At 41.9% G+C, this 144,179-nt stretch overlaps 1 protein-coding gene across 4 annotated transcripts; it reads left to right on the top strand.

Annotated features, from left to right (window-relative positions):
- The first annotated feature begins 25,437 nt into the window (after positions 1-25,437).
- phf3 (PHD finger protein 3) lies at positions 25,438-141,348 on the top strand. 4 transcript variants are annotated; one of them, XM_055635043.1, is made up of 17 exons: positions 25,438-25,475; positions 36,826-36,963; positions 43,009-43,272; positions 47,519-47,680; positions 52,106-54,359; positions 64,574-64,817; positions 85,152-85,347; positions 97,373-97,520; positions 100,973-101,129; positions 101,985-102,101; positions 103,227-103,355; positions 105,731-105,875; positions 107,515-107,716; positions 113,448-113,595; positions 116,430-116,519; positions 136,053-136,248; positions 137,775-141,348. In XM_055635043.1, the coding sequence occupies exons 3-17, from the start codon at positions 43,029-43,031 to the stop codon at positions 140,276-140,278; spliced, it is 6,936 nt and encodes a 2,311-aa protein (XP_055491018.1). In that variant the 5' UTR covers positions 25,438-25,475; positions 36,826-36,963; positions 43,009-43,028; the 3' UTR covers positions 140,279-141,348. The 4 variants fall into 4 exon arrangements, with proteins under 4 accessions (XP_055491018.1, XP_055491019.1, XP_055491020.1 ...); XM_055635044.1 differs by having other exon boundaries at positions 36,826-36,978; XM_055635045.1 differs by lacking the exon at positions 43,009-43,272 and having other exon boundaries at positions 25,447-25,475.
- Positions 141,349-144,179: the final 2,831 nt, after the last annotated feature.

The raw sequence follows: 144,179 nt of genomic DNA, 5'->3' as shown, positions 1-144,179 counted from the left end.
CACTCCATTCACTCACTCAATCATTCACTCACTCACTCACTCACTCACTCATTTACTCACTCATTTACTCACTCATTCATTCATTCACTCATTCACTCATTCACTCATTCACTCACTCACTTACTCACTCACTCACTTACTCATTCATTCAATCAACCATTCATTCATTCATTCATTCATGAAGTTGAGGGCCTAAACTATGTGTATCCATAAACACAGTCAATTAAACATTTTCACTAATGCCAGCTTGTCGTAGTCTAATAAGTCTTTAACATCTAATCTCGGAGCTGCCTGCGATAACTTACGGGAAAAAGTGCTCCGATCGCGGGGCCTAGGTACTTAATATAGTGAAGCCGCGGTCTCAATTAAGAAACGGCCGATTCACGAACGCGGAGCCACGGATCATCTCTGCGGGCGGGGGGGGGGCTGTACATAGTGCCGTCCGTAGCGGCCCTTTCCAGGCCCCGACCACGGGAGAAAAACTGAGGGATATTGATCGCACTTTATAGGGTTCCATTGTAGTGAGAAATGGTCAGAAATGGTTGATGTTTCTGTAGAAATAAATTGGTATATGTGAACTTGAACTAATTTTTCTATGGTAGTAACCTATTGTTTTTCTCATTAACAATAAGAAGAGGTTGAAATATTATGAATTGAAGTCCATGCACTTAATGACTATGAGATATTTTTTTCTGTGGCCTCTGCCTGACCCTCCACTTGAAATAACTTATCAATTGTAGTAAATTACAGTGTAAGTCTCATTGACATTTAATAGAGGTTGACATTTTATGAATTGAAGTCCATGCAGACCTAAGTAAAATGAGATTTTTTTTTCTGCAGCTTCTGCCCCTCCACTCTTCAGAGCCTGTGCACACAAAAGTGTCTTGTGTGGACATGCACTGTGCTTTAATGAACACTAATTTGATAATTTGCAGGCTTGCCATCCCATCTACCTGGACAAGCGTACATGTTTAATTTCCTCATTGATATATCGATATTGTCTTACATAATATAAAACATGAAAAGATGTAAAATACACCCTGACACATATTATCTTCTATTATTAGGAGGCAGCAGTGTATCCCAGGTTACCATGCAGAGTGCTATCGTCACTTCTGCAACATAACAACAGATTTATGTAAGTGTGTTGACTGCAGAAACTCTATTACTGCAAAAGACTTTGAATCTGATGAAGAATATTCAGATGAAGATCAGATGTAATGTAAACAAAATAAATTGTGGAAAAAAAATGATGATATAACGTTTTATTTTAATGTCGATCGTTTCACTGTTTATTTGGTCAAATTATTTAAACAATGAGTGAAATACTTATGATAATGGCCTGCTGGTGAATGACTGCGACAATCCACCCACCAATCCATACATACATACATATACATACATACGCACATCCACACACACATCCATACGCACACGTCCATGCATGCAAACACACACATACATGCACACATAAATCCGCACACAAACATCCATTCACATGCAGACATACATTTACACATCCACACATACATACACACATACATCCATACACACTTACATCCACAGATACACGTTTGAAAGGTATACACAGACACACACACAAACTAGAGATAAAAAATGCAACACTTTTTGGGTTCTTTTAGGTTAAAGGTAATAGCCCTCATTGCAAAGTCACCATCGCGCGGGGGGGGGGGGGGGGGTCTCTAACATAAATATAAGCTCATTGTAGCTTAAAATGAATATTCATCGAGTAAACATCAGAGCATTCAATTCTTGGCCAGGATGTGACATTTACATCAGAAATAAGACAGGTCTCTTACAGGTCTGGCTCTGCCCCCGTCCCACTATGGCCGTTACCCCCACTCTCTCCACTATGGCAGTCAGCGGGGTTCAGTAAAGGGAGGAACCCACAAGAACTACCCTAACCCATTAATGAGGCTGGTTCAGGAGCAGGACCTCTGCGACAGTGTCATTAAAAAAACACACACAATTATATTCATCATATTATTTTTATATTATATAATTATACTTAATTATATATGATTACATTCACATTTACAAGTTATATATATAGATATATAGATATAGATATAATTCTATCTATCTAATATATAAAAGTGTGTGCCTGTCGCCTGCCGTCCGTCCGGCTGCCTTTCTGCCTTTTGATTCATTCCCATCGTGTGATGTCACAATGCCCAATGCTCACAGATGTCCAATCACAATGCCCAATGCTCGCAGATGTCCAATCGGAATGGATCCATTTACATGGACGGCTGCCGGCTGCATTTCTTCCTTTGATTCACTGCAACTCCGAAACCAGACGCAGAATCGCCGACATATTTTCCATTTCGGTAGAGATTTCACTTTTCTTTCTAAGTATCCGCTCCTCATTACATTTCGTCGTGTTTAAGTACACGTTTTTAATCAAATCTTTCCCCCCCCCCCCCCCCAATATTTCAAAAATAAACTGGCTTCTCACCCATAGAAGCAGCACCAGCCCCAGCCCCTGGTGAACGTTCCATCCTGTGATGTCACAATGCCCAATGCTCACAGATGTCCAATCGGAATGGATCCATTTACATATGCCTTTGCAGGAGCCCCAGCCCATGGTGAACGTGCCATCGTGTGATGTCACAATGCCCAATGTTCAAAGACATTGTTGCCATGTTGAGTACAGAGAATGTTCACCAGACTGATTCCTGGAATGTCAGGACTTTCATATGAAGAAAGACTGGATAGACTCGGCTTGTACTCGCTAGATTTTAGAAGATTGAGGGAGGATCTTATAGAAACTCCTGATTACATTTCGTCGTGTTTATGTACACATTTTTAATCAAATCCTGTCAAATCAAAGGGGTCACAGTTTAAGGATAAGGGGTAAATCTTTTACGACCGAGATGAGAAAAACATTTTTCACACATAGAGTGGTGAATCTCTGGAATTCTCTGCCACAGAAGGTAGTTGAGGCCTGTTCATTGGCTGTATTTAAGAGGGAGTTAGGTGTGGCCCCTGTGGCTAATGGGATCAGGGGGTATGGAGAGAAGGCAGGTACAGGATACTGAGTTGGATGATCAGCCATGATCATATTGAATGGCGGTGCAGGCTCGAAGGGACAAATAGCATACTCCTGCACTTAATTTCTATGTTTCTATGTTTCCCTCTCCTCACCCCTCTCCCTCTCCCACCCATCCCTCTCTCCCCCACCCCCCTTCCCTCTCTACCACCACCCCCTTCCCCTACCCCTCTGTCCCTCTTTCACCACTCCCCCTACCCCTCCCTCCCCACTCTTCCACTTCTATCCCCTTACCCCATGCCTCTCCCACCCCCCCTCCCCACCCCTTCCCCCTCTCTCTACCCCCTCCCTTCCCCTCTCTCCCCCCCCCCTTCCCCTACCCCCTCTGTCTCTCTTCCACCCACTCCCCCGTCTCTCTCTCCTCCACTCCCCGCTACCACCCCTCTCCCCCCTCCCTCCCCACTCTTCCACTTCTCACCCCCTTCTCTCCTCCCCTCTCCCTCTCCCCCCACCCCTCTCTCCTCTCCCCCCCTCTCTCCCCCACCCCCCCCCTCCCCCCCCCCCCACCCCCGCCCCCCACCTCGCCTCCCCTCCCCCCCCCGCTCGTCCCCTCCCCACCCCTCTCCTCCCCTCCCCTCCCCTCCCCTCTCCTCTCCTCCCTCCCCCACCCCTCTCCTCCTCCCTCCTTCTCTCCACTTCTCTCCCCCTTCCCCTCCCACTCTCCCTCCCCACTCTTTCCCCCTCTCTCCCCCACCCCTCTCTCCTCCTCCTCCCCATCCCCCCTCCCCCCAAGCACTCTCCCCACCCCTCACCCCCTACCCCGCTCTCCTTTCCCTCCCAAATCTATCCCGTTTCCTCCCCTCTCCTCTCTCTCCCCCTCCCTCCCCTCTTCTCACCCCCCCCCCCCCCCCCGCAAACGCCGTTAGGGAAACAGACCCAACGGGTCTGCACTTGGTCTAGTTATATATTAAAACTGTGTGGCTGCCGCCTGCCGCCTGTGTGGCTGCCATTCTGCCTTTTGATTCGTTTCCATCGTGTGACGTCACAATGCCCAATGCTTGCAGATGTCCAATCGGAATGGACCATTTACATATGCCTTTTCACCAGCCCCAGCCCCTGGTGAACGTTACATCTTGTGATGTCACAATGCCCAATGCCCAAAGACATAGAGGGAGTACAGAGAAGGTTCACCAGACTGATTCCTGGGATGTCAGGACTTTCATATGAAGAAAACCTGGATAGACTCGGTTTGTACTCGCTAGAATTTAGAAGATTGAGGGGTGATCTTATAGAATCTTATGTTTCTATGTTTCCCTCTCCTCACCCCTCTCCCTCTCCCACCCATCCCTCTCTCCCGCACCCCCTTTCACTCTCTACCCCACACCCTTCCCTCTAGCCCCACCCCCTTCCCCTACCCCTTTGTGTCCCTCTTCCACCACTCCCCCTACCCCTCCCTCCCCCACTCTTCCACCTCTCCCCCCTTCCCCCTCCATACTCCCTCCCCACTCTTTTGCCTCCCTCTCTCCCCTCACCCTCTCCCCCTCCCTCCCTCCCCATCCCTCCCCTCCAACACATCTCTCTCCCCATCCCCCTCTCTCTCACCCCCTACCCCGCTCTCCTTTCCCTCCCAAATCTGTCCCGTTCCTCCTCCTCCTCTCCGCTTCCTCCCCTTTTCTCATACCTCCCCCTTCCCGACCTGTGTGTTTGGGGAGGAGGGTGGTTAATGTGAGTGTGATGCTGCCCCCCCCCCCCCCCCCCCCCCCCCCCCCCCCCCCCCCCCCCCCCCCCCCCCCCCCCCCCCCCCCCCGCAAACGCCGTTGGGAAAACAGACCCAACGGGCCTGCACTTGGTCTAGTTATATATTAAAACTGTGTGGCTGCCGCCTGCCGCCTGGCGTCCGGCTGCCTTTCTGCCTTTTGATTCGCTGCTCCTTCCTATCAGCTTCCAACACACTTCAAAACAAAGTTGCAAGACAGGAACACTCTGAACTTTTCACCTCAATGGGATATCACTGCAAGTGCTTCAACAGGAGGGGGAGGGCCAATTGGTATTGCAATTGAAACTGCTGCAGCAGACAGGGGAGGTGCAATTGGAGTTTTTTTTCAATCCACTGCTGAGGGAGGCAGGGGAGTGCTGGAATCTTACATTTGGGAACGGGTTCAGTTCCGTTGGAGGAGACGGGTGCATGGTGGAATATTGGGTTGGGGCATCACACCATTGGGGGAGCAGGTCTGCACTTGGTCTAGTATAGTTTAAATGGACAGCAACATGGAAATAGGCTGCCCATGGTGTAATATGGGCATTGGCCACTAGATGGCGCTTGTTTTCCCGATCTTATTTTCTAATTAGTTTAATTAATTAATATGCAACGTTTGGCAATGACGAGTTATGACTTCCTTCTCAATTATATTTCATCTAAATCTGTGGGAAATTTCATGTCTTGACTTGGGTCACGAAAACTGATTTCTAGACACATTTTTGATGCTCGGCCCACAGCCTACTATGCTCGTTCGCAGCAGGTTGGTGAACCTATTGAACGATTTATTAACGACTTAAAACACATGGCCGCATGCTGTCGTTTTGGTGAGTTGACAGATGAACTTGTTAGAGATAAGCTTGTCAGGGCATGATTGATTTCAAACTGAGAGCTGAGCTTCTTCGCAGCACCGAATTAACCCTTAACCAAGCTATCCATTTGTGTCGAATTTCAGAGTTTACTTCACCAAATGCAGATCCTGTCTCTTTCAACCGATGACAGCAACACAATGTTAATCTTACTGACTACTCCTCCTGCAAAGCCTCTAATGTCCCTGCTGCGCGATGTCAGAATTGTAACTATTTTCATGCGAAGGGTCGCCAGTTCTGCATAGCTTACGGAAAGACCTGCAATTATTGTAGAAAACAAACCATTTCGCAAAATGTTGCCGTTCCCGTGCGACTGTTAATGTTTCAAGGACAAACTTGCACCTGCTTCAACAAGAGTTCTCTGATACTGACTTCCAAGAGCCTGAAACGCCATCCCACCAGCAGTGTTCAGACAGTGCTGATAACAGTTCTGCTATTCACTCACTCCTCCCTTCGTCCAATGAGCTACTTGACCCTGAAGTGACTGTGTTCATGAATAACAGGCCCATACTTGCCAAAATAGACAGGGAGACAAAGGTCAATGTCATGTCAATAAGAGAGTTTAATAAAATTCAAAATGCAGAACGAATGCATAGGGACTCCTCAACGCTTCGGGCTTATGGGGGAGAGATCCTACATCGACTGGGAAAAGCTGATTTAAAGTCTACAGTTGATGAGCAGATGCTCACCCTGCAGTTTTACATTACATTCTGGATACAATCTTTTGCAGGACTATTAGGTTCTCTGCCACTCTTGGTGTTGAAACCAGGATATCATCCATGAAGCAAAAAAAAATGGGACCCTTTTCATACAAAATCTGTGCTGGGAAGTCACCAGTGCTGTTGAACTTCTAGAGGTGGATTTGTTATTGGTTTTCTCTGCATACTTGCCTGTGCTATGTGGCATTGTTTGAGCTATGTGGTTCTGAGGACAACATATTTGCTGCTGAAAAGGAGGAGGCCTACAATGGGAGAGCATTGCAGCAGCATTCTCATCATGGTCTACTGGCAGTGTAAGTGTTTGTTGCTCTGTGTCTGTCAAAGGTACATGATTTATAACTATTGTTAGACCATTATGAAGAAGCAAGAAATGTGTGAAATCTGTAAGGGTAAACAAACACCAAGGGAAAAACTGTATAGATTACATGAATCTTTGTTCATGGAATAGTCGAGTCTTGAATCTTCCCAAGGGCTGTTGTATTTGATGCTCTTAAATAAAGTCTTCATTGCCTTTCCCGATCTTTGTGATGTGTTTTAAAGTTTTATTTAATAGGGTGAAGTCAATTTAGAATCAGCAAGCTAAAATATACTGTCATTGGGTGCTCAAATCAAATATGCAGGACAATGTAGAAATAAGTTATTGCACATGCAGGATTACAAAAAAAACCCACAAAGAGTTGGAGCAACTCAGCAGGTCAGGCAGCAACCCTGAAGAACATGGATAGTTGATGTTTCGGGTTGGGACCCTTCTTCAGACTGAGGGTCCTGATCCGAATCGCAACCATGTTCTCCAGGATTTCTACCTGACCCGCTGAGTCACTCCAGCATTTTGTATCCAGGCCAATGTTAATTTTTACCAGTGTCCGATCAATCACTCGTTAGTCAGCCCCTTTCCATAAGTAAATCCCCGGCAAGTCCCTATGTGTGAGAGGTTCGTAATTACAATGCAAATTTATAGATGCAAATGTAAGGATTTCTTGACATACTCGGTATATTAGTTGACACAAGAGACTGCAGATGCTGGAAATTCGAGCAATAAACAAACTGGTGGAGGAACTCAGCAGGTCAGCTGCTTGTTCTTTGCTCCTTATTTTTGTTCATTTTTAACATGAATAATGAAAGGTAGAGTGGATGTGGAAAGGAACTTTCCACTGGTGGGAGAGTCTAGGACCCGTCATAGCCTCAGAATTAAAGGGCGCTCTTTAAGAAAGAAGGTGAGGAGGAACTTCTTTAGTCAGAAGGTAGTTAATCTGTGGAACTCATTGCCACAGAGGGCTGTGGAGGCCAAGTCAGTGGATATTTTTAAGACCGAGATAAATTATTGATTAGAACGGGTGTCAAGGGTTATGGGGAGAAGATATAGATATGCCATTTATTGTCACTATACATGTACAATGAGATTAAAAGCAGCTCGTACTCAGTGCATACATATAATTTAGTACAAAAACACAAGAAACAGAAAACAAAACAAAAGGGAGAGGGGGGGGGATAGGTGCACAATTCTGCGGCGCTATATACATATCTATAAAGGCAAAATGGTGAAGGATGAATAGGTAGTATTCTTAGGCAGATGTTTAAAGATTATATTCAATATTAAAAATGAGAAGGCAGGAAAATGGGATTAGGATGCAGAGATCAGCCATGATTGATGGGCTGAAAGGCATCATTCTACTCCTATTGCTTGTGAACTTGTGAATGATTGAATTTCCCTTGGCGTCACCACTCACTGACGTTTAATCCTCAATAGATGACTACACATAAGCAAAGGGCAGCACAGTGACGTAGCTGGAAGATCTGCTGCCTCATGACGCCAGAGACCAGGCATTCAATCCTAACCTTGAGTATTCTATGTGTGCAATTTGCACGTTCTCCCTGTGACTGCGTGGGTTTCCTCCGGTTGCTCCAGTTCCCTCACACATCTCAATGGCGTGCGGCTTGTAGGTAATTGGCCTCTGTAAATTGTCTCTAATTGGTAGGAAGTGGATGAGAAAGTGGGATAACATAGAACTAGTGTGAACGGGTGATTGATGATCGGCATGGACATGGTGAGCCAAAGGGCCTGTTACCACGCTGTATCTCTAAACTAAACTAAACAAAGCTGCATATGTATCTATGAGTTGTGTGCATTTCCAGTTTAGTGTAAGGGTGATTCTTCAGTAAGTGTCTACTTTGAAGTTTCTGGAAACCCGATTATAAAACTTACATTTTTGCAACTTTGAATGTTGTTTCACATAGATGAATGTCTCTACTTTGGGAAAAATATGTTTGGCACAATCTTTTAGCGAACTTAATAGGGAGGTTAAACGAGAACTTACCAGTTTGAAGTTTGATCTTTATTTTATGAGGAGTTACGATGAGGGACTACATGAATAAGAACCCCGTTCGTGCGCATGCGCGTCAATCTTCAAAGCAGCGGTGTGAAATCACAGATAATAATTACAGAAGCATAATAGTAAGATACGTGTGACAAACATAACTTCCAGCTGATCTTTATGAGGGTGGGAGCGGAGGGCACGTAGTCCCTCATCGTAACTCCTCATAAAATAAAGATCAAACTTCAAACTAGTAAGTTCTCGTTTAATCTTACTATTTTACTTTGGAGTCATGTGAGTGACTACGTGAAGATTTCAAAGCTTCTGTGATTTCATGCTGTGAGAAACGAGTCTACACAACCACAACTGTTTCTGACAAATGAGGGAACAGTCATGATATTGATTTAAAACATGATGATGCTGTTAATGAATTAATAACCATAGTAACACCTCCCGGGTGGTACTATAAATAAAGTATGTAAATAGAGTTGCCAAATACCTTTGGTCTGGCATTGGGTTATTATAAAATGTTTGGAAAACGAACCCATTCGTTTTTTACCATGCTTCAGCTGTTAGGATGTGATCCAACGGAACATAAACAACCCTTGCTGCCGATGTTGCAGCAGCCCTGGTGCAGTGAGATCTGAAATCAGTATCTACTCCTGCATAGATGAACCCTGTTTTATCCCTGGACATCGTTTGACCAGATATGTTTTTTTGGGTTTTTTTTTTTTAATAACAAGCATAGCAAGTTCAGAGCCTTGAAAACTCTTGGTGACCTTAACATATAGTTGTATATGTGTTCCCTCACATAGCCAAAGGTCCCTGGGTATGCCTTGAACTATTTTCAGACCTGACACCCCTTCTGCTGTGCTTAAGTAATTATAAACATAAAATATTATATTTTATTTACAGATGTAATTATCCTGTCCCTTCGCAATATGTAGCATGGCACCTGTTGCGCTAACCCTGCACCAGTAGGATAACCATCTTATGAGAGCCGGCCAGACTTAAGGATGTAACTGGAGTCCTCTATGAAACAGTGTAAACCCAATGTCAGTATCCCTTACTGTCTTGTAGTTGTCCTGGGAACTTTTGTTAAAGATATCTTTACAAACTTGATATCCGAGTTGAACCAACAGAGTGAGTCCCATTTGCTGCAGTAAATATGATGGGAAAACACATTGACACAATGAATGGCCTTATCACTTAAATCATTGTCAAAAAAACAATTAACAATGAACACCAAGACATCCATAGTCTGTACCATTTTAAATGGAACATTAGCATTAAACAACACTCCCCATTTCCTGCAAAGAAATGTACTGTTTTTTGGTGCTATATCAGCACTCTGGAGTGAACCCATACTTGGGTAAGTGTGCCAACTCCAGTCTAATTCAGATACTGCAGCATAAATTGATTTTAACATGCAACGGCTGATTTCCCGAGCCATAGCCTCTTATAAGGTTGTCTTATTATTCCCGCCAAATCGGGAATTTAAGCTGCATAGACCAATCAGACAGTAGAAAATCTAAAGCGGGATCTTGATGACTTTACTTGAAGACCCGACTGACCAAGCAAAATGGAGGAAAATATAAACCATTCCCCTCCTTGTAGCGAGAATGTATCTTCCGCCACTCTTATGCCACATCTCATTATTTTTTTTTTTTGCAACCTGTAAATAAGCATGACAGCAACATATCAGTATACAGTGGTCCATTGAACCCAAATCATAAATACTATGTGGTCCAACACATTCTGTGTTGTCATGATCTGTACTTAATACACCTGTGGCAAACAAAATTAGTTAAAGCACTACAGGTTATTTTATTTTTAATTTTACTTGATTGCAACCATGTGACCAACATATGCCACCATAGTGTATCAACCTGAAATTGAGCAAGCAGAATAAGCATATTCGATCAGTCACTCTTTTACCCATCTAATGCATGTAGGGTCTATAAATAGTTATACCAATAACTGAAGAATTGATAATCATGCAAATCTCCACATCCAAACTGGAGATGACCTTCGCAATATCCTATGTTAGGCCATATTACTGTAATATTTCTGACCAACTGCTGGCACAATGCTGCATACTGTTTGTACATCATAGTGGCTTTGGTAGCTTCAGCTAGTACAATACAATACAATACAATATAATACAGTTTTATTCCTCACATTGCACATAAGTGCAAGTGAAATGAATTTATCAGCAGCAGCAGTAGTAATAGTGTCAGTATCTTAACAATTACTTTCATGGCACTTTAGAATTTTGCCATTTAGCATGATGTCAATTCTCCCACTTGCACAGCTGAATCACAGCTATATATTGTCAATTAGTCTTAATGACTAGCGGCTGATACTAACCACAGGGCTATTACAGATTTCTATAACTGTAATCTGTTGCCCATGGCTGCGCCATAGGCCAATTAATAGTTAAAGCTAAATCCCAATGACCAACAAGTCTATTTGGTAACAACTGAATTTAACTGTATAGAAGAGTCCAACCTCGTAAATATAGTTTGAGACTCCAAATAATCCCTGTAAATGGGAACACCTTATAAAATCAGTTGTTTCATTAGCCATTTTCCATAATGACCAGGCCACTCCTTACATCATTTTTTGTCTGTCTTAAATGACAACTCTGGCCCAATTTTCGAGACTGTCTTGCAATACAGTCCTGGCCCTAATACTATTCTGGCCCTAATTCTCGACCTGCGTTGCAAACACCTCTGGCCATTTTACCAAGCCTGTTTTGAAGGCAATCCTGGCCATAATAATGAGCCTGCCTCAAACACAATTCTGGCCCAATTCCAACCTGCTTTACATGGTGAGATGCCTCTAAGGAGATGATTATATTTTAATCATTCGTGAATTGTGCAATCAAGTGTAAATCTTACCAACTTGTAAGTGGTCTTTAGTTGCAGAATATATGGAGCCTCCGGCTGCTTTAATGCTGCCACCAGCTTCAGTGAACCGTTTACTGCTGATGCAAATGAGGCTTTGCCCGTTGTTGGCCTTGACTGGTCCAACAGCTTGTGCTTTGTCCTCCAGGTTTTCCCTGTTGAATGGGTTTTACCTGAATAGTAGATTCAGCGGCTGTCTTTAATGCCTGAGCGGTGTTCACTGCATTGTGTTGGGATAGCAAACCTTTCTGCCAGGCATGGTACTTTAGACACATGCCCTGTCCCTTGGATATGCTCCATAGTTCAACCCTCAAACTCAGCATCAGATTTGTACTGACCCGGCATGCTCCCTGCTCTATAAAAGTGACACATTAAGTAGCCCTATTAAAAGGTGCTACTGGCACGTGCTTTACCATAGACCCGCGCTCCTTTCCCTAGAGGGAAACATAAAGCAGCCCTGTTATAAGGTGCTGCTGGTGCTGGCTCTAACATAAGCCTATACCACCATAGAATAAGCATGCATTTAAAGCAGCCCTGTTATAAGACACTGCTGACGCTGACTCTCCCATAGGCCAAAACGCTGTAATTAATCTAGGCATCAACATGAAGCAGCCTTGTCAAAAAAGGTGCTGCTGGCGCTGGCTCACTCATAGGCCTACGCTGCCATAGGCTAGTCATATACTTTAAGCAGCCCTGTTACAAGGCGCTACTGGCGCTGGCTCTCCTATAGGCCAACGCTGCCTTTAGCCTAGGCATCAACATTGAAACAGCCCTGTCCAAAGGTGCTGCTGGCGCTGGCTCTGTCATAGGCCTGCGCTGCCATAGACTATGCATGCATTTTTAAGCAGCCCTATCTCAAGGTGCCCTATCTCAAGGTGCTGCTGGTGCGGGCTCTCCCATAGGCCTGCGCTGCCATAGACTAGGCATCAAACAGCTCTGTTCCAAGGCGCTGCTGGTGCGGGCTCTCCCATAGGCCCACGCTGACACACTCACTAGTGTGTCTAGATGGAGCATCTTCTCCATTCTTATTACCATCCTAACCAACCTAAAAATTTTTTTTTTAAATGATACCTTACTGGAGGGGAACCCTCCCAGCACTAATGCTGACCTTTGTGGTTAGTTTTGATCCCAAATCCTGGGGACCACTGTAGTCTGGAAACCGTATTGCTACTGGATTTCCCTACCCTGGGAACCCCAGCATCTGTATATTTTACCAGAGGGGAACCTTGCCGGTATTAGGGTTGGCCGTCTAAACGGTTTTACCCCACTATATCGGGGAACCCCACCATCTATATCTATTACTGGAGGGGAATCCTCTCGGCAATAGGGCTAACCGTTCTTTAAACGGAGCCTCCAGAGGAACCCATTCTGAGAATAACATTTTAATTTAAAAGTGGCCGTAACTACCCGGGTCTCTGGCACTGCAAATCACCAACTCTAATGCTGCTGCAGTGCAACTACAACTGGGATATTCCCCAGCGTTTTTAAACATTAAAAAATCGCAGACCCGACTTACCAGCTATACTGGTTCCCTCGTCGGCCTCGCAAAGTACCGGCAGGAAACCTCTGTAAAATAGGTTCCTGCCCGAAATCTAAGAAAGGTAAGAAATAGAAACCTTACATTTTAAGGATAAGGGGGAAATCTTTTAGGACCGAGATGAGGAAAAAATTTTTCACACAGAGAGTGGTGAATCTCTGGAATTCTCTGCCACAGAAGGTAGTTGAGGCCAGTTCATTGGCTATATTTAAGAGGGAGTTAGATGTGGCCGTTGTGGCGAAAGGGATCAGAGGGTATGGAGAGAAGGCAGGGATGGGATACTGAGTTGGATGATCAGCCGTGATCATATTGAATGGTGGTGCAGGCTTGAAGGGCCGAATGGCCTACTCCTGCACCTATTTTCTATGTTTCTTACCTTCTTAGTTTAACTTACCGCTGGCAAGCAGGCGAAATGCTTGCCAGTCCGGTGCTTCCGCCATGCGAACGACGATATGACGCATGCGCACAAACAGCGTTCTTATTCACTTAGTCACTCACGTAGTCTTTTTTCCTCTACTTTTTCCATGTTGCCCATTGCATTCAGTCATATCTGTCGCATTTTTATGATGAACAACACTGTAAAATAGAACTGATTTAGGAATATAAAATCAAATTTTTGTCACACTTTCAAATTATAGAGTATCTTCCTCAAATAAACCACCAAAAAAAAAACTTTTTCAGTCTAACGCATTGATTTTAAACTTTCGTTACAGTTTACTGCCAAAAAAAGTGGTGATTTTCAGCAAGAATGGTAACTGTCACATACCTTTTCACCAACTTCCTCTAAAACAATGTTAACTTCAGATGATTAGGCAAAAGCTTACTGTTCATTTATCAATTACAATTCATAATTATGGTAATTGTTGTATTATTTTACACATTATCAGAATAAAATACTCATGTGACGGACATGACAGCGTGATGGAGATGATCAAGATCGGGAGTACCACGTGACGGAGATGACTAAAGGATGATTCTTCAGTAACTGTCGACTTTGGTGTCCCGCTACTTTGATGCTGTATATAAGGAAAATCTGTAATTCTATCCCATTTCTTCTTTTTCTATATTGTTATTAAACAAAATCCTCATAAATAAAGATGAATCCCTAAGTGAATGAAGTGTTATTTTTTTATTTTTTCCCCGATGTTCGATGCCCCCAGTAATACCCCTGATGATGACAATCCTCCATCCTCCCCCTACACCAATTATCACACCCGTCAACATGTTAATGGACAAAGACATGCGTGTAATGGTGATGCTCAAAAGGAGGTTCAAGGTACCAACAAAGATATTGATCACAATGATGTAAGCAATGAACATGGGATCAAAATCGCTGTAATAAATTGCTGCAGCATGAGGAAAATGTGCTGTGATCAATTCATTTATTGAAACTGGAAACCCTGATATCCTTATCGGGTCTGAATCTTGGCTGGACCCATCAATCAAATCTGCTGAGATTTTCCCACCTCACCTCCAAATTTTTAGAAAGGACAGAAACACGCATGGAGGCGGTGTCTTCATCGGAGTTAAAAATACCATTCCTTGTTTTGAAAGAACAGACTTAGACAGCGACTCTGAGCTAATCTTGTGTCAAGCTACACTTGAGGGTCAGTCGTTACAGATCGGAAGTTTTTACCGACCACCTGACATGAAAACGGAGCCTCTTTTAGATCTTGGATCAAACATCTCCGAAATTAACGCTTCGTTAGGCTCTCCACTTTTCATCCTGGGGGGCGATTTCAATGTCCCGGGTGTAGATTGGTCTGACGGCATACAAAGCGAACCAAAAGGGGCTTTCCCAGAAGCCCTAGCTGACCTTACTCTGGAAAATCACCTGTCTCAAAAAGTCACTTTCCCTACCAGCCGTGATGAGACATGTGGCACCGAAAATATTATTTTTTATTGTTCACTTCACACCCAGATTTAATATCGGAAGTTTCATCGTGTGCAGGAATTAGCGATCATTGTATTATCCAAGCAAAACTGCACTTAAACTTAAAGTTCCTTCAAAACCACCGCAAAAATTTTCCCTTTGGAAAAATGTGAACAGCGAGGAATTTAAAGGCCTAGCAAAAAACTGGGAAAAGATTTCTTCAACCTGTAACCAGATAAAAGATCCGTAAAAGACAACTGGGTGTAGTTGAAAAACTCTTTAAATAATGTTACAAATCATGTTCCTCAAAAACTCATTAAGGGCCGTATGCATCCTCCTTGGTCCTCCAAAACGTCTCTGCAGTAAGAAAGGGAAGTTTTATATCCGTGCCAAAAAAGGGGGGACAAAACTGGACTGGGACAATTTTACTAGAGTGCGAAAGCAAGTCGATCCAATTAGGAGTGCTCATAGACAACATGTTTCTTCTATTCTTGGGGGAGTGCAACCCAAGGCTTTTTGGAGATATGTGAAATCTAGACGGACAGACAACACTGATGTCCAGATGCTTAAAGTGAACAACTGTCTGATCCCTGATGTCCAGGCGAGAGCAGAAGCTCTTGCAAACCAATTTCAACACGTTTTACCCGGGAAGATGTGGAGCCTTCATCATTTCCAGTTCTACCGCCCAGCCCGTATGCTGATATGCCTGCTATTAAAATTGAGGTTGAAGTTGTCAAGAAGTTATTGCTCAACTTCAATACCACAAAAGCAATTGGACCAAATCAGATACAGAATCAAGCCCTCAAGATCGCAGCCGAAGAACTGGCTCCAGTTTTGTAGTTCATTTTCCAACAATCGCTTGACTCAGGTGATGTTCCGCTGGATTGGAGGAAGGCTAACATCACTCCTCTCTTTAAGAAGGGTTCAACCACCAACCCAGCGAATTATCGTCCTGTTTCATTAACAAGTACTTGCTGCAAATTGCTGGAGCATTTAATTGATAGTAATCTGATGTGATACGTGAGCAAACATAACATTCTTGCTAACAACCAACATGCATTTAGGAGGCTTAGATCATGTGAGTCTCAGCTTATCCTAACGACAAATGACCTGGCCAAGCACCTTGATAGTAACGTCATCACGGATTTAGTTGTGCTGGACCTTTCTAAAGCATTTGATGTCATCCCACACCAGAGACTGCTTCGGAAGCTTGACTTCTATGGTATTCGTTCCAACACGGAACGATGGATTTCCAGTTTCCTGACAAAACGTCTTCAGCATATGTGTGTGAACGGAAAGAGCTCCAATTGGCATCCAGTGTTGAGTGGTACACCTCAGGGCACAGTACTTGGCCCACATCTATTTTTGCTTTACATAAATGACATCCATGAAAAAGTCGCAAGTATGACCAGACTATTCGCTGATGATTGTTTGCTGTACCATCCAATTAAGTCAGCTGATGATGAAGATGCTCTCCAAAAGGATCTCGATACTATGGTCGAGTGGTCACAACAATGGGGCATGCAGCTCAACCCTTCCAAATGTGAAACCATGTGTGTCACCAGAAAGAGGAATCCAGGCGTCACATCCTACAATATACTTGGTGCCACCCTTGAAGAATCCAAACAAACCAAGTATCTCGGCATCAAATTACAAAATGCAAATCTGCTTTGGAATGGTCAGACTCATCTTGCAACGGTGAAAGCAACTGGTGTCCTAAATTTTCTGAGGCACAACTTTCATCATTGTTCAACTTCTGTCAAGGAGAAGCTATACTTCACCCTCAATAGACCTCATTTGGACTACGCAGTTACAGCGTGGGACCCATACACAAATAAAAACATTTCTTCCATCAAACGTGTCCAAAGACAGGCAGCTCGATTTGTTACTGACACCTATGAGAGAGAAGCGAGTGTCACCAAACTTCTGAATTCTCTGGGGTGGAACCCTCTCCAAGATAGACAGAAGCTCACCGTTTGATCTGGTTTTACAAAATGTTAAATGGTCAGCTCGACATAGATTACAAGACCTACACCAAACCCAAACCAATTAGGAGCAGACGAGGGCATTAAATCCAATTTGTGATCCCAGCTACAAAGACAGATGTGTACAGGAATTTGTTCTTCCCCCGCACAATTAAAGCATGGAATAATCTCCACCCTACTATAGTTACCCAACCAGATGCAACTAAATTTAAAGTAGCTCTTTCTTCCCAATAATCCTTTCTGGCTTAAGTCCTCCCTCCACCTTCTCCAGTTTAAATTCCATTTGGAATATTTTGGAGGACCAAGAAACCAAGAAACAAGAATCCCTCTCCCCCCTCCGGAAAACCACATGTCCCTCTCATCCTAAATTCCAGAGTATACAAGCCCAGCCGCTCCATTCTATTAACATATGACAGTCCCACCATCACGGGAATTAACCTGGTGAACCAATGTTGCACTCCCTCAATAGCAAGAATGTCCTTCTTCAAATTGAGAGACCAAAACTGCACACAATACTCTAAGTGTGGTCTCACCAGGACCCTGTACAACTGCAGAAGGACCTCTTTGCTCCTATACTCAACTCCTCTTGTTATGAAACATAGAAACATAGAAAATAGCTGCAGGAGGAGGCAATTCGGCCCTTTGAGCCATTCATTGTGATCATGGCTGATCGTCGCCAATCAATAACCCGTGCCTGCCTTCTCCCCATATCCCTTGACTCCACTAGCCCCTAGAGCTCTATCTAACTCTCTCTTAAATCCATTCAGTGATTTGGCCTCCACTGCCCTCTGTGGCAGGGAATTCCATAAATTCACAACTCTCTGGGTGAAAAAGTTTTTTCTCACCTCAGTCTTAAATGACCTCCCCTTCATTCTAATACTGTGGCCCCTGGTTCTGGACTCGCACAACATTGGGAACATTTTTCCTGCATCTAGCTTGTCCAGTCCTTTTATAATTTTATATGTTTCTCTAAGATCCCCCTCATCCTTCTAAACTCCGGTGAATACAAGCCTAGTCTTTCCTCATAGACAGTCCCGCCATCCCAGGAATCAATCTCGTGAACCTACGCTGCATTGCCTCAATCACAAGGATATCCTTCCTCAAATTAGGAGATGAAAACTGTACACAATACTCCAGATGTGGTCTCACCAAAGCCCTATACAACTGCAGAAGAACCTCTTTACTCCTATACTGAAATCCTCTTGTTATGAAGGCCAACATTCCATTAGCTTTTTTCACTGCCTGCTGTACCCGTAAGCCAACTTTCAGTGACCGGTGTACAAGGACGCCCAGGTCTTGCTGCACCTCCCCCTCACCTAACCTAACCCCATTGAGATAATAATCTGCCCCCTTGTTTTTGCCGCCAAAGTGGATAACCTCACATTTATCTATATTATACTGCATCTGCCACACATCTGCCCACTTGCTCAACCTGTCCAGGTCACGCTGCAACCTCCTAACATCCTCTTCACAGTTCACACTGCCACCCAGCTTTGTGTCATTCGCAAACTTGCTAGTGTTGCTCCTAATTCCCTCTTCCAAATCATTAATATATATGGTAAACAGTTGCGGCCCCAACACCAAGCCTTGCGGCACTCCACTCGCCACTGCCTGCCATTCTGAAATCACTCCTACTCATTGATTCCGGTCTGCCAACCAATTTTCTCTTCATGTCAACACCCTACCCCCAATACCATGTGCTCTAATTTTAGTCACCAATCTCCCGTGTGGGACCTTATCAAAGGCTTTCTTCTTCTTCTTCTTTGGAGTTTTACAGCAGCCGGCATCCGCAATGTTGCATTGCTGCCACCTTCTGGCTTCATTCCACAGTACTCATGTCTTTACATTAGAAGGTACACAAAATTGTTGGAGAAACTCAGCGGGTGCAGCAGCATCTATGGAGCGAAGGAAATAGGCGACGTTTCGGGCCGAAACCCTTCTTCAGACCAGATCCTTTTTATAAGCCCAGAGGCCCTCAAGAAATCAAACAACAACTTTATTCCTTTTCCTTTCCCTCCACACTCTAGAATGTTCTTTACTGATATTTCTGTAAATCCAATTTTCCTCATTTCAATGATCATAAATCCTCTTTCTGTCTCATATCTCCTACATGCAACAAGGGCAAACTGAACTGTTTCTGGTTGATGGCATTCCTCACACAGCCCAGTAGGGTGTTTTCCCAATATTTTTAATGTGCTGTTCAGATGAGTGTGTCCTATCCTCAATCTTGTTAATACTACCTGTTCCCTCCTGTTCCCCCCTCTTCTTGCTGTAATGCCCACTCTGTTTTGTAGCAAATAGAGGTGTCTCCCCTTTGTCTCCTGTTCTCAGTATTGTTGCCATTCCTGATTTATTTTCTTCCACACAATGTGTTTTCCTTCAGATTTGGACAGTTGTAAGTTTACCTCTATGTTTCTTTTTTTTTTACAGCCTCCTTTGCCAATTGATCCACCTTTTCATTCCCTAGAACACCAATGTGTGCTGGGACCCACAACAAAGTCACGTCACTGCCGCTCCTTGTCACTTGGCTTAATAGTAGCAGGATTTCATAAACTAAGTCAGGCCGCCTATGGGATGCACCAGACCCAATACTCTGGATTGCAGATAATGAGTCGCTACATATTACTACTTTACATGGTTGCACCTGTTCCATCCACCGAACTGCCATCAAAATAGCATACAGTACCACTGTATATACTGTCAAATAGTTGTTTGTTCTTTTGTAAAGCTCAACATTCATCCCCTGGACTACCACAGCCGCCCCTGTTGTTTCAGCTACTGGGTCCTTTGATCCATCTGTGAAAATTAAGAGGTGTACCCTGTATCTATTATCTATATGGCTATGATATTCTGTCTTTAGGTCTGAATTTTTGTTCCTCCTTTTTGCCTCCCATATCTCCAGATCAACTTTTGGGATGTTCAGTAACCATATTGGCACAGATGGCCACAATACTGCAGGGCAGAACTCTTTGTCCTCTACTCCCATGTCCCTTGCCACAACTCCTCCAACCCAGCCGAAGCTTCCAGACTGAGCCACCCCTCTCTCCCAGCACTCCTGTACTACCTGTTTTGTTGGGTGGTTCTCTCCATGACCCTTAAGGCTTAGCCAGTAATTAGCCATTAGTTGTCTGCGGCGCAGTCTCAACGGCATCTCCCCAGTTTCCACCTGTAGTGCACATACAGGTGACGTCCGCACACCTCCTATACAGACTCTTAGAGCTTCCGCTTGGACTTTGTGCAACTCGGACAACACTGACTTAGATGCTGACCCATACTCCATACTGCCATACTCTAGTCTGGATCTGATCAGTGATACATAAATACGTTTAAGAGATAATACATCTGCTCCCCACTCTAAACCTGCCAAGCATCTCATTACATTGATGGCTTTTTTGCATTTTTCAATTATTTTTGTAATGTGGACCCTCCATGTTAATCTGGAGACAAAATGAACCCCCAGGAAACGGAAATCTTTTACTCTTTCCAAATTGTTGCCGTATAGTTTTAACTGGACATCCTCTTTAATTTTCTTCCTTGTGAAAACCATTGTCTTTGTCTTCTCTATAGAGAATTTAAAACCCCATTTCCCTCCCCACTCTTCCACATGGGCTATCCCTTGCTGTACTTTTTGCACGATAAAATCTATATTCCTCCCCCTTCTCCATAGGCTGCCATCATCTGCAAAGAGCGATTGCCCCATCTCTGGTTGAATGTTTGCAAATATATCATTGATCATGATTGAGAATAGGATCGGGCTTATCGCACTTCCCTGGGGAGTTCCATTCTCGACTACACATTTACTAGAGATGTCTGACCCTATTTTAACTTGGATACTTCTACCGTTGAGAAAATCCATTATCCAGTTAAAACTATTTCCTCCTACTCCCATTAAATGCAGCTTTATTAGAAGACCTTCTCTCCACAACATATCGTAAGCCTTCTCTACATCAAAAAATATGGTAACTACAGATTTTTTTTTGACTTGTGCTTTCCTTATATCATCTTCCAAGCACAGAACTGGATCATTAGTACCTCTCCCTTTTCAAAAGCCACTCTGATAATTAGCCACTGTACCTTTTTCTTCCATTAGATGCATTAATCTTTCATTTACCAGTCTTTCCATCAGTTTACACATGTGTGCTGTTAAAGCTATAGGTCTATAATTTACTGGATTACTTGCATCTTTCCCTGGTTTTCTAATAGGCACAACAATTGCTCCCTTCCACCTCTCCGGTATTCGCCCTTCTTCCCACACCTTGTTATATAGTGCATCTTTTGGAGTCCCTCCTCACTTAGATGCTTTATCATTATGTAACAAATATCATCCTTCCCTGGGGCTGAGTTCTTACACTTGGCCAGAGCTCTCTTTAGCTCCCCTAAATTAAATGGAATATTGTACTTGTCCTCTGTGATATCTTTCCTTTGTAAGGCCTCAACATTTTCCTCTCTTGTTCTTTCCTTACCTCTTCTTCCTTCATCTGATAAGTTGTGGGAGCTGTGAACCCTACTAAAAGTATTAACCATTAGTCCTGCTTTGTCTTTATTTGAGGCTACAGTTTGATCTCCATTTGTTAGGATAGGATAACTCCGCTCCCTTTTATCACCTTCCATTTTTTTAATCATCCCCCATATCTCCCCTACCTGTGTTGTGCTTCCAATTGAATCACAATACTTCCTCCAATATGCTCTTTTTGTTTGTCTTATAGTCCTCCTTACAATTGCCTGAGCCTGTTTGTAATTAATCATGTGTTGGTAGTTATGAGTTCTTTTTAATAATCTGAATGCTCTGTTTCTATTCACCACCACCTCTTTACACTTATTGTCCCACCACGGCACAGCTTTCCTTTTTGATCTTCCTTTACTTTTAGGTATGGAAACTAATGCTGCTCTTTTGATACCTTCTGACAATTTATTCTCAAAGCTTTCTATATCTGTCTCTTCTTGTATCGGTTTTACATATCTATCACTTTCTTCCTTAAATTTCTCCCAATTAGCCTTTCCAAAAACCCATCGTCCACTTCTGTTTTCTTTACTCATAATTAAAGTAACATTTATTTTGCATAGCACAGGATGATGATCACTTCCTATGGTACCCTTTTCATATACTTCCCAGTCACACTTAGCAGCAATCCTATTAGAAACAAGTGTAAGGTCCAACACAGACTCCTTCCCTGTCCTAACATCTACCCTGGTCTTCTTTCCATCATTTAGACATACTAGATTACCATCATTTAATAATTCCTCAATTACCTGCCCATTATTATCTGACTTTCCACTGCCCCATAATGTATTATGTGCGTTAAAGTCCCCACACCAAATAACATTAGATTTGCTCTGGCCTTCTACTTCCTGTAACTTACTGACCTCTAATCGCTTACATGGATTATAGTAATTTATTACCACTATTTTCCTCCTCTCAGACCATACTTCTATTACCACATATTCCTGTTCCTGCCCAATTCCTAATACCCTGTATGGTATCCCTTTTTTAATGAAAGTGGCGCAACCCCCTCCTCCCCCATTTTCCCTATCACATCTCACTACAACATAATCATATAGAACAAAATCTAAACTTGGTTTCAACCAGGTTTCCTGGATACATACGACATCTGGTTTTTCCTTCCTACTGTCTATGAATTGCTTAAAGTCTTGCCCATTGGCTAACAAGCTTCGTGCATTCCATTGTAGGATTAACATTAATATTATTAACCCACACATGTTGACTCTTGGCTCGCCTGGATACTGAGACCATCATGTATTTCCTCCCACTTCAATCCTGCCATGCCCAAGTGGTGGACTGCAGCCTTTACAATGATTTGGATCCTTTCTGTTTTGGATTTTACTTCTGCTGTCGCATTTATTACTCCTGCTATAAATATAACCAGGTTTTTCTTTTCTTTCCATATACTCTTTTATTTTTCTATTGTCTCCATTATGCCCACATCTTGCTCCCTCCTGATCCTTCTTTCATTCATCTGTTTTGTAGGGCCATCCCTCTTTGCTGCCTCTGCATAGGAGACCTTTTCCTTCACTCTTATGTTTTGTACTTCAGCTTCGCGTTTCATCACCTCACATCCCCAGTAAGCCACACTATGCTCTCCTCCACAATTACAGCACTTGGTCTGACCCCCTCTCCACACTGACCACATTCATGGTCCCCAATACACCTTGCGCATTTCCTCGCCCCCTTGCACAATTTAGCTATATGCCCAAATTTCTGACATTTGAAGCACCTCATTGGTTTGGGTACGTACTCTCTTATGCTATATCGCATTAATCCAAAATGGACCACTTTTGGAAGGGATTCTGTCTTGAATTCGACCAGGACTGACTCAGTTTCCTCTTTCTTTGCTCCTTTGGTCATTCTTTTGGCACTCATAATTAATTCATCTCTTCCTGAGTTCCTGAACCAGTTCACTCATATTAACTTTGAGAGGGATTCCATAGATAACACCTTTACACCCTGCCGTCCTCCGTTCTCCCACTCTCACTACTTTGATTATTTTGGTTTTGTCAATCTTGTTCATTTTCATTGCCTTTTCAACTTGAGCCTCACTGTTGCACCCTATTTGCATGTTTCCATCCTCCAGCACTCTTGCATACTTTACTTCCCCAACCTGGGCCCTGACTATTTTTGTCAGCTTCAATGGATCTATCTTCTTTACTCCTCCCTCCTTCAAACCTCACCACTACATTTAACGAAATTTCCTTTTCTGGTTCCTTGTCTTCACTCTCCGATCCACCAGTATTGTTTTTCCTTCTTTTACGGCTGCTCTTCCTGGGACTACCCCGTGCTCCCACGGTTTCCCACTCCTTCTCAACACTTTCTTCGTTATCCTCTCTTCCACTGGCCTCCATACCACTAGACCTGTCGATTTTACTTGTCACATCCTCAAAAAATTCCAGAAGATTAGTCAAGTATGATTTCCCTTTCATAAATCCATGTTGACTTGGACTAATCCTTTTACTGATATCATGAAGGCCAACATGCCATTTGCTTTCTTCACTGCCTGCTGTACCTGCATGCTTACTTTCAATTTCTGCAGTTCCTACACATAGTTTCTCTGCAGGTCATTCCTGCACATAGTTTCTCTGCCGATCGTATCGACCCATAGTTTTTCTGCAAGTCGTTCCTACACATAATTTATCTGCAGGTTATTATTATTATTACTACTATAATTGTTTATTTTCCTTTATAATTGCTTTCCATCACAGTGAATCTCCTCCTCACTGTGTGAATTGAGTTGGTTGTGTGTCTTGTAAAATTGTTTCTTTTTGTTGTATGGCTGCAGAAACCAAAGTTCCTAACGGAAAAATAAAGTTCATTGTATTGTATTGTTTGTTTTTTGAGTATGTGCGTATGTGTGCATATATATACACATTGAACTTTTTGTTCTCTCATATATTGGGACTAGGGGAGAATAAGTGTTCGGCACGGACTAGAAGGGCCGAGTTGGCCTGTTTCCGTGCTGTAATTGTAATATGGTTATATTCTGTGTGCTTTAAGCAAAGCAATAATTTCATTGTCCTATACAGGGACACATGACAATAAACTCACTTGTTGTGCTGCAGCAAGTAAGAATTTCATAGTTCTATCTGGGACACAGGACAATAAAACAGTCTAAAGAAGGGTTTCGGCCAGAAACGTTGCCTACTTTCCTTCGCTCCATAGATGCTGCTGCACCCGCTGAGTTTCTCCAGCATTTTTGTGTACCTTCGATTTTCCAGCATCTCAATCAATCAATCAACCTTTATTGTCATCTTGCAAGCAACAGTTGTTACAGTGCAAAATGAAAAGACGTTTCCCAGTGAATAGCGGAGCATCGCACATGAAATTTAAACACTTCACACATAATAACACTAAAAACAATCCGGGCAGTTCCTTCTTAAACAATAAAACATTCTTGACACCTACACATAATTTCTCTGCAGTTCCTATCTACACATGGCTTCTCTGCAGGTCGTTCCAACACATAGTCTCTCTGCGGGTCCTTCTACACAAAGTTAATCTGCAGTTTCTACCAAAGGTCTTTGGTGTGTTGGTACCAACACATAGTTAGTTGGAGAAACTCAGCGGGTGCAGCAGCATCTATCAGCATCTCCAGCTTTTCTGTGCTCCATAGATGCTGCTGCACCCGCTGAGTTTCTCCAGCTTTTCTGTGTAACCTTCGATTCTCCAGCATCTGCAGTTCCCTCTTCAACACATAGTTAGTTGCCCGTGTCCCGGGCTGAGCGTTGGCTGGCGGGCCCGGGTTGTCTCCACGTGACGCCGGGACGGTTTGTCCCTCCCCCTCTCCCTCCCTCTCTCTCTCCATGGCGGCGGCTCCGAGCGACCCAGCGCACCACAGAGGCGAGCAACGAGCAGCGCTCCGCGTCCCCGCTCCCGCTCGGCCGCAGGTCTCCGGAGGCCCCTGAAGGGAAACGGGAAAATCGAAAATTTAAAACAAAAAAGCCCCCACACAAACCCCACCCCCACCACCACCCCACAGAGCCCGCGATCAGGTGAGCGGCGGCCGCGAGATAAATAAATCAACACCCGGTGAAGCCTGAGGCCTCCCAGCGCTAGCGCCAGGCCCGGGCTTGGGCCTCGGCTCTGGGTTGAGCCTGGGCGGGCCGGGGGTGTGTGTGTGTGTGTGGGGGTGTGTGTGTCGTTGCGCAGCCCCGTGGAGGTGCAGGGAAGGGAGGGAGGGAGGGAATCTGTGCAGCTCGGCCTGAACGCCCCCTCCCTCCCACCGCATCGTTGCTGGGAGAGAAGGAGGAGGCGGAGGCCCAAGCGTGTTCAGCTCAGCTCAGCTCAGCAAGATCCCACTAACGTAACGGCAGCACGGTAGAGGCCCGTCGCCTGAATGTTGGTCCAGGTTAACGGAGGCAACTATTTCCCCCCCATCCCCCGTCTCTGCAGAATTAGGCCATGGTGGGAGCTGTCTGCCCGTTGAAGCCGTGGTTGGATGTGGTGTTTAAAGGCCTACACTCATAATGAGTGCATTTTAGACCGAGCTATTGGTTGTGCACGCGTTCTGCCTCGCTGCAGTGGTTTATTTTCCTCTTATATTGACACTGCAACAACCCTCTGATTCTGTCACTCCTCAACAAACCAGGGCTGTATAACCTATCCATATACATGTTTTGGGGTTCTCCTTGCAGGGCTGGCAAGGAGGGTCTTGGTTCGCCTGGGCCCGTGACCGATGGATTCCAGGCCAGTCACAGTTTTTGTTTGGTGCTTCATTAAGTTGTAAAATCAGAATTGTGGTGAGAGTAGTGGGAACTCAGCTTAACGTCTAATTCAGAATACAGCATTTTTGTTGACAGTGTGCTCCATAGGTGTTGCACTCATTTTACAAAACTAGGTATGTGTAAGGAGCAAGACTTGAACCTACGGTCTTTGAACCAACTGAGCCACAGCTGCATGTGTGGAGGAGATTGGAAAGAGTGGGTATTGATGAAGATGAGGAATGTGGAACAGGGGAAGTGATTGGAATGGGTTAAACTTCTTAGTAAGTTGCAGAGAGCGTGGATTAAAAGAGGTTGGTTTCTTTGCTAATTTTGTATGGTCTGACTTGGACTGTAATGCGAATCTGACAGTATCAAAGTGAATGTAGGTTCTGTTCACTCAGTCTAAATAATTGTCATTTTCAGTGTCACATTTTATCCCTTAAAAATTAATGAATTTGAGGGAGAGGATTTTTATTGGGGTGAGAGGAGTGTTGATGTTTGATTGACTATTTGATTTTTAATATGTGGATTTATTATTATGCAGTGATTGTTTGGCATTATGTGGATGATTAGAAAAATATGAAATTAAAAGTATATTTATGCTTGTATATAGTATTTATTATCTGTAAAGGGCTTGCAAGTCAAGTATTTTGTAAGTACGTGAAGCTATTTGTGATGGAAATATTTTGCTCTTTTCCCCCTAGAGGGATACCTCCCTTTAACACAATTACTATGATACCTTTTAAAATAATATTTGGGTTCTCCTTGAACTTTAGACTTTAGAGATACAGCATGGAAACAGGCCCATCGACCCACCAAGTCCACACCGGCCTGCTATAGCCTCGTACACTACCACTATCCGACAAACTATGGACAATTTACAATTTCCAGAAGCCAATTAACGTACAAACCTGTACATCTTTGGAGCGTGGGAGGAAACCCACACTGTCAAAGGGAGAACGTATAATCTGTACAGACAGCACCTGTAGTCGGGATCAAACCCGGGTCTCTGGCGCTGTAAAGGGCCTGTCCCACTTTCACGGCCTTTGCCCTTGACTCCTACTCGCAGCATGGTCGTCACGAGGTTGTAGCAGGCCGTGATGCTAGTCGTAGGTACTCGTGGCATCAAGTAGGTCGGGGCGTTTTTCTAGCACGATGAAAAATGTCCACGAGTTAAAAAGGTCGTGAATTAGGTTGTGAAAGTGGGACAGGTCCTTAAGGCAGCAACTCTACCGCTGTGCCCCTGCACTGCCCGAAATTGTGACCTATGAAATTCTGACACGTCATATAGTTTTATAACTTTGAAGATTTTAGAAGCAGAGTTGAAGTGAGCCTAACCATAAAGACACAAGAGACTGCAGGTGCTGTAGGAACTTAATGGGTCAGGCATCATTTATAGAGGGAAATGGACAGACGACGTTTTAATTTGAACCCTTCATCAAGGCTGTTTGGATATTGTGAAAGTACTGTGAGAATTGTTCTTTGCAGGAGCTTCTGCGGGAGGTTTTATTTTACTGCAATTGTATCCGGAAGATCTGCGACCGCGTTGTACATGAAAATAATTCCTTGCAAGTACAAGCAGATTTTTTTACAGAAGGATATAGTGTGCTAGGTTAGATGGGCTTTGTGTTTTAGTATCCTCAATGGCAAGCTGCAGTGCTTGTGTGATGCTAAAATCAAATTGATGCTCTTATTACATGGACATGTGTACTGCACATCTGCTGTGACTCCTTATCTGTGGCCTTGTGACAAGTGGATTTCAGGCATAACATAATGGTTGTATTTTCAAAGTAACAGTCTTTAATAAATTACATTTAATATGTTTTATCAATCAGAATGAGTGTAGATTTAAGCCTCCTGAACTGGAGGTACAAATCCTCAAATATGTGGAAAAACCTCTGATGAGGCCATATTTGACACGCTTTCCCTGTACCTACATAACAAAATGCAGTTCTCTACTTTGGTGTAAGAAGTTCAGGAATGTTGGTTCACTTCCACAAGTCTGAGTGAGATACTTTTAAATGTGGTTGAGCAAAGGCAATTACATGAATTCTTGATATGATTTGGCAAAGGTTTAGGTTTATTATTGTCACGTACTGATGATTAGTGAAAAGCTTTGTTTTGCATGCTTTCAAAACACATCAGATATACCAAACATAAATACAATCGTCAGTGCAATAGACAGAGCAAAAGGGAAGATACAGAGTGCAGATGATAGTTCTCAACATTGTAGGGTTAGTAATTCCCTAAGCAAAGCCCAAAGTCATACAAACATAGAAAATAAGTGCAGGAGTAGGCCATTCGGCCCTTCGAGCCTGCACCGCCATTCAATATGATCATGGCTGATCATCCAACTCAGTATCCTGTACCTAGCTTCTGTCCATACCCCCTGATCCCATTAGCCACAAGGGCCACATCTAACTCCCTCTTAAATATAGCCAATGAACTGGCCTCAACTACATTCTGTGGTAGAGAATTCCAGAGATTCACCACTCTCTGTGTGAATCTTTTTTTTTTCTCATCTCAGTCCTTAAAGATTTCCCCCTTATCCTTAAACTGTGACCCCTTGTTCTGGATTTCCCCAACATCGGGAACAATCTTCCCGCATCTAGCCTGTCCAACCCCTTAAGAATTTTGTAAGTTTCGATAAGATCCCCCCTCAATCTTCTAAATTCTAGCGAGTACAAGCCGAGTCTATCCAGTCTTTCTTCATATGAAAGTCCTGACATCCCAGGAATCAGTCTGGTGAACCTTCTCTGTACTCCCTCTATGGCAAGAATGTCCTTCCTCAGATTAGGAGACAAAAACTGTACGCAATACTCCAGGTGTGGTCTCACCAAGACCCTGTGCAACTGCAGTAGAACCTGACTGTTCCTATACTCAAATCCTTTTGCTATGAATGCTAACATACCATTCGCTTTTTTCACTGCCTGCTGCACCTGCATGCCTACTTTCACTGACTGATGTACCTAATCGGTCATGAATGGGGTAGAGATGAATCGGGATGTACACTAGCTAATGGAAGGAAAGGGGAAGTACAACGGGATCTGGGGGGTCCTTGTTCATCAGTCAATAAAAGTAAGCATGCAGGTACAGCAGGCAGTGAAGAAAGCGAATGGCATGTTGACCTTCATAACAAGTGTATCGAGTATAGGAGCAAAAATGTCCTTTTGCAGTTGTACAGGGCCCCAGTGAGACCACACAATTGACAATAGGTGCAGGAGCGGGCCATTTGGCCCTCCGAGCCAGCACCGCCATTCAATGTGATCATGGCTTATCACCCCCAATCAGTACCTCGTTCCTGCCTTCTTCCCATATCCCCTGACTCCGCTATTTTTAAGAACCCTATCTAGCTCTCTATTGAAAGCCTCCAGAGAACCTGCCTCCACCGCCCTCTGAGGCAAATAATTCCACAGACTCACCACTCTCCGTGAGAAAAAGTGTTTCCTCGTATCCGTTCTAAGTGGCTTATTCCTTATTCTTAAACTGTGGCCCCCTGGTTCTGGACTCCCCCAACATCGGGAACATGTTTCCTGCCTCTAGTGTGTCCAAGCCCTTAACAATTTTATATGTTTCAATGAGATACCCTCTCTTCCTTCTAAACTCCAGAGTGTACAAGCCCAGCTGCTCCATTCTCTCAGCATATGACAGTCTCGCCATCCCGGGAATTAACCTTGTAAACACACCTGGAGTATTGTTTGCAGTTTTGGTCCCCCAATTTGAGGAAGGACATTCTTGCTATTGAGGGAGTACAGCGTAGATTTACAAGGTGCATTCCCGGGATGGCTGGACTGTCATATGCTGAGAGAATGGAGCAGCTGGGCTTGTATACTATGGAATTTAGAACATATAAATTATTAAGGGTTTGGCCACGCTAGTTGGGAGAGTCCAGAACCAGGGCCACAGTTTAAGAATAAGGGGTAAGCCATTTAGAACAGAGATGAGGAAACACTTTTTCACACAGAGTTGTGAGTCTGTGGAATTCTCTGCCTCAGAGGGCAGTGGAGGCTGGTTCTCTGGATACTTTCAAGAGAGAGCTAGATAGAGCTCTTAAAGATAGCGGAGTCGGGATATGGGAAGAAGGCAGGAACGGGGTACTGATTGGGGATGACCAGCCATGATCACATTGAATGCCGGTGCTGGCTCGAAGGGCCGAATGGCCTACTCCTGCAACTATTGAGTATTCAGAAGTCTGATAACAAAGGGGATGAAGCTGTTTCTGAGTCTGGTGGTGTGAGCTTTCAAGGTTCTGTACCTTTTGCCACAGATGAGGAGGAGAAAGGACCAGGATGGGACAAGTCTTTGATTTTGTACTTTTATATTGTTCTTGAGTTTGGTTAAAGTATGTTGACTGCTTTTCTGAGGCAACATGAAGTGTAGATGGAGTCAATGGTAGTAAGTCTGATCTATGTGATGGATTAGACTGCATCTATCTAAACCAAGCTGTGATGCAACCTGACAGTATGCATTTGTAGAGGTGCATTTGGAGAGGTTTGTAAGATATGCCGAATATCACTGGAGATATGCCGAATTTCCTCAGTCTCCTGAGGAATTAGAAGTGTTGTTGTGATGCCTTTACTGTTATATCAACGTGGTTAGTTCATGACAGATCATTGGTAATATTAATGCCAAGGAACTTGCAGTGCTCAACCATTTCCACTTCCGCACCATTGATGATGATTGGGGCATGTATCCACAGTGCTTCCTGAAGTCAATAATTAGCTCCTTTGTCTTGCTGACATTGAGGGAGGGGTTATTGTCCTGACACCATGTTAATTATTTCTCTATCCCCTTCCTATACTCTGGTGGTCCTTGTTTGCAATTTGGCCCACCACAGTGGTGTCATCTGTAAATGCAGATGGAATTGGAACTGAATTTGGCTGTACAGTTGTGAGACTATAGAGAGTATAGAAGGGGACTGAGAACACATCCTTGCGGGGTACTGGTATTCGGAAGCAGTACTATAGTGAATAAATATAAATCTAATGCAGGAGTCATTGTTCAACTGTTCTGTTTCTGGTTGTTAGTTTTATTTTAGTTAGATTATTCATTGTCGCATCTTCAGAGATACAGGGAAATGCTATAGCGAAATATCCAGTCTAATTATACGTGAGTACAATAGATCTTCCTCTGAAAATGCATACAGTGTCACTACGTTCTTGCGTCAGCTTGCGATTTCCAAGTCTCTGAAAAGGTTGATTTTGGGCCGTGGCAAAATGCACTTTCCTATATCCTACTTTCAAGGCGCAGCGTCCCAGTGCCACTACATCGATGACCCAGCACAGTGCCTACCACTGCAGCTCCATGTAGTTGCCGCAGGCTGCGTTTCATTCACTTGCTCACCCAGCTTCTGTATGGCCTCCTGCGTCACCTCCACTAACACCACCACCCGCGATCACTGCAAGCAGTATGTTTGTCATCTCCAGTAGCCACCCCTCTGCTTATGTGCACAGCTGTTACCATATCCGGCTCTTCGCCTTGCATTGCTCCCATCTTGGAAGATGCAAGATGGGAGCAATGCTTGGATGGGAAGGTATTTTTAAGATCTGCTCAGTTTAAGGTGAATGAGAATGGTTTAGCCTGTTAGCTTATTTAAAGTATGTTTTAAAAACTCATCATTCAGATTTTGAAGCTCTTTTCAACTTTTTTTACTGTTTCAGTTTTTACTTTTATAACGCTTTGATTTGAGGATATTGAATCAGAAATAATTGAGCATACAGCCACCGATGTTCCTGAAATTGATCAAAATGCAACATGAAATCTGACACAAAAAAAGTAGTCAACAATTGAGTTAGGTTTTCGAGAAGTAGTTCCTTGTTATCCCTTTTTATTTTGATTACTTCTTCACTTGATGTTGTTTTGTCATAACGCATTAATTGGTGATAAATTATGTCAAATGTGGTGAAAGAAGCTTAAATGTCATCGTGTTTCTTTAATCACATTATCAAAGGATGTTTAATCCTAGAAAAATTTCCTTGCAGTGAGGTACGATTTGCTACTCTGGAGGATTTAAACTGGAGTGGCAGAAAATTGGATACCAGAGTAGATGGTCAGCAAATCAAAGAACTGAGAAGTTATGACCAGTAAGTCTTAAAGGAAGGGCAGTCAGGGAGGGTTTAAGGAATATGGTGAAGCCGACGGGTTGAAATGCAAAGAGTATCATGGGTAAAGCAGAGGAACTTGCATCAGTGCCTGGAACTGTGATGTTGTGGCCATTGCAGAGACATGGTTGTGAGAGGGACAGAATGGACAGCTTAATATTCCAGGGGTTTGACATTTCAGACATGATAGAGGGGGAGGTAAAAAAGCTGTGTAGGAAAGAACCACAGATGCTGGTTTAAATCTAAGGTAGACACAAAATGCTGGAGTAACTCAGCGGGACCGGCAGCATCTCTAGAGAAAAGGAATGGGTGACGCTTCGGGTTGAGACCCTTCTTCAGACCCGTTGCTTTACTAATCAGAAAGAATTGAAAGGAGCTGCTTTACTAATCAGGACGAATGTCATGGTGGCACCCAGCGAGGACATATTGGAGGGTTTATCTGCTGAGGTTAGGATGTATGGAATCCACGGCGATTTGGTCATTTGGATTTGGTACTGGTTTACTCATTGAAGATAGAATTATGGTGGAAGGATGTTGCTATATATGTAAGCATATTTTTATATAGTTGTGGACATGAGGAAAGATGTCAAAGTATACAAATAGATCAGTTTAAGAAATGGGCAGAGAAATGCAAGATGGGGTGTAATCTAAGCAAGTTGAGGTGTTGCACTTTGGGAGGTCTAATGTGAGGGGAAAGTATACAGATAATGGCAGGACCTCTTAACAGCAGAGATGTACAGAGAGATCTTGGTGCTGAAGTCCATAGCTGAAAGCCCATATTCTGAAAGTGGCAGCACGTAAATAGTAAAAAATGCATAAGGTATGCTTGCCTTCATAAGTTGGGGCTGATACAATACAATACAATACAAAACACTTTATTTGTCCCCAAGGGGCAATTCAGATGTCCCTGCAGCACACTAATAAAAAATACAACATAGCATTCAAGAACTTTAACATTAGAACATAAAAACATCCCCCCACAATGGTTCCCACTGTGGGGGAAGGCACAAAGTCCAGATACTGAGCATAGGTCTGAAAGTGATGTTGCAGCTTTATAGGACTTTGGAGTATTTGTAGTATAGGCTGCATTTGGAGTATGGTTTGCAGTTCTGTTCGCTCCATTTCAGCAAAAGATGTGGAAGCTTTGGAGAGGGTTCAGAAACAGAAGAGGCATGCCAGTATGCTACCAGAATAGTTGGTATTAGCTATAAGAAGAAATTGGACTGTTTTCTCTGGAGCATTGCAGGCTGAGGGGAGGCTTGGTAGAAGTATAAGAGAGGCATAGAGAAGATAGACCGGTGGCCAACCTTATTCCCAGGATGGCCGTGTCAAACTCTAGAGTGCAGGATTTTTATGGTAAGGGGGGGTAAAACTGAGATGTGTGAGATGTTTTATACACAGAGTGGTGGGTGCCAGGAACGCACTTTCGGTGGCATTTATGAGACTTTTAGATAGGTGTATGGATATGGAGGGATATGGACCACAGGCAGGCAGAGGTGATGCGGGCAGAGGTTCGAACCTGTTATGTTCAACATGGACATTATGAACCACAGGGCCTGTTTCTGTGCTGTACGGGCCTATGTTCCAAGTAGTGCCCTCCATAATGTTTGGGACAAAGACCCATCATTTATTTATTTGCCTCTGTACTTCACAATTTGACATTTGAAATAGAAAAAAATCACATGTTGTTAAAGTGCACATTGTAGATTTTAATAAAGGCCATTTTTATACATTTTGGTTTAACCATGTAGAAATTACAGCAGTGCTTATACATAGTCCCCCCATTTCAGGGCACCATAATGTTTGGGATACATGGCTTCACATGTGTTTGTAATTGCTCAGGTGTGTTTAATTGCCACCTTAATGCAGGTATAAGAGAGCTCTCTCACCTTCATCCAGTCTTTCCATCACCGTTGGATACTTTTATTGCTGTTTATCAACATGAAGACTAAAGTTATGCCAATGAATGTCAAAGAAACCATTATGAGACTGAGAAACACGAATAAAACTGTTAGAGTCATCAACCAAAGCTTAGGCTTACCAAATATCAACTGTTTGGAACATCATTAAGAAGAAAGAGAGCACTGGTGAGCTTACTAATTGCAAAGGGACTGGCAGGCCAAGGAAGACCTCCGCAGCTGATGACAGAAGAATTCTCTCTATAATAAAGAAAAATCCCCAAACACTTGTCTGACAGATCAAAAACACTCATCAGTAGTCAGGTGTGGATTTGTCAATGACCACTGTCCGCAGATCACTTCATGAACAGAAATACAGAGGCTACACTGCAAGATGCAAACCACTGGTTAGCTGCAAAAATAGGATGGCGAGGTTACAGTTTGCCAAGAAGTGCTTAAAAGAGCAACTTCAGTTCTGGAAAAATGTCTTGTGGACAGATGAGATGAAGATTAACATATCAGAGTGATGGCAAGTGCAAAGTATGGAGGAAAGAAGGAACTGCCCAAGATCCAAAGCATACCATCTCATCTGTGAAACACAGTGGTGGGGGTGTTATGGCCTGGGCATGTATGGCTGCTGAAGGTGCTGACTCACTTATCTTCATTGATCATGCAACTGCTGATGGTAGTAGCAAAATTATTTCTGAAATGAATTCTATAGACGCTTCCTATCTGTTCATGTTTAAACAAATGTCTCAAAACTGTTAATTCTACAGCAAGACAATGATCCCAAACATACTGCTAAGACAACAAATGAGTTTTTCAAAGTTAAAAAATTGTTAATTCTTGAGTGGCCAAGTCAATCGCCCAATCTGAACCCAATTGAGTATGCCTTTTATATAACCATATAATAACCATATAACAATTACAGCACGGAAACAGGCCATCTCGGCCCTACAAGTCCATGCCGAAAAAATTGTTTTTTCCCCTTAGTCCCACCTGCCTGCACTCATACCATAACCCTCCATTCACTTCTCATCCATATAGAAACATAGAAACATAGAAATTAGGTGCAGGAGTAGGCCATTCGGCCCTTCGAGCCTGCACCGCCATTCAATATGATCATGGCTGATCATCCAACTCAGTATCCCGTACCTGCCTTCTCTCCATACCCCCTAATCCCCTTAGCCACAAGGGCCACATCTAACTCCCTCTTAAATATAGCCAATGAACTGGCCTCAACTACCCTCTGTGGCAGAGAGTTCCAGAGATTCACCACTCTCTGTGTGAAAAATGCCTATCCAATTTATTTTTAAATGATACCAATGAACCTGCCTCCACCACTTCCACTGGGAGCTCATTCCACACCGCCACCACTCTCTGCGTAAAGAAGTTCCCCCTCATATTACCCCTAAACTTCTGTCCCTTAATTCTGAAGTCATGTCCTCTTGTTTGAATCTTCCCTATTCTCAAAGGGAAAAGCTTGTCCACATCAACTCTGTCTATCCCTCTCATCATTTTAAAGACCTCTATCAGGTCCCCCCCTTAACCTTCTGCGCTCCAGAGAATAAAGACCTAACTTATTCAACCTATCTCTTGAACTTAGTTGTTGAAACCCAGGCAACATTGCTGAAGAGAAAACTCAAGGGGATTAGCCCCCAAAACAAGCATAAGCTAAAGATGGCTGCAATACAAGCCTGGCAGAGCATCACCAGAGAAGACACCCGGCAAATTATTGATGTTCATGAATCGCAGCCTTCAAGGGATCATTGCATGCAAAGGATATGCAACAAATTACTAAACGTGACTACTTTCATTTACAGGACATTGCTCTCCCAAACATTATGGTGCCCTGAAATAGGGGTGTGTGTGGGGGGGGGGCACTATGTATAAACACAGCTTTAATTTCTACTTGATTAAACCAAAATGTATAAAAATAGCCTTCATTAAAATTTGGCAATGTCCACTATAACCACATGTGACATTTTTTCTATTATAAATCCCTAATTGTGGAGTAGGGGCAAATAAACAAATGATGGGGTCTTTGTCCCAAACTTTATGAAGGGCTCTGTAGCTACTTTTTAATTCTGGCATTCTGGAAAACTGTTGGCATAGTAGTACCAGTGCAATTTCATATTTGATACTTGCAACAGCTTCTGATTAACGTACACTGATATGGATTTGGAATAGCAAGTTATAACCTAACCTGTTATTGATCAGGTGTTTTAAAAATGTATTCAGCCTCTGCAACTACTGTCCTGTATCAAAACAAAGTGCTGAAGAGACTCAGCAGATCAGGCAGCATCTGGAGAGGGAATGAATGGGAAGTTTCGGGTTGAGGAAGTTTGGAAAGAGATGATGATTCAAAGTACTGCTCTACAAATGAATTGGTATTGCCCTTTTGCTTTTGGTACTGCATTGCAATCAAATAAATAGTATTTTTTTAAACATAGTTATTGCCCTTTTATTTCCATAGAGGGTTATTACACATTAATACTAATTTTTTTAATAATAATAGTGTAGCTCTTCTCAATTTTTCTTAACATTTAAGGGAATTTCCCCAACCAATTCCTCCCCCCCGTAATTCACTGATCTTCTCAGAAAGTTATAGTTATATTTGTTTTGTTCCTCTTGTTTCAGAAAAGATAACTGAATTCAACCAATGTTGAACCTGCACGCAAAACTGAATTCAGCCAATGTTGAATCTACAAGACAAAGCTGTTGTGGTCAGGATAAATGAATTCAACCAGTATTGAACCCACAAGGCAAGCTATTGAGGTCAGGATAACTGAGGTCAGGATTATCAAATTGAATCAGTGTTGAACCTATGTGCAAAACTGAGGTTCGATAGTCATGGTATCTTAATTTATGTTTGTTCCTGTGAGAACTATTTCTCCACAATGAACTTTAATTTAGATATGACAGTTCTGTATATAAATGCATTCCTTAACATCAGTTCTTGCATTCTCATCTACCACATCAATAAAATCCTTAAAAGATTGTACCACTATCATTGGCTTTGCACACAACGGTTTCTCACTTGGCTCTGAAGAATAGGAATTTTCATTTGAACGTTTTAAGCATTTTCGGCAGTGCAGACAGTATTTGTTATTTCTTAGAAGTCGATTGAATATTATCACTGAGTATTGGTCTGTAGACAAATCTTCGAACCGAGACTATAGAAGAGTACAGCATAAGAACAGACCATTCAGTCCACAATGTCTGTGCCAAACACTATGCCAAAATAAAACAAATCGCTTCTGCATGCACAACAATATCCCTTCATTTTCTCCATATACATGTGTCTATCTAAAAGCCTCTTAAACACCATTATTACATCTGATGCCTCCACCACCACTGCCGAGGCACTGACAGTGCATTCCAGGAACCATCTATGTATTAAAAAAAAACTTGTTCCACACCTCTCCTTTAAACTTGTCACCTTAAAGCAGTGACCTGTGGACTTTGTAATTTTCATCTTGGGGAAAAAGATTTTGACTGCACCCTATCTTCATAACTTAAAACACTTCCATATTGTGGGACTATGTGTAATGTGGATCTGGAATAGGGATTACAAAATAATAACTTGATGGAATGTTATTTTTAGTAATTTTCAATATAATATACCAGCTTGTGGTTATCAGAAGATTCACTGGTTGGCATTCAGTTGCATCCTGGTGGTGCTGCAGCTGCACTGGAGAATAGAGCTTGGATTTCAAGCATTGGTGTCTGCCTCAATTGATGGATATACTTTATTAAATCCTCCACCTCTGGATTGACCAAATATCAGATTTGATGTTCTTGTATATGGACACATTTTGCTGAGCATTTTGTTTTTCTAGTAGGTTTTTCTTGCTACTTCGATCATGAATTTAGCTGGTTTCTGGTTTCCATATTGCAGCCCATTTCTATTCCTGGTTTTGGTACATAAATGGCATTTCCTGGCAAAAAAGCTTCTGGAACTATGTACCTTTTTTATTTTGCCTTCCATCTGGTCAGCAGTAAAAACATTGTCAACAGTGTTAGGCATTTTATGACTTGTAATGATCCATAAAGTTAGAAAATTGAGTTTTTTTTTTTGGCAAGATAGATTTATTTTTCTACCTGTCCAAGTTGCTGGAGCTCTGTTCATTAGTTTTTCTTTTTGAGTGAATATAAGGGAAGAACCATTGGTGAGTTGCATCTACTACATTTCAAAAGGATACGGAAAGTATGTATAGTTTTGAAGAAGCAACCACCAGAGTCTGCACTCTATTGCTGTTGTTCAAGTTCTATGAGCTATTGTAGGATACTTGTAAGCATCAAATATCAATAAAGCTTTACAAGGGAAATCTTTAAGGTCCATGGCAAATTATTTTCGAATGGATGTTCGTTTGCTATATGGAACTGTATAGTGAAAGAATGTGTGAAATTGATATTTGTTTCACGGTTTTTACTCATTAGGTGATTTAATAAGAGTCAATAAGTTCCCTGAAAGAAAACAAGGTCATTTGTGTGTAGAGACATGGGAGATGGTGTGGTGTTGATTGAATGCTTCTCGTCTCTTTTGTGGACAAGACATGGATTGTAGGGGATGGTGAACCTAATCGTGATTCTGAAAGAGAATCCACATTACAGAATAGGACGTGCTAGAGGTCTTAAATGCATAAAGGTAAATCAATTCCTTGGACCTGATCGGGTTTAGCCTGTGACATGTTAGGAAGCTACAGAAAAAATTGCCGGCCACAAGCAGAAATAATTCTAATATCGATAGCAACAGGTGAGGTCCTGGAAGACTGAAGGATGGCTAAGGTGCCTTTATTTAAAAAAGCCAGCAAGGAACTGCCTGGGAACTGAAACTCAGCCGTGGCTAAACCTATTGGAGTGGATTCTCTGAGATAAAATCTATGTTTATCTGGAAAGGCGTGGACCTATTAGAGAATGCATGGTATTGTGTGTGAAAGTGGTGACAGGTGGACAGGGTGGTGAGGAAGATGGTCGGCATGCTGCCTTCATCAGTCAAGATACTGGGTGCAGGAGTTTGAACTTCATAGTTCAACTGCTGTAGACCACCTGTGGAATACTAATCAACCTTCTATAGGAAGCATCTCATTAAACTGGAAAGGGTGCAAAAAAGAATTAAGTGGATGTTATCTGGTCTAGAGCATGAGAGTTAGAAGAAAAAGCTGCTGAGTCTGGATCTTTTTTTTCCTGTAGCAAAGGAGGCTGATGAGTGATCTTGTAAGGGATCATACAATCACGAGGGGCATAGATAGTGTGAATATCCACAGTCTTTTCCCCAGGGTATAGGAGTCTAAAACTAGAGGGCATAGGTTTATGGTGAGAGAGGAAAGATTTAAAAGGAATCAGATGGGAAGCTGTTTCACACAGCAGAAAGTTTGTGCTATGGGATGAGATATCAGAGGAGGTGGTAGAGGTGAGTACAATTAATACTTTCAAAGAACATTTAGACAGATACTTGATTAGGAAAGATTTGGAGAGAGATAGAGCCAGGTGCAGATGTGGGATTAGCTCGGTTCGGCAATTTGGTTGGCATAGCATGGAGAAGGATCTCTTTCTATGCTGTAGAAACCAAGAACTGCAGATGCTGGTAAAATCAGCAGGTCTCCAGAAATACTGCCTGACCTGCTGAGTTCATAAATGATTAGGAGCAGAATTAGGCCATTCGGCCCATCAAGTCTACTACACCATTCAATCATGGCTGATCTATCTCTCCCCACCATCCCAATTCTCCTGCTTTCTCCCTGACACTCGTATTAATTAAATCCAGCGCCTTTTGTCTATTTTTATGCTGCTTAGTTTAATGAGTGAGTCCATATGATTCTAATACCAAAGTCTAATATAGAAAAAAAAGCTTGAATGTTTCTGTTACCAGCTGAATACAACACTCTGCTGACTTAAAAGCTATCCACAAAAGTATTTTGATTTCACCTTGAATTTGGTTCATGTTACGTGTCAGCTCTATGGGGATCTCTATCCAGCATTGCTATCAAGTTGACTGGGTAGCAAGACCGATTGTAGACTTCTCTGAGCAGAGCAGGAGGATTTTTTTTAATATATATAGCATATTAAACTGTTTTAGAAAGCAGATTTCAACACGATATGAGCTTAAGGTAGAAGCTATACGAGCATAAACTTAAGAATTTAATTTTGAACTCTTCAACGGAATATTCATTATCCGTACACTGAAAATTAATTTAACAGGACCAACAATACTTGTGGCTTAATAAGCCATTTAAATAACTTGTGAATGCCTTGTGCAACAAAGCATATTTGCAGGACTTTGCAAGTTGTTAATGTACTTATCAGTATATTCATTTCTGCAGATTGCATGGCAGAAGTGCATCCTGTGGAGGAGTTAAATATCAATGACAATAGCTTTTGACTTTCTACATTTAAGTAAGCATGTACTTCAGAAATTGGTGTTGGCATTCTCCACTATAACAGTGCCATAGCATCAGGCAGTTTCAAAGCCTTCATTGCTTGGAAATTATGACGCAGGAAAATTTCACGCACTTCCGTAATTCATCATATCTCTTTGCAATCTATCAATTTTGGTATCGATTGTACCGTAACACTAACTCTGCAAATGAATTATAAATCTTTATGTCAGTATTTAAAAACTTTTTTTGTTTCTTTTGGATTTGACATTGGTATTGATGAATGACCACATAATGCTTAGCTCGTAAGAACATAATTACAATCAAGAGCAGGTTATTTGGCTCATCATACCTGCTCTGCCACTTAATCAGGTCGTATATGAATTAATAGACTACAGTTACTAGGTCAAACTATTGTTCAACTGAAAAAATCCAGTGTAACCCTTGTTTTCTCTTGCCTTTGGCTCTATTTTAGGCGTAATTTACAATTGATTCTGACACTTTGACCTGCTCACTTATTAATTTCTGACTGTTATGATTTTGGAGGTATTGCATTTTCTAATGGTGCTCCCAGATGATTTTAAGCAATGAATATAGATGTAGCCATTCAGCCATAGAAAGCACCATTCCATTGTCCCTTCGATGCACTGGTTTAAGTGTATTTTACTCCTCTTCACTCCTCTTTTCATCCTCAGCGATTGGATAGAAGTTTTCCCTCGATTGCCAGTTGTTAATGTGTGTTACCAACACTTTCTCACTCTAATATCATTTTGACTGGTAACCCAAGACCTATTTTTGTGAAGCATGTTCCATTTGGTTCTCTGAGCTATTCAACTGAATTTGCATATTTTGAGGCTTTAGAATTTTCTTAACAAAAATACCAGCTTCCTTTTTAATAATGTTATCTTCATTTTTCATCACATTATTCAGCTAAGAGGAGGAATGACCATTACTCACTGCAGGGAATTCCAATTACAATATATATATATATATTGTTCATGATGCAAGATATTATGGTTTTTTAAAATTTATATATATATATAAATATAAATAAAAATAAACCATAATATCTTGCATCATGAAGCAGTGTAGATTCTTCTAGAAATAAGGGTAAAATTTATCTGCATATTTCAATCTTTTTTTAATTTTCCATGTCTATTGATTGTTACCATCTGTTTTCGTCCTTGAACAAATACTGGGGTACAAATTAATATTTAGCAGTTCACTTATGTACACAATTTGTCATTATGTGTAGGGATTTGGTTTTTATTGGTTCATTTGGGCTATGGGAAGTTTATTCTTTCATATGTCAGTGTTTAATCAAATTGTATATTTTTGCTTCTTTAAATAACATTGACAGTGTATTAACTTTCAATGTGCAGTGTGGGGAGATTGCAATCATTAATAACCATTGCAGACTAGTTTAGGCTTTACGTTAATTCTTTAGTATAATCTTCACTTTCATGTAATTATCACCAGTCTTTTTTTTTTTTTGCCCCTTTGCTCTTGGCGTCTTTACTAGTGTCATTTCCCTGACCAATACATTCTACAACAAAATGCAATTGGCCAGTTGTGTGGCCTATTTGAAAACAACATGGGACAGTCTTGAAGCTGAAATGATAAAAATGGAAATTGTCAGTGGTTAACATTTTGTAAACATCAGCACAGATTTATGCATGGGAGTTATAATAACCGGAGAGACCTTTGTTTTTTTTTTGGTGGGGGTGGACCCATAAAACATGAAATGCTTGTGAAAGCAGTCTGAATTCAGGAATTGGGGCAAGTTAATGCATTTCTTTTTGACATCATCTGATGGTGCATCATCGATGGAAATTGGCAATATTCCTCCCTGTCTAGCTTAGTTAATCAATTGTAAATTCATCACATCTATAAGGATCTCACATTATTTCATTATTTTAGAATGATATGCAAACTCTTCTTCAGCATCACTGATTTCATGTTAGAGCAAAAGATTTGTATTTGTTCGTCATTAAGTTTACATGAATCACTCCTGTGTTTACCAAAACAAGCTGAAAACCTCAAGGTTTCACAGTACATTGCATTAACATTGATTTGGGTGAGGTGGGTGTGATTGAATACATTTGGAGGAGGAGATAGGTGATAAATAACAAAGAAGTACACTAAGAGAGTAGCTGTTTCTGGAAAAGTTTAAATTTAACTCATGACTGCCGATCCCAAATCTTTTTTTTGTTCAATTTTCCAGTCTTTCAATTAAAAATAAAATGATTAAGGAAATTTCAAAATCAGTGATAGATTTCTGCTATTTGACTTTCATGTTTTTTAAAAGCTTTTATTTTATCATTTTCTAGTAAAGACGTTTTGTGATTTGAGTGTAAACTAGTGAAATATTGAACCCTATTAGAGGATCTAGGATTGCTTTGAAATTAATATCTGAAATATGTCATGCTTTTTATCTATGCAGGAGTCCGAGTGGATGTCTTCATGGATATTGTTGATATATTTAACCCTTTGATATCCACGGACCATTTGGATGACATTCTGATTTTAGAGTCAAACTTAGAAAGTGAAGTTTGTGATGATTGTGGCACAGAACCAGAAACCCTGGGAGGTTCTTTAAGAAATATGCTGAGTGACAAAGATCCTATGCTAGGATCTGCTAGTGCACAGTTCAGCCTGCCCTTTTCAGATACTGAAGATAGCAACTTTCAGCTAACTTGCTCAACAGGTAGGTCTGACTTACTTTTTGGCTCCTGTGCCTGCAAAAATAATGTGGGCTAATGTAGCCATTTAGTACTTGAATAAGTGGGCAGGCAGATCTTCCCACCATCTTCCTTAACAAAATACCATTAGAAACGCTACCATGCAGTCTCCACTGGATCTGTAAAGAATCATTTCAAATTGGGGAATCTTTGCTTTTACTCTGGCAATTTCTTTGAAACGGCTTGATCTGAAAGTAGAGAACTACTCATATAGTCAAGAAGTCTATCGGGAGAACGTGATAACCGATTGCCATTTTGACATATTGGAATCTTATTTCCAATGTTATGTATACCTTGGATTTAGTACTATGTGACAACCAACATAGCTTCAAATTGAGCAATTATAGATCAGTGTGGCGCACCGCAATGTAGTTGATAAGGGTGGGAGGGGCAGATGGGTGGGGAGGAGGATTACAATTGTAACAATGTTATTGTTTAATTAAGCCACATTAAAAATGATTTGAATGCACAATGGTTATAACGGACAGATATACCATTTCTGGTAGCATCAGTTGAGTTCAGCATCATAACGCGCGGGTGATTTGACTGCGAAGTTATTTAGTCGTTCTTCAAAGCATTTGTCTGCAACTTGTTGACTAGAGTAGTTCTTTAATGTAGTTTACTGGTCATGTCCGAAATTGTTCAATCTAGCTAAAGATTAGTTAAGTGCAAGAATAATTTCATTGTGCTTTTTTGGTAGAAAGATACATTGACAAAATATGCAACTGCTTGTAATGGAGCTTTTGTACATTTTTTCTATATTATGCAACTTATTTTGTAAAGCATAAGCTATAAGTAATATTTGTGTTACTTATTTATATATCTCTGAACCCTTGGATGAAGATCATTATTATGGTACTAACAGCCAAGAAAAACATTTGATTTTCTGAGAATAAAATACACTATTGACTGAGTATTTTAGAAGAAAGTAGTACCCGCACCACAACTTTTTTTTCAGCTCTTTATCGGGATAGTGCATTTATTACAAGTGTTTTTTTTAATCTTTTTTGATATGGTTTTGCTAATTATTTTAAATGGGAGTTTATCAATTTTCTGCAGTGCTCTAGCTTTGAGAATTTGTCTAAGATTGTTTTCACCAATGACAGATTTTCAATTGCTGATTAATATCTATATTATTGCTGCAAAGATGTAATCCAGCTGTTGTGTATGAATACCACTGAAGATTTGCTGTTCATGAGCAAGTGTAATTGACGGAGTTTTGATCCTTAAGTCAAAAGGGTTTAGCTAATGTTATCCCACAGGCTTTTTAATTAACTCAAATCTGACAAAGCGGAAACTCGCCAGAATAACTGTTAAGTTAGCTGATTTCAACAAGGGTGGTGGTAGTGCCGCACTGAATTCCGCTTGGGACCAAAATGTTGGAATTCTAGTTGGAAGGATGAATGCGAGTCTGACCATCTGAGATTTGCTGAGAGCTGTGGGATTCCATCGGAGACCTGCTTAGATAATGTAGTGAAAGGTGTAGGAAAGCAAAATATTGGTATAATGTAGATTTACTGGTGTTCAAGCCAGTTTAAGATTGTGTGGTATAGTGTGTTCCATGAGCTATTATTTATTATTCTGGGCCACTCCTTGTCTATGATGTGCTGAGTTGTAGCATTTAGATTGACAGATTTTAGTATGGTAAAAATGTTTTAGAACAGGCTGTGAAAATGAGTTGACTTTCTTTGGGATGACGTATTGCAAGTGTATATGGTTAGGTTGGATAATGTCTTAATATATGTACCATGCTAAAGTGCATAGAAAGCATATTGTTACCATCGTTGAGCTTTATTGCAAAACTCCACTTAAAAACAAATTGATTTCCAGACGTGTAGAAAAGAACTACAGATGCTAGTTTAAATCAAAGATAGACAAAATGCTGGAGTAACTCAGCGGGACAGGCAGCATCTCTGGAGAGAAGGAATGGGTGACGTTTCGGGTCGAGTCTGAAGAAGGGTCTCGACCCGTAACATCACCCATTCCTTCTCTCCAGAGATGCTGCCCGTCCCGTTGAGTTACTCCAGCATTCTGATGTCCAGACACCTGACAAGGGCAAGTGGATGTCTTGCACTTTGTCTGTGCACTATAACGTTTTGTCACCTGGATAGTTCATCCATTGGTAGATTATGTTAACTAAGACAGAGCTTTGTCGCCGTAGGGTTATTCTATAGTTCATAAAGGCGGGTCTTTACAATGTTTGCTTTACAACTTGGATAGAAAACATGAAAACTGACTTGTATATGGATGAACTCTTGAATAAATCAGAACAAGTTCATGTCTATGATGCCTTAACAAGACCATCGCAGAATACAGCATGGGAATAGTATCAAACAAACAAAGTTGGTGCAATGATCAGCAAAGTGATAATTAACAAAAGAATGGTCAAAAATGTAGATTTTAAGGAGTATTTCAACGAAGGAAAGATAAAAAATCTTGGATTTTGGAATGAAATTCCAGAGCTCAGAGTCTTAATGCCTGAAATCATGGCTGTCAATGGTGGACTAGAGGTCATAGCCTCAGAATTAAAGAACGTACTTTTAGGAAGGAGATGAGAAATTTCTTTAGCCAGAGGGTGATGAATCTGTGGAATTCTTTCCCACAGAAGGCTTTGGAGGTCGTCAGTGGATATTTTTAAGGCAGAGATAGATAGATTCTTGATGGCCTAATGGCCTAATTCTACTCCTATTCCTTATGACCAATTAAAATTAAGGGAACACGTATGTCTTATGGGAGTTTACAAAAACTAGGAAGGAACTACAGGTGCTGGTTCAGGGAAGATAACGGAAATAGAGGATGAGACTATAGTGGAGTGAAAACAATGACGAGAACATTAGGTGTAAGAGTCGATGGGTGATACTTATTTGGTAGAAATTTCAGTTCCTGATTTAGAGGATAAGCAGTTTTACAATATTTAGAAAGTGAAAGATCTGTTCAGATATCAAATTAAAATCCAACACCTGTGGCCAGTTCAAACCCAGACAAAGGGAATTAACATTCTTTTGGTACCCATCTTGAACCAGACATGCACCATGGAGTAGTCAGGTGAAGGGTCAAGAGAAATAGTGAAACCTATGCAGATGTGCATGTGGAAAATAAACAGTTACTGGACTGTATTATGTTCATGTACATGAAAAAGAAATATAGGGAACCAAGGATAAATCTTTAAGGAACACCAAATTTAATGTGGCGAAGGTAGTTAAGCCATTGCTGGTGCTGGCCATGATCAGATACGAAAGCTGCAAGTCCGTTCAACCTGGATGATAGTGAAAGGATCTGGTGGAGGATCATAAGGTTAATCATGTTAGACATCGTACATGGTTAGAGATGGACAAAGGATAGGACAACTTTATAAAGGATGCTGCTGGAACTTCAGAGTCATTTTAATTTTGTGGTAGAGATCTGATTGCACCACGTGAATTCCTCCGAGAGCAGTCGCATCTGGGGTCAGTTTTTAAACCATGAGGCAGAGCAATGGCAAGGACACTGAAATTATAATTAGCAGTTGATCTCCAAGAATATGGCACATAAGGAAATGGGCCTAAATGTGGTGTTCAGTTAGTGGATTGGAGGACAGCAGGTAATTGAACCAGGGCATGCAATTATAATTCATTTATTTTTAAGTTGCAGGTTCTGATAAAGTTCTCAGTTTCATAATTATAGAATCAGAGAATTTCTGACATCATTGAATTGGGTAGAGTACAACCATATGACTATTGTATAGGTGAAGAACATGAAGTTACCGCACTGGGATGTTTGTCAGCCATCAATTTCTAAGTGTAGAAGCAGTCTATAATGGTTCAGTTGATGAGCGATGAAGACCGGGTTTCTGTAATATTTTGTGGACTGTATAAAAAAAATTCAAAACATTTAAATGGGTAAATGATTGTTAGGCTTTTATGAAGAATTAGGCAATTTTGCAGCGATTCACTTTGCGACTTCCAATGGTTCTAAATTAAAATATAATATGATCCTCTGTGCTTGCTGTCCTGGTCGAGCTGATGTCTCCAGTATTTATGCAGTTTATATTAAAGTTTTAGCAAAATATGAACCACAGTATGATTTAAAGGCCAATTTTAATAACCGAATGCTTTTATGTTGTTGCCATTCTCCATTGATATAACTAACTATAAATTTAGTTTGCGTGGTGAATAATTTGATCATCTTTGGCATATGTATAGCAGTAACAAATATTATTTTCTCTTTTTCTAGATGCTGAACTTGAGCTCACCGATGAGGGTGAAATGAAAGAAAGTAGCCTTGATACTATGGAGGAAGAGGATTTGTCAGATCTTTCCAACAAGAAAGCAAAGGGGAAATCATATAAATCCCCCGCACAATCACCTCGAAAGTCTCCACGTTTGTTGGCCCAAGGTAAGATGTCATGAAATCATTTTGCTGTTCACAGTGGTAACTGTTTTTATTTTGTTCCTTTTAATTATTTTGGTTAAATGTAACTTGTTTTTGGATATGGATAACTATTTCAATTTGAATATTGAAATGTACTTGAGCAAATGCAGTTTTCACAATAGTACAGTTAAAAAATCAGTGACTGGATTTTAGAGGCAATCTTGTATATGTATTTTTTTGCACTTTAATACAAGCAATTTTTATCTGCTGTGTGTCATGAATGAAGAAGGACATGTGCAAGAGGCTTTTTCAATAATTGGTATTGCTTTTGTTTGCCTCTTTTAAATGTGGGTTAATATATATCTACATGCAATTTTGCATTAACCATGTGTGTCTTCTCTTTCCATTATTTCTCTAATGTGAAGCTGCTCCTTGTCTTCATCTCTGAAATTATCCTTGTCATTTGTTACTTGCTAAGCAGTATACGAGGGAATTCTATATTTTCTATTTTGTATAATGCTTATTCACTGTGACCATCTCGTGAGGACAGAGTGGCAAATGGAAATGAGCCAAGTGTAAACTGATGTATTTTGGGAAGAAGAACAAGGGCAGGAGGAACACTATCGATAATATGGTTCTGGCACTCTGGAACAGAAGTACATTGTTCTCTGAAAGTGGCAACACAAGTAGATCTGGTAGTGAAGAAGGCATTTTGCTTCCTTGCTTTCATTGACTGAAACATTGCGTACGTGAGTTCAGATATCATGTTGTAGTTGTATATTAATTTGGTTACTTGGAGTATACCATGCAATTTTGGTTGCCTTGCAAAGGTGTGATTAAGCTCAAGAAGGTGCAAATAAAATTCACACGGTTGAGCCTTGGATTGGAGGGCTTGAGTTATAAGGAAAGATTGGATAGCTAGTTTGTTTTTCTGGGATGAACAAGGCTGAGGGGGGGTGACATGATAGGGTCATATAAAATTGTAAGAGATATAGATAGCTAGAGTGTTTCCCTTGGTCAGGGTGTTAATAACTAGAGGGTTTAGGTTTAAGGTAAGAAGTAGGAGGTATAAAGTAGATTTAAGGCATAAATCTTTCGCATACATACTAGTTGGTATCAAGAATGAGCAGCCAAAGGAGGTGGAACAGTAAGAAGAGTAACAGTATTTAAGAGGCATCTTGATAGGTACTTTAAAAAGCATGGAATGGAGGCATATGGAATTAATGCAGGCAAGTGATATTAATATAGGTAGGAAATCTTATTGGCATTGGAATGGTGGGCAGAAGAGCTTTCCTTATGGTATACAACTCTAATCTATTCCCAAATGTAATCTGAGCCCCAAGAAGAGTGTACAAGAATAACTATTTCAATATTTAAAAATATTATCTTTATTTAATGTATTGCTGAAAGATTTTCAAAACAATTTATAATTGTCAGATTTCTTACTTCCTTGCCTTTGAGTCAAGAATGACTTATTGGGATATGAAACCTTTACACTTGTCGCTTTACCTCCCCCTTTGACTCCATTCAAGGACCCAAGCAGTCTTTCCAGGTGCAGCAGAGGTTCACCTGCACCTCCTCCAACCTCATCTATTGCATCCGCTGATCTAGATGTCAGCTGCTCTACATCGGTGAGACCAAGCGTAGGCTTGGCGATCACTTCGCCGAACACCTCTGCTCGGTTCGCAATAACCAACCTGATCTCCCGGTGGCTCAGCACTTCAACTCCCCCTCCCATTCTGAATCCGACCTTTTTGTCCTGGGCCTCCTCCATGGCCAGAGTGAGGACCACCGTAAATTGGAGGAGCAGCACCTTATATTTCGCTTGGGCAGTTTGCAACTCAGCGGTATGAACATTGACTTCTCTAATTTCAGGTAGTCCCTACTTTCTCCTCCCCTTCTCAGCTCTCCCTCAGCCCACTGGCTCCGCCTCTTCTTTCTTCTTCTCGCCTTCCTCACCATCACTTCAGTCTGAAGAAGGGTTTTGACCCGAAACGTTGCCTATTTCCTTCGCTCCATAGGTGCGCCTCACCCGCTGAGTTTCTCCAGCATTTTTGTCCACCTGGGATATGAAACCTATTGTTTTCCATTGCATTGTCCAGAGGCTATCATTAATATGTAGGAAATTCATTGATTCGTTCTGTCAGTAGCATGTTTTATTATGAGGTTGAGTGTAGTTATTCTTACAGGTCCAATTCTCAAATATTCAACTTCAGTAAGGATCACTGTTTAATTATCCAGTTTAGGAATCATGGCAATTCCACGTTCCTAATGGAAAGGAACAGAAATTGTTATTCAAACAGCAGTTAGAGCTAATGCAGCATAATAATCACATTTGAGTCACTCTTACTTTTAAAACTCTTCTACCCTAAGGATTTGCATTTTGATTTAGTCTAATCCACCAGAATCAGCCTGTGAGTTTCTGGAAAATTGTGTTAAGTTGATCTTAATAATACCATTATAGTTAACATGATCAAAATTAAGTGTATAACTGCTAGTTATGGCTCATTAGAAAGCCTCCTGAGTCGGATAATAGATTTAGCTCAATTCTATCTACTCCAGTATAGGACTGAGGTAATGGTGCGTTGCTTTGAGAATGAAACATTAGACCAAAGCCCTCTGTTTCCTTGGGTATAAATGACCTCAAGAAGAACCTATTATCTTCGCTCCATAGATGCTGCCTCACCCACTGAGTTTCTCCAGCATTTTTGTCTACCTTCAAAAAGAACAGAGGTTGTTTTATTATCCACTACTATGCAGATATTGTCGTGTGTACAAATGGTAATCCGACTTTCTTTTTGCCAATAGTAATTATGTTTATGCCAAAAAGAACTATGGGATATCTTGAGAGGGATACAAAAAACACTCTTCATGTCCTTCCTCAAGAATATGCTTCTAGTTTCACAAATAAAAAATAGTAGAAACTTATTTTGAGATTGTAAATTTTCAGAGTAGAAAGACACTATACTTGTGACTGGAAATCAATTATTCTAAAAGCATATGATAATATGTAACCTGTAGCAAAATTGCAGTTAACTATTCAGGCTATGTAAATTGATGCTATTTTTGTTTTAGATAAGGTAAAGCTAAGTTTAGGTAACTGATAATTTAAAAGAAAATTTAAGCTTTCTTGAGAATTCATAATTTTGATATCAAAATAGGATACCTCTCTTAAAAATATGCTGTATTGATCCTTTAGTAGTGAAACGATGTTTGCGCATAACATGCCCGTTTATCTGGCCCTGGCATAAGGTTGAATGGCCATGTGCTTCATTTCCATGATTTTTGAGATGAGATGAGAGTCAGAGTGGGCCATCACACATCCACGGCCCTCAGCCTCAGTACCGGCTCTCCACAGGGCTGCGTACTGAGCCCCCTTCATCTACACCTTCCCCAAGAACCATGCTTGTCAAATTTGCGGATGACACTAATAAAAAACATCTAGAAACTTAATTTGTACGCCTAAATTTTGAGGTGGAGCACTACATTGTGGTGCGAGGAAATAAATTGCTCCTCAACACCTGAAAAGAATAAGGACCCTGTAATAATAGACTTCAGGAAAAACTATTCAGGCTATGGTAAATTGATGCTATCAGAGGGGACTGTGTAGAGAGGGTGGCGGATTTCCGCTTCCTGGGAATCCACATTGAGGAGGAACATGGAGCGTGAACACCACTGCGCTGCTGAAAAAGGTCCAGCAGAGACTGCACTTCCTGAGGGTGCTCAGGAAGAACAACATCCCTCAGAGGCTGCTGCTGTCCTTCTATCGGTGCTCCATTGAGAGCATACTAACATACTGTGTATGCGTGTGGTACACCAGCTGCACAGCGGCTCAGAGGAAAGCGCTCCAGAGGGCCATTGACAACGCCCAGAGGATTGTCGTCTGCCCTCTCCTTACCTTGGAGGACTTACACAGTTCCCGCTGCACCACCAAAAAAACCCAGAATATAAATAAAGGACATCTTTCCCTGTTTGAACTGTTGCCGTCAGGCAGACGGTACAGATCCACAAGGACAAGGACAAATAGACTAAAAAACAGTTTTTACCCCACTGCTATAAAAGCACTAAATGTGGCCACCAAGGAACGCAGGGGCGATACAGACTAAGGGACTGTGGTAACGGTGAAATCGACAGAAGGATGGAGGGTTGGGTGTGTATGCGTGCTTTGTCTGTGATTTTTATTTATTTGCTTATCTTTATTATTTTACCGTGGATGTTTCGTTAGCTTTAGAAATGTTTGAATGCTGCACTGACTGGCTGACATTTTAAATTTCGTTGTACATGGCCATGTTACAATGACAATAAAGAAACTATTCTATTCTATTCTATTTTGATTCTTCAAACATCACGATTGTAACAGTTTGGAACATTGGTTATACTAATGTTTAAAGCAAGAATATATATTTTAAGTATTTGATAAATGACTAATTATTTTTTCTTTCTCATTAGAACCAGTTCGAAGTCTGCGCAACAGTACCATAGCTAAGAGGCTCAGTCCAGCAAATGTAACCCCTACGAAAAAGAAGGAACAAGTAAAGTCTGTCTCTGTTGGAGCAGGGTCACCAAAACTGCCAGATAGACATGAGAAGCAAAGTCCGCAAAAATGTGGAGGAAAGGTTCAATCACAGGAGCAACACGTGTCAGAAAATGTTCAGAGGAATGCAGAAACGGATCATAAGTCTGCAGACTCTGATCCTATAGATTCAAAGAGCCCAGAGCTCGGATCAATAGAACAGAGCAACGAGCCGGAAAGTACACTGGAAATAACTTGTGGAAGTCCCAAATGTACTTCAGTAGAATCAATGGAGCATCAAGCAATAGACCCTACAGTAGAATCACAGTGTTCGAGAGAGCCGCAAATTGTTTTAGAGGCAGAAAAAGACCCTTCAGATACAGTTGTAGAGGATGTAAATGATCTCCATTGTCTAGAGGCACAAGTTGCATCATTTAGCCAAAGTTCATTTGAATCTGCTTTGCAATCACAGCATTTAGCAGAAGTAACTGAAACTATTCAAGAATCAACGGCAGAGAATGTTAGTGCACAAAATAATGCACTCTGTGACACTCATCAAGATGAGCAAGCCATGTCCTCAGTTCCTAGTCTAGTCGAGTCTGTTCAAGAATTGCAGTGCTCTGCTGAATCATTAGGTGTTACAAATTCAGATGGAGATCCTGCTGAGGCCGTAATAGGAGACCTTCAGAATGTAGGTGATATCCCTTGTGGAATCATACATGAAGCTGCAGAGAAGTCAAAGGAACTTGCATCAGAAGGAAAGATAGTAGAATCTTTTGAAAAAATGGATACTGTGGAAACTAATAATGAACAGACGAGTGAGCTAGTAGAGGAGAATCCTGTTGTAGCAAATACTGAAGCACTGGCTACGATGGGAGACCTCCATCCAAAACTGGAAGAAAATGTTCAAAATCCAGTTGGTGGAGAATTACCAATATCTTCTGAATTAATTACTCCCATAAATTATGTAGATGCACAGGGTGCTCAAGACACCCAGCCAAGTAATGAAACTATTCCAAGTAATGCTAGCTGTGTCATAAAACAGAACATTTCAAGTGTGTTGGAAATGGTTGAAGACTCTGAGGACATTAAGTCAATTCAACTTGAAGCTCGAGTTGGTGATTCGGAGCAGCCTGAGAGTGGGATACTTGAGATCAAACCCGAGCAAGAAATAGTAAAACCCGTTTCTTCAAATGTAGTTGCCAAAGGTGCCAATGATTCTCAAAGTGATGATTGTGCCAGCGATCACTTGGCAAACAGGGAGCAAGATGATTCAACTAAGAAACAGTCAGATCCCATTAATGAAATAATCCAGGATCTTTCTGAACATAAAGACGATGCTGAAATTCTCCCTGTGAAGGAGGGTGCGATGGAATCTAAGTGTCAGTCTTTAAAACAGGAGACGTCACCATTGAATCCTCAGCATAAACCTGAACAAGTAGATTTAAAACCAGACCAGACTGAAAACGTCCTGCGCACCAATAGGAAGAAAACTAAATCGGATGTTCCGTCGTCTGAAACACTTAAACAATCTAAATCGCATACTTCTTCAATAACTAGTAAAAGGAAGTCAACAGACCAAGACGAACAACACATTCACAAGGCAGTTAAGAGTTTGAAAACACAGGTTGCACAGGATGCTAAATTCAAAATTGATCATCCGCAAAAGAAAAACTTTGGCAAACCCTCTCCTATTTCCCAGGGTGCAAAAATGCAGACTGCAGTTACATCCCAGATGTGCAAGACCACGTCAATGTCTCCTTCTGGGAACGATAAGCAGAGGAAGGTGGTCCAGGTATCTAAACATGGTTCTAATTCTGTTTTAAAACTGAGTGAGATACCAGCAAAACAAGGGCTACACTGTGGCCACAAACCTGTCCCCTCGGGCAAAATATTTCCTCAGCAGACAGATAACATAAAGGAAAGAGATAAAGGAAAACATGCTGACCATTCTAATGAAGATGAGAGAGATAAAATGAAAGCCAGAAAAATTGAGAAGGGTATTCCGCCAAGGCAGCGGAGGAGCAGCAAAAGCTTCTCACTGGATGAGCCACCATTATTTATTCCAGATAATTTGCCTCTGGTAAAAAAGGAGGAAACCGATGTGGACCATTCCAACCCTGTTGTGACCTCAGATTTGTGGGACCCCAAAAAACTCTGTGGCTTTTGCAGGAAACCCCATAATAGCAGGTAAGTTTTTCTGTAACTGGAGCACTGAATCGTTTCCATAATTAGAGAATATTCTAGGGTAAAATTTGGAACAATTATGCTGACATCTGAAGTGCTTCTTCGTGTATTGACAACGAAAATCAACCTAAATGTTTGAAATTTTAAAGAGTTTTGGAAAATTGAGTATCAATCTTGCATTACTGGCAGTGGAGAATTTAGTGTCCGTAGCTATAGTATACAGATAGATATTTCTAGCATGGAATTCATAGTAGTACTAAGCGCCTATCATTTTCCACTTTAAAATCATCCAAAGACTTGACCTCCACAACCATCTACGGCAGTGAATTTCACAGATTCACCACCTTCTGGCTAAAGAAATTCATCTTCATCTCATTTCTAAAGGTATGTCCTTTTATTCTGAGGCAGTGCCTCTGGTCCTAGACTCTTCCACTGGTGGAAACATCCACTCTATCCAGACTTTAATTGTTTGGTAAGTTTCAATGTGATCCCCTCTCATTCTTCTAAACCACAGCGAGTATAGCCCAGAGCAGTCAAACACTCAACACACCTTAACCCAATCATACCTGGAATCATTCTTGTAAAATGCCTCTGGACCCTCTGCAATGTCAGCACGTTCCTCCACAGATATACTGCTCACAGTACTCTAAATGTGTTCTGACCAGTGCCTTCAAGCCTCAGCATTACATCCCTGGAGGGGGTCAGTTGGTCCCACTACTAGTCATGTCTTCCCATCCCCACCCCTTTCCGCCTTCCCTCTGCAACTCCCTGGTTATCTCATAACTGCACCTGCACCACAGATGTAACACCTGTCCCTATAACTCCTCCCTCGACTCCGTCCAGGGACCCCAACAGTTCTTTCAGGTTAGGCAGAGGTTCATTTGCACCTCCTCCAACCTCATGTACTGTATCTGTTTTTCAAGTTGTGGACTCTCATACATTGGCAAAACCAAACATAGACTGCACAATCATTTCGCTGAACACCTTCGCTCAGTCCGCCTGGGCCTACCTTATCTCCTGGTTGTCAAACACTTTAATTACCCTTCCCACACTGACCTTTCTGTCCTGGGCCTCCTTCATTGTCGGAGTGAGGCCAAATGCAAATTGGAGGAACAGCATCTCATATTTTGTTTGCGCAGCTTACATCCCAGCTGTATGAATATTGATTTCTTTAACTTCAAATAACCCTTGCATCCCTTCTCTTGTATCGGTAGCAGCGGCCTCTGCAGCCCGTCTGCGTTTTTATTGTTTTTTGTCTATGTTTTTATGTAGTTTTTGTTATTTTTTGTTGGGGTGTGTGTGTGGGGGGGTGGGCGTGGGTAACTTTTAATCTCTCCCTGCACGGGAGACCTGACCTTTTCTTTGTCGGGTCTCCGTTGTCGTTGGGGCTGCGATGAGGAGCGGCCTCCAACAGGAGAAGACCGGGGGCTCTGGTGCCGACGACTCACCTCACCATCGCGGAGCTGGCCGAGTCCGGAGTGGGTGGAGCGGTGGTGGAGCGCTGCTGCTGCTGCGGCCCGACCTCCGGAGATTCGGAGGCTGCAACTGCGGGTCTGGCGGACGGCGGCACTGGGAACCCGTGGGTCCCTGGAGGGAGACCGCTTTTCAGGGCTCCCGCAACGCGACTTCTCCCGCCCGAGTTGCGGGGTCGAAGAGCTCCTGGAGCGGGGCCTTACAGCACCGCCCCGCGCGGCTTGGAATGGCCGTGGGACTCTGCGAGCGCACGCCGGGGGCTCTAACATCAAGAACCCGGTGTGCGACCTTGCACCACCCGGCGTGGCTTTAATGGCCGCGGGACAATCGCCATCGCCAGCCGGGGGCTTTGACTTTGACTCTGACATCGGGGGGAGGGGAGTGCAGTGGAGACATAAGTTTTTTTTGGCCTTCCATCATAGCGATGTGATGGATGTTTATGTAAATTATGTTGTGTCTTGGGTCTATTTGTTTGTAATGTATGGCTGCAGAAACGTCATTTCGTTTGGACCTCAAGGGGTCCAAATGACAAATAAATTTAATTGAATTGAATTGTGCACTCATTGTCTGAAACTCGTTTTCACCTTGCCCACGGCTAACAATGGCCTGTTTTCTTTATCATGGTTTTTTTTGCATTTTGTTCATTCATTTGTTCTACATCACTATACCACCTTCTATATCTCTAGTTTCCCTTTTCCCTGACTCTCGTGAGTCTGAAGAAGGGTCTTGACCCGAAATGCCACTTATTCCTTTTCCCCAGTCTGACCCGCTGAGTTACTCCAGCTTTTTGTGTCTTCTTTCTGCAGACTCCCGGTTTCCTCTACACTACCTGCCCTTCCACCTATCTCTGTGTCATCCACAAAGCGATCAATTCCAGCATTCAAATAATTAATATACAATGTGAAAAGTAGACCTAACACCACCTCCTGCGGATCGCTGGCATCCAACCACAAAAAGACCCCTTTATCTTTACTCTTTGCCTTGTGCCATTCAGCCAACCTTCTATCCTTTCTAATATCATGGGCTCTTATCAACTTATCTTATCAAGTGCCTATCAACGGCACTTTATCAAAGGGCTTCTAAAAATCCAAGTAGACAACATCCACTTACTCTCCTTTGTGTATCCTGCTATTTACTTCCTCAAATAATTCCAACAGATTTGTCAGGCAAGGTCTTCCCTTCACAAAACCGTTCTGACTTTGGCCTATTTTATCATGAGCTTCTAAGTACTTGGAAACCTCATCCATAATATTATCAACCACTGAAATCATGCTAACTGACGTATAGTTACCCTTCTTTTATCTCACTCCCTGTGGGGTAACATTTGCAATTTTCTAGTCCACTGGGACCACTCCTGACTCCAGTGATTCTTGAAAGATAACTATTAATGCCTCCACAAGCCACCTCTTTCAGAACACTGAGATGCAGTCCATCTGGTGCATGTGATTATTTCAACATCAGATGTTTCGGCTTCCTCAGTAATAGACTGTCGAAAAAACATACTCGATTTGTCTACCATTTCTTTATTCTCCATTACTACTCCTCCAGCATAATTTTCCAGCAGTCCAATGTCTACTCTTGCCTCTCTTTTATTCTTTATATATCTGAATAAACTTTTGATATCCTCTGTTGTATTGTTGACTACATATTTCATCTTCTCCCCTTATTGCTTTTTATTTGCCTTTTGTTGGTTTTTAAAAGCTTCTCAATCCTCTAGCTTCCTACTAATCTTTGCAATTCTTTTCTCCTGTTCCCTCCCAAATTAATATTACATTTGTTCTGTTCAGGCATGTTTGACGAAGAATAGTAAGATTAAACGAGAACTTACCTGTTCGAAGTTTGATCTGTATTTTATGAGGAGTTACGATGAGGGAATACGTGAAGAACCCGTTCAGTTCGCAGGCGCGGCATACTTCCAAGCAGCGGTGTGGAATCACAGATAGACACAGTTATTTGAAGTAAACATAGTAAAGATAAGGAGACATCAGTTTACTAGTTTGATCTATATAATGAGGGTGGGAACGGAGGGCACGTATTCCCTCATCGTAACTCATAAAATAGATCAAACTTCGAACTGGTAAATTCTCATTTAATCTTACTATTTTACTTCGGAGTCACGTGAGTGACTACGTGAAGACTTCAAAGGTCTGTGATTTCAAACCGTGTAACAGTTTTTATTTCACTCACTGCCGAAGTTCTTGAGGGAGGAAGTGTTATCATAATTAACCAAATAATCTGTTTTTTCAAGAAACAGAAAGGTGTTTATTAACAATAACAAAAAATAAATGCTCCCCGGGCTTAAATTAAAGATTTGCAGTTTGTATTATTCTATCTGCAAACAGGTCAGGCTTCATCAACGGTTTGTTATAAAACGTTCTGAACGTCGATACCCTCGACCATCCTGCCGTATTGAGGATGTGGTCAATCGGGACGTCCATTCGCTCTACCGCTGATGTCGATGCTGCCCTGGTGGAATGGGATTTAAAAGTGTTAGTGTCTATTCCGGCAGCTTTCGGCACCTGTTTGAGCCACCGTGAAATGGTTTGGCTCGTTACCCGTCCATGAGGTTTTTTGTGGCTGACCCATAAGGCTTTTTCACTCCCTCTGAGATTGTGGGTTGTGTCTAGGTATTGCTGTAGATGGGTCACGACACACAACCTTGGCTCTGGTGGGTAGGCCCGGAATACCACCGGTGGATTGGGCGTTCCTGGCCTGCTTTGTTTTACCAGACCTAGGATGATGAACGTGATCCGGTCTGGGGTGATCACCATGTTATCCAGTCTTAGTTTGTGCAGTGACTGGACCCTTTGAGCGGATACGAGAGCCATAAGCATGAGCGTTTTTAACGTAGATTGCTCAAGGCTGAGGGATCTAGCTGGTGGCCATCCCCTGAGGTATGTTAATACCACACTGATATCCCAAACATGGGTATACCTGGGTTTTGGGGGCTTGATATTATAAATGCCCTTCATGAGTTTTACCACCAGTGGATGGGATCCCATGCTCTGCTGTCCTGCTGGTTTTAGGTAAGCAGACAGGGCGCTTCGTGCTGTATTTACGGCACTGTAACTCATCTTTTCGTCATGGTGTAGATGGGCCAGGAACTCCAGCACGTCGGTGGTTGTAGTAGTTTCATATGTTGTCCCTGTTTCCTGGCAGTATTTTTCCCATTTTTTGATGTAGGTTAAATACTGCTTCCTGGTGGATGTTCGCAGGGCTGCCGACATGGTGGTGATGGTTCGTTCCGATAATCCCAGTCCCTGGTAAGGTCTATTTGAAACCTACAACCCAGGAGTTTGATATGTTCATGGCATGGGTGGCTTATGCCGGATACTGGGTGAGTCAACAACCGTGGGTCGCTAAGGAAAACCATAGGTGACTCGACCACCATGTCGTGAAGGACTGGGAACCATGGCTGGGTAGGCCAGTCGGGCACGATCAAAATCCCAGAAGCAGAGTCAATCTGAATTTTTCGAAGTACCCGACTGATGAGGCAGAAGGGAGGGAAAGCATAGAAGAAGAAATTTCCCCAATCCAGCGTGAAGGCGTCTACCGCTGCTGCCTCTGGGTCTGGTTCCCAAGCCACATACATAGGTAACTGGTGATTCAGTCTTGATGCAAACAAATCGATATCTGGCGTTCCATATTGCTTAATAATTTTAGCAAAGATTTTAGGGTTTAACATCCATTCGATGTTATCATTGAATTTTCGTGACCTGGTGTCTGCCACTGTATTTAGCTTACCTGGTAGATAGGCAGCTGATAACCAAATATGTCTTTCGACACACCATTGCCAGATTATATTGACCAATTTGTCGCATGATAATGATTTTATGCCCCCCATATGGTTAACATAAACCACCACCGTAGTATTGTCAATCTGTAACCGCACATGCACGTGCTGCATTTTAGATGCATATGCTTTTAACCCATAATAGGCGGCCAACATTTCTAAATAGTTGATGCCCAGTGTGTGTAGTAAAGATGATTCTGGTTTAGTCCATCTGCCACCTGTGCTGGATATGGAGTTAGTTGCTCCCCAGCCTAGAGCACTGGCATCTGTTTTAATAACTAAATTCGGGTTGGTGATGATGATAGGGCTGAAACTGTGCCAAACATTCTTTGCCCACCACTGTAGTTCTGATATAGCTTCAGTGGGTAATTTCATGATTCGGTCATAATGACCCGAACATCGTTGTAGTGCATGTACCTTTGCTCTTTGTAGATTTTGATAGTGCAAAGGTCCGAATTGCGTAGCTGGAATTGCTGCTACAATTATCCCAATTACTCTAGCCACTTGTCGAATTGTTGGTCGTTTGTTGATCATTAAGTTGTTGCATGATTGTGCTAATGCAACCATTTTTTCCCTTGGCAAAGTAACAGTCATATGAATTGAGTTGATAGTGAAGCCCAGGTAATCCATGGTAGTAGATGGCTTCAACTTAGATTTATCTGGATGTAGGACGAACCCCAGTGTTTCAAGGAGCTGTTTTGTAGCTAGTACTGCTGCCACAGCTAATTCCTTCGTTTTCCCTAATATAAGGATATCATCCAGATATGCCATGACTGTATGCTTTTGTTTTCTTAATATTCTCATGGCTACTTTTAGCATTTTTGTAAATAGCCCAGGGGCTGAGGTTAGACCATTGGGCAATGCTCTATACTGCCATAGTTGCCCCAACCAGATAAATTTTAGGTATCTGCAATGATCCTTGTGTATGGGTATTAGATAGTAAGCATCTTTAATATCAATGCTTGCCATAAAGTATCCTTTGGAGATCAGTTGTCTGGCAGTAACAAACGTCTCCATTTTGAAATGTATATACTCAACAAATTTATTTAGTGATGTTAAGTCAATGGTGATGCGACATCCACCATCTTTTTTAGTTTTAGTGAATATATTCGATACAAATTCCAATGGTTCATGTTTGGTCTTTTCGATGATCCCCTTTGCAATAAGCCTCTCCAGTTCAGCTTGTCCCTCTCGCTTTTCTTTCTCGGAGGGAGAAAATACCCTTTGGGGCGCATGCTGAACTGGCGGCAATATCCCCGATTTAAATTCAATTTTGTATCCACTAATACTGTTGAGTATATACCTGTTATTTGTGACAGTACCCCATGCTTTTTTGAACAAGTGTAATCGCCCCCCAGTTAGTAGAGCACCCTTGTTCTGTGTATGCTGGCAGGAACCAGACCCACCTACCTCCATGGTTATTGTCGTTTCTTCTGGTTTTTTCCTGTAGGCTCTGTTTACCTGATATGCTTGTGCTGTCGGGGGGGGCGGCGCATTTTCCATGGGGTCCGCTCTGGGCCCTGATCTAAAAAAGACCTTTGGGGGTAATAACAAGCGGTCCCCGAGCTTTCACCAGTCCTTGGTTGTGGGCGTCGACTGGTGGATGCCGAGGGGTGCTGCCAGCTGGGTGTCGGATGTGATGTCCTGCTCGTTCCCGGGCCTGCCCTCGTGAGGCCAAAAGGTTTAGCTGCCTCTTCTATGTCCTTCAACCTCTTGTTGAGGTCTTTACCGAACAGCAGTGCCTCTGTTTCTGCTGTAGGGGTTTTGCATAGCCCCGCAAATTTGGGGTTGAGGGCAGGTCTTATATTGTCCCGCCGGAGATTATTAATTTTGTATTGTGTGTTGCACATTAGTGCTGACACATCCTGTTGGCAGGTGTTCATGTCTATGTGTTCCGTGGAACGAGCAAAGGCGGTGATTGCCGATGTCAGGAGCCTCAGGATCCACTGCAGTTTTATTTCTTGGTTGCGAATCTGCTGCCCCAGCTGTCTCCAAATTTGATTGTTCACACTTTTCACTTTGAGTGCCTCGCAATTGGCTGGTGCTGTATATTCTTCTAAGGCTTCCCGAAGGACTTTCTCTTGTAGGGCTTTGTTGGAGAGGTGGTTTATGCTGGCTGCCATCTTAGGTTCCAGTGATCTTCCTGCGCGTGGGGTTGCCGCGTAGCGGCCCACGACACCCAGCAACTCTTCATGTTCCTGCTCCCCTGGCATACTCCTGCACTCGTCCGCCTGCCCTTGTTGTAGACCAGCCCAGCCCTGGTCACCCGTGCTAGCCTCAAAAATAGAGGGAGCAGAGGGAAGTGCACTAGACACTGTAGAGGAGGCAACTGACCTACCTCCGTGAAAACGCTCTTGCTGCGTTTCTTGGTGGAGCATTTGCTCCAGGAGCTGTTTAATACAGCTCAGGCGGCTGTCTCTCCTCTATTTAGGTGGAGACATTTCCTCCTCCGACAAGTCGGAGATAACTGGCCGATTTGTCTTTTTGGTTGCTTTCCTCCCTGTCCGTGGTTCTGAAAATAGCGGCACAGGGGTTGGCTCGGTTTCGGGAATTGGGGAGCGCTCAAAGAGCGGTCCTGCCGCCCGTGGCTGCCGCCCTGATATTGAACCCTCCTCTGGTGGAGTCGGGCAGGGGGCAGTTTTCTTCGAGAGTCGCTTTTGTCTTGAACTCATTTTGTTCGCAGTCAACTCTCTCTCTATGTAATTCTGTTCTCCTGTTCAAAATACTCACCTGAAACGGTCCGTGTTTTATACTGCAGCTGGAGAGCCTGACTCCAGCTGCCGCCGCTGTTGCACTGCTGGGCGTTAATGCCGCGCCTGCGCACTGAGCGGGTTCTTCACGTAGTCACTCACGTGACTCCGAAGTAAAATTATACTTTATTGTCACAATGTTTTGCATACAACCTAGGCAGTAGACAAGTAGCGTCACGTGTTTGTTCCGACAAAGGTACAAAAATATTGAACAGTCCAATCTACTGCCTGCTGCCACACGATGTAGAAGGCCACCGGTTCTCCCTTTGTTCTTGTCGACTTCTTGCAGTCTTCCAAGCTCCAGAGAGTATACGTTTGTCTGTTCAATCTACTTAAACCTTTACAGCAGCACCTCAAAGACAAGTACCCCCAACTTCGGATATGACCAAAACTGCATACAATACTCTGGGTTTAATCTTATTAAACCATTGTACAATTGCAGTAAGCCTTCAGACTCTCGTACCCTAGCATCCTTGAGATAAAGGTTAACATTCAACGTTAGAGTGTCAGGCATCAGAACTGGAAAATGGATAGTGAGCAAATATTTAAATGCAAATTATCACAATTCTAATTGGCAGTTATATGTTACAACTGCGAACATTATCTTCATATCTCAACGTGCACGATTCAATGAACACCTAATACTGCCACCAAAAACTTAAATTATTTAACAAGTAGACTTTTTAAACGATTCCATTAAATTGTACCGTAATTTACGATCATGAAATAGTAGGTAAGTTTGATAGAGGCAGCCTGTCTTTGTATTTGAGATGGTTTAGAATGGCAGAAAAGGTGTGATTCCTTTAAAGACGAGGTGGAGGAGATTTACGGGCAATTGTGTGGATTGAAACATTATAGTTTTAAGGAGAGACTGGATAGAAGGGGTTTGTTTTTCCCTGGAGCAGAAGAGGCTGAAGAAAGAGCTTAGGTATGCAAAATTGAGAAGTGCAGATAGTAACAACATTTTGGGTCGACAAGAGATTCAAGGATAGTGTTAGGAGATTTAGAGGTGATATGAAGTGGAAGTGTTCTCACACAGGGTGGTTGGAGTCTAGAATGCTTTGCCGGAAGAGGTGGCTAAGGTTGATATTCTCACATTTAAAACATGACTTGGCATGTACTTGAATTGCCAAGTCATAGAAAACTGGTTCGAAAATGAGTAAATGGGATGAGTGTAGATAGGTCGAGGGGGGGGGGGGGGGGCACAGAAATATTGTGGGCTGGCAGGTCTATTTCTGTGACTATATGACTATGATGAGATATAATGGATCCAAGATTAAATATTACAAAATGCTCAAATTTATGTGCTATTTTCTTTGTGCAAAGCGTGTAGCTTTTATTGCAGCTGGTGTATTTCTATGTATATTTGTTTTAAAGAAAAATGCAGTGAGATCCTTCTTGGTACTTTAATAAATACATCCATGGGTTTAAGCATAACACCCATTGCTCATCGCTGAAGAAGGGTTTCGGCCCGAAACGTCGCCTATTTCCTTCGCTTGAAGAAGGGTTTCGGCCCGAAACGTTGCCCGTTTCCTTCGCTCCGTAGATGCTGCTGCACCCGCTGAGTTTCTCCAGCATTTTTGTGTACCCTTTTCTCATCAACTGATCCAGACTTCAATTGAGAATGTAGCTGCAATCCGAATGAAGTGCATCACTCAGAAGTGTCCTTTTTTTGAAATAACTGCCTCATTTCCCTTCACTTTCCCACAGTTCATGTAAAATATTCTGTGGTAATATTCAAAACCAGAGCAAGGCTATTTTATGGGGTTTCCTCTCTTATCACCAATATCTCAACAGATTTTTTAGTCCTGTTTTCGTTATTGGGGCAGTGTTTTGTAAACTAAAAAGGTGATTTGTTACAACGTTGACTGTACTTCAGAAATGTTTCAGTCTGTATACATTTTTCTCCAATGTCCTGAACTTGACTATGATGCAATCCAAACATTAGACTTTTTACATTAATGTATATATAAACATGGGTGGCTAGAATAGTGAGGGATTACTGAAAAGTAAATGAACAGTTCTATTAGAAAGGCATCCATTATAGTAGATGAAAGCTCAGCAAGAATGGTACAAAACAATCAATAATATTTTGGGGAGAATGTTTTTAGCTATCTTTCATACCTAATCCAATTAATTTCAAGACATGAGATTATAGATGGTGGAATCAGCATGCAATTAACTTGGATGTTTGTTTTCAGGTTCATGGTAGGGTGTGGAAGATGCGATGATTGGTTTCACGGAGAGTGTGTTGGATTGACACTTGGCCAAGCCCAGCAACTGGAGAAAGAGGACAAAGAATATATTTGTTTGAAATGTTGTGCTGTGGAAGACAAAGCTCCATCAATCAATCACAGTCACATTAAACATATTGTACATAATGACATGGAAAAAGCAAAGCCTGAATTGGTCCTCGAGCGTTCAAACCATTTAAAAAATGAAAAGGTGAGCTATTCAGATCTAAATACTATAACTGATGATTCTGATGTAAAATCAAATGTGGAATTAATTGAACATTTGCCAGATAACACAAGGTCAAAATGTTAAAGAAGGAACTTCAGATGCTGGAAAATCAAAGATACACAAAAGTGCTGGAGAAACTCAGCGGGTGCAGCAGCATCTATGGAGCGAAGGAAATAGGCAACGTTTCAGGTGGAAACACTTCTTCAGAGCTGAGTTACTCCAGCTTTTGTGTCTATCTTTGCTATTTAAAATTGATGTTCTCCATGTTTTAAAAAAGAACTGGCCATGATTGTGGATCAAAGCATAAGTTGAAATATCACTGAAGAATTTATCAGATAAGAGGACATGCAGATGCTAGAATATTGAGCAAAATACACAATGTTGCAGTAACTCAGCAGGCCAGGCAGCATCTGTGGAGGGCATGGATAGGCAATGTTTCAGCTCTGGACTCATTAGACTTAAGCAGAAACACCGTAGGCAGTCTTCATATTTATCAGTTGTCAATATTTGTATTGACTGTGATTGTTATTGGTTAGAAGATCAGCCACAGTGGATTAATTTCTTAATGATATAAAAGAAAGTGAACACATCCGTTGTGGGCAGACCTTGCATTACTGAATCAGACAGCAATATATTCAGTAAGGATATGGTCTACAAGTTGCCACTCCATTGAAGATGATTAAACTGATCTTAATGTGGCCGTCCAGAAATTATATTCAGGACTAGAGGATACTACTGTGACCTCTGGCAAACTGCCAACCTATGATTCTGTAATTAAACTCAGCTTATTTTAAAATTGAGGCTGAGTGCGAATAGGTGAATGATCAAAATTATGTTGGAAGCTGGGTTGTAAGTTTAAGCTCTGAAATAAGTTGATTTGAAAGCCATAACAATTTCTCTGCTGTATGTTGTCTGCTAATGTGTAATATTACATTTGTTTCCATCTTAAGCATTGATGAATCTATTTAAAAACAACGGGCGCAGAGCTGATCATTCCAAACATGCTGGAGAAACTCGGCGGGTGGGGCAGCATCTATGGAGAGAAGGAATAGGTGACGTTTCGGGTTGAGACCCTTCTTCAGACTCCATAGATGCTGCCTCACCTGCTGAGTTTCTCCAGAATTTTTGTCGACCTTCCAGAATCTGCAGTGATTTCTTAAACATTCCAAACATGGTGGTTAGAATCAAGATGAATATTACACATTATTCACTTGCTTTATCAGTTGTTTCCAAAAGTATACCATGTTGGCAATAGAAAAAGGTAGTCGCTGTGGATTGAGTTGAGGAATTGCAAAGGCAAGAAGATACTAATTGGTGTTATCTACAAACCCGCAAATAGTAGCCCGGATGTAGAGTGTAAGTTGCAGCAGGCGTTAAAACTGGCATGTTACAAAGGTAATGCCACTGTGGTGATGGGGAATTTCAATCTGCAGGTAGACTGGGAAAATCAGGTTGGTTCAGGACCCCAAGGAAGAGAGTTTGTAGAGTGCCCTCCGAGATGGATTCTTAGAGCAGCTTGTCGTGGAGCCGACCAGAGAAAAGGCAATTCTGGATTTAGTGTTCAATGAACCAAATTTGATAAGAGAACTCGAGGTAAAGGAATGCTTGAAGGTAGTGGTCATAATATGATTCATTTTAATCTGCAATTTGAGAAGGAGAAGGTTAAATCGGAAGTGTCAGTGATGCAGTTAAACAAAAGGGATTATGAAGGCATGAGAGAGGAGCTGGCCAAGGTAGACTGGAAAGGGATACTAGCAGGAATGATGGTGGAATGGCAGGAATTTCTGGGCATAATCCGGAAGACGCAGGATCATTTCATTCCACAAAGGAAGATTCTAAGGGGAGTACGAGGCAACCGTGGCTAATGAGAAGTTAGGGATAGAATAAAACCAAAATAAAAGATGTATAACACAGCAAAGAGTAGCCGGAAGCCAGAGGATTGGGAAACTGTCATAGGACACCAGAAGAAACAATACAAGCAATGCGGGCTGAAAAGATGAAGTACGAAGGGAAGCTGGCCAGGAATGTAAAAAAAGTCCATTAAAAAGATTCTTTAGATATGTTAAGGGAAAAAGAGTAGCAAAGTTAAATGTGGGTCACTTGAAGGCAGACACGGGTGAAATTATTATGGGGAACAAGGAAATGGCAGAAGAGTTAAACAGGTACTTCGGATCTGTCTTCACCAAGGAAGACACAAACCATCTCCCAGAAGTACTGGAGGACAGAGGATCTAAGGGGGTTGAGGAACTGAAATAAATTTTCATTGGAGGATAGCTAATGTTATCCCACTTTTCAAGAAAGGAAGAGAGAGGAAACGGGGAATTACAGACCAGTTAGCCTGACTCCGGTGGTGGAAAAGTTATGCTGGAGTCAATCATTAAAGAGGTAATAATGGGGCACTTGGATAGCAGTAAAAGGATTATTCCAAATCAGCATGGATTTATGAAAGAAAAATCATGCTTGACTAATCTTCTGGAATTTTTTGAGGGCATGACAAGTAAAATGGATGAAGGGGAGCCAGTGGTGTAATGTATCTAGACTTTCAGAAAGCTTTTGATAAGTCCCGCACGGGAGACTGGTGACTAAAATTAGAGCACATGGTATTGGGGGTAGGGTGTTGACGTGGATAGAAAATTGGTCGACAAACAGGAAGCAAAGAGTAGGAGTGAACGGGTCCTTTTCAGAATGGAAGGCAGTGGTGAGTGGAGTGCCGCAAGGCTCGGTGTTGGGGCCGCAACTGTTTACCACATGTATTAATGATTTTGAAGAGGGAATTAGGAGCAACACTAGTAAGTTTGCGGATGACACAAAGCTGGGTGGCAGTGTGAACTGTGAAGAGGATGTTAAGAGGATGTTAGGAGGTTGCAGGGTGACCTGGACAGGTTGAGTGGGCAGATGCGTGGCAGATGCAATATAATATAGATAAATGTGAGATCTACTTTGGTGGCAAACACAAGGGGGCAGATTATTATCTCAATGGGGTTAGGTAAGGGGGAGGTACAGCGGGGTACAGCAGGCAGTGAAGAAAGCTAATAGAATGTTGACCTTCATAACAAGAGGATTTCAGTATAGGAGTAGAGGGGTTCTTCTGCAGTTGTATAGGGCTCTGGTAAGACCACATTTGGAGTATTGCGTACAGTTTTGGTCTCCTAATTTGAGGAAGGACATCCTTGTGATTGAGGCAGTGCAGTGTAGGTTCACAAGATTGATCCCTGGGATGGTAGGACTGTCATATGAGGAAGGATTGAAAAGACTAGGTTTGTATTCAGTGGAGTTTAGAAGGATGAGGGAGATCTTATAGAAACATCTAAAATTATAAAAGGACTGGACAAGCTAGATGCAGTAAAAATGTTCCCAATGTTGGACGAGTCCAGAACCAGGGGCCACAGTCTTAGAATAAAGGGGAGGTCATTTAAGACTGAGGTGAGAAAAAAACTTTTTCACCCAGAGAGTTGTGGATTTGTGGAATTCCCTGCCACAGAGCAGTGGTAGCCAAATCACTGGATGGATTTAAGAGATAATTAGATAGAGCTCTATGGGCTAGTGGAATCAAGGGATATGGGGAGGCAGACAGGCATGGGTTATTGATTGGGGACGATCAGCCATGATCACAATGAATGGCGATGCTGGCTCGAAGGGCCTAATGGCCTCCTCCAGCACCTATTTTCTATGTAAATGTGTAGAATAGTGATAGATATCTACAGGAACCATGAACAGGACTGGAAAATGGTGAGAACAAGTGCAAAGCAGTGATACAATGGAAATGAGCTGTGACAAGGTGTGGTAATGATAAAACCAGGCAATTAAGGTGGATCAGAAGTATTCATGGGAGAAACAGAATAATTACCTAATCACTAGAGGATGAGAGAGTGAATGCTGAATAATTGAAATGGCTTCAGAAGTGCTGATTTATCTGAAATAGTTGAATGCATGCTGTGGGCAGCAATGTGCTTTGTAATCTTTAATTTAAACCTTTTTTGTACCTTGGCTTAGATTTATGCGTGGTAATATTAAAGCCTAAAAAAATAGTAGTATAACGCAAGTTTTTCTCACAGCCACATTTATTTGATCTATTTAAAGCTTAATTACTATAAGTCCTGTGGGAATATTAAAAATGGAATTGCACAGCAAAGGTTAAGTGCTAGTTGTAAAAGTGAAATATGTCCTCCAGTTTTTGGCAGTCACCTGGGATTGTGGTGATTGGCTTCTCCAGATCTGAGGATAGAAGATGTATTTAAAAATGGGGAGGCTGGTGAACACCAGTCACCACATGGACTTGCAGACTGAGGTTCACATAACTGCTCAGTCTGTGTCCCCTAACCATCTCAATCAGCCTTACTTCTTTTCCTCCTACTTTCGCCCTCCTTCTTGGCACCCTCCTCCTATGTTTAGTATGTCAAACAGTTCCATATAATACAGACGTGGAGAATTTAAAACATTTAAGTATGAATAAGTCCTTAACAGCTGATTAGAGTGTCAGTATGATAAAAGCTTGCGTGTTTTCTTTTCCTTTGCTCAGCTGTTAAACAGTATGGCCTCTAGCTTACCAGCAGTGTTATGGGAACATGCCACATAACTTGCATAGCATCCACTTCTCTGCAGTCTCTTAATATAATGGTGCTATTTGTGCATATTCCTGTTGTGAATGAAAAGTATTTATAGCAGAGAGTTGTACTGGTAATTATTTCACAATGATAAAATGGGAAAACCACAACATCTCAGTGTTGGGAAAAAATAGGACAAACCTGCAAAAATGTAACCAGGTCACCTTTCCATACAAGAGATCTTTTTAATCTAATTGTATTCATTTACCATTCGTAAATGTTTACTCGTCTTTGTAATTATTGGTGAAAAAATACTACTAGGTTTAAATGACTCAAAGCCTTGAGTGTCGACAATCTCCATCAATAAATGAACAAAGCCTGACAGTGACTCATTGACTGGTCTGAAATAACTATTAATAAACAGTTGGGATATAAACTAACATAATGGCAATAATTTAAATCTAAAGTTCTCTATGCTGCCTGAGCCTGTTATAAATTAGATTGTAAATAGACCAAACCATTGCTCTTTGTGATGCAGTTCAAAGTGAATGAGAATATATATTGGACTAAATTATACTGGTTGAAGGGAACTGCTAGTTCGCAATATGGAAGAAGTCTCAGATGAGGAATGCAGTACATGGAGGGAGAACTGCTGCAAGAAGCAATGAAAAGGATGGGGATGTTTTAAATCCTGGTTGGGCCCAAACTGAGAACCCTGGAAATGGAGTTGGAAGTCATATGGGACAAGATGGAAGTGCAATCAAGTGTTGAGAAACGCATGTTTATAGAAATATATAGATGCAGGAAAAATGTTCCCAATGTTGGGGGGAGTCCAGAATCAGGGGTCACAGTTTAAGAATAAGGGGTAGGCCATTTAAGACTGAGATGAGGAAAAACTTTTTCTCAGAGTTGTGAATCTGTGGAATTCTCTGACACAGTGGGCAGTGGAGGCCAATTCACTGGATGTTTTCAAGAGAGAGTTATAGAGTTGGCTCTTAGGGCTAAAGGAATCAAGGGATATGGGGGAAAAGCAGGAACGGGGTACTGATTTTAGATGATCAACCATGATCATATTGAATGGCAGTGCTGGCACGTAGGGCCGAATGGCCTACCTCTGCACCTATTTTTCTATGTTTCAATGTAGTTGTAGTAGCTATTCTGGGTTAGAACATTGTCGAGAGCAGCAGCAATCACAGAGGTGGAGCAGTGAGAGAGGATCTCTCAGAACCCGCATTAGAGACAGGAGAACCTCTTCAAAGTAGGCATGCTTTGAGGAGATTTCACATTGGACCATTAAAATAGAGACCCAAGAACTAGATGCTGGAATCTCAAGCGCAATGCAAAGTGCTGGAGTAACTCAGCCGGTCAGGCAGCATTTGCAAAGGGAATCAAAAGGGGTCCTGGCCTGAAACATTGCCTATCCATTCATTCCACAGATGCCACTTGACCTTCTGAGTTTACTCCAAGACACTGTGTTTTGCTCAAGATTTGAGTTGTAGGTCCTCGTGTCTCCACTCTTGGACTTGTCATGGAACCCAGTGTTAGAGCAGTGACTTGTTAAAGAGAGGGCCTGGTTACACTTCAGACGTGACCCTTGGTTTTACAACAGGTAAGACTGGTGTTAGAATGACAATCCTAATTTGAAAGATGTTCCTGACCCAGTGGGAAGAAAAAAAACTTTGTTCAAGTAATACCCTCCTATCCCTCTCACTTCAGTAATTTGCCTTATTTGGAAATACTTCTTGTATGATTGATTTTTTTTAATTGAAATTGGATTAAATAGAGTTTACATTTAAGACTATAAGAACAGTGTATAAGCTGTTGGAACCCTTTGAAGCATGTGAAAGCTGGCAAGGTCTCTGTCAGACTGGTCTAGGGATGGGGCCTTGGGATATGAGTCCTGAGGCACGACCAGTTCAACCAGATGCTTGTTGGGTCAGCTCATTTAACATTACATGTCTGCTCAATTAAATGTAGGTGGCAGGCACTTTGGGCTATTTGGCTTGGCAGTGGGCCAGGGTCAGGATGATTGGATCATTTTCCAGGGTGGTCAGACAGTGCGTTTTTTTTAAATTTGGTATTGTGAAGTCCGTTACCATTGCTTTTATCAAGCCTACAATGTGTCCTGCAAAGGTTGTAAACATTGTATGGTGCTTGGGGGTTGTGGTACTATTCATGTGCAGTCTTTCCATCAGACAAACTTGTAAAGAGGAGTCATAACACACTGTGTCTTTACTACTGTTTATTCATGATACACATAAGTTGCTGCCCTAGCTGTTTGTGGTCTGTCACCGGAACTAGAGAGAGGGATCAATGGGTGGGAAGGTTGTAATTATACTTGTGATGTGGGGAGTGGTTAGCAGTGGTGAGGTCACTATGTTAAAGGTACATGCACATGTCATCTACATCCTTCCCCATGGAAATGAAAAGCAATACAGTAGTGACAGGGCGACCACGTCTCATGCTACGAGCAGTAAAGTTACATGCACATGTCATCTACAAAACTGACCTGTGGTCCAATTCCACAGATAGTTTTAAGTAGCAATTCATTCAATAATCATCTGATAAAACAGCTTAATTAACATATGTGTGGTACTTGCTGAACATCCAGCAGTTAAAGAGCCAACTACAAATAAATCACCTTGTTTAAAGGCAAACTAGTTGATATTAAAACTCGTTTTTAATTGGCTTAAGAAGGTATATAGCTATTTCAGTATCTTGAATAGTTTTGGAACCAAGTTTTAGTAATAGATGACAGCAACATGTTAGGCTGTTTCTCATAAATTATTAACCATCTTAAAACATTTAAAATTTATTTTAAAATTTGAGATTAAGATGACTAATGGGTAAAGATTTATTTTGGTTCACTACTTTCAATTAAGCATTCACCTAATTATTAGCAGGTTGATTTTACCGTTAGTATTCAGAGGAGATAATTTGGAAAATTTGAAATGTTTGCCCACACCACTGGCAGAAAGAATTGCTGGAACAAGACTTGTATATGGTTTCCTTAACATAAAGACATCCCGAGGCACGTCACAATTACTGCAAAGCAATATAAAGTGTAATGCACAGAAAAGGCCCTGAGGCTGATTTTGCATACTCCAGTAGTTTGACCGTTTCCCAGCTCGATTTTTAATTATTTCATCTGGATAGTTTCAGAGTTGTTTTTGGCGTGTACCACATGCTATGCATGTGAACTGGAGCCTTAAAAAAAAAGTATAAGCAGGCTATGTACTGCCCAATAGTGAAATTCTGAATAATAGAAGTTGGTGTGCATTGTTCTAAACTCATCATTACTCCATTCTTGCTAGCCTTTCATTTCTGCCTGTTTAATGGTAGAAATGCTCAAAGATTAATATATGCCACAGCATAAGACCACCTCCTTCTTTGAGAAATAAAGTAGCTTAGTACCTATTGCAGAAAATAAGTGTAAAGAATATCCCAGAATGTTTTTCTGATCAACATGTGATCTATTTAGAGCAGGATTTGGCACGTAAGTGACCAATACAAATTGATTTTGATTTTAGAGATACAGCGCGGAAACAGACCCTTTGGCCCACCGGGTCCGCTCCGACCAGCGATCCGCACATATTAACACTATCCTACACACACTAGCCGCAATTTTTACATTTGCCAAGCCAATTTACCCACATACCTGTACGTCTTTGTAGTGTGGGAGGAAACCGAAGATCTCGGAGAAAACCCACACGGTCACGGGTAGAACGTACAAACTCCGTACAGACAGCACACGTAGTTTAGATCAAACCGGGGTCTCCATTGGTGAAAATGCTGTATGGCAGCAAATATACCGCTGCGACACCCCCTTTTGAAAAGCAAGTTTCATTCCCTACTTTGAATTTGTATGGAGTTCCAGTGAAGGCAGGTCTGAACAGAAAGACTTCGATGCATATTTGAAGCTTTGATGAGATTGTAGACGCAAGTGGTGAATCAATTCTGAAACTTTAAAGGACAACTAGTGTATGTGAGGTAAATCTTAATGTTGAATTTGCAGAAATCATGCAAAGATGTCTGTATCTGTTCCAAATTGACTGCCTTCTGATGCTAGCTAATTGTTTACTGTCTTCAACTTAGTTTATTCTCATTTTGTGTTGGTTTGAAATTGAAATTTTGGCGAACTGTTCATGAAACACTTAGATTGGCTTAGTAGCAGCACACTTTCCTCAGCTATAAGTTTGTCAATTTAAGGCCTAAGCCGGGACTGTGCACAAAAGGAATGCTGTATTGTTGGAAGGTGTTATCTTTTGGATGAGATTTTATTTGAATTTGAATAACACCATGTTATTCAAAGTGGTCTAAAGGATTCTTTTGTGTCTTGGGCATGGTTTTATTTCAAAGCCAGTTTATCATTTTGTGGACCTTGGTATATCCAAATCGCCTGTCTTATTGGGTTATGAACCCAATGCAAAAAGAAATGCATAAGCTGTGAAGGAGCACTTTAGTGCATCTGGAAAATCTGAAAGGTGCTTTGAGATGTAAAAAAAGGATCTGAAATAGAAACAGACTAGACTAAGTGGGATCCATTGGGTCCCTGTCACACAGGAGGCTTGTTCCAGCAACGCAATATTCCACCACTTACCCATAACCCCCAACTGCACAGACACAGCACATTTCCCCTCATCCCTAGCACTCTCTCTCCCCTCTTCTTCACCCTCCCTCTTTTTTCCCCTCTCCTCCGCCCCTCCCCAATCCCTCTCTCTTCCTATCCTTTCCCCTACCCTCAGTCACTTCGTCCCTCCTTCTGTTACTCCTCTCCCCTCCCTTACCCCCTCCTATCCCTCTCTCCTCCACCTCCCCACTGCTCACCTTCCCCTATCTCCCCACTCTCCCTCCTCACCTCCCTCTTCATTTCTCTCTCCTCCTACCCTCCACAATCCCTCCCTCACCTCTCCTTTCCCCTACCCTCAGTCACTCCCTCCATAACTCATCTTCCCTCCCTACTACTCCTCCTCTCGCTCTATCTCTTCTCCTCCCCCACTTTCCCTCACCAGGATCTCGAGGTTGCCACTCCTCTCCCTTCTCGCATGCCCCGCCTCTTCCTTCTCGCATGCCCCGGAGGAGCATCAGCCATCGGCCCGGAAGCACCAGCAGCCGATGTGTGTGGGGGGGGGGGGGGGGGGTGGAGAGCTGGGAGAAAAGACGGGGGGGTGTCACGGGGGAGGAGGAAGGAGCCAGTGAGGGGGACCAGAGGGGAAGGGGCTGGAGCTGTGGGGTGTTGTGATGGCCGTGCGTTTGGGACTCACAGCGGATGCTGGGCGCTCTCCTCCGCCAGGATCAGATTCTCCGCTTTCCATTTGGTGACATCATCCGCGCTGTGCCGCTTCCGGTCCCTCCGAAAATGGTGTCAGGTTGGGGACTTCCACCGGCCACCCACAGCGTCCCTCAGCTCCAGTAAAGAGGCGATGAGGCAGGAACGGGCGGACCATCCTGCCTCATGGAGTGACAGGAGAAGAGACCAATCCGCCTCTGACTGGCAGGAGAGGAGATCGATCTGTGCACGAGTGGTTTTTAAGATTTTTTAAACCGAGCTAACTTTTACAATATACCACCGATCGGAACGAAACTTGTTGCACTCGCAGCACAGGAGAACAGTGAGTGAGCTAGAGAAAAATCGTAGCGCTATCCCGTACTGTTTTTACGCAAGTAGAAAAAACGCGCAAATCGGAAGAGCACAAGATCAGAGTTTTAGTTATGTACTAGTCTGTTTCCCCAACAGCGTTTGCGGGGGGGGGGGGGGTTTGGGGAGGGGGAGTAGGGGCTGCGGCATCACACTCAAATTAACCACCCCCCAAACTCACAGGTGGGGGCAGGGGGGGGGTGGGTGAGTGGAGGGGAGAGGAGGAGGAAGAAACATGACAGATTTGGGAGGGAAAGGAGAGCGGGATAGGGGGTGAGAGAGGGGGATGGGGAGAGAGATGTGGGGGAGGTGGGGGGATGGGGAGGGAGGGGGAGAGGGGGGTGGAGGGAGAGACGGGAAAGAGTGGGGAGTGAGAGGGAGGAGAGGGGTAGGGGAAGGGGGCGGGTGGGAGAGAGGGAAGGGGGTGGGGTAGAGAGGGAAGGTGGGTGAGGGAGAGAGGGTGAGGGAGAGGGGTGAGGAGAGGGAAACATAGAAATTAAGTGCGTAGTAGGCCATTCGGCCCTTCGAGCCTGCACCGCCATTCAATATGATCATGGCTGATCATCCAACTCAGTATCCCGTACCTGCCTTCTCTCCATACCCCCTGATCCCTTTAGCCACAAGGGCCACATCTAACTCCCTCTTAAATATAGCCAATGAACTGGCCTCAACTACCCTCTGTGGCAGAGAGTTCCAGAGATTCGCCACTCTCTGTGTGAAAAAAGTTCTTCTCATCTCGGTTTTAAAGGATTTCCCCCTTATCCTTAAGCTGTGACCCCTTGTCCTGGACTTCCCTAACATCGGGAACAATCTTCCTGCATCTAGCATGTCCAATCCCTTAAGAATTTTGTAAGTTTCTATAAGATCCCCTCTCAGTCTCTTAAATTCTAGAGAGTATAAACCAAGTCTATCCAGTCTTTCTTCATAAGACAGTCCTGACATCCCAGGAATCAGTCTGGTGAACTGTCTCTGCACTCCCTCTATGGCAATAATGTCCTTCCTCAGATTTGGAGACCAAAACTGTACGCAATACTCCAGGTGTGGTCTCACCAAGACCCTGTACAACTGCAGTAGAACCTTCCTGCTCCTATACTCAAATCCTTTTGCAATGAAAGCTAACATACCATTCGCTTTCTTTACTGCCTGCTGCACCTGCATGCCTACCTTCAATGACTGGTGTACCATGACACCCAGGTCTCGCTGCATCTCCCCCTTTCCCAATCGGCCACCATTTAGATAATAGTCTGCTTTCCCGTTTTTGCCACCAAAATGGATAACCTCACATTTATCCACATTATACTGCATCTGCCAAACATTTGCCCACTCACCCAACCTATCCAAGTCACCTTGCAGTCTCCTAGCATCCTCCTCACAGTTCCCCCCTCTCCATACCCCCTGATCCCTTTAGCCACAAGGGCCACATCTAACTCCCTCTTAAATATAGCCAATGAACTGGCCTCCACTACCTTCTGTGGCAGAGAGTTCCAGAGACTCACCACTATCTGTGTGAAAAATGTTTCCCTCATCTCAGTACTAAAGGATTTCCCCTTTATCCTTAAACTGTGTCCCGCGTGTCCTGGACTGCCCCAACATCTGGAACAATCTTCCTGCATCAGACAAATGCAATTCAGGACTTTTCACTTCACAAGCAAAATCAGAAATGACAGTTAGTGAAGAATTTGAATAATCGCTGAGCGTTCTCTATGGCAACAATGTATTTGAGCATTGGGCATTGTGACATCACACGATGGAACGTTCACAGGGGGCTGCTTGTGTGGGGGGGGGTGTAGGATTTGATTAAAAAAGCGTACTTAAACACGACGAAATGTAATGAGGAGCGGATACTTAGAAAGAAAAGCGAAATCTCTACCGAAATGGAAAAGACGTCGGCGATTCTGCGTCCGGTTTCGGAGTTGCGGAGCATCAAAGGAAGAAACGCGGCCGGAAAGCCGTACATGCAAATGGATCCATTCCGATTGGACGTCCGCGAGCATCGGGCATTGTGACATCGCACTGCGGGAACGAATCGAAAGGCAGGAAGGGATCCGTACTGCAGGCAGGCGGACTGATTTGACTTTTATATATTACTAGACCAAGTGCAGACCCGTTGGGTCTGTTTCCCCAACAGCGTTTGCGGGGGGGGGGGGGTGGGGGGGGGGGGGGGGGGAGAGCACTCATATTAACCACCGCCCAAACTCACAGGTGGGAGGAGGGGGGGTGGGTGAGAAGAGGGGAGAGGAGGAGGAGGAGGAAACGGGACAGATTTGGGAGGGAAAGGAAAGCGGGGTGAGAGAGGGGGATGGGGAGAGAGATGTGGGGGAAGGGGGGATGTGGAGGGAGGTGAGGAGGGAGGGAGTGGGAGAGGGGTGGGTGGAGAGAGGGGAAAGAGTGGGGAGGGGGAGTGGCGGGGGGGGAAGGGGGAGACATGGAAGAGTGCGGAGGAGGAGAGAGGGGTAGGGGGAGTGATGGAAGAGGGACAGAGGGGTAGGAGGAAGGGGGTGGGGTGGAGAGAGGGAAGGAGGGGGGTGGGGGAGAGTTGGATGGGTGGGAGAGGGAGACGGAGAGGGGAGTGGAGAGGGAAACATAGAAATTAAGTGCAGTAGTAGGCCATTCGGCCCTTTGAGCCTGCACCACCATTCAATAGGATCATGGCTGATCATCCAACTCAGTAACCTGTACCTGCCTTCTCTCCATACCCCCTGATCCCTTTAGCCACAAGGGCCACATCTAACTCCCTCTTAAATCTAGCCAATGAACTGGCCTCAACTACCTTCTGTGGTGGAGAATTCCAGAGATTCACCACTCTCTGTGTGAAACATGTTTTTCTCATCTCTGTCCTAAAGGATTTCCACCTTATCTTTAAACTGTGACCCCTTGTTCTGGACTTCCCCAACATCTGGGAACAATCTTCCTGCATCTAGCCTGTCCAACCCCTTAAGAATTTTGTACGTTTCTATAAGATCTGCCCTCAATGTTCTAAATTCTAGCGAGTACAAGCCGAGTCTATCTTGTCTTTATTCATATGAAAGTCCTGACATCCCAGGAATAAGTCTGGTGAACCTTCTCTGTACTCCCTCTATGGCAAGAATGTCTTTCACCATTGAACATTGTGACATCACACGATGGAACGTTCAGCGGGTGCTGGTGCTCCTGCAAAGGCATATGTAAATGATTCCATTCCGATTGGACATATGTGAACATTGGGCATTGTGACATCACACGATGGAACGTTCACCAGGGACTGGGGCTGATTCTATGGGTGAGATGCCAGTTTTATTTTTGAAATATTGGGAGGTGGGGGGAGAAGGATTTGATTAAAAATGTGTACATAAATACGACAAAATGTAATCAGGAGTTTCTATAAGATCCTCCCTCAATCTTCTAAAATCTAGCGAGTACAAGCCGAGTCTATCCAGTCTTTCTTCATATGAAAGTCCTGACATCCCAGGAATCAGTCTGGTGAACCTTAACAATATAACCATATAACAATTACAGCACGGAAACAGGCCATCTTGACCCTTCTAGTCCGTGCCGAACACATAATCTCCCCTAGTCCCATATACCTGCGCTCAGACCATAACCCTCCATTCCCTTCCCATCCATATAACTATCCAATTTATTTTTAAATGGTAAAAAGGAACCTGCCTCCACCACCTTCACTGGAAGCCCATTCCACACACCTACCCCTCTCTGAGTAAAGAAGTTCCCCCTCATGTTACCCCTAAACTTCAGTCCCTTAATTCTTTTTTTTTTTTTTTAAGATACATAAGATAAGATACATTTATTGTCATTTGGACCCCTTGAGGTCCAAACGAAATGCTGTTTCTGCAGCCATACATACAAACACATAGGCCCAAGACACAACATAATTTACATAAACATCCATCACATTGCTGTGATGGAAGGCCAAATAAACTTATTCCTCCACTGCACTCTCCACCCACTCTCCCCCCCCCCCCCCCCCCCCCCCCCCCGATGTCAGAGTCAAAGTCAAAGCCCCCCGGCTGGCGATGGCGATTGTCCCGCGGCCATTTAAGGCACGCCGGGTGGTGCGAGGTCGCACACCGGGTCTTGGTGTTAGAGCCCCCGGTGTGCGCTCGCAGAGTCCCGCGGCCATTCCAAGCCGCGCGGGGCAGTGGTGTCAGGCCCCGCTCCAGGAGCTCTTCAACCCCGCAACTCGGGCGGGGGAAGTCGCCGTTGCGAGAGCCCTGAAAAGCGGTCTCCCTCCAGGGAGCCACGGGCTCCTGGTGCCGCCGTCCACAGACCCGTCGTTGGAGCCTCCGACTCTCCGGTCGGGCAGCAGCAGCAGCAGCAGCAGCAGCAGCAGCGTTCCTCCACCGCTCCACCCGTTCCGGATTCGGCCAGCCCCGCAACAGCAACGGTGAGTTGTAGCACCAGAGTCCCCGACTTCTTCCTGTTGGAGGCCGCTCCTCGTTGCGGCCCCAACGACAACGGAAACCCGACGAGAAAAAGGTCGGGTCTCCAGTGCAGGGAGAGATTTAAAAAGTTCCCCTCCCACCCCACCCCACCCCCCCACACACACACCCCCAACAAAAAAAATAACAAAAACTACATTAAAACACAGACAGAAAAAAAATAAAACGCGGACAGACTGCAGAGGCCGCTGTCTGTCAAGTCATGTCCCCTTGTTCCCTTCTCAAGTCATGTCCCCTTGTTTGAATCTTCCCTACTCTCAGTTGGAAAAGCTTTTCCACGTCAACTCTGTCTATCCCTCTCATCATTTTAAAAACCTCTATCAAGTCATCCCTTAACCTTCTGCGCTCCAAAGAATAAAGCCCTAACTTGTTCAACCTTTCTCTGTAACTTAGTTGCTGAAACCCAGGCAACATTCTAGTAAATCTCCTCTGTACTCTCTATTTTGTTGACATCCTTCCTATAATTAGGCGACCAAAATTGTACACCATACTCCAGAATTGGCCTCACCAATGCCTTGTACAATTTTAACATTACATCCCAACTTCTATACTCAATGCTCTGATTTATAAAGGGCCAGCACACCAAAAGCTTTCTTTACCACCCTATCTACATGAGATTCCACTTTCAGGGAACTGTGCACAGTTATTCCCAGATCCCTCTGTTCACCTGTATTCTTCAATTCCCTACCATTTACCATGTAATTCCTTACCATTTACCATGTAAGAGGAGAGAAGTGGGAGAGTGGGGAGGAAGGGGTAGAGAGACTGGTGGAAGAGGGACAGAGTGGTAGGGGAAGGGGGTGGGGTAGAGAGGGAAGGGGGGTGGGGGAGAGAGAGAGATGGGTGGCAGAGGGAGAGGGGTGAGGAGAGGGAAACAGAGAAACATAGAAATTAAGATCAGGAGTAGGCCATTCGGCCCTTCGAGCCTGCAACACCGTTCAATATGATCATGGCTGATCACCCAACTCAGTATCCTGTACCTGCCTTCTCTCCATACCCCCTGATCCCTTTAGCCACAAGGGCCACATCTAACTCCCTCTTAAATATAGCCAATGAACTGGCCTCAACTACCTTCTGTGGCAGAGAGTTCCAGAGATTCACCACTCTCTGTGTGAAAAACGTTTTCCTCATCTCAGAATGACAGTGAAGAATTTGAATAATCGCTGAGCGTTCTCTATGGCAACAATGTATTTGAGCATTGGACATTATGACATCACACGATGGAACGTTCACAGGGGGCTGCTTGTGTGGGGGGGGGGTGTAGGATTTGATTAAAAAAGTGTACTTAAACACGACGAAATGTAATGAGGAGCGGATACTTAGAAAGAAAAGCGAAATCTCTACCGAAATGGAAAAGACGTCGGCGATTCTGCGTCCGGTTTCGGAGATGCGGAGCATAAAAGGAAGAAACTCGGCCGGAAAGCCGTACATGCAAATGGATCCATTCCGATTGGACGTCCGCGAGCATCGGGCATTGTGACATCGCACTGCGGGAACGAATCGAAAGGCAGGAAGGGATCCGTACTGCAAGCGGACTGATTTGACTTTTATATATTATATGATATATGATATGATAGATAGATAGATAGATGTGCATTAAAAAAAAAATGTTATGTAAAGGGCCTGGGGAATTCAGTGATGGAAATTGCAAAAAATATTTCACACTTTGGGAATATAATAAAGCTGCAATAGTCTTTGCGAAACACAACATGCTGGAGAAACTCAGCGGGTCAGGCAACATCTGGAAGGAATGGACAAACGATGTTTCGGGTCAGGGCACTTCTTCATTCTGACGGAGCTGGGGTGGGGGAAGAAAGAAAGCTGGACAGGAGGTCAGTTTGATGTTTGCATAGAAATGAATTCTAATATCACAATTTAATTATATGTGATTTATTGGACTGCTTTGCTGCACTCGTAGTGTGCCTGCTCTTTCTATTCTCATCGAATTGACTCTGCTCTACTTCAAGTCTCTCATGCCATATAAAGGAAGCTGTTGGTTGAGGTAAACAGCAAGCTTCCAGTAATTTCGGAAAAACTATCGCCAATCTCACTGCTGGGACTGAGCTGAGAAGGAAAGTGCTGCTTCTGAAGAGCTGTTTTACATCATGTTCTGACAAATGCTAATATCGTGTTCTTACACTTAAGTTATTTAGCATTTGCCTTGTGGGATATGTTAAACCGTATTCAAATTTACTGCACTCTATAGTGTATTACTATGGTTCAGATTTTGGCGGTGCCAATCTCATATTCGTCAAGGTGATGTCTGTGGTGTGGGGTGATGGGGGTAGAGGTGTGTTTGGAAAGCATGGAGAGAACTATAGCCTTCAAAAATAATTTCTTAAAAAATGTAAATCGAATATCTCCATATTCTGAAAAATTGTTATATTAAAAATATAGGTGATGGTTGAGTACCTTTTACTAAATGTATCTATTTGACAGCAGCTTCTGATTTCAGTTCGTTATAATGGATTATCATTAGGTTAATGTTTCTGATAAGGGTCGGTATATAAGGAAATTTGACAGTGTTGGACATATCCGTGTTGTTATCTTGTTGGCAGGTGTGTTTGAGGAACTTACGAATGAATTCTGAGAAATTCATAATGCAAGATTTAATGAAATGTGTCGATTACTATTTGTGGAATAAATCCTTAAAAGGTTTATTTTATACATACATATTAAACAACCTTTCCCTTGGTTTCAGTGTCTAAAGGGCCTGTCCCACCAGCATGTGACTGCATGCGGCGAGCGCGACCTAACGTCGCTTGAGCCATACGGCCTCGCGGGGCCGGTCCCTCTTCGATCGCCGGAGCCGTATGTTGTGCGGGGTTGGTGCCGACGTCGGGGGGGCTCCGAAAAACTGACACTGTCCAAAAATTCTGCGTGGCGACGGCCTGTCGGCCCGCAGCCGCATTGAGGCCGTATGCAGCGCCTGGACGGGCATGCACAGCATCTCCACGCCATACGCAGCGTCTCTATGCCGTACACCTAGCACGTGCCGTTGCGCGATGACGTCACCGTCCGGCGTGCCGTTGCGTGATGACGTAACCGCCCGATGCTGTGCGACATCCAAATTCAGTCGGCCCGCCTCTGAGGGCCTGTCCCACTTGGCGATTTTTTTCGGCGATTGTCGGCATCATTGACTGACGCATCGGATCACTGAATAAGTCATGGCATGACGCGACATGTTGATGCGTGGTGTTTCCTCAAGTGTGACAACATTTATTTGGTCGCCACTGGATTTTGAAATGTTCAAAATCTTTCGGCGACCCTGATACGTCGGTCAAAGTCGCCGGCAGTCGCCAAAAAAAATCGCCAAGTGGGACAGGCCCTTAAGACTCTTTCCCTTTGTGTTGGTGTTTAATGCACAGTAGCAGCTAACTTTTCTGATTGAAAATTGGAGACGTGTCCTTCCTGCAGCTGTGTTTGATACCTTGAAAACAAAATGTAAATTTCAAGTTGCCATCAGTTTAAATTGCAGGAATGAATTTTTTTCTCAGTATATTCCCTGACATTAGAACGTATTTTATACATATAGTTTTTTTATAATTATTTTGCAGTAAATTTAATGCATTCCTCTTTGTTATATTATACCGTCAATTTTCAGAAGCTAGTTAGTTTTATAACCTGCTATTCAAATTCTGCCTTATTCATGTAGATTGCATTTAGATGTGTTTTAAGGCGACTGCTGGAGGAAGAAAGATAATTGTTGTTCAAAATCTGCCAAATGTTGCAGATTTATAATTGTACCACAGTCTTTTAACTACCTTTGTACTGTATCCACTAAGGGGGCATTTTGGATGCAAATTTGCCAAACATTTTTACATGATTATTTGTAACGCTAGCTAACAATTGAGAGATGTTGGTACTAATGGTTAGCTGATCATGGTAGTCGCTTGAAAGTGCTAAAGTAACTTTGGGAGCTTGAAAAGTGGTTGTGAATGTTTTATTGATAAATACAACAAAGAAATGTGAAGTGTAAGTTTTGGAAATAATGTTATTTTGAGAAGAAAAGGTATTATAAATTGTTAACAGTGGCATGAACATACATACTATCTTCATTATATCTTTCTCAATCTTTTATCCAAGCCATGGCTTCTTTTACTTGCCACATAGCAGGTTACTGACCCCCTCCCCCTTTCTTGTGTATCGTTCTCCATTAAACTAAATCTTTATTTATCCCCTCTGGCTGTGGGGAATAAGGTGATGATGTTTATTGCCTAATCGCTGCATGTCTGAACATGATGACTTGCTGTTGAAAACCCACTGCACACTGGTTGAGTTTGCACGTGTCTCTAAACCAGATGAAATTGAATCAAATTGCTCATACCAGGCTTTTCTGTACTCTATTTCACATGTATTGGTGGTCAATTAAATTCCCCAGATTATTTTTTTTACTACTTGTAGCCACTGCCCATGAGGAGGTGGAGGAATCTGGTACTGCTTAAGTCGGGGCTGCTGCTCATTACACCATAAGGCATTCGAGTATCTCTTGTTCAAGTGGGGGAGCAGATGGAGTTGTGAAACTCGAAGTACAAAGTTTAGATTGGAAGAGAGCTTGAGAAGCATGACAAACATTTATTTACATTGACTCCAGCAATTTGTGTCTGTCTTTGGTTTAAACCAGCATCTGCAGTTCCTCCGTTCACATTTGCATTTACACAGTCTATATATCGTCAGTATGTATTCTTTATTGAATAAACTTGCTTTGCTGAAATTAAGGCAGAGACCAGCAAATAAATCTCAATTTTAAGGATCCTAAGTGGATAGTTGTCTATTTGCTTTAATCAAAGTTCCTTTAAGTTGGTTCCCCTATCTATTAATGTGTTGGGAGGCAAAATCACAGCACGACTGCAAAGGAGCAATACTTTCCTTTGCTCTCGTTTGGAGCCTGTGAGCTGTTTCACTGTTTTGAACTAAACTATATGTTGAGAGCTCCAAATAATGTCAGACAGATGAATTTGAAGAATCTGTTTAATTCTTGGATGCTTAGTTCGAAAAGAAATGCAAAATAAAAAAGTAATTGAAAACTATAGTTTGTGTTTGACTATAGTTTGTGGGGCAGTGTAGCATAACTCTCTTTACACACTAGGTTTATATTGATCAGTTTAAACTTAACCATTCAGATACTTAGCCTGGGTTATAGTAAGCATGATGAATGAGTGTCAGGAGCACCTTCTTCAGAGACTGAAAAGTATAATTCTTCTTTGAGGTTATTGAGCTTATTTAAAATGCTCAGGCTCCCAGAGATATTTGAGAGGCTTTTTTGATAGGGATGCGTTTTGATATGGATCATGTGCAGACAGATGAGATTAGGTTATCTTGGGATCATGTTCGGTACAGACATTGTGGGCTGTTGAACATATTCCTATGCTGTACTCTGTTCTGTCTTTCCCTTTCTATATCAATCTTATAATTGTGGTGTATCACATGACTGACGTGAACCATTGTTAACCTTTGAACAGAGACTGGACACTAACTGCCATTTGCTACATCAATCTCTAACAACTAAGATTCACTATTTTATTTCTAATGTGTGTTTTGCAAAATATATGTACTGATTTCAAATGGTCTTTTAAGCCAATGAACAAAATTTAAGCTGCTAGGTCATGTTAATTATCTTAGTTTAAGTTTTAAATCTTTTTGTAAATGCCAATCTTTAATAATGTATGTTGGATTTATTTTAATATCATGTTTTTAGGCCCCTGGCTTGAAAACTAGTATGACTAACGCTAAGGATTTGGAGATGAAGGATGCGAAAAAGACAAATTTGGTGAATGAGCGCCTGATCGGACAGTTAACAGGAACATCACCAGCACCTGAACACAGGAAAGATAAACTTCTCAAAGATCTTACAACCACACGGCTTGGTCAAGGAGAAAAGCTTCCAAAACTAGGTGCGTGATAATGATTTATATGCACATAATAATCGGAGACAGGAATGTAAATATTGTAATTGAAACGCCATTTCATGTCTATTGAAATGTTATACAACTAGAAACATTTCTTGGGGTCAAATTCTTTGTAAACTCTTACTCCCCTTGCACTTTCATTTATAATTGTCTTTTTCTTCACCCTCACTTAACCCTTCTCCTTTTTCCTCCTTCAGTCTTCATGATTTATAGTTTAAGAGTTGTATTCCTTAACTTTTGTTTCGTATTTGATACTGTTCTATTGTACTTTACTATGGTGTCTTGGCTTTGCACTTGTTTTTTTCAATTTGTTCAACAAAACTTCAGATTTGACAAATGTCAGGCTTCACTAAAACACTTCAGTGGCTAAAGGAGCGCCTTTTTTAAAAAGAAAAATTTGGCTAAATGTGCGAAGCAGTAGTCTACATTGAGAAAACATGATCATGGATTTGATTTTGGAGTTTTGGAACAGTTAAAGCCACGACTGAATGATATATTGTTGCATTGTAATTCAGAATTCTTCTGTTTCTCGGGGGCTGCTGTGGAAAGATGCTTGTGTCAGGTTTAACCACCTATGTCCAGTGAGAATATTTGTAACCGAGCACTAATGTTTTAAACAAACTTTTAATAGTAATCTAATTTGCTGCTTTTTGACTAACTTTAGAGCCGATCTTGAAAATTTACAGCATAGTTCCATTTCTTCTCTCCACTCTGGCTTGATGCAACATATTTATGATCCACAGTAGGAGCAAACTTATCCTGTTCTATAAAACACTCCCATTTACATTCAGGCAGTAAGGTAGAGGGCCTTGGCATTGAATTTCTCCCTTTGGCCCAGCATTTCGTCAAATCTTGCATTTTTTACTAATTCATAAAGTTTGCAATTCTTACAGGATATTCTTGTGAATTGAATACAGTTTCTGAAAATGGTTGGACTCTTGTTGGCATTGCTGTCTGGCTCTGTCACTCAAATCTGCTGGTGCTTGCTTTTTGCTTTCTTGACTACAGGACTTGTAGGAAACTCTTTATTCATTTGGTTTTCAGGGCCAGTAATCGAGACAATGGTATGAATAGAGCTTTATGCTTGATTAAAATGCTTAAGAACATTTTCTAAGTTGTAACTGCCGTACACATGTTATTAATATAAATTGCCTCTTTCAGCACCATTCATGATGTATTTTTCCCTTAAGTCTATTTTGATTCCCACTCTTTTTCTAGATATCCACCATAGCTTTTATTGTTTCTCTCAATTTTGTTTATCTCTCTAGTTTAGAGAGGAACAGCATAGAAACACCATGAGCCTTTGGCCCACCGAGTCCACGTTGACCATAGATCACCAATTCACACTAGTTCTGTGTTATCGCACTTTTGCATCTATTCACTGTACATTAGGGGCTATTTACCAGAGGCCAATTAACCTACAAACCTGCAACGCCTTTGTGATATGGGAGGAGTCTTGTTTAGTACGGGTGTCCGAGGTTATGGGGAGAAGGCAGGAGAATGGGGCTAGGAAGGAGAGATAGATCAGCCGTGATTGAATGACGCAATAGACGCGATGGGCCAAATGGTCTAATTCTGCTCTTATCCCTTGAGACCTTATGAAACCGGATATCTGGCGGAAATCCATATGGTCACAGGGAGAATGTTCAGTGCGCTTCTGAATATTTGTTACTTTCCTCTTGTGCATATTTGTTCATTGTTGGTGTTGTTGCACTGCTTCTTGCTCCCTGAGAAGTTTATCTCGCTGTATATTTGTATGGAATATTTGGACATAGGACACAGCTTATTCTATGGCTACTTTTCATCCACTTTCCTCTCTTTTAAGATCCTTATTTTCAAATAGTTTTCTGCACTCTTCCATTTAGAGAGGTACTGAGCTTAAATTCTGCTGAAATTATAATCTTGTTTTGAATGAAGAACTAAATATATGCTATCTTCTCATGTTTGTAGAAGAAACCTTAAATCTTGTTTTGCCTGATTACCTAAGATGGACACAAAAAGCTGGAGTAACTCAACAGGAGAGGCAGCATCTCTGGAGAGAAGAAATGGGTCTGATTACCAGAGTACTAGAAAAGTGAACCAAAGGCAAAATTTGATAAATGAAGAAAATCTGAAATAAAACAGCAAACATGCCCTTTCTTCCACACGCCATTAGAAACAATTTTATCTTTTATTGCCTGCATACTTGTAGATCACAATATTCCATGAGAAAATTGATTTTATAACTAGTCTTAATCAGGTCTCATGGTCCCTGTGTTTTCAAAATGGGTGTGTCTCCATTCTCTTCTCACAAGCTTCTGGTAAAGTTAGAAATGGGTACTGTTATTTGAAAACAGGCTATTTTTATTTAGTGCTGGTGCAGATTTGAGAATGAGGGCGAAAAAAACCATTAAAAAAAATTGCAGTGTTTTCAATAAAAGTGTCTGACTTGAAAAGTGTCCACCTGAATTGATCATTACACCTGTGGACGGAGCTGTGAAGTGTCTATTTAGCAAAGTTTGTTCTGCCTCCTAATGTGGAGAAATTGGGGACCACTTCATAAATAAATAAATGTTTCAAATACAGATATGGAATTATTTGTATTTTTAAAAACAAAAGTACCATGTGCAAAATATATACAAATATTTGCATTTTATTGGGAAGAATCCATTACACTGGTAGCTCACTCCGCACTATGCAGCAAACCACAGATTCAGTGCATTGACTGGTACGGCACTCAGTACTACGATGTGAGCGAATAAATACTTAGGTTCACAGTGAGCTGACATGGAGCTGTGAAATCAATTTGTACAGTTAATCATAGAGGAATAACACCGGTCATGTCACACTTAGGGTGAAATACAGAAAAAATAGTTGTGATGATTCTATTGAACATTTAGTTAAATATTGCCACCGAAATATTGGGATATAATTATTTCCAATGTACTCAAAATCTGTGGTTATTCAAGTCTTATATTTTTTCCCATGAAGCAAAATGTGGCTATTGTCGTAACTATAAGGTTATCCATTTAATTGTACAACTCCTTGATACATTGTAGCCATGTAAAGTTTGCATGCTTTCAGCTTTACTAAAGTGTTCATTGTTTTTGTGTTTGTACAAAAACAATTGTGATGCCAGTGCCCTGACGTACGACATTGCAATTTATTAAATGCATGATTTCTAGCCAGTAGGTTGTTTGAAAATAATTTGTAAAAAAAATGTTCAGAAATATAAAGCAATAAATATTCTTTGGATATTGCTAGATTTACTTTCAGATGTTCATCAGTTTCAAACTAGAATTGTATGAACGTGATAGATTCTCCTTTGCATATTGAGCATGTTATTAATTATTTCATTGCTATCGTAGGATGTCAAAATATTGTTTGAGAACTAGAAGCTTTAATATTAAAAGGTTGATGTGCAGTGGTTTTAAAATAGATTTTAGTGTTTGAAGTAGTTTGAAAGCTACCCACATACAGTGGCCTCCATAATGTTTGGGACAAAGACCCATCATTTATTTATTTACATCTGTACTCCACAATTTGAGATTTATAATAGAAAAAAAAATCACATGTGGTCAAATGGAACATTGGCAGATTTTAATAAAAGCCATTTTTATACATTTTGGTTTCACCATGTAGAAAAGACAGCGGTGTTTATACATAGTGTCCCCCCCCCCCCCCCCCCCCCCATCAGCAGTTGCTGGGTGTCTTCTCTGGTGATGCTCTGCCAGGCCTGTATTGCAGCCATCTTTAGCTTATGCTTGTTTTGGGTGCTAGTCCCCTTCAGTTTTCTTTTCAGCATATAAAAGGCATGCTCAATTGGGTTCAGATTGGGTGATTGACTTGGCCACGCAAGAATTGACCATTTTTTAGCTCTGAAAAAGTCCTTTGTTGCTTTAGCCGTATGTTTTGGATCATTGTCTTGCTGTAGAATGAACTGCCGGCCAATGAGTTTTGAAGCATTTGTTTGAACTTGGTCAGATAGGATGTTTCTTTACACTTCAGAATTCATTATGCTACTACCATCAGCAGTTGTATCATCAATGACGATAAGTGAGCCAGTACCTTCAACAGCCATACATGCCCAGGCTATAACACCCCCACCACCGTGTTTCACAGATGAGGTGGTATGCTTTGGATCTTGGGCAGTTCCTTCTCTCCTCCAAACTTTGCTCTTGCCATCACTCTGATATAAGTTAATCTTCGTCTAATCTGTCCACAAGACCTTTTTTCCAGAACTGTGGTTGCTCTTTTAAGTATTTCTTGGCAAACTGTAACCTGGCCATCCTATTTTTGCGGCTAATCAGCAGTTTGTGTCTTGCAGTGTAGCCTCTGTATTTCTGTTCACAAAGTCTTCTGTGGACAGTGGTCATTGACAATTCCACACCTGATTCCTGAAGAGTGTTTCTCATCTGTTGGACAGGTGTTTGGGGGTATTGCTTTATTATGGAGAGAATTATTGTGCTGTGCCATCAGCTGTGGATATCTTCCTTGGGTTGCCAGTCCCTTTGCGATTAGTAAGCTCACCAGTGCTCTCTTTCTTCTTAATGATGTTCCAAACAGTTGATTTTGGTAAGCCTCGGGTTTGGCCAATCCTCGTACAGTTTTATCCTTGTTTCTCAGTCTCATAATAGCTTCTTTGACTTTCATTGGCACAACTTTTGGTCCTCATGTTGATAAACAGCAATAAAAGTTTCCAAAGGTGATGAAAAGACTGGAGGAAGACTAGGTGCTGAGAGCTCGCTTATACCTGCATTAAGGAGGCAATTAAACACACCTGAGCAATTACACACGCCTGTGAAGTCATGTGTCCCAAATATTATGGTGCCCTGAAATGGGGTGGACTATGTATAAACAAACACAGCTGTATTTTCTTCATGGTGAAATCAAAATGTATAAAAATACCCTTTAATAAAATCTGACAATGTGCACTTTAACCACATGTGATTTATTTTCCTATTACAAATCTCAAATTGTGGAGCACAGAGGCAAATAAATAAATCACGGTCTTTGTCCCAAACATTATGGAGGGCACTGTATGTATCAAGAAATATATTTTATAGGGTACTGATATTGTCTCACCTCTGGCAAAAGTAGTTACATAGAAACATAGAAAATAGGTGCAGGAGTAGGCCATTCGGCCCTTCAAGCCTGCACCGCCATTCAATATGATCATGGCTGATCATCCAACTCAGAATCCTGTACCTGTAGTTGTAAATGTTGACATGCTAAATTGAAATCTGATGTTTCAATTAGTCAGTAGATCAGACTGAACATTTTGGTGGAAAGTAGGATGCTTACATTACATTGTGACCCAGGCAACCAAATCTGGAAGAGGAAATCTGGACTGTACTCCAGATTCATGTCTACGAAAGTCAAAAATGTGAATGTAACAAGATGGCAAATGAAGAGAGACTGCAGTCATTGGTGTAAGTTTATTATTGTCACATGTGGAGTGAAAAGATTTGTTTTGTTTGCTATCCAAACTATGCTATACATAAATAAAATCAAGTCAAACTCAAGTACAATAGAGCAAAGGGGAAGATACAGAATGCAGAACCTAGTTCTCAGCATTGTAATGCATCCGTTCCATAGACAAAGTCCGATGTCTACAATGGGGTTGAAGTGCGTCGGACAGTACCCTAGCTTATGGAAGGATCATTCAGAAGCCTGATAACAGGGGAAGAAGCGGTTCATGAGTCTGGTGGTGCACACTTTCATGCTTCTGTACCTTCCACTGGGTGGAACTGGAAGAGGAAACATACATAGAAACATAGAAATTAGGTGCAGGAGTAGGCCATACGGCCCTTCGAGCCTGCACCGCCATTCAATATGATCATGGCTGATCATCCAACTCAGTATCCCGTACCTGCCTTCTCTCCATACCCCCTGATCCCCTTAGCCACAAGGGCCACATCTAACTCCCTCTTAAATATAGCCAATGAACTGGCCTCAACTACCCTCTGTGGCAGAGAGTTCCAGAGATTCACCACTCTCTGTGTGAAAAAAGTCCTCTCATCTCGGTTTTAAAGGATTTCCCCGTTATCCTTAAGCTGTGACCCCTTGTCCTGGACTTCCCCAACATCGGGAACAATCTTCCTGCATCTAGCCTGTTCAACCCCTTAAGAATTTTGTAAGTTTCTATAAGATCCCCTCTCAATCTTCTAAATTCTAGAGAGTATAAACCAAGTCTATCCAGTCTTTCTTCATAAGACAGTCCTGACATCCCAGGAATCAGTCTGGTGAACCGTCTCTGCACTCCCTCTGGGAAGGAATGATTAGGGTGGGACAAGTCTTTGATTTTGTTGGCTGCTTTTCTGAAGCAGCGTGAAGTGTAGATGGAATCAATGGTGGGAAGTTTGTTCTGTGTGATGGACTGGGCCTCATCTCCAACTCTCTGCAATTTCCTGAAGTCTTGGGCTGTGCTGTTCCCAAACTGTTCTGTCATGATAGATCTGTGGAAGTTTGTAAGAGCCATTGGAGACGTGCCAAATTATTTCAGTCTTCTCGGGAAGTGGAGCAGTTGATGTGCCGCCTTGGCTATCGCATCAGTGGGTTGGTCCACGACAAGTGTGGGTGATGTTAATGTCAAAGAAGCTCTCCACCATTTTGACTTTGGCACCATTGATACTGATTGGTTATGTACTCCACTATGCTTCCTGAAATCAATAACTAGCTCCTTCGTCTTGCTGATGTTGAGGGAGAGATTATTGCCCTGACATCTTGTTACTAAGTTCTCTATTTCTTTCATGCAATCCATTTCCACATTGTTCATGATCCGGCCCACCACAATGTTACCTGCAAACTTGTAGATGGAGTTGGAGCCGAATTTAGCCATACTCCATACAGTCGTGGGTGTCTAAGGAGTATGGTAGGGGACTGAGAATGCATCTTCATAGGATACCGGTGTTGAGAATTATTGTTGAGATGGTGTATTGCCATGTGTTGTGCTCTGGCTCAAAATTGAGGATTCGGTGATAGAGGTACAGAAGTTTGGAGATGAGTTTAGATAAGGTTCTGCTGTTGAAGACGATGTTAGTCGATATATAGGAATCCTTGTTATCGAGGTGTTCCAGAGATGAGTTTGGGGCCAGGGGGGTGGAATTTGCTATGAACCTATTGCGACGGTAAGCAAGCTGCAATGGATCAATGCTGGCTGGGAGACTAGGGTTAATGTGTGCTATCGCCAGTTTCTCTAACCACTTCACGAATGGTGGATGTCTGAGCCATTGAACTATGGTCGTTAAAGCACGTAACCTTACTTACGTTTGTCACTGGGATGATTGTGGTCGTCTAGAACCAGTGGGAGAACTCAGAATGGAGTCGTGAGATGTTAAAGATGTCTGTGAGTACCTCTGCCAGCTGATCCACACGTCCAGGGACACCATCTGGACCAGTTGCTTTATTTCATCTGCCACAGTAACAATTGATACAGGCGCCACAGAGACTGGCGGATCTGGTGGCATCCCTCCACTGCCCTTCTGTTCAAAGCAGGCAGAATGCATTGAGTTAATTGGAATGGAACCCATTGTTGCCAGCGATACTGCACGCCTTTGCTTTGTAGCCCGTAATAGCACGCAACAATCTACGCGTGTCCGTGTCATTGCCTTACACCTCCAGCTTCTCCCGGAATTTCCTCTTGCTATCCTTAATTGCTCTGAAGGTCGTGGATGGATTTCTTGTATTGCTCAGGATCATGTGACTTGAATGCTGCAGTCTTGAACTTCACATGGGAGTAGACCTCCCATTCATCCATGGTTTTCGGTCCATTATGTTTTATTATTATGTATTAATTCGGTTTAGTTCTCATGAAGGTGATCACCATTTATGTCCAAAATATTAAAATTATCTGTCCGCAGCACTGCAATATTTCCTTTTAAATGCTTCTGTATTTATGATAAAAATGTTGTTTTAGTCTTTACACCCTGTAATTGTATCTTCCTAACAGTGGAGGACAAAATTAGCAAACATAAAATGGGGACTTATTCATATGCAATTAGTTGCTTCTTCACATCTAGAACCCCAAAGACCTGATTTTTCCCAAGACCTAAGAAAATTTATGTTGAAACATTGTTCAAAACTCGGCAGTTGTTATTGGTTTTAAAATTTGTATTGGAATTTTCTAAAAGATCTTTAAAATTTTCAAAGAATAGTGTTCTAAATTGGAATGTATTAGTTTGCATGGTTAATGTGATGTTACAATCCGTTGCAGATACTAAGCCTAGAATTGGTAGCAGGTTTGTCATTCATTCAAATGTTTTAATCTTTAATATATAATTCTTTTACTATAATTCTGCGAGTCTGGGCCGACTATCAATCCGCACGCACGCATGCGTGTGCAGAATGTGGGCGCCCTGATTGTTCTTGTAACCCACCTTCCCTGTGGATCTCTGTCCTTAAAACTTGCCGACACCGCAGCCCTTACATTTTAGTTTCTTCCAGTTGACCTTGTGTAAGAAGGGATGGAGGGGAGACATTATTCATCTGAGTGCTTCGGCTCACATCAACAATCTGATATGCTTACCTTTTCAACTGATATGCTTGCACTTCAACCGTAAGGGAGTAATGCTGGGCCAGTCCAGTAAGTGTGCAAAATCACTGAAATGCCTGTGATGAAGACAAGACAGGAAAAATAGTTATTGTCACAGGGTGCTTGGAATAAATAAACACATGACTTCAAGATTCCATGCATCCTGCACGTCCTTAGTGCAACTGAGGTGTTGATTTCTACAAGAGTAGTCAAAAGAGCCAGAAGAACATGTTCATTTGCAAGAGGGGAACTTAAATATATTATAATTTACGATAGCAAATGCCCATTTTAAATTAAGAACATGGAGACATTTGCAAAAAAAAATGTGAACGTTCTGTAAATTTGAGTTCTAATGTAAATATTTTGCTGACATTGTGCTAAATGTTGATACCCTTGAACCTTATTGGGCCTGTCCCAATTTGGCGACTTATTAGGCGACTGCAGGAGACTGTGCAGATGTAACATGGTGAAAAATTAGTGGCGACCAGAATGAAGCCACCATGGAGAGTAGCGAGAATTTTCATGCCATAGGTGGGTCGCCAGGGATCAATCTCATGAACCTACGCTGCACTGCCTCAATCATAAGGATGTCCTTCCTCATCTTTAATCTTTCCCCTTCTAACCTTACAGCTATGTCTTTGACTGTTTCTATCTGCTGCAACTTCTTTTTGTCATCCTCATCTTAACGTCTCCATTTGGTTATGTATTATTAGCAAGCTGCGACACTTCATCAAATTCATTAAAGCATTGTAAGCAGTTGTAGCCTATGCAATGATTCTTGTTGGAGCACACTTGTTATATCCCGCCAATTTGGTTTATGTCTGTTAACCAATCCTTTTTCCACGCTAATATATTAAAAGTAACTCGGTCTTTGTAACTTTTTTTGGTATCTTATAACGAATGCCTTTTGAAATATACGTATACTACATCATTGGTTCCCCTGTGCCTTTGAAAAGTTTGGTAGATTATAACCAATGCATTTACTATCTTTGCAGCGGCCTCTTTTAAATCGTAGGATTAAGGGCATTAGGTTCAGGAGATTGTAGTCTCATTGATTGATGGGTAATATTTTCCTTACTGATGGTATTCATTTCTAAGTCCCTCAGTCCCTTATTATTATTGGGAATACGTTTTGTGTTCAATGCTCTGAAGATGGATATGAAATGCGAGTTTAGCATTTGAGCCACGTCTATATTTCGCATCACAATTTCTCATGTCTTAGTTTCTAAGAAACATCTCAACTCTCATTTCACATATCTGCAAAAGCTATTCATTTTATATATTTTTGATAGTTTGCTTACAAATAGTTTTCCGTCTTGCCATTTTTTTGATATGTATATATTTTTAATCCTCCAGATTAGTGTTCTTTTGCACGACACCATTAGCCACTTGGTTTAAATCTGTCTATAACTTCCTTTACCATGTGCTCATGGGGAGTTCCTAATCCTTAATGTGAGGATCATTGAGAATGTTCACACATTTCCTTTTGTGTATATTGCTCAGTACTGTATCACAATGTACATTTTCATTTCACCTTAATCCGCTTTTCTTTCAAAGCTATATAATGAGTTTAATTTAAATTTGACTCACGTTTCAGATTAACAATGTTGAATACAAATTTTGAACTGAATAATAACTGCTATGACTAATATGTGATTACTCTTGTTGACATCTTTTGAGATCACTAATTAACTCTGCTTCATTACACAAGAGGTCTAAAGTAGCCTATTCCCTGCTTGATTTTTTTCTTTGTTCTTGCTTATCCTTGCCGAGTTACTTTATCAAGGTTCTCCAGGATTGTTGCATTACCACTGTTGCAAGCTTTTACCCCTTCATTCAAGTCATTTTTAAATACAAATGTTGCAGCACCCTCATAAATCTGGTGTGAGAGTGTTGGTCATGTGCATTCATTTTTATACCTGTTTAGTATGTCTGACTCCTGCTCAGAAACTATTCTTTTTAGGCCAATTGCTACCACTAATACTCTTTTCTGAGGGATTCTATCAAGTACATTTCTAGAAGTACTTACAAAATACAACGTTAATTTTACTGTGGCCACCTTTATTTTAAAAAAAAAGTTGCTTTGGTGAAGAATGACCTATGATTTACTAATCTATATTCTGATCTGAAAAGTTTCAAGCTATCCAGTCATTATTTTGTAATTACAAACTTTTTTACTCTCTTATAAGCAGACATTAGGCAATCGTCCATAAATCCCAGGTTTTTATTTGATGCCCTCCCTAATTAAACAAATACCCTGACTTGCAGTTGGAATAACATTTTGGGAAATGTGCAAAAAAGATTATTTATTTTCATGCGATCTGTACTGTCACTAGTTTCTGAATACTGTACAAATGCTATCTGATCATCTGTGTTTCATTTCTCCTTGTACAAATTGGGCATTATATGACATTAGGGAGGCACTGACAAGATTAAGGAGTTAATGGTGGACTTTAGGAGGAGAGAAACACCCCTTTCCCCTGTCTCCATCAATGGTGTGGATGTGCAGTTTACCAGGAAGTACAAATGCCTTGGAGTGTACCTGGACAGTAAACTGGACTGGTCCAGGAACGCTGAGGCCCTGTACAACAAGGGACCGAGCCGGCTGTATCTTTTGAGAAGGCTCCGCTCCTTCAACATCTGCAGTAAGATGCTGGTGGTAGCCAGTGCCATCTTCTTTGCTGTTGTGTGCTGGGGCAGCAGGGTCATTAGCATTAACAGCATTAGGATTAACACATTCATTGAGAAGGCTGGCTCTGTCCTGGGGGCGGAGTTGGATTCATGGGAGGTGGTCTTGGAGGGGAGGATGCTCCACAACTGTGCAGTATCTTGGACAATACAGCTCACCCCCTCCTTTACACACTGGTCAACCTTAACAGTACCTTCAGCACAGACGGGTTCCACCAAGATGGTTTACAGAATGCCACCGGAGATCTTTCTTGCCTGTGGCTATCAAACTGTACAACTCCTCCCATTCTGTCGTGGGGTAGACTGATGGACTCCTCCCCCCAAAAAAAATTCCTTGCATATCCCCAATACTTTCCACTCGACATTTTAATCTCATGTTTCATATATTTTGTGTTTTATGACTGTTGGCAGATCAATTTCCTTGCTGGGATAAATAAAGTTGTATCATATATCGAACAAAGGCATAGATCCAAAGTATTACATTTTAATAAAAGCAAGAATGTTATGGAGTTGGTGAAAATGGCTGACTAATTGCATTGTGGGGTTTGAGGATGAACATGTTTGTGCTTCTCATATGTTTTGTTTATACATCATGTGGACTTTGCTGATTTGATATTCTGTAATTTTATAAATTCCCCAGTGTGAAATGTCCAAACATTCTTCAGAGTGCTGGTCATATTTGCCGAAAGCAAAGCAAGCATGAACCCCTGGCCTCCTTTCCTATTGTCTTAACATATTGAATTCTAATTTCATGGAATGTTTACAGAATTATGATGAATACAGATTAAAGATTTACCATATTTATTTCAGAATTAAAGGACAAAATCTCTGTGAAAAAGAAAGGAGAGAAAGGATCAAATACTGCACCATCTCCAACCAGCCCTTCTACACCTCAACCAACCGTTGAACAAATTAGACAGAATGTTCGCCATTCCCTGAAGGACATTTTAGCAAAAAGGTAAAAAATCTTGATTAGATTTAACTTGGCATTGTACAATCAATCACGGTGAGAAAGCTTTTGGTGCAATATGTCGAAGCAGTACTCATCCGATCAAGCTTTGTGGGAGAAGACTGTTAAGCTAAGTCCCAGGTAGACACAAAATGCTGGAGTAGCTCAGTGGGACAGGCAGCATCTCTGGATAGAAGCAATGGGTGACATTTCGGGTGGATACCCTTCTTCAGTCTGAAGAACGGTCTTGACCTGAAAATCACCCATGCCTTCTCTACAAAGATGCTACTTGTTCTGCTGAGTTACTCCAGCATTTTGTGTCTACCTTTGATTTAAACCAGCATCTGCAGTTCTTTCCTAAGCTAAGTCCCAGAATGAAGAATAGCTAATGATGTTCCTTTGTTTAATGAAATTGGAGAAAACACAAGGTTTATAGGCTCGTGGGACTCGCGTCAGGGTTGGGAACCTAGTGGCGAGGATTCTTCACGATAGGATTTACTCCCATTTGTAGATGAGTGTGTTAATTAGGGACAGTCAGCATGGCTTTGTATGTGGCAGGTTGTGTCATACTAAATTGATTGAGTTTTTTGAGGAGGTAATGAAGGTGATCGATGAGGGAATCGTGGATGTTGTGTTCATGGATTTTAGTAAAGCACTAGACTAAGTGGGACCCATTGGGTCCCATGTTCACACGGGAGGGCTGGTCCCCCGACGCAATATTCCACCTCCACCAATATTTGGAATTCTGGAGTGCTGGTATGTATAGGTTCTTGGGGTGGCAGCTCAGTCCCTCAAGTCCCATCTGCTGGCAGCTCACTTACGGCTGGTGGGCTGGCAGTTGACTCATGACTATTCCTTGAAATTCCATTTCAAGCAGGGTGCAAGGCCACCAAATTCAAATCCATGTTCCTACCATTTCGAGCAGGGTGCAAGGCCACCAAATTCAAGTGCATTTCATACCACTTCATAAGGCCACCAAATTCAAGTGCAGCAGGGTGCAAGGCCACCAAATTCAGTGCAGTTTCATTCCACTTCAAGCAGCGTCTAAGGCCACCAAATTCAAATGCAGCTTCATACCATTTCATGCAGGGTGAAACCACCATAAAATACCAAACTCACAGTTCAGTAGACATTCAGTGTGTTCAGTTGATTCACAGCTCAGACAGAGTCATGACATCTCCCTCCCCCATCACGCAGAGACTCAGCCACACCCACACTTCTGGGTTTTATAACCCCTCCCCCTCCCACCGGAAAAGGTGTGGCTTTCAGGGCGTGATTGACAGGAGAGAGATTCTCAACATTTTTTAAACACTAATAACACTTTTATTTTTCATTGATGGGAAGAATTCTCTGCACCTGCTCAGCGGAGGGGGGACTTAGTAAGATGGCCAAATATCAGAGTCGTAAGTGGTAGCGTTTTATCGAAAACCAATATATAGTGCAAACAGGAAGTAAGTGCATTTGCAGTAGTGCCTTTTAATGTCAAGCCAAAGCACGCAGTAAGTGGTGCCTTTCCACTTCAAGCCAAAGCACCCAAGCCACCATTTGCAGTAAGTAGTGCCTTTCAACTTCATGCCACCATTTGCAGCAAGTAGTGCCTTTCAACTTCAAGCCAAAGCACCCAAGCCACCATTTGCAGTAAGAAGTGCCTTTCAACTTCAAGCCAAATCACCCGCCACCATTTGCAGTATGTAGTGCCTTTCAACTTCAAGCAAAGTGCCAAAGCCACCATTTGCAGTAAGTAATGCCTTTCAACCTCGCCAAAGCACCCAAGCCACCATTTGCAGTAAGTAGTGCCTTTCAACTTCAAGCCAAAGCACCCAAGCCACCATTTGCAGTAATTAGTGCCTTCAACTTCAAGCCAAAGCACCCAAGCCACCATTTGCAGTAAGTAGTGCCTTTCAACTTCAAGCAAAACACCCAAGACACCATTTGCAGTAAGTGGTGACTTTGAACTTCAAGTCAAAGCACCCAAGCCACCATTTGCAGTAAGTAGTGTCTTTCAACTTCAAGCCAAAGCACCCAAACAACCATTTGCAGGCAGTGCCTTTTTACTTCAAACAAACCATATTTTCATTTTCAAACCACATTAAGGGTACTCACAGTTGTGTAAACATTTGTTCAGTGTAATTCAGAGCTCAGAGAGACGTGACCCTTGGCTTCATCCATCTGGCAGAGGCACACTTCTTCCTGGTTTTATAGTCCCTTCCTCCAGCAGGGGATGCAGAGAGAATGGTGATGTTTTTAATAACATTAATATCGCTCTGATTTGTCATCGATGGGAAAAGCCCTTTGCACCCGTAAGGCGGAGGGGTGCTCTGAGCGAGGTGGCCAAAAATGACGGCCGTAGGTGGCAGCGTTCTGTCGGAAATCGCAGCACAGTGGGCCAAAAGCGGCCAAGATCAGAGATTTAGTAATATAGATTTGATAAAGTCTGTGCATCTACCCAATCTATTCCTCTCATGATTTTGTACACCTCTATAAATTAATTCCTCATCCTCCTGTGCTCCAAGGAATAGAGAACCAGCCTAAACCTCTCTCTATAGCTCATAACCATTAGACATAGGAGCAGAATTAGGCCATGCGGCCAATTGAGTCTACTCCACCATTCAATCACGACTGACCTATTTTTCCCTCTCAAACCCATTCTCCTGTCTTCTCCCTGTAATCCTGGATGCCCTTACTCATTTAGAACCTATCAATCGCTGCTTTGAAAATACCCAATATCTTTGCATCCACAGCCGTCTGCGACAATGAATTCCACAGATTCATCACCCTCTGTTGAAAAATTTGCGGCGACCATAATGAGGCCGCGACTAGTTCCCAGAATGCAGGAACTACTCACGACCATAAAGGCGACTCCCCGGCAACCACCCGCGAATATGTGGCGACTGCATAGTCTCCTGCAGTCGCCTATAAAGTCGCCTAAGTGGGACAGGCCCATTAGGATAGTTCAAAATAAATTGAGTAACTGTTTTGTGGTGGAAGATCTAGATTTAACATAGGAATGCTCAATTTATGTACAGATCGTACATACAAACAAGCATTCAGGAAACATGGGGTTTGGATTTGTCATCTGTTATGTGGCTGCAGGCATCTTCTGCCATGTGGGAATTCAGTTTAAGGCCACATTTCCGACGTGAACTATTTAACTTACAAACACTATTTAGGTTACAAACAGTTTGCAGGAAGAGAACCCTGCTGAAACCTGGGGATGACCTGTAACTGGCAAATGAACTAAAGGCTGCATAAATAGATCGGGTTATTCTATCTGAACTGCACTGACTAAAAGTTTGATAGTAGTTTTCAGCTGAAAAATGATAAATTTCTTGGGGCTACCATTATGTAGGGAAAGTACATAACTCTTAAGTGTTGTACCAATTTCTATTTAGCATCTCATACTGATGCTGATAATTTTCAATATTTCTGAACTAAACACAGCAAATTCTACTTTCATTCAGGCTCTCGGATTCGGATTTGAAGGTTCCGGAGGAACGAGCAACCAAGGTTGCAGCTAGGATTGAGAGAAAGCTGTTTTCTTTTTATGGAGACACAGATACTAAGTACAAAAGCAAATACAGGAGCTTGATGTTTAATCTCAAAGATCCCAAAAATCAAGTACGTAAATAACAATTGTTCAACAAAAATTATATATTCAGATGTGATTTTTTAAAGATTATAATGCAATATCATTATAAAGGCATCTCATGGGAGCATTGCATTCTACAGAGCAGGATTACTGCAGGTTCATACAACTCAAAGCTGGGCTTAATTAAACTTGGGAGTCCATGAACATATTGAATGGCGGTGCAGGCTCGAAGGGCCAAATGGCCTACTCCTGCACCTATTTTCTATGTTTCTATGTTGAATATTTGCAGAAGACCGTGTTCTCTGAATGGTCTATTCTTAATATTCATGGCCTGGCACCTGTATGTGACCTTGTATAATTGTAGGTTTAATCTGCTTAATTAATTTGCCTATTTAATTGTTAGTGGGTCTAAGTCCTGGATCTTCTTATCAAATAGCTCTGGGAATACTTTCACCAGAAAGACGGTACTGGTTTAAGAACATTGCTTGCCATCATTTTCTTAAGGGCAATTAAAAATGTACAATACAAATAAACCTTGGTAGTGACACTGTCCCCCAGAAAAATGAAGTTAGAAAAATTATCTTTAATAAACATTCATCAGTTCCCTTGCTCCATTTTCACTGGTTCCTGCACTGCCTTGCAACCCCCTGGAACTCCACTTTCCCCGCTCCCTTTCAATTTACCTCGTCACTGAAAATTATTTTCACAATTTCATCTGTGAACCTTAATAAATTAAAATAGTATTAAAGCAATTTAAAATTCAACTTCATCAAAATTAGTTGTGATTTAGTGAACTATTATTTGTTGTACTTCGAAGTAAGCTATGATTTAGTAAACATACTATGGAATTTTATTTTATTAAAAACATCTTTAAATCATTTCAGGTGTTGTTCAAACGAGTGTTAAAAGGTGACATTGTACCTGATCATTTAATTCGTATGAGTCCAGAGGAACTGGCATCAAAGGAATTAGCTGCATGGAGACAGAGGGAGAATAGACATGTAAGATCTGTTTATTATTACTAATGGTATCCTTCTGTACATCCTTCTGTACTTTAATGTCTATATGATGTTAGCTTGTTAGCTTAGTGGCAATGTTAGCTTGTTCTTCCTTTTTCGCAATTTATTTATTTTCATTGCTGATTTGGATGTCCTCCAGTGTTCATTTGCTAAGTGAAGGAGATCTATTTAGTAAAATGCAGATTTGGCAAATTCATAACTACATTGTTCATGTCCAAATGCACATTAGTTGTAAAAATAGTTCTAATATTTCTGAAGTGTATTTAATTATACATTTTTCACATTTTACGTTCAAATGAATGATGATGCATCCCTTAAAGTGCATAAAAAATGATTCTACACTTACAGTTCTAAATTGTGAAGTCTGATTCATAGATGAATTCAATGAATCCCAAGAGGTAGAAATAATGTAATCAATAATATTAATTTGATTGGAACACAGAAATTGATGTTTTTGTGCTTAGCTTTATTTTATTAACACAATGTTTTGGGTGGCACAGCGGTAGTGTTGCTGCCTTACAGCGCCAGAGACCCGAGTTCGATCCTGACTTTGGGTGCTGTCTGTACGGAGTTTGTACATTCACCCTGTGATCGGGTGGGTATTCCATGGGTCTCTGATTTCCTCTCACATTACAAAGACGTGCATGTTTGGCGGTTAATTAGCTTCTGTACATTGTTCCTAGTTTGCAGGATAGTGTTAGTGTACGGGTGATCGCTGGTCAGCACGTACCCGGTGGGCCGAAGGGCCTGTTTCAGTGCTGTTTCTCTAAACTAAACAAGTGCTCAATAAATGGGAAAGCATGCTTGACAGATTAGGTCGACCTAGTGATCTAGTGGATCAAAAGACCGCAATAACCTATTTCTTATACTTGCTACTGTTAGTGTTGCAATCAGAAAACGCAAACTCCATAAAAGCATATTGGCTGTGCAAATATTTTTTCTGTTCGTGCCACAGGTATGTTCTAATGAGAATTATTAAAATTTGAATTTTTACAATTGTAACCTATTGCTGTGAATATTATTTGGGGAGCACGGATCATTAGATCATGTGTTTATTAACATTTTTGGGGATTTTTTAAATGAGAAAAGTGCCTGTTATATCAACAGACGATTGAAATGATAGAAAAGGAACAAAGGGAAGTTGAGAGACGGCCAATTACAAAAATAACCCATAAAGGAGAAATTGAAATTGAGAGCGAGACGCCAATGAAAGAACCTGAAGTGGTAATCACAGAGGTAAATAATAAACATAAAATTGTTTCTTGAATCTGATTTGGAAGTCTTTTTCTTTCATAATGGATTACTTTTAACTTATGTAAAGTGGTTATATTGATGCGTTTTATAATATTGATTCATTCTGCAGCTTACAAACCAGGACAACCTGGTAGGACAAATCATGGCAGAACTTACATGGTAGATTTTAGGGCTCTGGGGTGTAGTAGAGAACAGAGAAGCCTAGGGGTGAAAGTGACGATACAAGTTGATAGAGTTGTGAAGAAGGCATTTGATACACTGCTTCCAGCTCTCACGGTATTGAGTATAGGAGTTAGGATGTCATGTTACAGCTGCACAAGACTTTGGTAAGGCCATATTTGGAGTACTATAGTACAAAGTATGTCATTAAACTGGAAAGAGTACAAAAAAATTTCTGAGGATCTGGAAGGTTCTCCATATTTGGAGGGTTTGAGGTATAAGGAAACGCAGGATAGGTTGAGTCCTTTTTTCCTTGGAGCGTGCAAGGCTGAAATTTATCAAATTGTGAGGAGAATGAATAAGGTGAATAGCCATAGTCTTTTCACCATGGTAGAGCAGTCAAAAAATAGAGGGCATATGCTTAAGGTGAAAGGGTAAAGATTTAAAAGGAACCTGAGGGGTAATTTTTTAGTATGAAGGTCGGTAAGTGTATGGAACGGGTTGCCAGAGGAAGTGGTAGAGGTTGGTACCATTACAGCATTTAAAAAACATCTAGACAGGTACATGGACAGGAAAGGGTTCAGAGGATAGGAGGCAGGTGCTGACAAATGGGACTAGCTTGGTTAGGCAGCTTGGTAGGCAAGGAAGAGTTGGGCCAAAGTGCCTGTCTCCGTGCCACATAGCACTATGACTCTATAACACTGCATGAAGTTAAAGAAGCATGCTCGTCTAAACCAAAACATGGATGTTATAACTTGGCAGTCCTTGCTACAACTTTGTTAGTGAATGTTGGATGTGCAGGTTAATGTTTCCTATTGTCTGTCTCTGTGCGGGGTACAAATCCAGAAGCATAGATTCAAGGATGTGTCCAAAGAAATGTTTGAAAAAATGTCACATCCACACTGACACAGATGTCTTGGAATCTCAGAACAGGGCCATTCAAATAGATACGGAACGTTCAGGATATTGTAAGTGTGTATTAGCAGAACACAGAAGGAGCACAGCACCACAAACTATCCTCCTACTTAGCCCATCAGGCATCTCCATTTGTGGAAGAATCTATGGTACCGACGTGGGTCTGTTCAGACACCTTGAAATAGAAAAAATGGAAAGTCACCCCTGATCCCAAGGAACTTCTGAAGACTTTTGTGTCTGTGTTATTAATGTGCGTGTGCCCTTCACATGCAGCTATGGGCACTATTTCTGAGATGAAAGATGAGATCCATGTGTGGGATACAAATCAACATGTTGCACACCAAATTATCAATAAGTATATTCACATTCTTAGTAAAATAGCAGGTTAAGCATTCACTTCTACCATTGCAAAGTGTAGGGAATTTTGCAAAGTGTAGGGAGTTTTATTTTGTGTTTAATATGATTAAAACGTGACTGATTTTGACTTTTCAACCATTGAAAGAGGAAGAGGGATTCTTGGGTAAAATCCAACCCAAAGGACAAGGTGGCAGTCCATCAATTTATACATTGGTTATTAAACACACACAGAAAAGTAATGTAACAATAGAAATGTAGCTGGATTACAGTTTAGGCAACAAAAGGGCGTTAAGTACTGGAGCAATTCAGCAGGTCAGGCAGCACCTCTGGAGAACGTCAAGATGTGAAACATCACTATCCATGTTCACTAGACATGCTGCCTGTCCTGAGTTACTCCAGCACTTTGTGTCCTTTTGTGTATTAACCAGAATCTGCAGTTCCTTGTTTCTACAGAATGAAAGCTCACTGGTAACTTGTGATTTTATTTATGCTTATTAAAGCTCCTTCTCTGGTAATTACAAATGTTCACTCTTTAAAAGCATAAAGCAAACTGTTTGATATTACTTATTGCAAAGCGTAGGGAGTTTTATTTTGAGTTTAATATGATTAAAACATGACAAGCTAACTTTGCAATTACATTTTTATTGTTATTAGACAATTAAAATGTCTTCTTTTGATCGCTAGAATCTAGTTTACTCGAGATTAACGTGGCATTTTAGTTGGATCATTTAAGCATCGTATAGCTTAGCTCCTTTTTCATTTACTAAGCCATTTAAAAAAGTTAAGCGTTTAGATCTGCTTTTATCTGAATACCGTACATAAGTAAACTGTACAGTATGTATTGAGGTCCCACTGCAAAGCTCAGAAGGACTAAAACAAGGTGCATTTGTCAACTAAAGTGACATTTTTGCTTTATGAACCTTTAGGAGGCTGAACCAAAAGCTGCAGATCCAAAACCCACTGTAGAGAAATTAGAAGAGATTGAAGAGGAAGCTCCAATAGATGCCACTGAAGACACCACGTGTCAGCACAAAAACCATCTTTTTGACTTGAATTGCAAAATTTGTACAGGTAATAAATAATAGATATTTAAGGAAGTATTTTGGAAAAATGAACAAAAGTATTTATATCATTTATTTTTAATGGATTTGTTATTATGTAACCTGGGACGTACTCCTGAGAAGATTAACTCTTATTTCCCTATACTTTTATTTAGTTCTTTATTTCGAACAGAATAAAAGAATAAAAAGCAAGTGTGAAACTGCATACAAAAAAAACAAGAATATTTATAAAGTGTCATAAACAATATAAATAAATGAAATCGTATGTGTCCGAAAAGGAGCAGGAAGAAGCCAAAGCTTATTAATTCCCACCACTTATTCAACTGGTTATAATTATCATACAAATTTAGCAGCTATATGTACACCATATGAACGCCAGCAGCTATATGCACACTAAATTATTTACATTTATACACTAATCAAATATTTACAAAGCCATACAAAAAAAAGAGAGAGAAAAAAAGAAAAGAAAAAACCCTCATATACTATACAGTATCTCTTAGTCATATATACAACCCATCACCCTATAATCACCCTTCCCAATTCAATGAAGCTTACTGGTTTTAGCCACTTGGCCCACTTCTGCCCATGTTCTCACATAGTAATATTAAGATATTATATCATAAAAAATAAACAATTTGGCCACTGGTCTGTGCTGACATTTATTCTCCACTCAAATACATCAGTCGGATTACCTTTACCTTCCTCAGTTTTTCCCAGATGATTTTGCCATGTATTACAATAAGCACACCAAGTTAACAAATGAGGTGGAACACGTGACCACACTTAATAGAACCTGACAAGTTGTCATCTGAATAAAATCCCATTGGGCAAATGTGGCTATAAGTGGACCATTACAGAAGTTTCTGTTTCCATTTGACTGAACACTTCCTCTCCTTGTGAGGGTGTTTCAATATGATTGAATACTGGTAGTGCAGCATCAGAGCAGAAGTATAATTCCAAAAGATAGTGGATTTTACTCTGCACACCTGCAGATCAATTAAGTCAGATGGTTGTTGTAACTTGGCACGTCAAGTCTGAATTGATCCAAGGTCAGCTGTTTACTGCATTTGATATAATATTGGAAACTTTAGGAATTAATCTATTTGGGCTGGTGTTGGAGGGATGGAATTTTTCTTTGAGGAAAGATTAATCAAACTGGGCCTACGCTTTGTGGGGTTTAGAGATGAGAAGTGATTTCATTAAATTGTGCAAAATGCTTACTGGGCTAGATGTATAAATGCAGATTTTTTGCTATTCATTTTACATTGGAAGATGTATGGAGAAATCTGGTACACATCTTTTAAGATGCATAACATTTGCATACTTTGTCTGGAGCTTAAGTTTAATTCATATATGAGGCCTACATTGGAGCATTATCAGATCTTCCCAGAAACTGACCCCGCTTCTTGACATTTGATTTGAATTGAAGCCACATTGACTCAAAGACAATGAGTGGAATGTGGTGCTGTGTTTTTGATGACTTCCAACTAATTTTAACCCACACAAATAACTGGCTGAAAATATTTAAAAAGACCTAAAAACAATAAATAGTCATATGTAGTGAAATTAAATATTTTTAACCTACCTAGAAATTGAAGAAAAGCAAGAATTGGGATGGCATTCGTTCTAACAAATTTAATTTTCAGGTCGAATGGCTCCACCTGTTGAGGAACTGCCTCTGCCGAAAGTCAAAGTAGCTACAAGCGTGACAAGACGTCAATCAGACGTTGATGCTGAATCAGCCTTTTTGGCAGATGCTCTTTCCTCTGCTACCAGCATCTTGTCTTTTGATGCAATAACGGAAGGTACAACGGAACCAGTTCAGCTATCCACCTCCTCTGAGACAAGGTAGAGAATTTATTTATGATTTCTACTGTATCATTCCAAAGTACTTGCCAGTTGTGTAGAACTTCACCACCAAACAATTGCTTGATGTGTGGTTAATGGCTTACATTGGCAACTACGCTGTCTATTTGCAAGGAGATGGATGCAGGAGTAGGCTATTCACTCTTTGGGACTATAATTCCCTTTCCTCACAACCCTTCATGTGCCTCTCTTTCATAGCCCATAATGATTTCCATAACAAATATATATATATATATCTATTATGATCTTGAAAATTTATATTGATTTAGCAATCTTGCAGTCTAATAAGATTGTGCTAAACCCCCAAATAGCAAGTGGGAGATGGAGGAACAGATATGTATACAGATTGCCAATAGATGCCAAAACAACAGGGTTGTCTTAATGGGTGACTTTAACTTCCCCAATATTAACCGCTCAGTGACAAAGGCTTAGACGGGGCAGAATTTGTTAAATGTATCCAAGAGGGTTTCCTGAAACAGTATGTGTGTAGTCCAACTTGAGAAATGAACATACTGAACCTTGTGTTGGAAAATGAGCCTGGCCAGGTGACTGGTATTTCATGGCAAGAACATTTTGGGGATAGTGATCTCAACTCCATTAGATTTAATATTGTTTTGAATAAAGATAAGTCTGAATTTTGCGAGAAGACACTAAATCGGAGGAAGGCAAATTACAACGTTATTAGGCAAGTGCTTGGGAGGGTACGTTTGGACTAGTTGTTAGTGGATCTGACATTTGACATGTGGGTGCCATTTAAAGGAGAGTTGATCAAAGTTCAAGCCAGGCATATTCCAGTAATGAGGAGGAATAAGGATGGCAAAATAAGGGACCAAAAAGCTTATAAATTTGGTTAAAATGAAAAAGAAAGCACATACAAGGGTTAAGAATATGAAATCAAACGGCCTGTGAGGAATTTAAAGCATGGAGAAAAGAACTTAACCGGGCAATTAGTAGGTCCAAAAGGAGCCAGGAAATGGCTTTGGTGAATAAATACATTCAAAGTGCAGGAGTGACTCAGTGGGTCAGGTAGTATCTCAAGAGAAAAAGGATGGGTAATGTTTCGGGTCAGGACCCATCCTCGGCCAGTTGGATTAAAGATATTTCCAGGGCTTTCTGTGCCTACATTAAAAGAGAGGATAATCAGGCAGTGGATAGAACCACTCAAGGATAAAGGAGGGAATTTGTGGTTGGAGTCAGAGGATCTTGCCAAGGTACTAAATGAGTATTTTGCATTTGTATTCACTGAGGAGAAGGAAATGGAATACAGTGAGATCAGTGTGGAAAATATTACTAGTGTTGGCAGCACAGTTCACAAGTTACAGGAGTAAAATTAGGCCATTCGGCCCATCGAGTCAACTCTGCCATTCAATCATGGCTGATCTCTGCCTCCTAACCCCATTTGACTGCCTTCTCCCCATAACCCTTGACACCCGTTCTAATCAGGAATTTGTCTATCTCTGCCGTAAAAATATCTACTGACTTCACGGTCCTCTGTGGCAATGAGTTCCACAGATTAACTTTCCTCTGACTAAAGAAGTTCTTCCTCACCTCCTTTCTACAAGAGTGGCCTTTCATTCTGAGGCTATGACCTCTGGTCCTAGAATCTGCTACTAGTGGAAACGTCCACTCTTTATATGCCTTTCATTATTCTGTAAGTAATGAGGTCCCCCCTCAACCTTCTAAACTCCAGCGAGTAGAGGCCCAGTGCTGTCAAAAGCTCATCATATGTTAACCCACTCATTCCTGGAATTCCTGAAGAAGGGTTTCAGCCTGAAACGTTGCCCATTTCCTTCGCTCCATAGATGTTGCTGCACCCGCTGAGTTTCTCCAGCATTTTTGTATACCTTCGATTTTCCAGCATCTGCAGTTCCTTCTTAAACATTCCTGGAATCCTTCTTGTAAATCTTCTCTGGACCCTCCAAAGCCAGCACGTCCTTCCTCAGATATGGCGCCCAATTTTGCTCGCATTACTCTAAATATGGCCTGACTGGCACCTTATAGAGCTTCAGCTTCATCTCTATTTTTGTATTCCAGTCCTCTTGATATACAGTGCCCTCCATAATGTTTGGGACAGAGACCCATCATTTATTGATTTGCCTCTGTCCTCCACAATTGGATACTTTTAATAGAAAAAATCACTTGGTTAAAGTGCACTTTGTCAGATTTTAGTAAAGGCCATTGTTATACATTTTAGTTTCACCTTATAGAAATTACAGCAGTGTTTAATGGCCTTTATTAAAATCTGACAAAGTGCACTTTAACCACGTGATTTTTTCTATTAAAAATCTCCATACATAGTCTCCCCATTTCAGGGCACCATAACGTTTGGGACACAGCATTGTCATGTAAATTAAAGTAGTCAAGTTCAGTATTTTGTTGCATATCCTTTGCATGCAATAACCATACAACCATATAACAATTACAGCACGGAAACAGGCCATCTCGGCCCTACAAGTCCGTGCTGAACAACTTTTTTCCCTTAGTCCCACCTGCCTGCACTCATACCATAACCCTCTATTCCCTTCTCATCCATATGCCTATCCAATTTATTTTTAAATGATACCAACGAACCTGCCTCCACCACTTCCACTGGAAGCTCATTCCACACTGCTACCACTCTCTGAGTAAAGAAGTTCCCCCTCATGTTACCCCTAAACTTCTGTCCCTTAATTCTGAAGTCATGTCCTCTTGTTTGAATCTTGCCTATTCTCAAAGGGAAAAGCTGGTCCACATCAACTCTGTCTATCCCTCTCATCATTTTAAATACCTCTATCAAGTCCCCCCTTAACCTTCTGCGCTCCAGAGAATAAAGACCTAACTTATTCAACTCTGTAACTTAGTTGTTGAAACCCAGGCAATGACTGCTTGAAGTCTGCGATTCATGGTCATCACCAGTTGCTGGGTCTCTTCTCTGGTGATGCTCTGCGAGGCTTGTATTGCAGCTCTCGTTAGCTTATGCTTGTTTTCGGAACAAATCCCCTTTTTCTCTTCAGCATATGAAAGGCATGCTCAATTGGGTTCAGATCGGGGCGACTGACTTGGCCACTCAAGAATTGACCATTTTATAGTTCTGAAAAACTTCTTTATTGCTTTAGCAGTTTGTTTGGGATCATTGTCTTGCTGTAGAATGAACTGCCGGCCCATGAGTTTTGAGGCATTTGTTTGAACTTGAGCAGATAGGATGTGTCTATACACTTCAAAATTCATTATGCTACCACCATCAACAGTAGTATCATCAATGAAGATAAGTGAGCCAGTACCTTCAGCAGCCATATATACCCAGGCCATAACACCCCCACCACCGTGTTTCACAGACGAGGTGGTATGATTTGGATCTTGGGTAGTTCCTTTTCTCTTCCATACTTTGCTCTTGCCATCACTCTGATATAAGTTAACCTTCGTCTCATGTGTCCACAAACCCTTTTTCCAGAACTGTGGTTGCTCTTTTAAGTACTTCTTGGCAAACTATAACCTGGCCATCCTTTTTTTGCTGCTAACCAGTGGTTTGCATCTTGCAGTGTAGCCTCTGTATTTCTGTTCATGAAGTCATCTGCGCACAGTTGATGACAAATCCACACCTGACTCCTGAAGAGTGTTTCTGATCTGTCGGACAGGTTTTTCTTTTTTTTTTTAATTATAGAGGTCTTCCTTGGCCTGCCAGTCCCTTTGCGATTAGTAAGCTCACGAGTGCTCTCGTTCTTAATGATGTTCCAAACAATTGATTTTGGTAAGCCAAAGGTTTGGCTGATGTCTCTAACATTTTTATTCTTGTTTCTCAGTCTCATAATGGCTTCTTTGACTTTCATTGGCACAACTTTGGTCCTCATGTTGATAAACAGCAATAATAGTTTCCAAATTGTCTCAAATTGTGGAGTACAGAGGCAAATAAATTATTGATGGGTCTTTGTCCCAAACATTTTAGAGGGCGCTGGAAATGCTGGCATTGAATTTGCCTTCCTTACTACCGATTGCCATTTACTTTTTTGGGAGTCCTGTACCAGCATTGCCAAATCCCTTTGAACCTCTGATTTCTGGATTCTCGCTCCATTTGGAAAATGCGACTTTATTCTTATTACCAAAGTACATGATTCCGCACTTGGCTATACTGAATTTAATTTGCCACTTCTTTGCCCACTCTCCTAACCTGTCCCATGTCCTTTGCAGAGTCCCTGCTTTGTCTGCACTGCCTGCCCCTCCACCTATCTTAGCATCATTTGATAGAGCTGCTGCCTCACAGTGCCAGAGACCCAGGTTTGATCTTGACCTTGGGGGCTGTCCATTCAATGTTCTCCTTGTGACTGTGTAGGTTTCCTCCATGTGCTTCGGTTTCCTCCCACATTCTAAAGACATGTATGCCTGTAGATTGAAGATAGACACAAAATGCTGGAGTAACTCAGCGGGACGGGCAGCATCTCTGGAGAGAAGGAATGGGTGATGTTTCGGGTCGAGACCCTTCTTCAGACTGTCTCTATGACTGTAGATTAATTAGCCTCTGTAAATTTCCCCTCGTGTGTATGGAGTGGGGAAGAAAGTTGGATAGCATAGAACTAGTGTGAATGGATGATCGTGGTCGACATTGACTCAGTGGGCCGAATGGCCTGTTTCTATATGGCTGTATCTCTGAACGAAACTAAAGTAATATGCAAGGGTTGTATACGATTAAGAAGGAGGAAGTAATTTGGACTTGGAAGAGCATTAATTTGGATAAATGCCCAGGGACTGATGAGATTGATCCCAGGTTATTGAGAGAGGCAAGAGAGGAAATTGCGGGAGCCTTGAGGAACATCTGATCCTGAAGGACTGTAGAGTAGCTAATGTTGTTCTTATGTTTAAGAAGGGAAGTAGAGATAAACCAGGAAATTAAAGGCTGGGGAGTATCACGTAAGTGATAGCAAAGGTATTGGTGGAGATTCAATGGGATAGGATTTACTCCCATTTGGAAGAGAATGGGCTAATTAGGAACAGTTAGCGTGGCTTTGTATGTGGCAAGTCGTGTCTTAATAACTTAATCAAGTTTTTTGAGGAGGCGACAAAAGTGATTGAAGAAAGTAGGGCAGTAGATGTCCACATGGATTTTAGTAACTACCATGATAGCCCCCCCCCCCCCCCCCCATGGTAGACTGTTCCAGAAGATTAAGATGCATGAGATTCACAGTGACTCGGTCGCATGGATTCATAGCTGCCTGATTGATAGGAGACAGAGGGAGGGTTATGATGAAAGGATGATATTCAGGTTGGAGGTCGGTGACCTGCAGAGTTCATATATTTTTCATATTTCTTTAAAGTGAGAAGAGAAGTTCTCATAAATTGACCTGCGTATATTAGTAAGTGAACCAACAGGTTGGATGGGAGAAACAGGTCGGTGGATTCTGCTATTGATTTTATTAACCAAACGTTGGCAGAGACATGATAGCCCAAATGACCACCTGTGCAGCAAACCCTTGGTTTTAAATCTCAAATCTTCCCCAGGCTTTCATTTTTTCCATTACACTTCATACTCTCCAGTCATGGCTCGGTGTCCTTTCATATTTAATTCATTCTTTAAAGTTTCTTGGTATTTTTGATGCATTCAGGGGAGTATTTTAATGTAACTTGTTCTCAAAAGCAAGCCATGATTTAGCATGGGAAATTGTAAATTGATCTTTTTTTTAAGTGGGATTTGCACGGTATTGTCAGCTAAATTTGTGTTTCATTTACTTTGTCTTAAATTCAGGTCAGAACTGTATGATATTGCAGAAGATGAGTCCAAATTTCTAGCTCGACTAGATTCTCTCTGGAAGGGATTTATCAATATGCCCAGTGTGGCCAAGTTTGTTACCAAAGCATATCCAGTCTCTGGCTCATCAAATCACTTAACAGAGGTGCCGTACCTATTTTACATCTTTTTAAATAGCCATGAGGTTTATGTTTTGCAGCATTTCAAAAGATAGTGATTTTCATTATTCTGTCTGTTATCTTTATTGCAACAATACAACTCGAGAAACAGTACTTAATTAAAGTTTGCCAAATATTTTCATTATTAAGCAATGCTCAAAGTCTCAAATAAGTAGATTTAATGAGATGATTGCAAGACTGAATTTTGCAGTTGTTGCTTTGATTTCAATATATAGGGAGTGGTAAGTGGAAGGAAGATGGAATAGCAGCTTGAGTATATGTGAATTGTTAGCAATTACATGGATGCATTCTCAATCCACTATCATACTCCCTATGCACTCATGACTAAGGCCAAATTTGGCTCTAACTTAATCTACAAGTTTACAGATTATACCACTGTGGTAGACTGGATCACAAAATGGAATACAGGATAGAGATAGAGATAGTGTCGAGAATAACCTCTCCCTCAATGTCAGCAAGACAAAAGAGCTAGTTATCAACTTCAGGAAACATGGTGGAGTGCATGCTCCAATCAGCATCAATTATGCCAAAGTGAAAATGGTTGAAAACTTCAAATTCCTTGGCGTCAATATTTTCAACTATCCGTCGTGGACCAACCATATTAACATGACATGTAATAAGGCACACCATCGCCTCTACTTGCTGGGGACACAGAAAATACAGCATGTCTCAATAACTCAATCTTCCACAGTTGTACAATAAAAAGCATACTGTCAGGTTGCATCACAGTTTGATTGCAAACAGCTTTGCCCAAGACAGCAATTCCGAGTGTTGTAGATGTTGCCCGGATGAGAATTCCAATTAGTTACTCCATCTACACTTCACACTGCCTCGGAAAAATAGCCAACTCAATTAAAGATTTGTCTCTCCCTGGTCATTCCTTCCCCTTGTTCTCGTTTGGCAGAAGGTGCAAAAACCTGAAAACATATACCACCAGACACGGGAACAGCTTCTTTCCCTCTAATTAATCAGGCTTCAGAAAGGGCCTTCCATGCGCTACAATGCTGAGAACTATATTCTGCATCTGTATCTCTGCATTTAATTGAGTTGGCTACTTTTCCGATGTATCTCTGCATCTTCCCCTTTGCTCTATCTAGTTTGACTCTATGCACAGTATTATCTGATCTGATTGGACAGCATGTAAAACAACCTTTCACTGTACCTCGGTACACGTGACACTGATAAAATTTACCTAAATCCCTGACTTGTAAATATAATGTTATTTCTGACAGTGGTTCGAGAAAGTGGATCAGATTTGTCATGATTATGTATAATATATCTGATCTGCTTGGATAGCATGCAAAACAAAGCTTTTTTTACTGTGCCTCGGTACGTGACAATAATAAACCTAAACCAATGGTTTCAGATCAGTGGGGTTTGAAGGAAACTAGATTAGTCGGAGAGAATTGGCACCATTGCCATTTCGTCCTCTCCTACACACCAACTCAATTGGTCTCTGTCTCAATCATATTGATCTTGTGAAAGGTCAAGCTGAGATGTCAGAGGGAATGTCATTTTTTTTTCCTAATCCTAGCACAGCATGAGGGGAAAAAGTAAAATAAAATGATTTTTTTTCATTCACATGAATATAGAAACATAGAAATTAGGTGCAGGAGTAGGCCATTCGGCCCTTCGAGCCTGCACCGCCATTCAATATGATCATGGCTGATCATCCAACTCAGTATCCCGTACCTGCCTTCTCTCCACCCCCTGATCCCCTTAGCCACAAGGGCCACATCTAACTCCCTCTTAAATATAGCCAATGAACTGGCCTCAACTACCCTCTGTGGCAGAGAGTTCCAGAGATTCACCACTCTCTGTGTGAAAAAAGTTCTTCTCATCTCGGTTTTAAAGGATTCCCCCCTTATCCTTAAGCTGTGACCCCTTGTCCTGGATGAACTCCCACTGCATATATATGGGGTTGAAAAACCTGGCAAGAGAAAGAAGACAAGTCGATGAAAGTTTCTTTCATCTTTTTTCCATTGGTGATTTAAAATCGATATAAATTTCAGTGGAATTGCTCTGAGGAGCTTATCCAGTGTCAATGGGAAATAATAACCAGGTTACAATTGCAATATTTTTGAGAAGAGGTGCTTTTATTTATGCAGTGGGAGTTCATCACCTGCCTGTTCTAGGGACTAAGAGGGCACAATGGTAGAAATGATTGTGAAGACAGTGAATTCATAAATCTGAAAAAAGTTGGGTATTTTTTACAAATGTTTACAAATGACACCAAGGTCCGGAAAGCGCTCGCATGAAAGGCCCTCAATAACATGGGGAAAATCTGGATGCCTCGGATGTCTAAGGGTCTCAAACTGAGATTCTTCCATGCAACTGTGGAGACCATATTATTGTACGGGCATGGACTCTCACTCAAGCACTGTCCACGTCTCTCGATGGCACCTACACCCAAATGCTCAGAAAAGTTTGTAAACTCAGTTGGCGGGACCACATCACCAACACCCAGCTCTGGGGAGATTCCACCTCTATCCGAGGGGATCAGGTCGAGAAAGATGAGGCTCGCTGGTCACTAGAAATGCCAGCAAACAAGGTTATGCTGTGGGAACCCACCCATGGAAGACGTGACCCGGGACGGCCAATCAAGACGAAGCTGAAGACGTTGATGGAAGACACTTGTGCAGAGACAAAATAGGACCTTGCCAGCTGAATGGAGGACAGATGTGTGGTGCGTCCGTCACCTTGCCTGTCGGTAACCAGCACCACTGCATCGTTAATGTTTTCAACGATTTAATTTTAATAATAATAATAATAATTAATTAACAATATTTTCCCTCTAAAGGATTTGCCGGATACGGTACAAGTAGGAGGGAGGATTCCTCCTCAGATGGTTTGGGACTATGTGGACAAGATAAAAGCTTCAGGAACTAAGGTACAGTCTGAAAATAGATTTGAATGTACGAGTGATCCACAGCACATTTATCTAAAACATATTAATATTATGGAATAAGAAATAACTGATTTGTAGATGCTTGTATTATTAATATAGTTAATGTTTCAAATGAATTTGTAAGATAATTTTTTGCACTATTGTTTCTGCCACAATGTGATTTAAAACTCATATCTGGAATTTAGTCAAGGACTCAATATTACATTTACAATTTTCATGTATTAATTTTAATAGATAATGAAATCCGTACCTGAATTATTTATTCATTTTTTTTTAAACAGCCATGAGCAATAATTTGTAAAAAAAAAAATCTAATTTTTTGCAGTGTAAGTTTCATTTCAATTTCCAATTTATAAATTCAATATCTGCACAGAATGATTGAGATGTGACATTAAATTATAAGGTAGCGAGTCTTATGGAAGCAAAGTGTAAGCATTGTGTTAACACCACAACAAAATTCCAGTTATATAACGAGGGTTGGTTACTGCTGGTTGTAATAATCTTCTGAAAGCACATTGCTTGATGCTGCATTGGCAAAATCACCAGTAAGTGCAGTATTCTGTTGTACATCAATTATTAAACACGTTAGATCAAATGACTTCTAAAATAAATTTGAAAATTATAGAACTTAATAGTTGAACGTGTTAGTACTATGTGGAGAATTCCACAAATTTTAGCTGATGAGGTCCAATCATTAAAAAAAACCTGCTATTTTAGAGCTAGGTGGCTCTTCAAATGTAAAAGCAAGGGAATCTCAAACCTTGCAAGCCTGCTCTTGTGTGTCCTCTAATGGTTACTCTGGGCATCAGAGAGATGGTTATTAATCAGTATTTTATTATTTTCCTTGGATACTTTGCACAATACCAGGAAACTCAATGAATTACATTATAACTGAATAAGAATAATTTAAACCAAATTCCAAATGCGATTAAATTCAAATAATCAAGATTATTTTTGGATGAACTTTGAGATCCGCACTCTTCTAAAGTCCAGACACAGGGCATTCATGTCCGATGATACAGTGGCCTACATGAAGTCCAGATACGACCTTGGTAAGGCCATCAAAGAGGCCAAAAGAGACTTCTGCTCCAAACTGGAGGATGAGACAGATGTTCGGCAGCTGTGGTGGGGCCTGAATGCAATCACCTCCTACAAGGCAAAACCAGGAGGCAGCTCGATTGTCGGTGAAACATCACTCCCTGACGAGCTCAATGTGTTTTACACATGCTTTGACAGGGAGAATACTAATGTGCCTTCCCGATCCCCTATTCGCTGTGATGGCATTTCAGTCTCAGTCACAGAGGCCGACGTCAGGAAATCCTTCAGAGGGGTGAACCCCCGAAAAGCACCTGGTCCTGATGGTATACCCGGTCGTGTTCTAAAAACCTGTGCGGACCAACTGGCGGGAGTTTTTACGGACATTTTCTGGTCTGAGGTTCCCACCTGCTTTAAAAGGGCATCAATTATACCGGTGCCCAAGAAGAGTAAGGTGACGTGCCTCAATGACTATCGACCAGTGGCACTAACGCCAGTGGTGATGAAATGCTTTGAGAGGCTGATCACGGAGCAAATCAACTCCTACCTCGACAAAAACCTGGACCCACTGCAGTTTGCTTACCGCCACAACAGACCAACGATGGATGCGATCTCGCTGGCCCTTGACTCCGCACTGGACCACTTGGACAACAAAAACTCATATGTCTTTTATTGCCGAGCTGTTATTCATCGATTACAGCTCGGCATTCAACACAATCATCCCCTCCAAACTGATTATCAAACTCGCAGAACTGGGTCTCTGCGCATCCCTCTGCAACTGGATCCTCGACTTCCTCATCCACAGACCACAGTCTGTTCGTATTGGTAGAAATGTGTCAGCCTCGATAACAATCAGCACGGGAGCACCTCAAGGCTGCATGCTCAGCCCCCTGCTGTACTCGCTCTATACCCATGACTGCATAGCCAACCACAGTGCGAACTCCCATCATCAAGTTCGCTGACGACACCACTATTGTGGGGTGTATCACTGATGGGGATGAGTCAGAATATAGAAGGGAGATCGAGCAACTGTCCATATGGTGCCAGTGCAATAACCTGGCCCTCAACACCAGCAAAACCAAGGAACTGATTGTGGACTTTGGAAGGAGTAGGAGGGGGACCCACAGCCCCATTTATATCAACGGGTCGATGGTTGAAAGGGTCAAGAACTTCAAATTCCTGGGCGTGTACATCTCTGAAGATCTTTCCTGGTCCGAGAACACTAACGCAATTATCAAAAAAGCTCATCAGCGCCTCTACTTCCTGAGAAGATTACGGAGAGTCGGATTGGCAAGGAAGACTCTCTCTAACTTCTACAGGTGCACAGTCGAGAGCATGCTGACCGGTTGCATCGTGGCTTGGTTCGGCAATTTGAGCGCCCTGGAGAGGAAAAGACTACAAAAAGTAGTAAACACTGCCCAGTCCATCATCGGCTTTGACCTTCCTTCCATTGAGGGGATTTATCGCAGTCGCTGCCTCAAAAAGGCAGGCAGTATCATCAAAGACCCACACCATCCTGGCCACACACTCATCTCCCTGCTACCTTCAGACTGCAACAACCAGGTTCAGGAATAGCTACTTCCCCACAGCCATCAGGCTATTAAACCTGGCTCGGACAAAACTCTGATTATTAATAACCACTTTCTGCTATTTGCACTTTATCAGTTTATTTATTCATGTGTGTATATATTTATATCATGGTATATGGACACATTTATCTGTTTTGTAGTAAATGCCTACTATTTTCTGTGTGCTTAAGCAAAGCAAGAATTTCATTGTCCTATAGAGGGACACATGACAATAAACTCACTTGAACACTTGAACTTGAACTTATTTACTGGATTTATGCCAGGGGGAAAAGATTGCAGTTGGGATTCTTTTTTTTGTGTGTTTTTTTTCTGTGGTATTGTACAGAAAACGCATTATCTCTTGAATCATCTGAGATACAGTCAAAGTCAATTTTATTTGTCAACATACACCGGAAGGTGCAGTGAAATGAATTTGCCAGCAGCGATACACTTAAAATGAACACACAATACACAATAGAATTTAACACAAACATCCACCACAGCATTCTTCACTGTGGTGGATTGCAACAAAGTTCAATCAATCCTCCTCTTTTGTTCATCCGTGGTCGGGGCCTTGAACCCTTCGTAGTCGCCGCTACAGACGACCCGATGTACAGGCCCTCTCATTGGGGTGATCAAACCTCCAACGTCGGGATGGTCAAACACAGCTTGGAGTGTCCGAATCGGCACTTTCCTACCGGAGACCGCGGCTTCAGGATATTATTGGCCGCAGGCCGGCGGTCGGAGCTCTTCTCCGGTGATCCCCAGCAAGGGATCCCAGACTATAGATGGTAAGTCCACGCCAAGCCCGAGGCAAGAAGCTCCGCAGACCACAGCCCCATGATGCCAAAGTTACCAGGCCCACGATTGGAGCACTCCTCTCTGGCGACCCCCGGCAAGGGTTCGCCCGCTCTGGGATGGGAAAAGTCCACGCTGCGTCTGCTGCTGAAGCTCTTGCACCCGACTCCGGGAAAGGCGGCTCCAATCCATGCTGTTAGGCCGCGAGGGTGACGACATGGAAAAAGTCACCTCTCTGTCGAGGAGGCAACCAAAAGCGGTTGCCCCTTTCTAACCCCCCACCACCCCCCATACAAGACACACCAAGAGACACCTAAACTAACATTTAGACACACCAAAAAACCCCAAAAAAGTCAAAATAACGAACACGCCGCTGGCAGGGCAGCCGATTCGCAGCGCCCCCACCGATATGATATTTATTATGATAATTGTTTAATCAGATAAGTGCTAAATTGAAATATCTAAAGACACAAATATTTGTGAACGTGATGAAGGGCTCACAGGTGCAGACCAGTAGCTTCGGCGCCTAGTTTGAAACGACACAAATAGCTGGACTAACTCAGCTGACTGAATCATTCTGAAGAAGGCTCCCAATGTCACCTATCTATGTTCTCCAGAGATCCTGACCTGCTGAATTAGCCCAGCTCTATGTGTCCTTTCAGTGGGCGAAGAAGGGCACGGTGGTGTACCTTGCGAGTTGGGAATGGTGTTGTAAGCTGGGGCTCTAAGTGGTGTGAGCCGGGGATGTGTCGGAGACGGTATGAGTCGGGGATGGTGTGAGCCGGGGATGGGTCGGTAGGTCATTCCATTCACATTCAGTTTCCATTTTATATTTGTTTTATTTATCTTTCTGGCACTCCATTGTGCTTTAGAGACACGGGAGGGAGTAATTAGCGGGCCAGGGCTGTATTGTTTCATTATCACATGACATCTATTGGTCCATTGTCACGTGACATCTATTGGTCCATTGTCATGTGACATCTATTGGTTCAACCTGTACAATCCTGCCCTTTGGCTCAACCAATAGGTATAGCTGTTTAAACAAATAATTAATTAGCACAAAGCTGAAAATGTTGATTTACAGTTTTTGTAATATTCCAATATTTGTAGAAAGGGCCATTTGACGTTCATTATTCTTATACAATAGAAAGATCAATGCATACTCCATGGGACAAATCCACTCCTAGAACTGGAAATAATTGTTTAAATCCATCTCACTTGAATTACAATATCAGAATATCATATAGAATTGTTTCGGTGAGGATGAATTTTTGATTCTGTTAAATATTTATGGTGTTATAGCAATTTGCTCAATGGTATAAAAGAAAGGCACACTTGTGTTTATAGTGCATCTTTCACAGCTCTTGAATGTTACAGTAAACGAAGTATGAGGGAGCATGGTAATCAATTTGCTTATAGCACGCTAATCATTGAGAGTTAAGTATGGGGCAGGTACAAATCTGCTGCACATCAACGTTCCAATGAGGTGGTAGATGTGTTAATATTTCATCTGAAAGATCAATCCTTTTGCAATATCACATTCTTTCAGTACTACACTTGAGTATCAACCTAGATTTCTGTGCCCAAACCTCTTTGAATCCATAACCTTAACTCGTATGGGAAGGTTACCAAATGCACGTTACCATCAGGAGAATAATTTAATTATTAAAAGGCAATGTCTGCCACTTTGGAGGAAATATCTGTAGATGGCCAAAGGACAGTGATCTAAAGAATAATTATTGGAGCAAATATGAAAACACTGACTGTACAAATGGTGGGGAGAAAATAGTCAGCATAGAGAATATTCTTCTGAATCCCTTTGTTTTATCAACAGTATTTTAGTGGTTCATAGTCAGCAAGAGTCTCATTCAAAACTGCAGCAAATAAAACCGAAGAGAATGTGGAGTACTGTTAATTTCAAAATTACTTAATTTCCTAATGGGGCAATTTTATTAAACATTTGTAGAAGGGGGAAAATGATAAAATATTGTTTAAGAAAGAACTGCAGATGCTGGTAAATCAAAGGTAGACACAAAAAGCTGGAGTAACTCAGCGGGTGATCTATGAAGATAAGGAATTGGCGACGTTTCGGGTCGAGACCCTTCTTCAAATATTATTGAGCCTAGGCAAGGCCATAATTTATGACCAATCTTTAATTGCTTTGAAAACTTGGTGAGCAACCATCTTGAAGTAGTACAGTTGTAGAATTCCAGAATTTAGACCCAGCAATGATAAAAGAACATTGTTCCGAATTGGGATGATGTGCAAACATAACAGATGGTGTTAACCCATTCACCTGCTTCTCTTTTTCTTCTAGGTGGTAATGGTGGAGTGGAACAGTAGATACAAAGTGAGCCAGATAGATTTTTTTAATCCTTTTGTCGGGCCATTGTGGGGCTGTTTTCCACCATAGAAGCCAGTCTTGAAACTGTTTTGGCAGCATTTTGCTTGGATTTATTGCTAGGCCATATTGAAATATCTTGCGGAATGAATCGTATTAGATGAAAACTAGCTACTGTGAAAGTGGGGTCCAATTAAGAAAGCTGAGATGGATCACCCACTTGAGAATTCCAGCTGACATTGGTTACAGGTGTTTCACTCCTGTAGTAAGCCCTCATATGTTGTGTTCCACTATTATTTAGCATTTTTTTATGGGGAACAAGTGAACCTGGGCAGTCAGTCCAATTTTGTTCTTGCATTGTTTCAATACAGCAGTTTGATACAGCCGATCGTGTGCTGGACTGTTTCTGAGGGCATAAAGAGTCAACCATAATTAAGTGGTTGCAGTCACCCATTGGCTAAACAAGTAAGGGCAGTTTCTTCCTGAGCATAATTTTTATTGGACAATCCCTTTACAAATTTCTGATTGTCTAATTAATTACCTCTGTGAGATTTGACCTCGTGTCTCTGGAATCCCATCAATAACTAATATTGTTCCCACTTGTAGATCTCATGGTTTATGTACATAATTGACATTTGTTAGCACAGTTTAATGCAACACATGGTTTTCGATTAAACACAAACAGGCAGCACACAAGTTTCCCAATTTTGAAATGGTTGCAACTTTCAAACTTCAAACATTTGAATGCACACTGATATCTGGTGAAGATATTCATAAATTACACTGGAAGTTAATGTGTATGTTTCTGATAGCAAATGTGGGCAATTAGTGCTTAATAGATACAAAAAGGAGACAGTTATGGAGGATGGGAGGGAGTGACTGAGGGTAGGAGAAAGGGAGGGAGAGGTGAGGGAGGGAGGGGAGGAGGAGAGAAGAGGGAGAGGGGAGGGGCTGTTGGGGGATGAGGGGAATGAGCCGCGCCTGCGCAGTTGGGGGCTATGGGTGAGTGGTGGAATATTGCGTTGGGGGAACGGGTGAGTGGTGGAAACGGGTTGCGTTGGGGGAATGGGTGGAATATTGCGTTGGGGGAACGGGGCCCAACGGGTCCCACTTGGTCTAGTATATTACTAAAACTCTCATCTTGTTTGTGACTGTGTGTGTCTGCTTGTGTGTACATATGATCCTGGAACTACGCCAAAATGGTGCACGATAGCGCTACAATATTTGGGCCACCTTTCTCATAATTGTCATGTGGTGCTTTGTATGAAGTTTTGTTGAGATTGATGTTATATTTTATGTTATTGACATTTAAAACTTAATTTAAAACTTAAAATAATGTTAAACAGTGCCCCCACTTGACGTCACAATGGCATCTCATTTACATAAATTACCTGTTCATTTACAAAGCAAAATTCGAGATTTTCATGCTCAAGAAGGAACGGCAAATGCTGGAAAATCGAAGGTAGACAAAAATACCGGAGAAACTCAGCGGGTGAGGCAGCATCTATGGAGCGAAGGAAATAGGCAAAGTTTCGGGTCTGAAGAAGGGTTTCGCCCCGAAACGTTGCCTATCATGACAGAAGGTTCCTCGTGGCGATCCCCGGAAATGACGACACGAAGCACTCTGACGCGTTGGGCTATCAATTCTGTCAACATGTTGGATGATGACAGAAGCTAACAGCGAGCTATACGTCGTCTGACACACGAGTGAACGAACTGAAAGTAAGCATGTAGGTACAGCAGGCAGTGAAGAAAGCAAATGACATGTAGCCGTTATTACGAGAGGATTTGAATATAGGAGCAAGAAGGTCCTACTGTAGGTTACACAAAAAAGCTGGAGAAACTCAGCGGGTGCAGCAGCATCTATGGAGCGAAGGAAATAGGCAACGTTTCGGGCCGAACCCCTTCTTCAGACGGTCCTACTGTAGTTGTACAGAGCCCTGGTGAGACCACACCTGGAGTATTGTGTGCAGTTTTGGTCTTGTAGTTTGTGGAAGGACATTCTTGCTATTGGGGGAGTGAAGCGTAGGTTCACCAGGTTAATTCCCTGGATGGCAGAACTGACATATGATGAAAGAATGGATCGACGTCTGTTATATTCACTAGAATTTAGAAGGATGAGAGGGTATCTTATAGAAACACATTAAATTATTCAGGGATTGGACAGGGTAGATGCAGGGAAAATGTTCCCGATGTTGGGGGAGTCCAGAACCAGGGGTCACAGTTTAAGAATAAGGGGTAGGCCATTTAGGACTGAGATGGGGAAAACCTTTTCACCCTGAGAGTTGTGAATCTGTGGAATTCTCTGCCATAGAAGGCAGTGGAGGCCAATTCACTGGATGTATTCAAGAGAGAGTTGGATGTACCTCTTAGGGCTAACGGAATCAAGGGATATGGGGAAAAAGCAGGATCAGGATACTGATTGAATTGAATTGAATCCTTTATTTGTCATTCAGACCTTTCGGTCTGAACGAAATGTCGTTGCCTGCAGCCATACATGTAATAATAACAACACACAATAAACACAAATTAACATCCACCACAGTGAGTTCACCAAGCACCTCCTCACTGTGATGGAGGCAAAAGTCATAGAGTTACTGCCTCTTCCCTCCTCTTCTCCCTCTGCGCTGAGGCGATACCCCACCGGGCGACGGTATGTCAGTCACGCGGTTCAAGCTCCATGGCCCAGGGGTGATTCTGGATGATCAGACATGATCATATTGAATGGTGGTGCTGGCTCGAAGGGCCGAATGGCCTACTCTTGCACCTATTTTTTATGTTTCCATGTTATCATATTGTAATAAATAGCATTAAAATCATATAAGACTCATAAGAAGTAGTAATTACTAAAAAGGGAAAGAGAAGGGAAAATAATTCAGCCATTCATAGTATGAGCACATGTACATACTTTGGGCTATTTAATCTAATAATATGGGAGCTTATGTGTATGTATGGGGTGTATGTTATCCAATTATTCTATATCCAATTATTATGGACATTTGTTGTCCTGGAAAATTCTAACATGCCCAATTCTTTGGGAGCAGCATGGGATGCATTAATATAAGCATTGCCAATTATTCAATAGAAAAGTATATTTTACTTAATCTCTAAATGTAGAATTCAGGATTTACATCACTGGAACCTTCTTGCTTGACAAGTTTCCACATGTTTTCTGAAACTATCATAATCTTTCTCACTTATTTTTGAATATTTGTTTAATATCAAACGCCACGGGTTAGATCTTTCATATTTGGCACAGCTGCTGGTTACTTATTTTGCAAATGCAAATTTTCGCAAATAAGAAGTCGGGTGTCAGCTGTGGCCTGGCTGGTGACAGACTCGTTTCTGGGTCATGTTGCAGGCTAAAATTATTTTCCAGAAATTATAGCACAACAAAAACTTGTGACCAGTTAACTACAGGAGGAATATTGATTTGTTGAGAGTGCCATCCTATAGGTGAAATGATAAATTATGGGGCTGCTTGCTCTCTCAGGAGGATGCACGTGATCTCATGGCAGGATTTTGAAGAAGAGCAGGGAAGCTATGTCAAGTGTCCTGGTTCAATATTTATCCTTCATTCAACACCACAAATCCATGCTATAGAATTATATGGAGAAGGATGTTGATCCATTAGCTTTTTGAGTCCATGTCACTTGTGTCAGATCTCTTGCAGTGAAGCCCAAAGCACCTTGGAGTAAGCAAATAAAATTTGACTCTAAACCATGTTAGCAGGTTTAAGAAAAAAATGACATTTGATCATAATGAGAATTTCTTAAGGGCCTGTCCCACTTTCACAAGCTAATTCACGACCTTATTTACTCGTGTACATTTTTCATCATGTTGAAAAAACGCCCCAAGCTACTTGATGCCACGAGTACCTACGACCTCGTGACGACCATGCTGCGAGTATGAGTCAAGGGCAAACTCGGCAGAGGTCGTGAATTAGGTCGTGAAAGTGGGACAGGCCCTTTAGGAGAGAGAAGATAAAGAAATACAGGCTGCGAATTGGAAAGGCATCAGAAGGATACATGACTGCAGACTGAAATACTATGCGTCATGATATCTGACAGGTCAGTTATAACAAGTGCTCGGATGTATTCCAGTAAATTATAACTTTTCTGCTGGAGGGCTGCTCCAGTTTGTTTCCTGGCAATATGACTCATGGGAAGATTGACTACCGACTCAAGCAAAGTACTGTCTTTGGTCAAAAAAATTCCTGCCCCAATCTACACTGAAAAGGTATTCCACATACACTGCAGTAAAACTCTTTTAGTCCTGGTGTCAGCCTTGGAAACTGCTATCACTTTTTTAACCTGACACAGAAATGGTCTCAGAATTGCTGCACTGTGTAACAGAGCAAATGTACAAAAACAAATGCAAATCCAGAAAAATGCGCAAATTGCTTGAGAAATCAGTTCTGTTTCCTGTCACGGCTGGTCTTTATCGGCTACCAGTTGATGCACATAGCCTAAAAGGCCTGTCCCACTTACGTGTCCTTGGCACGCAAATTACGTAACCTCGTGGTCGCGTTGAGGCGCATGGGCATCGTATGGCCGCGCGGGGCCGGTCCCACTGAGAAGCGAGGGGTATGTAGTTGTGCACGACATCACGCGGGGCTCGAAAGTTTTGTAGCGAACAAAATCTTTGCGAGGAGCTGACGGTTAAAGTGGGACAGGCCTAAGACCCTGGTGCAACGCAATGTCTTACCTCCAACAGCAGCAGAAGCAGGCAAACGATCGCCGAGCTCGGACTGGGACTCATGGCCGTTGTGGTCCGGATCCGCCCCCACTTCTACTCCCAGAGCGGGGCCAAGAAAATTGAAGATAGACACAAAATGCTGGAGTAACTCAGCGGGACCGGCAGCATCTCTGGAGAGAAGGTGATGTTTCGGGTCAAGACCCTTCTTTTCAGACTGAAGAAGAGTCTCGACACGAAACGTCACCCATTCTTCTCTCCAGAGAGAGATGCTGCCGGTCCCGCTGAGTTACTCCAGCTTTGCGTCCATCTTCAAATTATGTCACGCGCTCCAGACAGCTGTGGGCATGAAATCGCACACGACCTTCGCGGCTCAACGTGACCACGGGGTCGCGTAATTTGCGTGCCAAGGACACATAAGTGGGACAGGCCCTGAAGTCACGTCCATCTGACCAGCCCCACAGTATTGCCCTTGTATGGAAGCTCCTACCAAAACTGAACCTTCGTGGTCGGCAGTGAGGATGGTGGGTGGCAGGTTGCAGGAAGACTATTTAATTAATTCTTGTTTGAGCAGTTTTAAATGTAGCAATACCAGTGGGAAATGAAGATATCTTCCTGTTTAGGATTACTGCAGGAGACCCTTTATCACGTAGACTGCAGTGTTTCAATATGACTGCTCATGAACACAATCTCAAGGTCAAGTATAGATGTGATATTGAATGTTGACTGTGATGCATTCATCCCATAAAAATGTGAATCTATGTACAGCGAGTTATCTTAGTCTGGAGAAAGTGTCTACGTCAAGCATATCCATTGTTGCCAGCTATTGATACCACTCTGCCAGCTAGTGATTTGCTCTGTGTCAGCTGATATTTTGGCATTGAAAAGCAAAAATATGCTGGAAATTTGAAATAAACCAAAAGGATGCTGCATGTCTGACAGTTTTTATGGGGAGAGAAACAGTTAACATTTCAAACAAGTATAAAGTTGCAGAGATGGTGGGGGGCTGGTTTGTAGAGAGAACAAAGGGGATGTCTTTTGATAGCTTGGAGACTAGGAGAGACCAAATTGGTACAAGTGGCAGTAGTGATGGCTTCTTCATAATTGCTTATCTGTCTGGATGGATGATGTGTTAATAGCAGAGGAGTGATCCATAAAGATAGGTGGAGGGACAGGTAGTGTTGAGCAAAGATCTTATAGCGAGCAAGATGGTCCACTCCTGCGAAATACAATGGAATGACTTGTACGCATCGGAGTGTAATTTCCGTCATTACAGTAACCCTGACCCGACTTCAGTTATGCCTCTCGCAGCGTTGCGGGGGAACAGTTTATGTGTTTTTAAATGTTTTGAATGTTTTTTGGGTTTTTTTTAAACGGCACATACCTTGTACAGGGAGGAACTGCAGATGCTGGTTTAAACCGAAGACACACAAAGGCAGGAGTAAATCAGTCGATCAGGCAGTATCTCTGGAGAGGACTAGGTGATATTTTGGGTCGGCTTTTTCGATAGCTGCCATGACCCGTTTGATGTCATCCTTCGCCCGGCACCTGGTCTCGGCCGCACCGATCTGCTGAACATGCTGTGTGTTTGTTTGGCGGTGTCTGAGGGGAGGATCGCCGGAACCGAGAGCGAGCCAACGTGCGGACAGACAGACAAAAGCAACGATCATTGAGTGGCATAGGTGGGCATTTCGGGCTGAGGCCCTTCTTCAGACTGACAGTCAAGGGAAAGGGAAACGGGAGATATAGGCATATCTTCCATTCATTTGTCCTTAGTACCATCCATATCTCTTGCTCCTCTTTCCCCTGACTCAGTCTGAAGAAGGATCTCGACCTGAAATGTCACCTACAAAGATCTTTCGTCACCTATTCTGCTCTATGATCGTTGCATTCGTTCATCTGTCCGCACAAAACTGTACTTTACTATCGAAAAAGTACGGAAATGGTAAAGGGGAAATTTAAAAAAAAATGCGAAGGAAATAGATGTTTAACAAAAAAAAAAGGGGAGGGGGGGGGCGATTGCTCCGTGTCGGAGGGAGGGGGGGAGGGGGGATGAGGATGAGGATGGGTTGAGTTCCTCTTTCCCCTGACTCAGAAGACTGGTCTCGACCCAAAATGTCACCTATTCCTTTTGTCCAGAAATGCTGCCCGACCCGCTGCATTTTGTGTCTATCCTTTAATCTCTCAGCCTGATGTAACAGAATCTCGCTGAATTAGCTTGACGCCATGACGGAAGCTGGTTACGGAAATGGCGCTGAAGATTATCCATGACCCTACTACTACTTTTTAGCAGAGTGGACCATCTTGCTCGCTATAAGATCTTTGGTGTTGAGAAAGCAGGAACTCTGCAAAAGGACTTGGACAGGTTGGGAGAATGGGCTGAGAAGTGGCAGATGGAATACAGAGTAGCAAAGCGTGGAGTCATGCATATTGGTAGTAGGAATCAAGACTTTTTCCAAATGGGGAGAGAATTTTTAAATAGGAGATGCAAAGGGACTTGGGCGTGCTGCTGCAGGATTTCCAAAAAGTTGATTTTCAAGTTGAATCGGTAGGAATGCAAATGCAATGCTAGCATTTATTTCAAGAGGTCTCAAATTTCTTTGGTGATTCAGTGGAATTCTTTGCCACAGACAGCTGTGAAGGCCGTCAATGGATATTCCCAAAGTGGAGATTGACAGATTCTTGATTAGTAAGGGTGTCTGGGATTATGGGGTGAAGGTAGGAGACTTAGGGTGAGAAGGAAAGATATTGGAAATAAAGTGGAATCTAGGAAATGGTGAGTCAAGCAGCATCTGTGGAGAGAAAAATACCAAACCAGAAAGGTTGGTTGTCTGAAATTGTTGTGATCAGTGTTAAGCCTTGTGGGTTATAACATGCAGAGCTCTAAGATGAAATGCTGGCCCATGAGCTTATATGTTGGGATTTGTTAGAACAATGTAAGAGTCATTGGTGCTGGGTCGAGACTTGTAGGAGGATTTATAGTGGATTATCTTATTGCACATGTGGGCACAAACTCGATTTACAGTGCAACAAACAAAATTTAGGTATGAGCACAACACTGGCAACCTCTCTAAATTAAAACAATGCAATTTCACCAGCAAGATGCAGTGAGTAACAATATTACATACTGCAAATGGGCATAAAGTCAACCCTAGCTTCATTCAGATAAAATAAGCCAAAGTAAGCAAGGTTTGGTGAAAGGAAGATCTTGCCTGATAAACCTGTTGGAATTATTTGAGGAAGTAAATGGCAGGATTGATAAAGGATAGTCAGTGAATGTTGATTACTTGCAATTTCAGAAGGCCTTTGAGGCTGTTAAAGAAGATCAGAGCCCATGGTATCAGAGGGAAAATGCTAGGTTGGCTGGATGGCAGAAGGAAGCGTGGCAATAAAGGGGGGCCTTTTCTGGTTGGACGCCAGTGACTAGCTGTGTTCTGCAGGCGTCGATGCTGGGGCCACTTCTCTTCCCGTTCGTATATCAATGATTTGGATTAGGGAATTGAAGGCTTTGTGGCTAAATTTGCAGATGATACGAAGGTAGGTGGAGGGACAGGTAGTGTAAAGAGGGCAGGGACTCTGCAGAAGGACTTGGATAGGTTGGGAGAGTGGGTTAAAAAACAGCAAATGGAATGCAGTGTACTTTTATTCTGAGGCTTTGGTCTAGGTGAGGAGTTGTGCATTTTGGAGTAGTAAGAATAAAGGCATAGACGCTTCTAAATGGGGAGATAATTCAGAGATGTAAAGGGACTTGGGAGTGTTAGTGCAGGATTCCTGAAAAGTTAATTTGCAAGTTGAATCGGTAGTAAGGAAGGCAAATACAATGCTAGCATTTATTTCGGGAGGACTAGAATATAGAAACAGGGATGTAAATGCTGAGACTTTAAGACACTGATCAGACTGCATTTGGAGTATTGCAAGCAGTTTTGGGCCCCATATCTGAGGAAGGATGTGCTGGCGATGAAGGTCCAGAGGAGGTTTACGAGATTGATCCCTGAAATGATTGGGTTAATATAATGAGTGTTTGATGGCACTTGTATGTACTCGCTAGAGTTTAGAAGGATGAGGGGCATTACCTTATTGAAACCTGCCAAATAATGAAAGGCCTCGATAGTGTGGTTGTGGAGAGGATGTTTCCACTAGTGGGAGAGTCTAGGACCAGAGGCCAAAGCCTCAGAATAAAAGTACGTACCTTTAGTAAGGAGATGAGGGGTAATTTCTTTAGTCAGACGTTAGTGACTGTGGAATTATTTGCCACAGATGGCTGTGGAGGCCAAGTCAATGGATATTTTTAAGGCAGTGATTGATAGATTCTTAATTCGTAATGGTGTCAGTGGTTATGGGGAGAGGGTAGGAGAATGGAGTTGAGAGGGAAAGATAGATCACCCATGATTGAATGGTGGAGTAGACTTGATGGGTCGAATGGCCTAATTCTGCTCTTGTGACCTCTGAACTTATTAACAGTATTCATGGGTAATTAAATTATTTGCATTCTGGCTGGAAATGGTGACACTATTCAGCCTTCAGTTATAGCCTCTTTCAACTGGTAAGTTGCTTTTTAAAATATTTGATAGCTCTGATTTGTCAACACAAATGTTTGTACTGAACTGGTCATTATATTTAGCTCGGCCATCTGCTGGTAAGGAAACCAAAAGCAGCCTAGTAAACCAGCTCTCAACTTTGCATGTCACTTCACATGCAATTATTTATGAATCATTTCAATGCTACTAGCCATCTTCACATGTACAGAGCTAGGACAGGCAAAATAAATATCAGGGATGAATCTATGGCATGTATCCAGAATTCCTTTTTGTCTGGCAATGGATAGAGTGGGATGGGGAGAGTTGGGATAATTGGGAGGGATAGGATTGGGGGAGAGTGGGAGGAGAAGAGGACAATGGGATGGGAAATGTGAGGGAGAGGGCCGGGAGGGTTGTGGAAAGAATGAAAGGGTGCAGATACGGAGAGAAGGGGGTGAATGAGTAGGGGAGGGAAATGGCAAAGAGTAGGAAGTGTGTGAGGGAAGTGGGAGGTTAAGGGTTAAAAGCTGTGTGTGGAGGAGGGTCAAGGGAAAATAAGCGAGGGGGGGGATAGTGAAGGAGGAGGGAGAAGAGTGAGAAGAGGTGTAGGAGGTAAGGGAGGGAGAATGGGAGGGGAAGGCTGATATAGTGGGGGTAGAGAAAGGGAGAGCAAGATGGAGGGGGTGTTGGGAAGGAAAAACATAGGTGCAGCATAGAGTAAGGGTGAGAAAGTGGGAAGGGTGGGGAGAGCAAGAGTAGAAGAGGGAGAGTTGGAGGAGGCAGGTTTGTCGGCCATTGGTCGGTGGGGGCGCTGCAAGCCGGCAGCCCTGTCAGCAGCATGTTAGTCTTTTCAACTTTTTTTGGTTATTTAGTATGTTTTAATGTATGCTTTTAATGTCTCTCTGTGTGTCTTGTGTGTGGGGGGGGGGGGGTAAGGGGGAAACAGCTTTGGTCGCCTCCTCCATGGAGAGGCGGCTTTTTTCATGCCGCATCCCCCGTGGCCTAACAGCAAGGATCGGCGCGGCCTTTCCAGGAGGCGCGCCTGGGGCTTCAGCGGCGGGCGCAGCGCAGACTCTCGGCATGGAGTGGGCGAGCCCTCGCTGGGGCTCGCCGGTGGGGAGCGCTCCTTTTCACTGGCTAGCGGCTGCCAGCATCCTGAAGCCGCGGTCTGCAGAGGTCCAGCTGGTGCGGCATCCGAAGCCCAGGATCCCTCGTGGGGGACAAAGGGGAAGAAGAAGCTCCGAATGCTGACCTGCGAACAACTTCTACCACGGGCCCGGTGTGGACTTACCATCACCCCTGGAGGGGAGCTTCGACCGTCGGCCCTGCGGTCTGCGGTGTTTCTGGCTGCGGCGCGGCGGGAACCTTAAATCTTCGACCGCCGGCCTGCGGCCTACACCAACCTAAAGCCGCGGTCTCCGGTGGGGAAGTGCCGACTGGACTTACCATGACTTTTACTGTCTGCACATCTGGACGCCCGCAGCGACGGCTGCGGAGGGTTGAGGTCCCGACCACGGGGGAAAATGGAGGAGGACTGGCCAAATTTTGTGCCTTCCACCACTGTGATGAATGCTGTGATGGACGTTTGTGTTACATTTTTTGTGTGTGTTCTTTATCATTGTACTGCTGCTGACAAATTAATTTCACTTGCACTTTATGTGCAATGTGACGAATAAAACCTTATTGTTTTGTATTGTATTGTAATGTTTGGACTGGGACAGTTGGAGGAGGCAGGTTTGGACCAGGAAGTTGGAGGCAAGTGCTTTTTTCCATCTACTCAAATACAAGGGACTATCCCAACTTTCGAGAAACATTTAAGAAACAGACAGGTACATGGATAGGACAGGTTTGGAGGGATAAGGACCAAATACTGGCAGGTGGGACTATTATAGCTGGGACATGTTAGGCAAATTGGTCTGAAGGGCCTGTTTCCACACTATCACTATGACTGTGACTTTCAATCTCACTCTCAATTTCTCATCCATCTTCTCTCCCTTCCTTGGATCAATATATTTAAATTCTTTTCAAATTGCTTAGCCTTATTAAAGTACATTTCACTGTAGTTTAATGTGCATTTATGTTAACTGTTGGATTAGCATGCTTTCAAAAGAGTAAATGTTTCTTAATTGTGAAAACACCTCTGGGAGATTAACGAAGACAAATTCTGTGTTGATTGTATACTGACTCCACATATATGTTGTGCAAGGAGAACATATAATCCAGGGCTCTCATTTAACGCTTTTTCCCTGTTGCCAGCCGGGCAACCTAGGCAGCTTTTTAGGTTGCCAAATGACAGAGGTCATTTAAGACGGCTTGCATGACGTGCGATAATGTGCTCGGACGAAGTGCGTAGTTACCAATCGGAATTATGCTTAATGAAGCATTCACATGTTATTTCTGCTTCAAATAAAGTCACAAACTAAACATATTCACCAATCAAGACATGATGTATACCACAATGACATGCAGCAAAATTATAATACAGTATCTCAACTCTTTTTACATGTTGCAATGAATGCAATTTCTATTATTTCTTTCCATTTCCAAACAAAAATGTGGTTGGATTATTCAGCGTATGATCAACCTGTGTCAATCAATCCTTGACCATAGTAACATATATGCTTAACCATGCACACTACAGATTGATGCAAGCATGTTTTCTGTGAAGGACGGAAAATTATCAAGACATGGCCATAGCATAGGTCGTTATTGCTATTGGTACATAAACACTCTCGCTTCCCACATAATTTATCCACAACAAAATATACAGGTTGCAAGGAAATTTCTAAAGGCATTTTATGATAATAGCTGTTAAAACTGACTATACCCACCTGACAGTTAAACATTACACTAACTGACAAGAGATGACCAAAGGACAGAACTGCAGCAAATGTTCTTTTGGCAATATGTTTAAAGGTGTCAAAACGTCACATTACCAGACATTCAAATTAGATGTATGTGTTGTGAACAGCAATGAAGATATTAAATAACTACAGTATTGATACTCCATATTAAGAGCATTGATTTGCCATTAGAATTAATTCTGCAATAACGTGTCAACGGTAGCCGTGGTAATCGAACACTGCGGTTTTAATTTTTCATGTGTTCACAATTTAATTGATCCATCTTTATGGATTAAAACAAATAATAACATTGGGAATTAAAACATATTTGATTGCATTCTGTTATCAAACATAGTCAATGTTCGCTCTGTAGACATTTCCAGCACAATAGGGTCGGGAGGGGGGGGGGGGTGAATCCGTGCAGGATGGATAGATGGCGGGGGATGGGGGTTTGAGAAGGCAATCGGTGCGGAATGGATGGATTGAGGTAAGGGAATTCGTGTGTGTTGGTTGGAGTAGGTAAAATTGTCAGTGGGGGTTGAATGGAGGGATCAGTACAGGATGAATGGGTGATCACTACTGGATGGGGGGGGGGTGGAATTAGTGCAGGGTGAATGGGAGGGGATCAGTACAGGATGATTGGGCGGATCAGTAAAAGATGAATGGGGAATTGGATGGGGGGGATCGGTGCAGAATAAATGGAGGGGGGGTTAGTACAGGATGGATTGTGAGATCAGTGCAGAATGAATGGGTGGATCAGTACACGATGAATGGGGGGGGGGGGGCAGTGCAGGATGGATGCGAAGGGGGGTCAGTACAGGATGAATTGGGGGACCAATGTAGGATGGATGGGGGGTGGCAGGGGGAGGGGGGAAGAGAAGGGGAGGCTTTGTTTTGAAAGCGGTTATCGCCGTTGGCAGAATGGCACACAGCGGCCGCTATGAGGGCGGGCGGGGTGAAGGAGGAGGTGGGACCGCTGTGCGGGGCCCATCATTCGCTCCGACCCTCCGTCACCCCGCACTACAGCCCGACCCGAAACGTCACATTCCTTTTCTCCAGAGATGCTGCCTGACCCGCTGAATTGCACCAGTTTTATGTGTATTATCTTCGGTATAAACCAGTATCTGCAGTGTCAAGCCAGGCAAAATGACACTGCTTTTAGGTTGCCCGGCGGGATTTTAGGTGGCCATTGGCAACCGTTAATTTCAAGCCCTGTAATCATGAAACGTTTCCATTCTTTCAAAGTGCTGCTATCTAGCTCACTTGCAGCGAGTCATTGCCAATTTAGAAACATTAAATTGTACCAAGTAAGATTTATGTTTCATGTACTGCTGAATACTAACTGATTGTAGTGGCAAATCTTTGGGTACATATTCTAGTATTTACACACAGAAACAACATCTTGGTTAGTTCATTATTTAGCATTGTCAAGATGATTTAAATCATGACAACTTTATACAAGGAATTATACAATTTATGGGATAATTAAATGAATAGCATTTTACGTACAATGTTCGCATTAACTTTATACAAAATGATTCACTTTGTTCCTATTCACTAAGTGACCATTTGCTATATAAATATTTTTAGATTTTGCTTGCATTGTACCAAAATCAAAATACAGGTTTTCTTCGGAAGAAATTAATCAAAATTTGTTTTCCCACATAGTGTAAAGATTTTTATTTAATATTCATGTTGTTTGCTTTGACTCTGTACAGGAGATAAGTGTCATACGTTTCTGTCCAGTGACCGAGGAAGATCAGATAATGTACACTTCACTATATACATACTTCAACAGCAGGCAACGGTATGGAGTGGTAGCCAACAATGTGAAGCAGGTTAAGGACATGTATCTTATTCCATTGGGCGCCTTGGAAAAAGTTCCTTATCGGCTCTTACCATTTGATGGGCCAGGTGAGTTTCTATAACTGGTAGTAGTTTTTCATTTTGCTTGTGTTGTAGAACATTAAATTTGATAATACTCCACTATTGGATATCAAATATATGTGATTTCAATTGCAGATAATTCATTCTTTGTCTATATTTTCCTGCATCTTGTATGGTGTCCTTCCTGCTACTGTTCACCAAGAGAACTTGGTATGATCTGTTTTCACCACTGGCAGTCGAAAAGTTGAAGATGTTTAGTTTATTTATTATGGTTGAATAATTTTCAACCATAATAAATAACCATAATTGAATAAGTAGTAAACACTGCCCAGTCCATCATCGGCTCGGACCTTCCTTCCATCGAGGGGATTTATTGCAGTCGCTGCCTCAAAAAGGCTGGCAGTATCATCAAAGACCCACACCATCCTGGCCACACACTCATCTCCCTGCTACCTTCAGGTAAAAGGTACAGGAGCCTGGAGACTGCAACAACCAGGTTCAGGAATAGCTACTTCCACACAGCCATCAGGCTATTAAACCTGGCTCGGACAAAACTCTGATTATTAATAACCACTTTATCAGTTTATTTATTCATGTGTGTATATATTTATATCATGGTATATGGACACATTTATCTGTTTTGTAGTAAATGCCTACTATTTTCTGTGTGCTTAAGCAAAGCAAGAATTTCATTGTCCTATACAGGGACACATGACAATAAACTCACTTGAACTTGAACTTTTCAACAGTTGTAACTTGGTAACTCCAAAAAAAAAGTCATACTTTCATATAGCCTGATTTATACTTGGAGAAAGCACACAAAACCCATGCCTGGTTGGATCATTATTTTGCTACTTAATCTGTAGTTGACTGAACTCACTTCTGAATGTGTAACATTGATTAGAAATACTTTAAAAACCCATAGAAAGGAAGACTGGATTCATTTTCCTAGCCCCTTGATTATATTCAGTAACATAATCGCTGCACTATCTTCCTTGTACAAGTTGTGCTATACTTCATCTGAAAAGCAATCAAAAACTGTCAGGGCTGGCTGAAACGTGCTTACCTTGGAAATAAGACTCAGTGTTTACTATAGCTTTGATTGTACTATTGAAATGAAAAGGGATGTTTATCTATGATTAAGATGTTTCCTGATTGCATATTGAAATTAAAGTTCAAATACTATATTGAATGGTTGAAGTCACAAATTTTGGATTGGTGCCATATATTTGGATATCTATCAAGGTTCCAATGTTTTCTAGATAAAGTGGAACTATAGTGTCTAAGAGGTTTATTTGAAAAAAAATCATTCATTTTGCTATAGCAATGTGTGACTTCCATTGCAATATTGTAGTTTTTAAAACTGTATGGCTCATTTCAAATGCAAAATGCACTACTGAATCACTTAACAAAGATTTAACCTAAATATGGTATCATTTAATTTTAAGCTATATAATTGATGTGCATGGTTAAAGAATGAGTCGCATTGTTGTGTTTTTGTAAGTGAAAGCGGGATTAAACTGTAATAACAAGCCATTTTTATCATTTTACAGGTCTGGAACAAATTCGCAAGAACCTTCTCCTTGGATTGATCATTCGACAAAGAATGAAAAGATCATTTAGTGCTTCACCCTCTGAAGAAGTCCCTGAATCTGAGAAGCTGCCTACTAGTTTGCCTCAAGAAAAGAAAAGCAAACCAGAGTTTGTGGAAGATGAAGTGGAAGTTGAAGAGGAAGAGGAGGAAGAAGAAGAAAATCAATTCTTTAATTCCTTCACTTCTGTGTTGCCTAAGTTTAGAAGCAAGCCCAAACAGTCCCCACCTGCAGAACCTCAGATTTTGCAAACACCACCTGCATCGCCAGCTGAGCCGATTCCTATCCTGTCCATGAAACCATTGAGATTTCTTCCCGGAGTTTTGGTTGGTTGGGAAAACCAATCCACGGCCCTTGAATTATCAAACCAACCACTGGACGACATTCTTCAGAGTCTTTTGGGAGATGCAGATAGAGAAACTGAAGCAAAGCCTGTCTCCAGTACCGAGCCTGAATTAGGAGATGTTGTGACTGATAAAAAATATTCAGATATGTCACAACCTGAAGAAACCACTGAAGATCAAAAGAGTGATAAAAATGCCTCACATGATCTTCCAGAGGAAAATGAGAAGGCAGATGTCGTGGACGATGCCAAAGTTACTGAAATGTCAAAGGGAACTGGAATCCTTACAACTCTCACACTGAAAGACAAGCCACCAGATGTATCAACTGAAGTGTTTCTTTCCAGTCTTGCAGCTTTAAAACCACAGCCAAGTAAAAAAGAAGAGCACGAGAAACTTCGGCATCACTATAAAGTCAAAAAGGTAAAAATAGAAAACTCAAAAGAGAAAAATGAGACTTCTAGTGGTTCTGAAACGCAAACTGTGAGTCCCAAGGTTGAGTTAGCTCAATCTGAGCCCAGTACAGATGCAGAAGAGGTAGATCCTACACATGAAACTCTTGCGAGCGTCTTGAAGGTTGTCAATGCAAGCAGAGACCCAAGACAAGCAGCTGTACGAAAGCAACAAAGTGGTTCCACAATAAACAAGCCACCGGAGAACAATGCTGAGGAGCAGTGTTTGGAAAACAGAGAAGATAAATGTGAGAATGAGAGCTTAAACACAAAGGACCCAGAGGAAGTTGTAAAGAAATCCTCAAAAGAACACCAAGAAAAAATAGACACAAAACAGGTTCCTGAAGAAACAATTGATTCCCAAAGTGAACAGTCCAGTAAACAATTGCAGGAACCAACACCTTGTATTACAGAGATTTCTCCATCAATTGCTCAGAATATTTCAAAACCAGTATCAGAAACAGAATCTACAAGTTCTTTACATAAAGGTCAAACTGTTTCTAATACAGGAATGGTAGCAACACACACCATTGAGACCGTGCAATCAGTCCGAAGGGAAAATGTCCCATTACCTCCATTCCATGGGCCACGTACAGGTCCGCGTTTTGAATTCTCTTCAAAAACAGTGCCCACACACAACAAAACTCAGGCGCCGGCAGTGTCCACCTCATTACCAAACCGCGGTCCTTCAGATGGCCCAGTACTGAGTGGAAACATCTTCCCTCCACCAATGTCACAACTGCACAACTTTTCCCAAGTTAATCGTCATCCTTCAGGCTTTCCATTTCAGCGACCGTTACCTGGTGTTAATTTCCAACCAGGTAATTTGATGCCTTCATTCATGTCTGTACGGGGCCCACCACTCCTCCCACCACCATTTAGCCTTCAAAATGATCCTCGTTTAAGGTTTCATGCTCCAGATCTTCGTCCAGCACATGTCTTGGGCTCAAACCATATGATGCCTTGGCCACCACCAATTCCCTGTCCGCCACAGCATCACCTGGGTCTTCTGCATCTTGCACACGGGCAAATAATGCCACCTTTCACTTCTGAATGCCCAATTAATATTAACAGATTTGTACCAAGTCCAGGAGTACCAAGGCTTCCATCTATCAAGGAAGATCACAGACAAGAAAGGCATCAGGATGATCATTGGGATAGATATAGCCAAAAGTCAGAGCATAATCTTAGCAAGGAACATGGCAGTCATCATAGACATAGGGTTTATAGTGATTATCATCGAAGAAAAGATCGGCACAAAGAAAGGGAGAAGGACAAATACTGGGATCGAGGGTCTGAACGAGACAGGGACACGTATAAAGACCGAGATAAAGGCCGAGAAAGAGAGAAGCGGCGAAGTCATGAGGACAGGCATAGAGATAAAGATCGGGACCGATATCGGGATCGTGAAAGGAACCATGATGGTGTGGATTCGAGAAGAGACCGAAGCAAAGACAAAGATAAGAATAGGTCTGAAAATGAAGATCACGACAGTGACAAAGAGAGGGGAAAGGGAAAGAGCAAGGACAAGCACAGAGAGAAGGTTCAGGAAAGAGAAAAAGACATAGAACGGGATAGGCACCACAGGGATAAGGACCATGATAAAAGGGACCACAGTGACAAAAGCAAAAGCAAGAAGCGGAGGATTTCCCCAGAAGCTACTTCTGATTAGCAACTGTACAGAACCAAAACATGCTAATTTGTGAACTTTGCCCTGATAATTTGAAAAAAGTACCAATTGGTTTACCTGTACTTGTCAACTAGGATGCCAGTTAATGTTGCAATGTTATGATGACATGATTCACTTGTGTGTTTCCTTGTACAACATACAGTATTTACAACCATGTCTTGCTGCTCTTAAATACTAATTAACAATACAAGAAGCTGGTAGTATAACTTTTTAAGTAATTTTATTACCTCTGATTATTAGCCAAACTGATAGTTCTAGCATGAGCTACTATACGTCAAATTTGAAAAGGATAAAATCCACAGCTTTTGCTGTTGTCCAGGTTCTTTCCTGAAATAATGTACGCTTTTAGGCAATTTGCAGTGGCGCACACCTATGAATAATTACACAAAGGTATCATGTTCTTATTCAAACCAGTTGTGGTTGTACATTTCTGAAGTTTTATGTTGTACTTCTATTTCAATGTATTAATTTCATTTGCAAGAGTTGGCTGTTAACTATTGCACTGTTTCAATGTTTAAACAGGCAATCACTACAATGTAAGTGTTGTATTAAAGTTTTAGATAAAAAAGTGCATTGAAAATAAAACTATACATCCATCTATATTTTGTGAAAATTGTCACATTGTTGCTCTTACCTGGCTATTCTCTTTGTTGCTTCAACATTGTAGACTAATGCTTGTATACTACCTTTTCTGTTTTATTCATCAATCTTTTTACTGAAGAATCTGTGTAAATATTTTAAATGATGTTTTCATTGTAAATGATTATAAAATGAATTTTCTCCACACAGTTGTGTTTTGGTATTAATATAGTACAAGTGGTTTATGTTGTATAGTAAACAGTGTGAAAGGGCCAGCACCGATGATATATCACCATGGGAGACACTCCTGCTGGCTTTTGTTGGAAGGAGAACTTTTGGCTACATTAGGAAATGTCATGTTGTATCTTAATAGAATGACTGGACACTGATAAAGTTAAAGCACTTCATTTCTTGCATTGATGATGGTAACATGGTAAAGAAAGTGTCTCCAATAAATAAAACATTTCACTGTTTGATCAATATTTGTTTCAAATGAATAAATGATAACTTACCATTCAATTAAAAATTGCAAGCATAATTCATCCAATAAAAGCATACCTTACACAACAGCTCTGACCATCTTATGCCAAGTTTAGTTTGATATTTTATTATGTCTTGCAACACTGACTTGTCTCAGTTGATCATCACATTTTGTCTTACAAAACTCAGTGTCTCTCATGCTACAAATCATAGCATTATTTAAACAGTGGCATGAATTTATTATTAACTATTCTTTTGCCAACAAATTCTGTCCTAAACTATTTTCCATTAACTCTCCAGAGGATGTTGTAGTTTCTGCCTCAACATACCCTATATATGTCACTGCCTCAAAATAAAATTCTCCTAACCTCTCTACTTATCTCGGCTTTAGTGGAAATAACCACAACTTTTCAAATCTGTGTATCAAGTTCTCTTATCCATCTCACATCCGGGTCACTCAATCGCATGCACTTTTTATAGGCATTCGATGCACCTTCCAGTGCTCCAAATTATGCATGGTGCTCATGGAACCTAAGTTCACAATTTATAAGAGTAGAATAAGGCCATTCAGCCCATCGAGTCCACTCTACCATTCAATCATGGCCGATCTCCTGTCCCCTATCCCATTTTCCTGCCTCCTCCCCATCACCCTTGACACCTGTCCCAATGTCGTCCCAAATATATACTGACGGCCTCCACAGCCCTCTGTGGCAAAGAGTGTCACAGATTAACTAACCTCTGACTAAAGAAATTCCTCCTCACCTCTCTAAAAGTGTCCTTTAATTTTGAGGCGATGACCTCTGGCCCTAGACTCTCCCACCAGAGGAAACATCCTGTCCGCATCCATTCTATGCCTTTCATTATTCTGTAAGTTTCAATGAGGTCACCCCTCAACCTTCTAAACTCCAGCGAGTGGAGGCCCAGTGCTGTCAAACGTTCATCATATCATTTGATTTATTATGGCTGCCTTCTTAGAGTCACAGAGCTTGTCCATGCCAAGTTGGCTTTCGGGCCTAATTCTATTTGGCTCATGGCCCTCCTGTTCATATGTTTATCCAAATAACTTTTAAAAGTTGTCATTGTATCCGATTCTACCCCTTCCTTTGGCAGCTCTTTCCAAATAAGGATGAAGCTTTGAGTGAAAAGGTTTCCCCTGAGGTCCCTTTTAAATCTTTGCCCTCGCACTTTAAGACTCTGCCCTCCATTTTTTTTAAATTCTCTCAATGGTAGAAAGACTGTGAGCATTTACTTTATCCATACCCCTCATGATCTTGTAACCTAAATTTCACTCCTCAGCTTCTATGCTCCAACGAAATATGTCCTAGCATATCCAACCTCTTTGTATAACTCAAACTTGCAAATCCAGTTAACTAGTGAACCTTTTCTGCACCCTTTCCTATTTATTCAGATTCAGATTCTATTTATGACGAAATGCATTTAGCATTTATGACATCCTTATTTTAACCAGGTGACCAGAACTGCATAGTTTTCCAATGTGGTCTCACCAACAACTTACACAACTGCATCATGATGTCCCAACATTTGTACTTAATGCCCTTCCCAATGAAGGCAAGAATTTTAAACGTCTTCTTCACCATTTTGTCCATCTGACTTACCACCTTTAGTGAATCATGCATCCGCACTCCCAGAACTCTGTTCTACAACGTTCTCCAGGGCTCTTAACATTTATAACCATATAACAATTACAGCACAGAAACAGGCCATCTCGACCCTTCTAGTCCGTGCCGAACACGTGTTCTCCCCTAGTCCCATATACCTGCACTCAGACCATAATCCTCCATTCCTTTCCCGTCCATATAACTATCCAATTTATTTTTAAATGATAAAACGAACCTGCCTCCACCATCTTCACTGGAAGCTCATTCCACACACAGCCACCACTCTCTGAGTAAAGAAGTTCCCCCTCATGTTACCCCTAAACTTCAGTCCCTTAATTCTCATGTCATGTCCCCTTGTTTGAATCTTCCCTACTCTCAGTGGGAAAAGCTTATCCACGTCAACTCTGTCTATCCCTCTCATCATTTTAAAGACCTATATCAAGTCCCCCCTTAACCTGCGCTCCAAAGAATAAAGCCCTAACTTGTTCAACCTTTCTCTGTAACTTAGTTGTTGAAACCCAGGCAACGTTCTAGTAAATCTCCTCTGTACTCTCTATTTTGTTAACATCCTTCCTATAATTAGGCGACCAAAATTGTACACCATACTCCAGAATTGGCCTCACCAATGCCTTGTACAATTTTAACATTACATCCCAACTTCTATACTCAATGCTCTGATTTATAAAGGCCAGCACACCAAAAGCTTTCTTTACCACCCTATCTACATGAGATTCCACTTTCAGGGAACTGCACAGTTATTCCCAGATCCCTCTGTTCACCTGTATTCTTCAATTCCCTACCATTTACCATGTACGTCCTATTTTGATTGATTTGTCCTGCCAAGATGTAGCACTTATCACACTTATCAGCATTAAACTCCATCTGACATCTTTCAGCCCACTCTTCCAACTGGCACAAATCTCTGTAGACTTTGAAAATCTACTTCATTATCCACAACCCCACCTATCTTACATATTTATTGTGTAAGCCCTGCCTTGGTTTGGCATACTCAAACTCTCACATTTGTCAGAGTTCAATTCCACTTTCCTTTTGCTAGCCTACCTTCCCAACCGATCTAGATCATGGTGTAAACTTAGATAATCTTCCTCATTGTCTCATATACCACCAATTTTGGTCATCTATTAATTTACCAACAATGTTAACCTGACTGATTCCTGGGATGTCAGGACTTTCATATGAAGAAA

The sequence above is a fragment of the Leucoraja erinacea genome, chromosome 5 (assembly GCF_028641065.1).
Source record: "Leucoraja erinacea ecotype New England chromosome 5, Leri_hhj_1, whole genome shotgun sequence".
Classification (NCBI taxonomy): domain Eukaryota; kingdom Metazoa; phylum Chordata; class Chondrichthyes; order Rajiformes; family Rajidae; genus Leucoraja; species Leucoraja erinaceus.
This window is presented reverse-complemented; position numbering and strand designations above follow the sequence as displayed.

Coding starts and splice junctions, on each gene's coding strand:
- phf3 (XM_055635043.1), top strand. CDS start 43,029: ATGGATATTGTTGATATATTTAACCCTTTGATATCCACGGACCATTTG. Junction 97,521..100,972: donor AAGGACATTTTAGCAAAAAG/GTAAAAAATCTT, acceptor ACTTTCATTCAG/GCTCTCGGATTCGGATTTGA. Junction 105,876..107,514: donor GAATTGCAAAATTTGTACAG/GTAATAAATAAT, acceptor TTTAATTTTCAG/GTCGAATGGCTCCACCTGTT.